At 42.0% G+C, this 144,179-nt stretch overlaps 5 protein-coding genes and 4 pseudogenes across 5 annotated transcripts; 6 read left to right on the top strand and 3 right to left on the bottom strand.

Moving 5' to 3' along the window:
- Positions 1-53,312: 53,312 nt before the first annotated feature.
- On the bottom strand, positions 53,313-64,094 carry LOC139555860 (protein broad-minded-like; annotated as a pseudogene).
- A 2,764-nt stretch (positions 64,095-66,858) lies between these two features.
- Positions 66,859-102,548, bottom strand: LOC139555858 (protein broad-minded-like; annotated as a pseudogene).
- Positions 102,511-106,002, top strand: LOC139556279 (inactive hydroxysteroid dehydrogenase-like protein 1; annotated as a pseudogene).
- Positions 106,003-109,171: 3,169 nt separating this feature from the next.
- LOC139555857 (gap junction Cx32.7 protein-like) lies at positions 109,172-109,760 on the top strand (annotated as a pseudogene).
- Positions 109,761-110,274: 514 nt separating this feature from the next.
- On the top strand, positions 110,275-112,167 carry LOC139556269 (gap junction Cx32.2 protein-like). Its single transcript, XM_071370003.1, has 2 exons — positions 110,275-110,388; positions 110,971-112,167. The coding sequence occupies exon 2, from the start codon at positions 110,994-110,996 to the stop codon at positions 111,870-111,872; it is 879 nt and encodes a 292-aa protein (XP_071226104.1). The 5' UTR covers positions 110,275-110,388; positions 110,971-110,993; the 3' UTR covers positions 111,873-112,167.
- Positions 112,168-112,939: 772 nt separating this feature from the next.
- LOC139556267 (gap junction Cx32.2 protein-like) lies at positions 112,940-116,303 on the top strand. Its single transcript, XM_071370000.1, has 2 exons — positions 112,940-113,044; positions 114,479-116,303. Exon 2 carries the CDS (start codon positions 114,493-114,495, stop codon positions 115,279-115,281), a length of 789 nt encoding a protein of 262 aa, XP_071226101.1. The 5' UTR covers positions 112,940-113,044; positions 114,479-114,492; the 3' UTR covers positions 115,282-116,303.
- Positions 116,304-116,607: 304 nt separating this feature from the next.
- Positions 116,608-118,723, bottom strand: LOC139556268 (gap junction Cx32.2 protein-like). The gene is made up of 2 exons (XM_071370002.1): positions 118,603-118,723; positions 116,608-118,147 (listed from the first exon to the last, which is right to left on the bottom strand). Exon 2 carries the CDS (start codon positions 118,132-118,134, stop codon positions 117,379-117,381), a length of 756 nt encoding a protein of 251 aa, XP_071226103.1. The 5' UTR covers positions 118,135-118,147; positions 118,603-118,723; the 3' UTR covers positions 116,608-117,378.
- A 696-nt stretch (positions 118,724-119,419) lies between these two features.
- On the top strand, positions 119,420-120,799 carry LOC139555817 (gap junction Cx32.2 protein-like). Its single transcript, XM_071369213.1, has 2 exons — positions 119,420-119,493; positions 119,701-120,799. The coding sequence occupies exon 2, from the start codon at positions 119,719-119,721 to the stop codon at positions 120,562-120,564; it is 846 nt and encodes a 281-aa protein (XP_071225314.1). The 5' UTR covers positions 119,420-119,493; positions 119,701-119,718; the 3' UTR covers positions 120,565-120,799.
- Positions 120,800-121,484: 685 nt separating this feature from the next.
- On the top strand, positions 121,485-127,135 carry LOC139556266 (gap junction alpha-1 protein). The gene is made up of 2 exons (XM_071369999.1): positions 121,485-121,631; positions 124,032-127,135. The coding sequence occupies exon 2, from the start codon at positions 124,048-124,050 to the stop codon at positions 125,197-125,199; it is 1,152 nt and encodes a 383-aa protein (XP_071226100.1). The 5' UTR covers positions 121,485-121,631; positions 124,032-124,047; the 3' UTR covers positions 125,200-127,135.
- Positions 127,136-144,179: the final 17,044 nt, after the last annotated feature.

Below are 144,179 nucleotides of genomic sequence, written 5' to 3'. Positions count from 1 at the left end.
TGTTCACCTGTATACGTGTTACAATCCCTAAGTAATACAGAATTACAGAGTATGGGAGGGGCAGATGGAGAGGGAGAAAAGAGAGCGAGCGTGAGAGAAAGAGTACCTCGATATAGACATCCTTTCTCTAACTAATGTCAGCAAATGCATTGTAACCGATACCACCAAATTGATTACACAGTGAGATTCATCTGTTGATTTTGTCCCCATATTTGAAAGCGCTATGATTAATGTATTTACTTTCCAGTCCTCCAGTCTCGGTCTCTCGCTCTCTCTCTCTCTGTCTCTCTCTCTCTCTCTCTCTCTCTCTCTCTCTCCGACGTAATAAGTCTTTTGAATGTTTCCGCAGAGTGCTGCAAAAGCTTGGTTTGTGTTTCTTGGCCAAGGCTGGATAGCATTTACCAGGAATGCTTTATCTTCTGCTGTAATTATAGAACAATGTCGTTTTTGTAGCATTTGTACAAGCAGCATTTTTCAAGCAAGTTGTCGAGACAAAATAGGTTTTGGACAGCCGGTTCAAAGCTGCTCGTGAGGGAGGGTGACAGACAGACAAAAAGGGTTTGATGTTATTAGTCTGTGTGATCGGAGAGAAGAACAAGTCTGATTTTCAGGCATAGACAGTTATGTCTGCTCACTGGACCCTCTGGCTCCGTCCAAACTCCAGGCCGATCAATACAGCTGGCCACAGAGACACTAACTCCATAACACCCTGGAGCTACTAGCCAGGACTTAGCAATGGAAAACAAGAAGGAAAATAGCTACTGTCTGCTGACTGCAACAATGGAATCTAAATTGGTTTTGTAGAACATGAATGTGTGTCTCCAGATGTCCACCATTATTGGCCAGAGTATATGGGAGCTCTTCATGTGTATAGCTATAGTGCCTATCCCATAGCTCAAAGTCAGATTGAGTGGTGAAGGAGCCCATGGAGAATGGCTGTGATTGTTAATGTGGGGACCTATTTGAAGCTGAGGCTCCGGGAACTCGTCTGGGATCTGTCATCACCATGCTGTTCCTCCGAATTAGTGGGACCACAGAGATACACGGAGGGAGTCACACTGGGAGAATGATGCAGGTCTGTCAGGGAGGCACACACTCTGTACCCAGCATCAAAAGTGCTCCAGTTTGTTAGCCAGTGCACAATGTGTGTGTGTGTGTGTGTGTGTGTGTGTGTGTGTGTGTGTGTGTGTGTGTGTGTGTGTGTGTGTGTGTGTGTGTGTGTGTGTGTGTGTGTGTGTGTGTGTGTGTGTGTGTGTGTGTGTGTGTGTGTGTGTGTGTGTGTGTGTGTGTGGGTCTAGATTTGGGTCTAGATCCAACATCATGTTCCATAGATTGTTTATACCTACAGGACCTTCAGAAAGATTTTACACCCCTTGACCTTTTCCATATTTTGTTGTTACAGCCTGAATTTATAGTTGATTGAATTAAGATGTTTTGTCACTGGCCTCAATACCCACAATACCCCATAATGTCAAAGTGCAATTATGTTTTTTGAAATTTTTACAAATTCATTACAAATTAAAAGCTGAAACGTCTTGAGTCAATAAGTATTCAACCCCTTTTTAATGGCAAGCCAAACTCAGTTCAAGAGTAAACATTTGCTTAACAAGCCACATAATACGTTGCAGGGACTCACTCTGTGTGCAATAATACTGTGATTTTTGAATGACTACCTCATCTCTGTACCCCATTATCTGTAAGGTCTCTCTGTCGAGCAGTGAATCTCAAACACATATTCGACCACAAAGTGTTTGTATTGGATGTTTTATATGTAGCCCTATATGGTCAACTCTTTTATGATAAGTTGCACTGCATAAAAGTATGAAATATCTCATGACAAATACATTTACTGCATCTCAAACACGTGTATCTGTGTCTTCTGAACATGTTCTTCTCTGATCTGCTATACCTCAGAGCAGATATTTGTCTTTTTTGATTCAACACCTTACATCCATGCTGCGGTATTCAGCCCTTCAGTGCATGAAACCACTTCTGTGAGTACGTTTACATGCACACTAATAATTCGATATTAAACTAGTTATGGCAGTAGGCAGATTATGCAATAATCATGTAAACACTTGAATCTGTTTATTTTAAATCGGCATAAGGTCAAAATCGAAGTAAGCATACGCCGATTAAAACACCTGGTTTTCTGAGTAATCTTTCTGAGCAGCTGAATGTATGCGTCTTAGAAGTCGTTTTCACATACAAACTTTATATGTCCGAACTCAGAGTCAAATATGCTTCCCAAAAATAACATGTTCGCTGTGGTAGAATGTTTATTTTGACTGGCGACTTTCTGCGTTTTTCAGTGGCATCAGGTAGCCTGATTTCAGATGTCCATGTAAACAGGATTATTAGTGAAATCGTTCTTCTTGCAAATCATGTAAACATTTTAATCAAACTATTATATTAATCTGATTATACATAACAATCACATGATTGTGTGCATGTAACCATACTCACTGTGATCATGTGTGAAATGCTTTGATTGGATCCCCTTTCAAAAGTACCAATTCAGTCATCATTCAGTCATCATTCAGTCATCATTTGGTCATCACTCAGTCATCCTTCATTCATGCCTGAAGTGAAACCTTTTCACATGTTCTCTGTCAAGCCCAGAGCACGGGCTTGAAATGAAAGGCTTATAATGTCTTAAACAGGGACATGCACTGGTGGCAGGAGATGGAGACTGGAGGAGTGTTTGCATGCATCTCACCCCGTATTGGTCGAAGCATTGCTAAAAATCTGAGCAGATTGAGGCAATTGCTCAAAATGCACTTTTAGGTTCTCAGAGCTCTGAAACCAGTTTACGGTGCTAATGACTTCAAGAAAGGTAGCGTCAGTCGAAGCAAAAATAATTTTCTCGATACAGTGCTTTCTCGCTATTCTACAGACGAAAGCTGAAAAGAGAACTGTCCGCCAATTCTCTGACTCATTCATGTAAAGTCTTGATTTGTCAAGTGTTGATTTATTTGCTGACCAGTAGGTTTACTTGACTATTAGTTCCTGCATACAAGATCCTTTAATCAAGGCTATAGTAAGAGAGCAAGTTTGTATATACTCAACACTTATTGCGTAATTAGTCAAATGCTCGATTAAGTTCTGGGTCCATACCTGCAGTGGTGGAAAATGTGTCCAATTGTCATACTTTCTAACTTAATAGAAAAGGACTCAAGTAAAAGTGAAAGTCACCCAGTAAAATACTACTTGAGTAAAAGTCTAAAACTATTTGGTTTGAAATATAATTAAGTATGAAATCAAATCATAGAAATCATTGCGATTGCTTATATTAAGCAAACCAGACAGAACAATGTTCTTGTTTTTTAATTTATGGATAGCCAGGGAAACTACAACACACAGACATCAGTTACAAACTAAGAATTTGTGTCTATTTAGTCCTTCAAATCAGAGGCAGTAGGCATAAGAATTGCGTGATTTGGACCATTTTCCTGTCCTGCTAAACATTCCAAATGTAACGAGTACTTTTGGGAGTCAGGGAAAATGTAAGGAGTAAAAAGTACATAACTGTCTTTAGGAATGTAGTGAAGTAAAAGTTGTCAAAAAATATGAATAGTAAAGTACAGATACCCCAAAAAAGCACTTATTAAGTAGTACTTCACAGTATTTCTACCTGAGTACTTTACACCACTGCATACGTGTTAAGAGAAGAGAACGAAGAACTCTACCCACTCTCTTTGCAAGTTACAGGCAAGTCTATGGACCAAATGTCCCCTCCCATTCCGAAATTCGAAAGATGCCAACACCTGCAAAATAGTTTTTTGTCCAAAGCACAGGAACTAATGCTGCTCGTTATCTCATGCATCCCATTGCATCATGACAGATCTACAGTACTATTTATGTTTACATAATCTGTCTACAAAACCTTTACTAACATCCCAGGCCACTACTTCCCCTCTCTAATGAACATCAGACTATCTCTCTAATAAACATTAGACTATCTCTCTAATGAACATCAGACAACAATGAGCTCCAAAAGTATTAGGATCGTGACCATGTTATGTTTGTTTTGGCTCTGTTCTCTAGCACTTTGGATTTGAAATGATACAATGACTGAGGTTAAAGTGCAGACTGTCAGCTTTAATTTGAGAGCATTTTCATGCATATCTGGTGAACCGTTTTAGAAATTACAGCACTTTTTGTACATATTCCCCCTATTTTTGGGAACCAAAAGTATTGTGACAAATTCACTTAAATGTGTATTAAAGTAGTCAAACGTTTAATATTTGGGCCCATATTCCTTGCACGCATTGATAATTAAAAACTTGTTGGATGCATTTGCTTTGTTTTGGTTGTGTTTCAGATTATTTTGTGCCCAGTAAAAATGAATGGTAAATAATGTATTGTGTCATTTTGTAGTCAATTTTATTGTAAATAAGAATATAGTTTGTTTCTAAACGCTTCTACTTTAATGTGAATGTTACCATTAGACATGGATGAATGGACTGTGGGGTGGAGAGGCTCTGGTGTGAGTGTGGGGTGAGTTGATCAGGAACGGAGAACACTTAGTTTGCGGAGTGTGGTAGTGTTATGTCAGATTAGGTTGGGATGTGTGGTGCTAATGAGGAAGTAAGTGGGGTGTTGGGGACCTGCTTACCCTGTGGCATTTCTCCTCAGTGCTGTGGCTGCTTGCAGTAATTACTTCTGACTGATTTGTGCAGCAACTCCTATGACACCACAGCCCCCGTCCGATTCCTGCCACCCGGAGGTGGCACATACAATTATCTCACGCTCTGAGCACTGCCTTCCTTCACTAGTCAGTCATCATCCAACCAGAGGAAATAAGTTAGGAAGTAGATAGAAAGAAAACAACTCTGATTTGACATGAGGCTGAATACCTTTTGGTTGGTTAAACACTGAAGTAGTCAATTCAAAGTTTGGTCAAACTTAAAACTCAAGGTCTAGTAAGAGCTGTTGTGCAAGCACCTGTTAAGACTGAGGCACAACACTCTGAGGGAGACTGACTTTTTCACAGTCTCTGTAAAATATAAAAAGCTTGTTTCACAGCCTGTGCTAATAACAGAATAATAATCAGCACAGAAATGCTTGTAAAATGTCCCAAAGAAGCAGGCAAACATACAATAAATCTGTCTCCTTATGGGCCTGCAGGCTGTAAAGCCAGCGATCAGCAGCAGCCAGAAGCAGTCTGATTTAGAATACACACAAACAGGAACCTTGAGAATAAATCACCAGGAGATGCAGCAATGTTGTGATTACAAGGATGCAAAACACTTTTCCACATCATGTTGCACAAGGGCACGTTGGGATTTTGCATTAAGTATGTTCCCTGAGCGATTTGCAGGAGGTTGCCCTAAATGAATGAGGACTATCTGTAATAATTGGCTGACTGTGTTTTAGTTTTTTTCTCTCCCTCCTTGCCGAATGGCTTTTTCCCAAGAGGCTTAAATGTTGGTACTGAGCTGAAGTCTGACTTCCCCATGCCCTTTTTGTCATGACTTCCGCCGAAGTCGGTCCCTCTCCTTGTCCGGGCGGTGTTCGGCGGTCGACGTCACCGACCTTCTAGCCATCACTGATCCATTTTTCATTTTCCATTGGTTTTGTCTTGTCTTCCTTCACACCTGGTTCCAATCCCATCAATTACATGTTGTGTATTTAACCCTCTGTTTCCCCTCATGTCCTTGTCGGAGATTGTTTGCATGTATGTGATGTGCATGTATTATGTTGGTGTGCGATGGGTTTTGTACCCACTTTTGTTATTTTGTACATTTTGGTTTTTGGAGTTTTATCAGCATTTATTAAACAACTCTGTTTTTACCAAGTTCGTTCTCCTGCGCCTGACTTCCCTGCCACCAACACGCACCCATTACACTTTTGCTCAATGGTGTAATGTACTTAAGTAAAACTACTTTAAAGTAATTTTTTGTGGTATCTGTACTATTTCTATTTTTGACAACTTTTATTTTTAATTCACAACATTCCTAAAGACAATTATGTACTTTTTACTCCATGCATTTTCCCTGACACCCAAAAGTACTCGTTACATTTTGAATGCTTAGCAGGAGAGGAAAAAGGTCCAATTCACGCACTTATCAAGAGAACTCCCTACTGCCTACTGCCTCTGATCTGGTGGACTCACTAGGCACAAATGCTTCATTTGTAAATGATGTCTGCGTGTTGTTGTGTAAATAAAACAATTTAAAAAATTGTGCCGCCTGGTTTGCTTTCGGAAAGTATTCAGACCTCTTCACTTTTTCCACATTTTGTTACGTTACAGCCAAAAACCAGGCCATGAGGTCGAAGGAATTGTCCGTAGAGCTACGAGACAGGATTGTGTTGAGGCACAGATCTGGGGAAGGGTACCAAAACATTTCTGAAGCATTGTAGGTCCTCAAGAACACAGTGGCCTCCATCATTCTTATATGGAAGAAGTCTGGAACCACCAAGACTCTTCCTAGAGCTGGCCACTTGGACAAACTGAGCAATTGGGGGAGAAGGGTCTTGGTCAGGGAGGTGACCAAGAATCCAATGGTCGCTCTGACAGAGCTCCAGAGTTCCTCTGTGAGATGGGAGAAAATTCTCTGGTCTCTGGTCTGATGAAACCAAGATTGAACCCTTTGGCCTCAATGCCAAGCATCACGTCTGGAGGAAACTTGGCACCATCCCCACGGTGAAGCATGGTGGTGGCAGCATCATGCTGTGGGGATGTTTCTCAACGGCAGAGACTGGGAGACAAGTCAGGATCAAGGGAAAGATGAACAGTGCTAAGTACAGAGAGATCCTCAATGAAAACCTGCTTCAGAGCATTCAGGACCCCAGACTGGGGTTCAGACTGGAAGGTTTACCTTCCAACAGAACAATGACCCTAAGAACACAGCCAAGACAATGCAGGAGTTACTTTGGGACAAGTCTCTGAATGTTCTAGAGTGGCCCAGGTAGAGTCCAGACTTGAACCCGATCTAACATCTTTGGAGAGACCTGAAAATAGCTGTGCAGCGACTCTCCCCATCCAAACTGACAGAGCTTGAGAGGATCTGCAGATACCCAAGAAGATTCGAGGCTGTAATCGCTGCCAAAAGTGCTTCAACAAAGTACTGAGCAAAGGCTTTGAATACTTATGTAAATGTGATTTTTCCAGTTTTGTTTTAATACATTTGCAAACATTTCTAATAACCTGTTTTTGCTTTGTCATTATGGGGTGTTGTGTGTAGATTAATGAGGATTTGTATTTTATTTGATCATTTTTCAAATAAGTCTGTAAGGTAACAAAATGTGGAAAAAGTGAAGGAGTCTGAATAATTTCTGAACGCACTGTAAGCAATCTGTGTCACGTTCTGACCATAGTTCTTTCGTGTTTTCTTTGTTTTAGTGTTGGTCAGGACGTGAGCTGAGTGGGCATTCTATGTTGTGTGTCTAGTTTTCCTGTTTCTATGTTTGGCCTGATATGGTTCTCAATCAGAGGCAGGTGTTAGTCATTGTCTCTGATTGGGAACCATATTTAGGTAGCCTGTTTTGTGTTGGGTTTTGTGGGTGGTTGTCTTCTGTCTTTGTGTCTATGCACCAGATAGGACTGTTTCGGTTTTTCACATTTGTTGTTTTGTATTTTGTAGTGTTCACGTTTATCGTCTTTATTAAACATGTTGAACACTAACCGCGCTGCGCTTTGGTCCTCTCCTTCGTCCACAGAAGAAAGCCGTTACAATCTGACATGATATATATACTTTTTCTTTTGATACTTAAGCATAATTTTGCAATGACATTTACTTTTGATACTAAAGTATATTTAAAACCAAATACTTTTTGACCTTTACTCAAGCACTACTTTACTGGGTGACTTTCACTTTTACTTTTTACTTTTCTATTAACCCAAAAGAGTCTAAGCCATGTCTAAGACGTGAAGGTGGGATTTTACTTAGCTATATGGAATTGTTTTAAGAAGGTCATACCAAAGATAATTTAGATATTTGAATTTGAAAACCCCTTGAATCCCCCCCAAAATATGATAAAAACATTTTAACTGCTATTAGCCCATACAAATGCATTGAATAACAGATTCACAACATGGAACAACATATAGTGCCCCTCCCAAAAAATCTAAATTAAGTTTGTTCTGAAGTGTCTGTCCTATAGCTGAGAGATATAAGAAATATCAGGATTTTTGTTTTTATATACATATATTTTAACTCGAATTTAACCCCATATTTTTGGCACTAAACAGTCTCCATATATACAGTACTTCCATAAATGTTTTCAACTGGTACCGGGGGACCTTCAGAGGAATCTTGTGAGGCCTGTGGGCATCCTAGAGCAAAACATGTGCGTGTTCGTGAGAGTCTCACCTTTCGACAGAGGGGTCATATTAGTGTGTACCCAAACTGTTCGGACTCTAAAGACGATTTTGTGAGAAGACTGATTTTCGGGATGTCTCATGGTCTGACAAACACCGTCCTAGCTCTGTAACCTTTCACCGCAGATGCGGAAGTGGGACATCAGCAAATGCGGTAGATCCAATGCAAACAGATATCTCTAGCTTAAAGTGACAGATTTTTAGGGGGATTTTTTTAGGGGCACAGACATCGATTCTAGGGGGTTTAAGGTATCTTTACTTTTACTCAAGTATAACAATTGGGTACTTTTTCCACCACTGCTTTTGCTGTTTTGTAGCTTGAAGCAATACCAGTGTTTGAGAGATTAGTGAGCATACTAATGACTTCTGCCTTGTTCCCTGTTTGGTTATACTGCATGGAAAATATGCTCCTCCATCCCCAGGGCTGGCGTTATGGGCGGGCCTTAGCGGGTCTGGCCCACCCTACCGTACATCCTTGACCATCCAAATAAAATATAGAAATATTGATCATTTATTTGACTGAGTTGCTCGCAGACAGAAAGACTCATCAATCTCAGGGAAAGTATCTGAGTGAATGAAACAGTCTCAGTACTTGTAGACCATGTACTGTATCTGATGCTGTTCGGACAAAAAGAGTATGGCATGTCGTACTCTTTTTGTCCAGACAGCATTGGATACATTTCCTACATATAATAAGACAGAGGGGTGCTGTTTCGCTCATTTGGATGCTTTCTCTGGAGAGATTGTTTCAGCAGAGAGGAAGAGGCGAAGCAAGAGGGCTCACTCTAGCCAAAATCGGTACAGAATCACCCAAATGCGTTTCTATGGGCCTGATATGCAGACCTAAGCTTGTTGCCTGCTTTAGCGTATTTGGAACAACAACTCCCATTGTTAGGGCGGAGACATGAGCATCTCGCCATATACAGATCTCTGGTTTCAGCCACTTGTGAATTGGAAAGGAGGGTTGGCGGGTGTACAGTGCACTGTTCGAATGCTGGCTTCCCCTAAAGTACATTTATGTTTTGTCAAAATTATATAATTACTCCTGTCTAAACAAAATCATTCAAAATCCTTCCCCAGAGAGCATGAATTAGCCACAGAGGATCATTAGGTTCTTAAAAAAAATAATAGTGGATTGTTTCAAATCACAAGCGCATAGACTTGTGCCAATTTGGGCAGCGCGCATGGCAATAGGCCTAGCTGATTATTGAGTTGTGGCTGTCTGTGAAAAGCATCTAAAATATGTGTGAAGATAATGTGTCTTGATTATAGTTTTAATTTCTTGTCTTGAGACAAGAAAAAGGGGAAGGGTGTGTTGCCAAGATATTGGGCGTAACTCTCCAGAATGCATGCACTCACCTCTCCAGAATGCGATCAGCTGTCTCCTGCCAATTCTTACACATTCATTGTTTCATTGTGTGAATTATTTGCCATTTGATTGTTAATTTTTATCAATTCCCCATTACATATGTAAAAAGTAGTAAACGTACCCTTAATCCCGTCATGTGGTTACATTCATTTCTGTTTTAAAATGTAACCTTTATTTAACTAGGCAAGTCATTAAGAACAAATTCTTATTTACAACGACGACCTACACCGGCCAAACCCGGACGACGGTGGACCAATTGTGCGCCGCCCTATGGGACTCCCAATCACAGCCGGTTATGATACAGCCTGGATTTGAACCAGGGTGTCTGTAGTGACGCCTCTAGCACTGAGATGCAGTGCCTTAGACCGCTGTGATACAGCCTGGAATGGAACCAGGGTGTCTGTAGTGACGCCTCAAGCACTGAGATGCAGTGCCTTAGACCGCTGTGATACAGCCTGGAATGGAACCAGGGTGTCTGTAGTGACGCCTCTAGCACTGAGATGCAGTGCCTTAGACCGCTGTGATACAGCCTGGAATGGAACCAGGGTGTCTGTAGTGACGCCTCTAGCACTGAGATGGAATGTCTTAGACAGCTGCGATACAGCCTGGAATGGAACCAGGGTGTCTGTAGTGACGCCTCTAGCACTGAGATGCAATGCCTTAGACCGCTGCGATACAGCCTGGAATGGAACCAGGGTGTCTGTAGTGACGCCTCTAGCACTGAGATGCAATGTCTTAGACCGCTGCGATACAGCCTGGAATGGAACCAGGGTGTCTGTAGTGACGCCTCTAGCACTGAGATGCAATGTCTTAGACCGCTGCGATACAGCCTGGAATGGAACCAGGGTGTCTGTAGTGACGCCTCTAGCACTGAGATGCAATGTCTTAGACCGCTGCGATACAGCCTGGAATGGAACCAGGGTGTCTGTAGTGACGCCTCTAGCACTGAGATGCAATGTCTTAGACAGCTGCGATACAGCCTGGAATGGAACCAGGGTGTCTGTAGTGACGCCTCTAGCACTGAGATGCAATGTCTTAGACCGCTGCGATACAGCCTGGAATGGAACCAGGGTGTCTGTAGTGACGCCTCTAGCACTGAGATGCAATGTCTTAGACCGCTGCGATACAGCCTGGAATGGAACCAGGGTGTCTGTAGTGACGCCTCTAGCACTGAGATGCAATGTCTTAGACCGCTGCGATACAGCCTGGAATGGAACCAGGGTGTCTGTAGTGACGCCTCTAGCACTGAGATGCAATGTCTTAGACCGCTGCGATACAGCCTGGAATGGAACCAGGGTGTCTGTAGTGACGCCTCTAGCACTGAGATGCAATGTCTTAGACCGCTGTGATACAGCCTGGAATGGAACCAGGGTGTCTGTAGTGACGCCTCTAGCACTGAGATGCAATGTCTTAGACCGCTGTGATACAGCCTGGAATGGAACCAGGGTGTCTGTAGTGACGCCTCTAGCACTGAGATGCAATGTCTTAGACCGCTGTGATACAGCCTGGAATGGAACCAGGGTGTCTGTAGTGACGCCTCTAGCACTGAGATGCAATGTCTTAGACCGCTGTGATACAGCCTGGAATGGAACCAGGGTGTCTGTAGTGACGCCTCTAGCACTGAGATGCAATGTCTTAGACCGCTGTGATACAGCCTGGAATGGAACCAGGGTGTCTGTAGTGACGCCTCTAGCACTGAGATGCAATGTCTTAGACCGCTGTGATACAGCCTGGAATGGAACCAGGGTGTCTGTAGTGACGCCTCTAGCACTGAGATGCAGTGCCTTAGACCGCTGTGATACAGCCTGGAATGGAACCAGGGTGTCTGTAGTGACGCCTCTAGCACTGAGATGCAGTGTCTTAGACCGCTGTGATACAGCCTGGAATGGAACCAGGGTGTCTGTAGTGACGCCTCTAGCACTGAGATGCAGTGTCTTAGACCGCTGTGATACAGCCTGGAATGGAACCAGGGTGTCTGTAGTGACGCCTCTAGCACTGAGATGCAGTGCCTTAGACCGCTGTGATACAGCCTGGAATGGAACCAGGGTGTCTGTAGTGACGCCTCTAGCACTGAGATGCAATGTCTTAGACCGCTGTGATACAGCTTGGAATGGAACCAGGGTGTCTGTAGTGACGCCTCTAGCACTGAGATGCAATGTCTTAGACCGCTGTGATACAGCCTGGAATGGAACCAGGGTGTCTGTAGTGACGCCTCTAGCACTGAGATGCAATGTCTTAGACCGCTGTGATACAGCCTGGAATGGAACCAGGGTGTCTGTAGTGACGCCTCTAGCACTGAGATGCAATGTCTTAGACCGCTGTGATACAGCCTGGAATGGAACCAGGGTGTCTGTAGTGACGCCTCTAGCACTGAGATGCAATGTCTTAGACCGCTGTGATACAGCCTGGAATGGAACCAGGGTGTCTGTAGTGACGCCTCTAGCACTGAGATGCAATGTCTTAGACCGCTGTGATACAGCCTGGAATGGAACCAGGGTGTCTGTAGTGACGCCTCTAGCACTGAGATGCAATGTCTTAGACCGCTGTGATACAGCCTGGAATGGAACCAGGGTGTCTGTAGTGACGCCTCTAGCACTGAGATGCAATGTCTTAGACCGCTGTGATACAGCCTGGAATGGAACCAGGGTGTCTGTAGTGACGCCTCTAGCACTGAGATGCAATGTCTTAGACCGCTGTGATACAGCCTGGAATGGAACCAGGGTGTCTGTAGTGACGCCTCTAGCACTGAGATGCAATGTCTTAGACCGCTGTGATACAGCCTGGAATGGAACCAGGGTGTCTGTAGTGACGCCTCTAGCACTGAGATGCAATGTCTTAGACCGCTGTGATACAGCCTGGAATGGAACCAGGGTGTCTGTAGTGACGCCTCTAGCACTGAGATGCAATGTCTTAGACCGCTGTGATACAGCCTGGAATGGAACCAGGGTGTCTGTAGTGACGCCTCTAGCACTGAGATGCAGTGTCTTAGACCGCTGTGATACAGCCTGGAATGGAACCAGGGTGTCTGTAGTGACGCCTCTAGCACTGAGATGCAGTGTCTTAGACCGCTGTGATACAGCCTGGAATGGAACCAGGGTGTCTGTAGTGACGCCTCTAGCACTGAGATGCAATGTCTTAGACCGCTGTGATACAGCCTGGAATGGAACCAGGGTGTCTGTAGTGACGCCTCTAGCACTGAGATGCAGTGTCTTAGACCGCTGTGATACAGCCTGGAATGGAACCAGGGTGTCTGTAGTGACGCCTCTAGCACTGAGATGCAGTGTCTTAGACCGCTGTGATACAGCCTGGAATGGAACCAGGGTGTCTGTAGTGACGCCTCTAGCACTGAGATGCAGTGTCTTAGACCGCTGTGATACAGCCTGGAATGGAACCAGGGTGTCTGTAGTGACGCCTCTAGCACTGAGATGCAATGTCTTAGACCGCTGTGATACAGCCTGGAATGGAACCAGGGTGTCTGTAGTGACGCCTCTAGCACTGAGATGCAATGCCTTAGACCGCTGTGATACAGCCTGGAATGGAACCAGGGTGTCTGTAGTGACGCCTCTAGCACTGAGATGCAATGTCTTAGACCGCTGTGATACAGCCTGGAATGGAACCAGGGTGTCTGTAGTGACGCCTCTAGCACTGAGATGCAGTGTCTTAGACCACTGTGATACAGCCTGGAATGGAACCAGGGTGTCTGTAGTGACGCCTCTAGCACTGAGATGCAATGTCTTAGACCGCTGTGATACAGCCTGGAATGGAACCAGGGTGTCTGTAGTGACGCCTCTAGCACTGAGATGCAATGCCTTAGACCGCTGTGATACAGCCTGGAATGGAACCAGGGTGTCTGTAGTGACGCCTCTAGCACTGAGATGCAATGTCTTAGACCGCTGTGATACAGCCTGGAATGGAACCAGGGTGTCTGTAGTGACGCCTCTAGCACTGAGATGCAATGTCTTAGACCGCTGTGATACAGCCTGGAATGGAACCAGGGTGTCTGTAGTGACGCCTCTAGCACTGAGATGCAGTGTCTTAGACCGCTGTGATACAGCCTGGAATGGAACCAGGGTGTCTGTAGTGACGCCTCTAGCACTGAGATGCAGTGTCTTAGACCGCTGTGATACAGCCTGGAATGGAACCAGGGTGTCTGTAGTGACGCCTCTAGCACTGAGATGCAATGTCTTAGACCGCTGTGATACAGCCTGGAATGGAACCAGGGTGTCTGTAGTGACGCCTCTAGACCTGAGATGCAATGTCTTAGACCGCTGTGATACAGCCTGGAATGGAACCAGGGTGTCTGTAGTGATGCCTCTAGCACTGAGATGCAATGTCTTAGACCGCTGTGATACAGCCTGGAATGGAACCAGGGTGTCTGTAGTGACGCCTCTAGCACTGAGATGCAGTGTCTTAGACCGCTGTGATACAGCCTGGAATGGAACCAGGGTGTCTGTAGTGACGCCTCTAGCACTGAGATGCAATGTCTTAGACCGCTGTGATACAGCCTGGAATGGAACCAGGGTGTCTGTAGTGACGCCTCTAGCACTGAGATGCAATGTCTTAGACCGCTGTGATACAGCCTGGAATGGAACCAGGGTGTCTGTAGTGACGCCTCTAGACCTGAGATGCAATGTCTTAGACCGCTGTGATACAGCCTGGAATGGAACCAGGGTGTCTGTAGTGACGCCTCTAGCACTGAGATGCAATGTCTTAGACCGCTGTGATACAGCCTGGAATGGAACCAGGGTGTCTGTAGTGACGCCTCTAGCACTGAGATGCAATGTCTTAGACCGCTGTGATACAGCCTGGAATGGAACCAGGGTGTCTGTAGTGACGCCTCTAGCACTGAGATGCAGTGTCTTAGACCGCTGTGATACAGCCTGGAATGGAACCAGGGTGTCTGTAGTGACGCCTCTAGCACTGAGATGCAATGTCTTAGACCCCTGTGATACAGCCTGGAATGGAACCAGGGTGTCTGTAGTGACGCCTCTAGCACTGAGATGCAATGTCTTAGACCGCTGTGATACAGCCTGGAATGGAACCAGGGTGTCTGTAGTGACGCCTCTAGCACTGAGATGCAATGTCTTAGACCGCTGTGATACAGCCTGGAATGGAACCAGGGTGTCTGTAGTGACGCCTCTAGCACTGAGATGCAATGTCTTAGACCGCTGTGATACAGCCTGGAATGGAACCAGGGTGTCTGTAGTGACGCCTCTAGCACTGAGATGCAGTGTCTTAGACCGCTGTGATACAGCCTGGAATGGAACCAGGGTGTCTGTAGTGACGCCTCTAGCACTGAGATGCAATGTCTTAGACCGCTGTGATACAGCCTGGAATGGAACCAGGGTGTCTGTAGTGACGCCTCTAGCACTGAGATGCAATGTCTTAGACCGCTGTGATACAGCCTGGAATGGAACCAGGGTGTCTGTAGTGACGCCTCTAGCACTGAGATGCAATGCCTTAGACCGCTGTGATACAGCCTGGAATGGAACCAGGGTGTCTGTAGTGACGCCTCTAGCACTGAGATGCAATGCCTTAGACCGCTGTGATACAGCCTGGAATGGAACCAGGGTGTCTGTAGTGACGCCTCTAGCACTGAGATGCAATGTCTTAGACCGCTGTGATACAGCCTGGAATGGAACCAGGGTGTCTGTAGTGACGCCTCTAGCACTGAGATGCAGTGTCTTAGACCGCTGTGATACAGCCTGGAATGGAACCATGGTGTCTGTAGTGACGCCTCTAGCACTGAGATGCAGTGTCTTAGACCGCTGTGATACAGCCTGGAATGGAACCAGGGTGTCTGTAGTGACGCCTCTAGCACTGAGATGCAATGTCTTAGACCGCTGTGATACAGCCTGGAATGGAACCAGGGTGTCTGTAGTGACGCCTCTAGCACTGAGATGCAATGTCTTAGACCGCTGTGATACAGCCTGGAATGGAACCAGGGTGTCTGTAGTGACGCCTCTAGCACTGAGATGCAATGTCTTAGACCGCTGTGATACAGCCTGGAATGGAACCAGGGTGTCTGTAGTGACGCCTCTAGCACTGAGATGCAGTGTCTTAGACCGCTGTGATACAGCCTGGAATGGAACCAGGGTGTCTGTAGTGACGCCTCTAGCACTGAGATGCAGTGTCTTAGACCGCTGTGATACAGCCTGGAATGGAACCAGGGTGTCTGTAGTGACGCCTCTAGCACTGAGATGCAATGTTTTAGACCGCTGTGATACAGCCTGGAATGGAACCAGGGTGTCTGTAGTGACGCCTCTAGCACTGAGATGAAATGTCTTAGACCGCTGTGATACAGCCTGGAATGGAACCAGGGTGTCTGTAGTGACGCCTCTAGCACTGAGATGCAATGTCTTAGACCGCTGTGATACAGCCTGGAATGGAACCAGGGTGTCTGTAGTGACGCCTCTAGCACTGAGATGCAATGTCTTAGACCGCTGTGATACAGCCTGGAATGGAACCAGGGTGTCTGTAGTGACGCCTCTAGCACTGAGATGCAATGTCTTAGACCGCTGTGATACAGCCTGGAATGGAACCAGGGTGTCTGTAGTGACGCCTCTAGCACTGAGATGCAATGTCTTAGACCGCTGTGATACAGCCTGGAATGGAACCAGGGTGTCTGTAGTGACGCCTCTAGCACTGAGATGCAATGTCTTAGACCGCTGTGATACAGCCTGGAATGGAACCAGGGTGTCTGTAGTGACGCCTCTAGCACTGAGATGCAATGTCTTAGACCGCTGCGCCACTCGGGGGCCATGTATTATTTCCAGTCATTTACCGTTCTCATTCTCGGAGTTCACAACCTGCTACACTTGTGAGAAACAAGTTTTGGTTTATTTCATAACCATCATTTACGAGTTTTGTCAATTTTTTCATTGTCTTTTGCTTGGAGGGCTCCATGTGACTAATGAGGATGTGTCTGGTCTCTCTGTACTGATAAAGTTGAGGGAGCACACATAGAAGAACCTGGCCTGCTGCGTGCAAATGTCCGATTTCTGATTGTCTTAACAAAGCACGTCCACCACTAATAAGCTGTGCTTCTCAGTAATTTTTTCTTCACCTCACACAGTAAGTCAACAAGGTCCGTTTTTTTAAACATCTGATTGCGAATGATAATAGTTCCTCACAGTATTTGAAAAATCTTTCCAACATTCCTCTGGCCTCGGTGTGAAAGAGCTAAATATCATGATCTGATGATCCCATATATTCAGTGGACACGTCATAAAATACCTGAACCCTTTTCCCTTGTGCAAAAACAGCTGTCTGTCCCAAGCTCACTGGTGTGGGAAACTGAGGGCAGGGAATAGGCTACTTGATACATTGCAAGTTCGCTAGACAGCTTGAGGCCAGACCCAGTTGATTGACTTGAAACGGTGCACTTAACTTGCGATAGCTCAAGTCAAGACCGGTAGAAAGGGAGTCAGACAGGCGGAGTAGAGAGATGAATACGATTGAAAGAACCAGAATTTTCGTCAGGTTATTTTCAACTGTTTTTAAATTGTGTATTTTACTTAGTTGACAATGGAACTTATAGGCCTACTGCTGTATTGGCATATAGGCTATCTCTGAGTTCCATGGTCTCATTTCTTTAGCCGCCATTGGATCACGGTGTAACAATGTGTCCATATGGCAGAGGCTGCTGCTCTCGTATTAGTTGAATATTAACTTTTAGATTTTTATTATTTTTATTCTAATTATGTTTAACCATGTGAAAATGATTTTGAGAAACAAAAATGCACATATGAAAATCATAACTGGCATGCAGATCAGTAGAAATGGTAGGATAGCTTCTCCAAACTTGAAACTCACATGCCGCCTATGGTCTTTACTATAACACCGGGCGCATACATAGGAGGTCCCGTGACAAAAAGTGTGCCCCTCTATGGAAATCAAATGCATGTCCAGCTGATTAATTCTGTCCCCAGCCCTGTCCATCCCATCTATAATGAATCACTTTATGCAAGCTAGTGGGCTAGTGCCTCATACATCATATTACATGTGCTAAAACTTGCTGCGGTTATGTGTGACTATGGAAACTAAGCTTTCTGATGTTGTTTACCCCAGCTAGGGGGTTAAGTAAAGTTTGTTTCTAAGTGAAGTCATGAATGAGAGAACTCTACATTTCACCTTTAAAGTCAATGACAAGAATATTTAATTACATTGGCGTGAACACAGCCACCACGGGTGTCTCAGGAAAGTGTTTACATCTTTTTAATAACAGGCATGCCAATCATTCTCTTTCCAACATTGACAGTATTGTCATTAAATATGTAATCACTTCTTCCAGAAGACAGCTGATTTTCCCCCCTCATTTTCATCACCTCTCACTTCCTAATTAAGAACAAGTCAAGTCTGTGACTTCACCATACAGAGCTGGTACAAACAAACAAACACATAAACAAGCACAACCAACAGCAATACTGCTACAATTGTCTCAGCAGTCTCCAATATATGTATGTTTTGTGTACATGCAGTACTTATTATTTGTGGAGAAAATTTCCTGTAATATTGATGACAACCTGTCCTCATTTTTTCTAACTATAATATGTATATACATTTTTTTACAATAAAAAACTATACATTTCAGACATAAACATCAGTGTATAATCAAACGTCTAGCCAGGAGTGATGATTATCAGTCAAGTCTCACATTCATTCTTTCATTATTCTCTCTTCAACAATTATACAGGGTTGCTGTGCTGGTTAGCTTTAATTGTGGGCTAACGAGTGGTTAGCTAGCTGAACAACACATCATGATTGACAAGCAGATCTGCTCTCTCTCTCTTTCATTGAGGGGTACTGTAACTAATCCACTCTCCACAATTGTGATTTCACACGGCAGCTCCACACAGATTTAGAGTATTACCGGCAATGGGATTTTATGGAGAAGTACACTGCGACTCCTCCTTTATTCTCCCTGACTAATGAGAAATGAAAATAAAATCTGATTAAGTATGAGGGTGTACGGGCAAATTTCTCCTTTAAATATAGATGCATTCATACAATTAGTCACTACTTTCATCTAGAATGCAAAAGAGGTTGTCCTGTAGAGCATTTTCAGGAATACTAGACTAACTACAGAGTTCCTAGAAGTACCCTTTCAATCAAACAGCTATTCATTTTGTACGTACTGTATATTAGTATATGTGATAAACTGCAAATCAGGAAACATCTGAAAAACGTCACCAATTTCAGTCACTGGCTGTTTTGGTGAATAGGCTAGTTGTTTTGATAAATAGTCCATAATCCACAAAGGCAAAGGGCGAGTCAGCCACTACGGCACAGGGATGTCCCCATTTGTCTGAGACATACACTGTACAGCTACAGCAATAGATAAGTGAGCACACACTGTTTGAAATTCTGAGTGTGGCACATCTAAAATGTAAACACAGCCCACATAACAGCATCCTCTCCGTGACCTGTAAAGGTGACAATATGGCTCTGTATTGTGAGTGTCAGTGTTTAACTATGTGACCAGGGAAAGCGGATCTACATGGCTCCCAAATAAGTGTCCTCTTAGGAGTCATGAACCTGAAAAATATTTCTCTATAAGATGATACATCACAGCATGTGCTCTTCTTTCCCCAGGAGAATGACAAATCGTACCCTCTCCCCTCTCTCTACGATTCAGCCATTCTGGCAGCCACGTATTGATGAATAGCTAAATGATAGGAATGCTCAGATCTGAAAGGTGCTTGCAAATGGAACTGTTGGAGTGTGACTTCCTCCCTCTGTCTCTGGATGTCAGTGGTACCCCGAGGGATGCTGTAACACGGGCCACCTTACAATCACTGGATGATGAGAGCTGTATAGATCTGGAGCTCTGATACCTGCCTGACATCTGCTGACTTAAAAAAGATCCTAATCATTATATCTGTAAGGCTAATGTCCTCACTGTTGTTTCACATCACTGCTAACATATGTAGCCCCTAACATAGCAGGGCTACATAGTCACATTTTAGAAGGAGATAATTATGTTAGAGGTTATGAGGCCTTACAGCAGTTACCTTGGAGATTGGCCCTCAGATTCATTCAGACACGGCACAGCCTGTATATCAAGCATGCCTGGGAACCCTGAACAGAGCCTGAACCCCTTCAAATCTACCTGTGGCCATGTTGCAGCCTGGTGGGGAGAGAGATCCCAAGCAGGCCCACCCTGATGAGAGACTGCTGGTATATGGCTCACGGCTTACATCCGCCTCAGAGGACGCGTGAAAGATTCTCTGGGCTTACTGATAGAAAGCAGCAGAGCACACAGTAACATGGAGCCCAACTGAAAACCATTCAATTAAAAAATGAATTCAGATGACAGCACATCCCCAGTGCATGGCTGATTATTGCAATGACTCCATCAGTGGGTTGAAATCATCAGTCTCACCGCCTCAATTGCTGAATTATTAATTGACGATATAATGAGGAAAATGGAATACATACTGTAAACAAGGACTGAAAGGTTTGCTTTTTTCTTTACAAAAATATTTTTTTTGTAGAAACATCTATAAATAATGTTCCCGAATTACAGAATAAATGATTTTACCAGGGGTTGGAACCGTTTTCAGTGAACAGAACCGAAAACCAAACAGAATCAGAACCAGGAACGAAAGGGATCTATACTGTTCTGGAACAGAACCGTTATTTAAAAAGCATGGGAAGAGGTTAACCAGTTAAGAACTTTATTTTGCAGGTTGGAACAGTGGAACGGAAGGAAAAACAATAATGGTTCTGTTCCGAACAAAACCCTTGGAAAATAATTTTGGTTTCAACCCGTTTAGCACATAGATCACTGAAGATGCTTTTCAATACCCAGGGCTTTGGTATATGCTACATTTATCCTTAGATAAGCACATGCAATAAGATAGATTTTGTGTCATCATTCAGATTTAGTACTACAATTTGAATTGTATCTCAAGGCTGGCAGAGTATAATTTAGAGTATATTTTAGAAATGTTTTAAAATCCCTGCGGTAAACAGTGTCTCTCTCTGTTGTCGCCTTTGAAATGCAATTTGAATCCAGGCTTATAGTGATTATGTATTTGTGTGTTAACTTTTTACACCACTGTATGTTGATTCAAATGTACTTTAATCAAGTAACATGCAACACATGGAATGCGATTCTTTAATCATCAAAGCTACGCTTCCTATTTAAACATGGCCATTACTGTAGCTCTCCAGGAGCGTATAGTGGTATTCTATTGTTCTGGTCAGCGTTTGTGATATTTTTTACTTGAAAAACACACCTCATTAGCTTGGAAAAGAAACATACTTTTAATATCATAATGCCCCCCTCTCCTCCCCCCTCTCCCTGTATATGCCAGGGTTGAGGCCCATGTTTACTTCAATAATTAATGAGTGATTGGGGATACTGATCCAATGCACAGGAAGTGGGTCTGAGTTAAGTGGGAGCAGGGCAGGAGACTGGACATGAATACCCAATGAGCTGGGTTATCCCTCCGAGAGCTAGCCTCAGTAATGAAGGAGAACTAGCTGGCTGACATGGACCTGTCCTTTTACCTGACAACAGCAATATGTTTGCTCCTCACATCTCACTGCAGGCAGAATTATGCTACAGCCAACAGGCACAGATTTCAAAGCATGCTGTGCTGTAAGATTTGCTGAAGTTGACGTAAGTAAATTCAAGTATGAACACATTTAACAGAGATTGCATCATTCATAGGGATATTTTGTTCAAAGTAACTAAACAAATCATGATGGCCGCTACTGTCGATTAGTTTGTCCTGGAGGTGCATGTAAATTACCTTGAAAAATAGGTAAGTGAATGAAGTGGAGCCCATTTAACAAGCAGCAGCTCAGTTCACCCAGATGCAGACTGACACCACGATAACTCTGTGATCATGAGGCACAACAGCTACCTGTCAGTCTCTTCAGCCACATTAACAAACTCATACTGGCTGGCCAATTAGTACCAGACTCAGACAGAAATAAAATAATCTCCATATATTATAACTAACATGAACCTTCAACTTTTGGAGGTGAATCTAAAGACTCTCTCCCATGCCAGGAGAGTTATCTTAGCAGGAAATAAACAGAATAATGAATCAAATACACTACTCCTCCATCACCTCCCTCTACTGTGTTCTCAATGGCAAATAATGAGTCACTTCACTCATTTTGTACTACCACCAGGTTCCAATGATTGAGAAGATACATGGTCGACAGTTTCAAGTCTAAAGTTTTAATGTCACATGCACAAGTACAGTGAAATGCCTTTCTTGCAAACTCAAACCAAACAATTAAATAATCAATAACGATGTAATAATATAAAAAAACACGAGAAAGAAGAATAAATATGAAGAACACCATAAGTAAGTAAGCATACTATATACAGGGTTAGTTCCAATACCATATTTACAATGTGCAGAGATACTGGAGTGATGGAGGTAGATATGTATAGGGGTTAGGTGACAAGGCATCAGGATGTATGATAAACAGAGAAACAGCAGCTTGTATGTGAGTGGGTGTGCGTGTGAGTAGATTCAGTATTAATGTATGTGCATATTATCTGTGAGTGAGCAGATGATGGAGTGAGTGTTTGTGTGTGAGTGTGTAGGACCCAGTGAGTGTGCATAGAGACAAAAAATGAAAAGGTCAATAAAGATAAAAGGTTAACTCAGCTAGTCCGTGTAGCTATTTTGTTAGCTATTTATCACGTATTGCTTGGGGATAGAAGCTGTTCAAGATTCTGTTGGTGCCAGACTTGATGCACCGGTACCACTTGCCGTGCGGAAGCAGAGATAATAGTCTATGGCTTGGGTGGTTGGAGTCGATTTTCCAGGCCTTCCCATATAGATGTCCTGGATGGCAGGGAGCTCGGCCCCAATGATGTACTGGGTTGTCCGCACCACCCTCTGTAGCGCCATACGATCGAGGGTGGTGATATTGCCATAGCAGGCAGTGATGCAGCCAGTCAAAATGCCCTTAATGGTACAGCTGTATAACTTTTTGAGGATTTGACGGCCCATGCCAAACTTTTTCAACCTCCTGAGGGTGAAGAGACAATGTCGCGCCTTCTTCACGACTGTGCGCCTGTGTTTGGACCATTTTAAGTCTTCTGATTTGGACATTTGAATTTGAAGCTCTCGACCTGCTCCACTGCAGCCGTGGAGATGTGGATTGGGGCGTGCCCTCCCCCCCATTTCCTGTAGTCCATGATCAGTTCCTTGGTCTTACTGACATTGAGGGAGAGGTTGTTGTTCTAGCACCACACTGCCAGGTCACTGACCTCCTCCCTGTAGGCTGACTCATTGTCACCAGTGATAATGTCGTGTCGTCAACAAACTTCATGATGGTGTTGGAGTCATGTGGGAGTACAGGATGGGACTAAGCACACAATCCTGTCGGCCCCCTGTGTTGAAGGTCAGCGTGGCGTAGGTGATGTTGCCTACCCTCACCACCTGGAGTTGGCCCATCAGGAAGTCCAAGTTGCAGAGGGAGGTGTTCAGACCCAGAATCCTAAGCTGACGAGCTTGGTTGGGACAATTATGTTGAATGCTAAGCTGTAGTCAATGACCAGGTATTCACATTAGAGGTCGACCGATTATGATTTTTCAACGCCGATACCGATTATTGGAGGACCAAAAAAAGCCGATACCAATTAATCGGCCGATTTTTATAAATGTATTTGTAATAATGACAATTACAGCAATACTGAATGAACACTTATTTTAACTTAATATAATACATTAATAAATTCAATTTAGCCTCAAATAAATAATGAAACATGTTCAATTTGGTTTAAATAATGCAAAAACAAAGTGTTGGAGAAGAAAGTACAACTGCAATATGTGCCATGTAAAAAAGCTAATGTTTAAGTTCCTTGCTCAGAACATGAGAACATATGAAAGCTGGTGGTTCCTTTTAACATGAGTCTTCAATATTCCCAGGTGACTATTGGATGTTCTTAAAGGCACTTTAGTATTGCCAGTGTAACAGTATAGCTTCCGTCCCTCTCCTCGCCCCTACCTGGGCACGAACCAGGAAGACATCAACAACAGCCACCCTCGACGCATCGTTACCCATCACTCCACAAAAGCCGCGGCCCTTGCAGAGCAAGGGGAACAACTACTCCAAGTCTCAGAGCGAGTGGCGTCACCGATTGAAACGCTATTAGCTCGCACCCCGCTAACTAGCTAGCCATTTCACATCGGTTACACCAGCCTAATCTCAGGAGTTGATAGGCTTGAAGTTATAAACAGCTCAATGCTTGAAGCATTGCCAAGAGCTGCTGGCAAAACGCACGAGCGTGCTGTTTGAATGAATGCGTACGAGCCTGCTGCTGCCTACCATCGCTCAGTCAGACTGCACTATCAAATATCAAATCATAGACCAATAATAATCATAATTATACCATAATAACACACAGAAATACGAGCCTTTGGTCATTAATATGGTCGTATCCGGAAACTATCATTTCAAAAACATAACGTTTATTCATTCAGTGAAATACGGAACCGTTCCGTATTTTATCTAACGGGTGGCATCCCTAAGTCTAAATATTGCTGTTACATTGTACAACCTTCAATGTTATGTCATAATTATGTACAATTCTGGCTAATTAATTACGGTCTTTGTTAGGAATAAATGGACTTCACACAGTTCGCAACGAGCCAGGCGACCCAAACTGCTGCATATACCCTGACTGCTTGCACGGAACGCAAGAGAAGTGACACAATTTCCCTAATTATAAAAAATTCATGTTAGCAGGCAATATTAACTAAATATGCAGGTTTAAAAATATATACTTGTGTATTGATTTTGAAGAAAGGCATTGATATTTATGGTTAGGTTTGGTGCAACGACAGTGCTAAATCATCACCCGTTTGGCGAAGTAGGCTGTGATTTGATGAGAAATTAACAGGCACCGCATCGATTATATGCAAAGCAGGACACGCTAGATAAACTAGTCATATCATCAACCATGTGTAGTTAACTAGTAATTATGTGAAGATTGATTGTTTTTTATAAGTTTAATGCTAGCTAGCAACTTACCTTGGCTTCTTGCTGCCCCCGCGTAACAGGTAGTCACGAAGAGAGCCACGCAGGCTCTTCGTGGAGTGCAATGTAAGGCAGGTGGTTAGAGCATTGGACTAGTATCCGGAAGGTTGCAAAAACGAATCCCCGAGCTGACAAGGTAAAAATCTGTCGTTCTGCTCCTGAACAAGGCAGTTAACTTCTTATGGCTGCATCCCGCTACCGGGATCGATATGACAACAGCCAGTGAAAATGCAGTGCGCCAAATTCAAACAACAGAAATCTCATAATTAAAATTCCTCAGACATTCATGTGTTTTATATAATTTTAAAGGTAATCTTGTTGTTAATCCCACCAAAGTGTCCGATTTCAAATAGGCTTTTCAGCGAAAGCACTACAAACGATTATGTTAGGTCACCACCAAACCACAATAAGCACAGCCATTTTCCAGTGAAATATAGCAGTCACAAAAAGCAGAAATAGAGATAAAATTAATCACTAACCTTTGATTATCTTCATCAGATGACACTCATAGGACTTCATGTTATACAATACATGCATATTTTGTTTGATAAAGTTCATATTTATATAAAAAAATCTGAGTATACATTGGCGCGTTACATTCACTAGTTCCAAAAACATCAAGTGATTTTGCATAGCCACATCGTTTCAACAGAAATACTCATCATAAATGTAGATGATAATACAAGTTATACACATGGAATTATAGATATACCTCTCCTTAATGCAACCGCTGTGTCAGATTTCAAAAAAACTTTACTGAAAAAAGCAACCCATGAAATTATATAATAAAATTAGCCGCCATTTTGGAGTCAACAGAAACCAGAAAATACATGATAAATGTTTCCTTACCTTTGATGAACTTCATCAGAATGCAGTCCTAGGACTCCCAGGTCCACAATAAATGCTTGATTTGTTCGATAATGTCCGTTATTTATGTCCAATTTGCTACTTTGGTTAGCGCGTTTGGTAAACAATTCCAAAGTCACAAAGCGCGTCCACTATAACGTGACGAAATGTCCAAAAGTTCCGTAACAGTCAGTAGAAACTTGTCAAACGATGTACTGAATCAATCTTTAGAATGTTGTTAACATACATCTTGAATAACGTTCCAACTGGTGAATTAGATTGACTTCAGATGAGCGGTGGAACGGAGGTCCTCCTCATGTGAACGTGCATGGTGAAAGCATGGTCAGCTCGTGGCAGTGGTGACTAATTCCTGTCTCCTTCGGCCCCCCTTCACATTAGAGTCATCAGACAAAGTTCTATTGACTGTTGACATCTAGTGGAAGCCGTAGGAAGTGAAAACTCATCAATATCTCGCTGTAATTTTAATGAGAGCTTGGTTGAAAATCTGCCACCTCAGAAAAAATCCAAACAGGAAGTGGAACTTCTCAGGTTTTTGCCTGCCCTATGAGTTCTGTTATACTCACAGACATAATTCAAACAGTTTTAGAAACTTCAGAGTGTTTTCCATCCAATATGAATAATAATATGAATATATTAGCAACTGGGAATAAGGAGCAGGCAGTTTACTATGGGCACCTCTGTGCACCTTTCATCCAAGCTACTCAATACTGCCCCTGCAGCCATAAGAAGTTAACCCACCGCTCCTAGGCCGTCATTGAAAATAAGAATGTGTTCTTAACTGACTTGCCTAGTTCAATAAAGGTGTAAAAAAAATAAAAAATAATTGAGATTGCATCATCTATGGATCTGTTGGGGCAGTATGCACATTGGAGTAGGTCTAGGGTATCTGGGATGATGGAGTTAATGTATGCTATAACCAGCCTCTCAAAGCACTTCACGATTACAGAACTGAGTGCTACAGTGCGGTAGTCATTGTGGCATGAATCCTTAGAGTTCTTTGGGACAGGAATGATGGTGGTCATTTTAAAACAAGTGGGGATTACAGCTGTTCTGCACATGCTTTGAGAATGCACCCTGGAATACCGTCGGGACACGCAGCCTTGCGGGTGTTGACCTGATTAAAGCCCTTTCTGACGTCAGCCTTGGAGAGCGTGATCACTCAATCCTCTGGGTTGGTGACAGCCCTCATACCCGGTGCGATGCTGTTATTGTCAAAGTGTCCACAAAATGTATTGAGTTCATCTGGTAGAGAGGCATTGTTGGGCAGATCATGGCTGGGTCTTCCTTTGTAATCTATAATTGACTGTAGCCCCTGCCAAATGCGGCGGGCAGTGGTGCCTGTGTAGTATGATTCCACCTTATTCCTATATTGTGCTTTTGCTAATTTGATTACTCTGCGGAGGTCATAGCGGGATTTCTTGTACATATTCCTGTTCTCAGCAGTAGCCTCAGGGATGTCTAATGAAAAGTATACTCACAGCGGGCACCAGATATGTAAGAAAAGTATCCTCACAGGGGGCACCAGTTACATAAGAAAAGTATCCTCACAGGGGGCACCAGTTATGTAAGAAAAGTATCCTCACGTTGGGTACCAGCTATGAAGAGTACCTTATTTTTTATGGTTAATTTAGATTGGTGCATCCGGTGTTAGGATGATGTTAACAGCAGCATTTACCGATCTATCCATATCCCCACACCGGGTGCTGGAAATGAAGCACAACCCATGGAATGGCGGGAACAAAGTGTATAAACTGCTTTGAGGAGGTTTATATCTGTTTTCCTAAATGAGTTTGCGAGATTAAATAGATAGAAGGTTCTACTTTTTTCCTTAAATGCATATATTTGAGAAACCTTTCAAACCCTTTGACCATTCTTCTGTCTTTCATAACTGTTTTGTCCCTTATGGACTATATAACACAGTGCTATTGTGGCATATATTTTTAGAGAATGATTGACCAAAGTTGAGAGCTGCTCTCAGAGCTGAGATGGAAATGTAATAGAAATCATCATAATTTTCCATCTCAATAAGGATGAATTAATCAAGAGGTTGTGTGTTTTGCTCGTCAACCAGTTAATTTTCACAATAAAAATATGAATACGCTGCTGCTCTTGGCAACCGATCAGATCCGATGTTGCTCTTGAGAATATAGTCCAATGACTTGAGCCATCTTGGATTAATATTTAATTTGTGAGCAGATGCTTCAAAGGGGGAAAACAGATTAGACTGCGTACCCCTGGGATGACTTTCAAAGGAATCCCATAATGTATCTGCTCCAACAAGGTGCCCTTCTCCACTGGTCTGGGATCAGAAATGCCAACCCTTAGGATCAATCAATCAATTTTATTTTATATAGCCCTTCGTACATCAGCTAATATCTCGAAGTGCTGTACAGAAACCCAGCCTAAAACCCCAAACAGCTAGTAATGCAGGTGTAGAAGCACTATAGCACTATAGCAGGATGCTGCTATAGTCTCTGTGGGTCACAGCAGGGTTACTCTGCATCAGTGTGGTGATGATCACAGGTAGAACCCCGTTGACGTTTTACACTATGTTTCTCCTCATCTTTTTTGTATTATTTTTTGGGCGGGTAATTTTCTCCAATGTCCCAAGCAAAGTTCACACAGAGTTTGTAGACTATTTGTGTTCATTGCTTCCAAAAGTCCAGATTCCAGAAAGATCTCAGATCTTATACTTGTAAGAGTGAGGAGTGAGCAGAGTGGGCAGACTGCAGTGGGTCTTGGGCCTTGTTATTCTGTGCTGTAGTCCATATCTCTGTGACTAACAGTAAGGTCTCCATTACCTCCGTGAGTTAGAGACCGAGTTAGTGACTGGACGAGGGTGAGTGCACTCAGGAGTGTAGTGTTGGAGTGGATGAGACTTCTTCTATGGCCGTGGCTTTGACTTAATCTGGCCTGAAGTTTGTCTCTCTCCTCTAACTCTTCCCGGGAGAGCTCTTCTTAAATCACACACACCATTGTGAAAATGATCCAAGGGAACCCAGGGAAGGGGAACCGACAGCCACATCTTCACTCTCCTATCCTTTGCCTGTCCATAATAGATTCATTGTCCTGCATCCTGACTGCAGAACAATACATTACTGGATATATGAGATGGACAATTTTACATTCCCTGAATGTTTTGTTGCAGGTGATGAGGGCTGCTAAGATGCAGGCTGCGTTTTGAAAGCTTGATCTTAGTTATCAGGGCATTTTAACCTCTCTGGTACAAGTGGGACGGTAGCGTCCCACCTTGACAACAGCCAGTGAAATTGCAGGGCGCCAAATTCAAAACAACAAAAATCCCATAATTAAAATTCCTCAAACATACAAGTATTATCCACCATTTTAAAGATAAACGTCTTGTAAATCCACCACAGTGTCCGATTTCAAAAAGGCTTTACTGTGAAAGCACACCATGCAATTATGTTAGGTCAGCACCTAGTCACAGAAAACCATACAGCCATTTTTCCAGCCAAAGAGAGGAGTCACAAAAAGCAGAAATAGAGATAAAATGAATCACTAACCTTTGATGATCTTCATCAGATGGCACTCATAGGACTTCATGTTCGATAAAGTTCATATTTATATCCAAAAATCTCAGTTTACATTGGCGTGTTATGGTCAGAAATGCATTGTCTCAAACAAACATCTGGTGAAAGTGTAGAGCCACATCAAATTACAGAAATACTCATCATAAACATTGATAAACAATACAAGTGTTATTCATGGGGGTATAGATAAACTTCTCCTTAATGCAACCGCTGTGTCAGATTTCAAAAACGATTTACGGCGAAAGCACACTTTGCGATTATGTTAGGTCTGCACCTAGCCACAGAAACCCATACAGCCATTTTCCAGCCAAGGAGAGGGTCACAAAAGTCACAAAAGTCAGAAATAGCATTAAAATTAATCACTTACCTTTGATGATCTTCATCTGGTGGCACTCCCAGGTCTCCATGTTAAACAATAAACGTTCGTTTTGTTCGATAATGTCCCTCTTCATGTCCAAATACCTCTTTTTTGTTTGCGCATTTTGTCCAGTAATCCAGTAATAAAAGGCACGTGCACTAATTCCAGATGAAACGTTTTTATAAAAGTACAATAAAAGTTAGTAGAAACATGCCAAACAATGTTTAAAATCAATCCTCTGGTTGTTTTTGTCATAAATAATAAATAATATTTCAACCGGACAAAAGCTTCGTCAATAGGTAAGGAGAAACAAGAAAGGCGCGTTCCCAATCAGGGCGCATGGCTGATGAATGGAAATTTCCACTGGCCACTGATTGAAAGTGCTGTATCTCCCTCATTTTTCAGAGTAAAAGTCTGAAACAATGCCTAAAGACTGGCCACATGTAGAGGAAGACACAGAGCTCGTGAACTGGGTCCCAAGTCTTTGTATGGTGAATAGGCTTTCAATGGAAAAACAGCCTTTCAAAATAATAGTACTTCCTGGTTGGATTTTCCTTGGGTTTTCGCCTACCATATCAGTTCTGTTATACTCACAGACATTATTTTAACAGTTTTGGAAACTTTAGAGTGTTTTCTATCTAAATATACTAATTATATGCATATCCTATCTTCTGGGTCTGAGTAGCAGGCAGTTTAATTTGGGCACACTTTTCATCTAAAATTCCGAATGCTGCCCCCTACCCTAGTGAAGTTAACATATTCTGAATGTTCCATGGTTATTTTACTTACTATGATTTTAAATGAGTTGGGAATTTTTTGATACATTTTTTATAGACACACACAGTAACCACTTTTTGAATATTGTCAGATTCACTGATGGAACTCATAAAACATAAACTTGCTGATGAATATGTACACTTACCTGGTGAAACCACGGCAAAGAAGATACAGGTAACTGCCAAAATAAAGGAAACACCAACATAAAGTGTAAATGGCGTTGGGCCACCATGAGCTGCCAGAACAGCTTCAATGCGCCTTGGCATAGATTTGACAAGTGTCTGGAACTTTATTGGAGGGATGCGACATCATTCTTCCACAATAAATGTCATTATTTGGTTGTCGATGGTGGTGGAAAACTCTGTCTCAGGCGCTGCTCCTAGAATCTCACATACGTAAGTGTTTAATTTGGTTGAGATCTGGTGACACACACACACACTCTTTAAACCCCCTATGCTCATTTGAGACCCCTCTTTCAAAGTCACTGAGATTTCTTCTTCTAGCTGTGGTAGCCAAAATAATGGGCAACTGGGCATTTTATACATGACCCTAAGCATGATGAGGATGTGAATTGCTTAATTAACTAACCTGCTTTCAGTATACTTTGTATCCCTCATTTACTCAAGTGTTTCCTTAATTTTGGCTGTTACCTGTAATTTTTGTAAATGATTTTTTTAAAATCCAATTAGATGTGGGCAAATTCACAGGATATGCAATAAATAAAACTCTGCAATAGTCCTATTGATACTGCATTACATTAATTTGCTAGACATGAGGATGAATGACTCAAGGTTACACAATGTAGCTACAAGGAATACGCTTTGCCACTACAAGTGCAATAATATACAATCTAAATCAGTGCAGGACATCACAAAGTGATTGTTATAAAGGCATTGGGATATTATATGAACTGAAAATAGAATATTGACAACAATCTTACGCATACACATCTGTATCATAAGACATGAATCATTTATGTTGTATTTGAACAATTCCCACAACTTCAAATATACATCTTGAAATTAAAACCTATTGGGCTGCAATTACTTTTTGTTGTTGCATTAAAACAGTACATTTGATGCCTACATAAACAGCCTTTGGGGAAAATCCACCTTAGACGTCATTTCCCTAGTATTGGTTGCCTTAAAGACCTCTGGAGAATTCTCATACTTTCTAGAAAGTCTGTTACAAGAAATCCATGTCTATATTTAGATTACAAACTGGGTCAGTGTCCTTTGAGCAAGTTTGTTAGATTGGGGTCAGCATGTATAGGTGAGTATTTGATATATGTAGCTATGTGTCTTTTACATGAGTTTATATTGCATACCTCTACAGTTTATAGTATGCAGAGGATGGAATTTCCCCAGGGAGAGCAAAGAGTCAGAGGATGGCTTCAGTAAAACTCTCTCTCTCTTCTCCCCCCCTTCTCTCCCTCTATATCTCTCTCCTCCCTCTCTCTCTGTCCCTGGAGGATGTGGATCACTGGGATTTAGATGAGCTGGAAGCCTTAGTATGCTTTGTGATGCGTTCAGGCCGGGAAGGTACTCCGCTTTGTGCTAACTAGGGTTTCTTTATAAGCCTGTTGCTAAGCCACAAACTACTACATTCTTTAATAGTTACCCTCCAGTGTTTACTACTTTTGGATCATGATATTGCACATAACATGAGTATTACAGAGTATTGCAGTATTCAGTACAGGTTCAGTACATACAGACAAGCTGTATGCTTCAATTTAAATGCCTAAAAAACTATTTTGTAAGTTATTTTAGTACTGCTTGATCATACTTGATGTCATACCAGTGACTGTGGACTCCACTGCTTATCTAGAACGTTCTTGTTCCCCTGACTGAAGGGAAAGTGTTGACTAAGATGGGTCCCTACTGTGAAAGTAGAAAAATCTCCTCTTTAAAGAGCTTCACTGGTAGAAAAACAATGCTCACCAAAAACGTAGCTTCTCAAAGTTTCGAAAGTTAGGATTTCTAAAATGGCATATCCTCCTTTGTGAACAGGATTATTTGACACATTCCAGCACTCCATTAAAGGTCAAAATCCTGCAGTTTAACTGATGTTTATAACACGTCGTTAGCATTTTATTGGGTCTGTCTGCTTCCTGTCCTCTAGTCCTAATCTTTGTATTTTAAATGAAAATGTTAAGAAAACAATCACAGCGACTCTAGCAGGAAATGAAGGCAACAATTATGCTGCTGTCCACTGTTGATATTTTTTATGGCATGGTAGTCTGTGGTGTCAGAATTTCATCTTGTTGATTAAGCTGTGGATATATGCTGCACGAGCTGAATGAACAGTGGGCGCCAGCCTATCAGACTGTTTGAAGGAATCCATTAAAACAGGACAGACATTCCTCCTGGGAGTGTACTGTTTCAACAGCCTTCCACCATCACTCTCTTGCTCTGACAGAAATTAAAGAGACAACAGACAAACAAAATGGATACACGTTTTTCAAACGGCCTCTGTCGTTGGAAAGGTATGATTTATTTAGAACCATTATTATTGATCAGTCAAATATGACCGTTGTATAATAAGTGGGGTGTCACTTTTCATGCTGAATATGGTTTGCGGGGACCCTGGTTATGTGTGACTGGCATTTGGAATACGAACTAGAGGGGAGAGCGGAAAAACAACAAGCAACAGTCAGTTTACTGCCACATTTCTTTCCTGTTAATTCTTGATAGAGTGAATTAAATGTTAACCTTTTCCTGACCAGTGAATTAATCCACTTACTTTGACAGTTGACGTTTGAAAACACTGAAGTCGTTATGGAGGTGCTATTTCAGATTTCTCAGAAAATAATGAGGCAGAGATTGCTTCCATCTAATGATTTGACAGGACATTTATATGACTTTTGAAGTTGATTGAGCCTACAAATCCCCTCATGGTTTCTGCTTTACCTGGCGAGCAACAAGAGACCAGAAGAATAATTAACTGCTCAAGACAGGAAGCTTGAATAGCAAAACACCTGGCCTCTCATTATTACATAATGTCTCTCTTCAATTCTGTTGCAGAGGATTATATATATTTTTTAAACATAAACCATGTCTAGACTTGTTGACTAATAAGTCTACTGGTACATTTTCAAAAAATCGCCTGATGATCTATCATTTACGCCTTACAATATAATCTGTGAGAATAGGAACCTTTTCATGCCACACTTCCAGTATGAAGGGCCTTTTGTATTTGAGAAGGGATTTTGATGTCTAGACGGCCATCTTTAGCTAACAAATCCACAACCTATTCAGCTGAATACACAAATCTCTGCTCTGAGCTGCCATTTTAATATTACAGAGAACTCTGTGTGAAACGACTCACACCAATGGAAATAATGGCGTCTGTTATGCTTCCTGTGGATACTGAAATAGCTGTTGTGTTTGTGATTATTGCTCTCTATTTCAGAACGGTGATGCGACAAGTTCAAGCGGGGCTGTCAGCCGAAGACAAAAGCTGTCGGAATTATGCCAGTGCAAACGCCCGACGCGCGCACGCGCACACACACACACACGCCTTCCCTCTCAGAGTACCAGACACATCAGAGGAGACAGAGTGGTGGTGCTAGGGGCCCGAGGCCCTTCAATGACTGTTTTAGCCTGGGCTGGCTGGGACCCTGTCTTCCGCCTGTCACTGGACTCTGGTCTCAGGCACTTTTATTGGTCCATTACTGTCACCCAGATAAATGGGAGTAATGGAGATATTCTACTCCGCCACAATAACCAAGGAACAGGGACCACCGTGTCCCCATAACTGTCACTAGGAATATATATGGTGTCCAGAAAGCCCCAGACAATCAAAAAGTTGTTCTATTTCGGCCAGCTATATACACATTTATTAGGAGAGGGGAAAACTTTCCAAATAGAGGTTTGAGTGTGACAACAGCTATGTCAGAAACAAAGGTAGTTGACTCTTGCTCTAACCCCATTAAATGATACCCTTTCAAATGACACCCATTGTTCAGAAATAAAAACAGGTGTTAAAAACATCCTCACAGGTCCAATACTGTTTGCGCATCCTTTGGCAGATATGACTGTTCTACTGCTGAGCAGAAGGACCCTAGGTACAGTAAGCTAAATCAAAGCCTCAAGGTGATATAAATGCGGCCGTCAGAAGCAGCTCAGCCTTCACAAACCGGCCATCTAATCCAATGGACAGGCATGAGTGCACAAGATCGCCTCTCCATCTACAAAGACAAGTACCACTGTCAGATTAGGTGTTGAGGTGATCTATCTCCTACAGAGCCTCCAGAGGAGAGAGATAGACAGAGAGGAGAGAGGGAGGATATCATAACCTGAGCTGTTCATGATGACCCCAAGTGATGGAGTCAAGGCAGATCAATTGTGGGTGTGAAAGAAACATCACCTCCTGATCTTTACTGTGCCCATAAACCACAAACACAAATCCACTGTCCTCTCTCAGGACGATCATATTGTCATCATCAGCGGAGTCAATCACCACCTTCCGGAGACACCTGAAACCCCACCTCTTTAAGGAATACCTAGGATAGGATAAAGTAATCCTTCTAACCCACCCCCCTTAAAAGAGTTAGATGCACTATTGTAAAGTGGTTGTTCCACTGGATATCATAAGGTGAATGCACCAATTTGTAAGTCGCTCTGGATAAGAGCGTCTGCTAAATGACTTAAATGTAAATGTAAAATCATGAGCATGGTACCGTGTTGAATTGCTCAGAGACCATGGAGACCATCTGTGCCCGTCTGCTTTTTCTACATTTGGACACAAGGCTTTCTGAAGTGACAATGAAAGTTCAAGAACAGGATGCGTTGATGAAAAGCTGAAGGTAAATGGATGAGATAAATAGACACAGTATCCTTTGCTGTTAATGGGCTCCCGAGTGGCGCAGTGGTCTAAGGCACTGCATCTCAGTGCTAGAGGCATCACCTACAGACCCTGGTTTGATTCCAGGCTGTATCACAACTGGCTGTGATTGGGAGTCCCATAGGACGGTGCACAATTGGCCCATCGTCGTTAGGGTTTGGCCGGGGTAGGCCATCATTGTAAATGAAAATTTGTTCTTAAATGACTTGCCTAATTAAATATAAATAAATAATATAGTTCATTTCTGTTAACAATACAGCTACTGTTAACCATAAACAGACATCTACAGTAGCATGACTCAGGGAAATTCACTAGCTCTACAGGGTTTCATCAAACTTTCAATCTACGTGTGCTTGGATATAATCTCTGCTCTTGTATATTTCTAAAGAGAAACACAGTGGTTCTGTGAATGTGCTGAAAGGATGCTCGGGTGGAAGTCTGAATCTCTGACTGTGTGTGTCATTCCGCATGGGAAAGGCTGAAATTATTACTGGCTTGCCGTACTCGCTCTCTCTATAATTACTGATATTGTGCAGATGCAAATTTTGGGTGATGAATATGGAATTTAAATCAGATGAATTGCATAGTTCTCAACAGGATGCTTGTTGAGGCCTTCTGTCTTTTTATGGGATGATAATGTGTTGCAATCAATCCATAGTTTGGTGACGAACCCTCTTGAAAGGCTACTTTTGTTATATTCTTCTGCAGTATCTATTTACTGTGATCTGTCTGGAAGGTAGGAATCATATTCAAATTGTAGTGGCTGAGGTTATGCAAATTCTTATCTACAAAAAGCTCAGGTGGTAGGATCTATAAAATCGTTACGTTTGTGTGATTGCACTCAATAATGAACATGAATTCCGCTTCACTTATCCAAGTGTATATGGGGGTAATGAAGGCATACTGTGTGTGTGTGTGTGTGTGTGTGTGTGTGTGTGTGTGTGTGTGTGTGTGTGTGTGTGTGTGTGTGTGTGTGTGTGTGTGTGTGTGTGTGTGCATACAGAGTGTGTGCGTGCTTGTATGTGCACTCTGTCTGTAAATATGTGAGCTCAGAGGTTGTGGAGGGTCCAGGTCCACATAATTAATTAGAGCTGGTATAATCTGTGCCCCACTCTGAACTTTGCAGGGATTCCAGGGCTAGTGCAGCTGCCACCAAATTAATGTCAATGTCTTTGGATGTAAATGAGGGTCTTCTATTTTTGTAGTGCTCTCACAGATGGCAGTGGCTCTAATGCTCATTTCACGGTTATTTAAGAAGTAAAGCAACACTGATTGGGTAACCAATAGCACAACTATGTAAATACTTTGTAACTACATAAGTAGAAACACACTGTATACAAGGCATAGATTTAGCATCATATGAATATGGTTATGGTTATTGATTTGATATAGTATAAAAACAAGGACAGACTTTTACTATGACAACAGATGGGTTACAAGTCTACCTACAGCTAATGAATCCGTCCAGAAAATGTAGCTTTATGCTAGCTAGCTCCTCTGTGTGTTGTGTGAGGGCAACACCTCCCCTCTTCTGTCTCGTTAATGCTGGTCGTGCCGATGAGATCAATAGCGGCAGGACGAGTGTGAACTTTCCAGGGCCTAGTTAATTATGAGGAAATGGACAGGCTGCAATTACCATGCATGTCAGCATCTCCACTAAATAATGAATCCCTCCATCTCCTCGCCTCTATCTCCTCCTTCACTTCAAACCCACGCGTCATCCTGAATGACTGACCAGGAGACCTCTGCACGCAACATTATTGGATGATTTAGGTAAAGTATGTTACAATATACAGCTCTGGAAAAAATTAAGAGACCACTGCAGAAGTATCAGTTTCTCTGGTTTTACTATTTATAGGTATGTGTTTGGGTAAAATGAACATGTTTGTTTTATTCTATAAACTACTGACAACATTTCTCCCAAATAAAAATATTGTCATTTAGAGCTGTAATGACTTTCCTGTTCTTCTGACGAGGAGTAAGAGATATCGGACCAATGTGCAGCGTGGTAAGTGTCCATTTTAATATATCAAACTGAACACTACAAAAATACAAAACAACAAAGTGAATGAACAAACGAAAATCGAAACAGTCCCGTATGGTACAAACACAGACACAGGAAACAACCACCCACAAAACACAATGAAAAACAGGCTACCTAAATATGGCTCCCAATCAGAGACAACGACTGACACCTGCCTCTGATTGGGAACCATACTAGGCCAAACACATAGAAATATAACCATAGAACAAAACATAGAAAAACAACATAGAATGCCCACCCCAACTCACGCCCTGACCAAACTAAAATAAAGACCTAAAAAAGGAACTAAGGTCAGAACGTGACAGTACCCCCCCCCCCCCCAAAGGTGCGGACTCCGGCCGCAAAACCTGAACCTATAGGGGAGTGTCTGGGTGGGCATTTACCGCGGTGGCGGCCCTGGAGCGGGACGAGGACCCCACTCCACCATAGTCTCGGCCCACTTCTCTGATACCTTAGGAGCGGCGACCCTCGCCACCGACCCTGGATTTGAGACCCTAGTAAAGGGCACCACTGGACTGAGGAGCAGCTCCGGACAGGAGGGCGACTCTGGCAGCTCCGGACAGGAGGGCGGCTTGGGCGGCTCAGGACAGACGGGCGGCTCAGGCGGCTCAGGACAGACGGGCGGCTCAGGCGGCTCAGGACAGACGGGCGGCTCAGGACAGACGGGCCAGAGAGACAACGACTGACACCTGCCTCTGATTGGGAACCATACTAGGTCAAACACATAGAAATATAACCATAGAACACAGAAAAACAACATAGAATGCCCACCCCAACTCACGCCCTGACCAAACTAAAATAAAGACCTAAAAAAGGAACTAAGGTCAGAACGTGACAAGAGCTTTTATTTGCAGAAAACGACAACTGGTCAAAATAACAACAAAAGATGCAATGCTGTCAGACCTTAAATAATGCAAAGAAAATAAGTTAATATTCTTTTAAAAAATTCAACGACACAATATCAATGTTTTAACTTAGGAAGAGGTCAGAAATCAATATTTGGTGGAATAACCCTGATTTTCAATCACAGCTTTCATGCGTCTTGGCATGCACTCCACCAGTCTTTCACATTGATGTTGGGTGACTATATGCCACTCCTGGTGCAAAAATTCAAGTAGCTCGGCTTTGTTTGATGGCTTGTGACCATCCATCTTCCTCTTGATCACATTCCAGAGGTTTTCAATGGGGTTCAGGTCTGGAGGTTGGGCTGGCCATGACAGGGTCTTGATCTGGTGGTCCTCCATCCACACCTTGATTGACCTGGCTGTGTGGCATGGAGCATTGTCCTGCTGGAAAAACCAATCGTCAGATTTGGGGAACATTGTCAGAGCAGAAGGAAGCAAGTTTTCTTCCAGGACAACCTTGTACGTGGCTTGATTCATGCGTCCAGATCATCACCGATCCTCCACCAAATTTCAGAGTAGGTGCGAAACCTGGAGAGGCCTACAAGCCACAGTGTCTCACACCCACTGTGAAATTTGGTGGAGGATCAAGAGGAAGACACAAGCCATCAAACAAAGCCGAGCTGCTTGAATTTTTGCGGCAGTTGTCATTTTCTGCAAATAAATGCTCTAAATTACAATCTTTTTATTTGGAATTTGGGAGAAATGTTGTCAGTAGTTTATACAATATAACAAACATGTTAATTTTACCCAAACACATACCTATAAATAGTAAAACCAGAGAAACTGATAATTTTGCAGTGGTCTCTTAATTTTTTTCTAGAGCTGTATATTAGTTCAAATGCATTGTCTGCAGGATGGTACCAGGGGGTGATTACAGGACTTGCTTTTACAGGTATAGAGTTATCTCTTTTGTATTCAGCAGATGATATGCTGTTGGCCGTCCGTCTGTGGTGTAAGGTCTAGCTAATAAAGCTCATGTTAATTGCATCGCTGTCTGGCTCACACCAGCCCGGCTGATTTGATGACTCCCATCTCGCTCACTAACCTGTCATCTCCTCTGCAACAAGGAGAACTTCTGCACATCCCCAGGCCAAACTAATTTACTGCTGTAGTTTCATCACACCCACACACTCAAAGTAACTGCCAAACCTCACCGCTGCTCATATCCAAAGGTGAATTATCAAGCCAGGGGACAAGACGCCATGGGAAAACGCCCTGGGTTAGCCTTCATAGCTGTTAATATGATTACATAATTATCTGCTTTTCTTTAGCTTTAGAGATTCGCTGGCGAAGAGCTTTCAATTCAGACTTTTAGTGAGTCTGCAAAGCCTTGTCATTATCAATCTAATCTCTTTGCATGACTTGCAGAGTGGACCACTTTTGACTGGGAGCTTGCAGAGTGCACTCCCGTGACATATTATGATTAATATTTGACTGGAACTGTCCCCTGGTATATTGTCTCCAACCCCCTGAGGGGACTGTATTGATAAATGGAGAGCACTAAGTTTAGCTTGTTTAATCTGCTCAGTCAAGGCTATACAACAGAGTTGTATGCCATTTCATTTGTCTCATTTCTTTCACCCGATGTTGTTTGTCACATCCCCATCAAAACTTGTGTTTATTTCTACTGCCTTATTTCACTGGAATAAATCATGAGTCATGGGGACCAGTAAGCAAAGGTTTATCTGTGATCACAATGCTATTGTATGGACACACCTGTTTGAGGATAACACAATGTTCAGGGTACACAAAGGTTTCGTTTTTATTAAACAATGAGTGACATCTGGCCCTGACCTTTAAAGGACGCACACGTGGAGCCATTGTTAGCCATCTCCCCTGACGTATAGCAGCAGCCGTTGACTGGTCCTAGAGTGCTCCGTTCCAAACAGCGTCTCTGGAGTTGTGACATTCAACAGCACAGAGCAGATAGCACTGTTGTGAACACTCTGACACTAGCATGACATTTCCTCTCATCAGCACAAGCTGTCAGAGACGGGGCTTTCAGCTGTACACTCATTTGAACTCAAAACACCGGAGCAGCAGGTCCATAATACAGAGAGTTAAGACTATGCTTTCTGCAGAGTTAGTTAACCTATATCCACAAGTACTATAAGGTGCAAAAAAACTAAAAGCTGATTTACTTAACTCTGTACACTGAAGGAATTTCCAGAGTTATCCATCCCTGAGACCCTTGTACATCTAAAAGTTATTTTGATCATAGGTACAGCAGGAGTTTTTGTAAAATAGCTTTATAAACAAAAAGAGAGCAATGCATTGATCTACGAGACTTCAACGGGCCAACCTTCTTTCTGATACATAGTGTATTGATCTGCTTCCTACTATTAAGCTAGAGGCATGACATATTTATTTATTTATTTTTTTGGGGGGGGGATCTTGTCTCATCGCTGCAACTCTCCAACAGGCTCAGGAGAGGCGAAAACATGACCCACCTAACCGCGCTCCTTAAAACCTCTACGGGATCGGTGTCCCTCCATCGGGACGGTTGAGCTAATGTGTGCTAATGTGATTAGCATGACGTTGTAAGTAACAAGAACGATTCCCCGGACACAGACATGTCTTACATGGACAGAAAGCTTAAATTCTTGTTGTAAGTAATGGCCCTGTCCAATTTACAGTAGCTATTACGGTGAAAAAATACCATGCTATTGTTTGAGGAGAGTGCACAACAACAAAAAACTTTTGTCGCGGCTACTGGTTTGATACGTTCACCTCTGAAGGTAAATAATGTACTTACATTCAGTAATCTTGTTCTGATTTGTCATCCTGACGGTCCTGGAGATAAAATATAGCATAGTTGTGTATGATAAAATAAATGTTTATATTCAAATGTAGGAACTGGGTTCTAAAGTTTGAACCCCTGCTGTTTCTGGGCTTCTTCTATAGAAATAGATAATGTAGGCCCTCCTGAATGGCGAAGCTGTCTAAGGTGTTACTACAGACCCGGGTTCATTCCCGAGCTGTGCCACAACCAGCCATGGCCGGGTATCCCATAAGACGGCGCATAATTGGCCCAACGTCGTCCGGATTAGGGGAGGGTTTGGCCGGTGGGGCTTTACTTGGCTCATTGCGCTCTAGTGACTCCTTGTGGTGGGCCGGGTGCCTGTGGGCTGATGCCGGTCACCAGTTGAACAGTGTTTCCTCTGACACGTTGTAGCGGCTGACTTCCGGGTTAAGCTGGCGGGTGTTATTAAACCAGGTTTCAATACTGACCATTAAAATGAAGGGTGAGGTGTTGAGAGCTCATGTCAAAATGAGCGCATCTAATCCTTATAGTGCAGTCCATGCACGCAATATGCGGAACAGCCTGCTGTAAGGCCCTTCTAATGATGTGTCTCAAATGACCTTTCTCCGCGGGTGTCTGAGACATCAGGAAGCATGTCTGAGACGTCTGCTTGCTGTGATGTATGGTGGGGAGCTGCTCTGACTTATTACCCTTCACTCATGTAACACAGTGCCTGACAGTCAAGTACTGCCCCTTCATTTAACGGATGCCCCTGGCACAATACGCCCTCTCTAGCTTCTCTAACTCTGCCACCCTCTTTATGTGGCTGATTTGGAGCTTGATTTCCTGTTTCATTGTTTTGTATGGATCAGTGGTCCTTGAGTGTGTACTGGAGACCTAGTGTTTGCGAGTGTGTGTGTGCGTGCAGTAGAGTGAGAATGTGTGTGTGCTCTTACTAGTGTGAGTTCCTCTCTGTATTGCAGTCAGGTCTGTGTTTCTTTGCCATTCCTCATCCATTCTCTCAGGGCTCTTGTTCAGTATTCTAACAGGACACACAGACAGACAACACACCAGTGCACATTGTGTGTTCTTTGAAAAGATGTGCTTCAACTGCAGGAGTTGTATTCCAGGGGATATAACCATAGGTACTGAGAATGTTTTTGCAAGCGCTACAGATGGCTATCATTCCGCTAATACAAGATTAGTCAAGGCCCAGTCCACTACTTTTGTGGGAAATACAGTATATACTGTATACACTGTATATACAAAAGTATGTGGACAGCCCTTCAAATGAGTGGATTCGGCTATTTTAGCCCCACCCATTGCTGACAGGTGTATAAAATCGAGCACACAGCCATGTCATCTCCATAGAAAAACATTGGAAGTAGAATTGCCTTACTGAAGAGCTCAGGCCCTTTCCTGTGTCAGCATGACAATGCCCCCGTGCACAAAGCGAAGTCCATACAGAAATGGTTTGTCGAGATCGGTGTGGAAGAACATGACTGGCCTGCACATAGCCCTGACCTTAACCTCTAACGAGTCACAAACCCGGATCCGGGATCCCCCCATCAAAAAAGCTGACTAGCATAGCCTAGCCTAAAGCCACAGGGATATCATATAATAACATGTTCATGAAATCACAAGTCCAAGACACCAAATGAAAGATACACATCTTGTGAATCCAGCCATCATTTTTGTTTTTTAAAATGTTTTACAGGGAAGACACAATATGTATTTCTATTAGCTAACTACCATAGCAAAAGACACAACTTTTTTTTCCCACCATTTTTTTCCTGCATAGGTAGCTATCACAAATTCGACCAAATAAAGATATAAATAGTCACTAACCAAGAAACAACTTCATCAGATGACAGTCTGATAACATATTTATTGTATAGCATATGTTTTGTTCGAAAAATGTGCATATTTCAGGTATAAATCATAGTTTTACATTGCAGCCACCATCACAACTCTCACCAAAGCAACTAGAATATCTACAGAGAGCAACGTGATTTACCTAAATACTCATCATAAAACATTTATGAAAAATACACAGCGTACAGCAAATGAAAGACAAAGATCTTGTGAATCCAGCCAATATTTCAGATTCTTTAAGTGTTTTACAGCGAAAACACAATTTAGCATTATATTAGCTTACTACAATAGCCAACCACACAGCAGCATTGATTCAAGCCAACAATAGCGATAACGAATAAACCAGCAAAATATATTTATTTTTTCACTAACCTTCTCAAACTTCTTCAGATGACAGTCCTATAACATCATATTACACAATACATATATTGTTTGTTCGAAAATGTGCATATTTAGCGGCACAAATCGTGGTTATACAATGAGAATAGTAGCCAAGCTGCCAACAAAATGTCGGGAGAAATCTTGGGAGAGGCACCTAATCGAATCAATAACTAATCATAAACTTGACTAAAAAATACAGGTTGGACAGCAAATGAAAGATACATTAGTTCTTAATGCAACCGCTGTGTTAGATTTTTAAAATTAACGTTACTACGACATACAGCGTGCGTTACAGCGAGACCGTGCCGAAATCAATGGCGGAATTATTGTTTAACATTTTTCAACATAAATACGAATTAACAGCATAAAGACTTCTTACTATTTGTTGAGCTTCCATCAGAATCTTGGGCAAGTTGTCCTTTGTCCATAATAATCGTTGCTCGGCTGTAGAATGTCGTCTTCAACCGTGTAATTAGCAGCAAACATTAGCTATGTGGCCCAGACATGCCCAACTCTTCAAAACGCAGCACTAAGAAATTTCCGAAAATCGCAATATACTCATATAAACTGATATAACTCGGTTTAAAATAACTACGTTATGATGTTTCTAACACCTATATCGAATAAAATCAGAGCCGGATATATCTAACGCCGATAACGTGAGCTTTTCAGAATGCCTTCCTGAGGTCTGCTTTGCGCCATGACGAACGTTGAAAAGGGTGCACCCCTCGTTCCAAGACCATTTATACGGCCTCAGATCTACCTAGCAACACCATTCAAATCCTCACTGCTTACTGACATCTAGGGGAAATCGTATGCAGTGCATGTCGACCAATAGAATAATTGCAAATTAATTAACTGACCCTGGAACAGAGTGCCTGATTTCAGATTTCTCACTTCCTGACAGGAAGTTTGCTCCAACTTGAGTTCTGTTTGACTCACAGATATAATTCAAACGGTTTTAGAAACTAGAGAGTGTTTTCTATCCAATAGTAATAATAATATGCATATTGTGCGAGCAAGAATTGAGTATGAGGCAGTTTAATTTGGGAACGTTTTTTTACACAGTGAAAACAGCGCCCCCATATTAACAGTGATGAAATCGAAGTGACTGTGGACTAATACAATTATGAAAGGTTAGATCATGGAGGTATTAGATTAGACGTGGAGAAAAGCATAGAGCATCCAGAGCCAACCATTTAGCCACTAAGTTGGGGGCAGTAATGCCATTACAATCTTAAAAGGCCAAGCAAAATGTTGCCTCGTGAGTATCTACCAATTCAGAGGATGTGCCCATGAAAAATAATGTAAAGAGCACCAACTAGAAACGTAAAATCTTTCTTCAATAGTTTTTTCACGTCTTCCTCCCTTCCACCTAATTGATCTCCCTATTATACTGTCCTTTACATCCTATTCCTTCTTCCACCTCTATCCAACGAAGGGAATGGATTGTATTATTCTCTCCGTCATTCTATTCTCTCACAGAAGAGAAAACTGCCAAGCTAGGGGTTAAAGCAAGCAGGGTTTAGGCAGAGTGACTGTGGGAGTCTACCTCTTGCATTTTAATCAACATCAGTCCATTTCAAATTAAAGGAGAAGCGGCAATGGAATGGAGACACAAGCTATGAAGTTTCTACTGCTGCTTGATGCACTTTGGATCATTAAACAATTCGGCATTTCCATAGTCATTTCTATAGTCAGCAAAGAGGTGGTTGTAAAATGCTAAGTTAAGATCACTTCTTCATCTGAGATGTATCCAATGACTATACTGTGAGCTGGCTGGCCATCAATGTTTATTGATGTAATGGTGTGAGGTATTGAGCCGTTATTCCCAAACCACACTGCTCCACACGCATGCAAGGTCAACATTATACAGCACCAAAAGGACATTAGTGACCACTGACATGCTAGGGAGGAAAAAATACATCCACTACATGACCAAAAGGATGTGGACACCTGCTTGTCAAACATCTCATTCCAAAATCATGGGCATTCATATGTAGTTGGTCTCCCCCTTTAATGCTATAACTGCTTCCACTCTTCTGAGAAGGGTTTCCACTAGATGTTGGAACATTGCTGCGGGACTTGCTTCCATTCAGCCACAAGAGAATTAGTGAGTCCGGGCACTGATGTTGGACGATTAGGCCTGGCTCACAGTTGGCATTCCAATTCATCCCAAAGGTGTTCGATGGGGTTGAAGTCAGGGCTCTGTTCAGGCCAGTCAAGTTCATTCACACCGATCTCGACAAACAATTTCTGTATGGACCTTGCATTGTGCACAGGGGCATTGTCATGCTGACATAGTAAAGGGCCTCCCCCAAACTGTACAGTGAGCACTATGCATTGGGGCAGGTATCGTTCTCCAGAGTCCAATGGCGGAAAGCTTTACACCACTCCAGCCGACGTTTGGCATTGTGCATGATGATCTTAGGCTTGTAAGTGGCTGCTCGGTCATTGAAACCCATTTCATAAAGCTCCCGATGAACAGCTCTTGTGCTGAAGTTGCTTGGAACTCGGTAGTGAGTGTTGCAACCGAGGACAAATTATTTTTTACGTGCTATGCGCTTCAGCACTCGGCGGTCCCATTCTGTGAGCTTGTGTGGCCTACCACTTCGCGGCTGAGCCGTTGTTGCTCCTAGACATTTCCACTTTACAATAACAGCACTTACAGTTGACCAGGGCAGCTCTAGCAGGGCAGAAATTTGACAAACTGACTTGTTGGAAAGGTGGGATCGGTACCACGTTGAAAGTCACTAAGCTCTTCAGTAAGGCCATTCTACTGCCAATGTGTGTCTATGGAGATTGCATGGCTGTGTGGATGATTTTACACACCTGTCAGCAACGGGTGTGGCTGAAATAGCCAAATCCAATAATTTTAAGAGGTGTCCACATACTTTTGTATATAGTGTGTATATTTTTTGTATATTTATAATACAAAGCGTGAATCCAAGGTGGCTTAGCAGTTCAGACGTCTTTTTCTGTTCCGTATTGTTCGTGTCCTGTATATATATATATTTACACCTTTCTTCGCATATCTTTTATCTATTTTATTATCCAAGAACTCAACTACAAAAGCTTTCCTGCAAAAGCTTTCCTGCAACCCGCTTCACCAATTACAAAAGTATTACTTACCTCAATCTGAAAATCCATCGTGGAAGCTAGCCAGGGGCTAATTCAGAAGCTAGCCTGAAAGCTTAACCAGAAGCTACTCCGATAGCTAGCCAGAAGCTAATCTGTAGCTGCCCCGAAATTAGCCGGTTTGCTGGCTAGCGTTGGTGTTTCAGCTGCCCACGTTTAGTGGTCATCAGCTATTCCTTTAGCTCGATAATCTACCGGCACTTTTGTGCAACGCGACTCGGACCGGAGCATTCCGGGACTCTTTTTTTTTCTCTCTCAGTTTCCCCGGATTCCAGCCGCAGGCTCTGGACACTTGTACCTTGATTTCGCAGCTAGCTAGCTGCAAACCGTGTGACTATTGGCTTACGTCGACCCCGGAGCAAACTCTAATCATCCTGGAGCTAGCCAGCTGAGGAGTTCCATCACCATCCGGACCCGTTTCTTTTGTTGCTGCTGCAGATACGGAACCCCACCGGGCCTTCACGACTGACTGCCGCGACTGACTGCCGACGTTATCTGCCCGAGGGATTTATCCAACTGGCACCTCCGTCCCGACGTTACCTGAACGCTCATCTGAGGCCCGCTAATCGTTAGCTGTCTTATCGGCTGCTATTTGAACAAGTATATTGGACAACTATTATTATTATTATTATTTATTTATTTTATTTTTTCCTTGGGTCACTATATCTATTTTGCCAATTTGGATTGATCCCCTCTACCACACGGAACCCCACTACACGGAACCCCACTAACCTACCGACGGAAACGCACGAGGTATCTACAAACAGACCTCCATCCTATGCTGCTACCGATAGCCATATACCCGGCCAGCTGTCTGGATCGCCACGACCCCAACCAACCTCTACTCACTGGACCCTTATTGATCACTCGATTAGCATGCCTCTCCTTAATGTAAATATGCCTTGTCCATTGCTGTTCTGGTTAGTGTTTATTGGCTTATTTCACTGTAGAGACTCTAGCCCTGCTCTCTATACCATATCCAACCTCTCAGTTCCACCACCCACATATGCGATGACATCACCTGGTTTCAATGATGTTTCTAGAGACAATATCTCTCTCATCATCACTCAATACCTAGGTTTACCTCCACTGTATTCACATCCTACCATACCTTTGTCTGTACATTATTCCTTTAAACTATTTTATCGCCCCCAGAAACCTCCTTTTACTCTCTGCTCTAGTAGCTCTAGGCGACCAATTCTCATAGCTTTTAGCCGTACCCTTATCCTACTCCTCCTCTGTTCCTCTGGTGATGTAGAGGTGAATCCAGGCCCTGCAGTACCTGGCTCCACTCCTATTCCCCAGGCGCTCTCTTTTGATGACTTCTGTAACCGTAATAGCCTTGGCTTCATGCATGTTAACATTAGAAGCCTCCTCCCTAAGTTTGTTTTGTTCACTGCTTTAGCACACTCTGCCAACCCGGATGTTTTAGCCGTGTCTGAATCCTGGCTTAGAAAGACCACCAAAAATTCAGACATTTTCATCCCCAATTACAAGATTTTCAGACAAGATAGAACGGCCAAAGGGGGCGGTGTTGCAATCTACTGCAAAGACTGCCTGCAGAGTTCTGTTATACTATCCAGGTCTGTTCCCAAACAATTTGAACTTCTACTTTTAAAAATCCACCTCTCTAAAAACAAGTCTCTCACCGTTGCCGCCTGCTATAGACCACCCTCTGCCCCCAGCTGTGCTCTGGACACTATATGTGAACTGATTGCCCCCCATCTATCTTCAGAGCTCGTGCTGCTAGGCGACCTAAATTTGAACATGCTCAACACCCCAGCCACCCTACAATCTAAGCTTGATGCCCTCAATCTCACACAAATTATAAATGAACCTACCAGGTACCACCCCAATTCCGTAAACACGGGTACCCTCATAGATATCATCCTAACAAACTTGCCCTCCAAATACACCTCTGCTGTTTTCAACCAAGATCTCAGCGATCACTGCCTCATTGCCTGCATCCGTAATGGGTCAGCGGTCAAACGACCTCCACTCATCACTGTCAAACGCTCCCTGAAACACTTCAGCGAGCAGGCCTTTCTAATCGACCTGGCCGGGGTATCCTGGAAGGATATTGATCTCATCCCGTCAGTAGAGGATGCCTGGTCATTTTTTAAAAATGCCTTCCTCACCATCTTGAATAAGCATGCCCCATTCAAGAAATTTAGAACCAGGAACAGATATAGCCCTTGGTTCTCTCCTGACCTGACTGCCCTTAACCAACAGAAAAACATCCTATGGCGTTCTGCATTAGCATCGAACAGCCCCCGTGATATGCAACTTTTCAGGGAAGCCAGAAACCAATATACACAGGCAGTTAGAACAGCCAAGGCTAGCTATTTCAAGCAGAAATTTGCTTCCTGCAACACAAATTCAAAAAAGTTCTGGGACACCGTAAAGTCCATGGAGAATAAGAACACCTCCTCCCAGCTTCCAACCGCTCTGAAGATAGGAAACACTGTCACCACCGACAAATCCACTATAATTGAGAATTTCAATAAGCATTTTTCTACGGCTGGCCATGCTTTCCACCTGGCTACCCCCACCCCGGACAACAGCACTGCCCTCCCCTCTGCTACTCGCCCAAGCCTTCCCCATTTCTCTTTCTCCCAAATACAGTCAGCTGATGTTCTAAATGAGCTGCAAAATCTGGACCCTTACAAATCAGCCGGGCTAGATAATCTGGACCCTTTCTTTCTAAAACTATCTGCTGAAATTGTTGCCACCCCTATTACTAGCCTCTTCAACCTCTCTTTCGTGTCGTCTGAGATCCCCAAAGATTGGAAAGCAGCTGCGGTTATCCCCCTCTTCAAAGGGGGGGACACCCTTGACCCTAACTGCTACAGACCTATATCTATCCTACCCTGCCTTTCTAAGGTCTTCGAAAGCCAAGTCAACAAACAGATTACCGACCATTTCGAATCCCACCACACCTTCTCCGCAATGCAATCTGGTTTCAGAGCTGGTCATGGGTGCACCTCAGCCACGCTCAAGGTCATAAACGATATCGTAACCGCCATCGATAGGAAACAATACTGTGCAGCCGTATTCATTGACCTGGCCAAGGCCTTTGACTCTGTCAATCACCACATCCTCATTGGCAGACTCGACAGCCTTGGTTTCTCTAATGATTGCCTCGCCTGGTTCACCAACTACTTCTCTGATCGAGTTCAGTGTGTCAAATCGGAGGGTCTGTTGTCCGGGCCTCTGGCAGTCTCTATGGGGGTGCCACAGGGTTCAATTCTTGGACCGACTCTCTTCTCTGTTTACATCAATGATGTCGCTCTTGCTGCTGGTGATTCTCTGATCCACCTCTACGCAGACGACACTATTCTGTATACTTCTGGCCCTTCTTTTGACACTGTGTTAACAACCCTCCAGGCGAGCTTCAATGCCATACAACTCTCCTTCCGTGGCCTCCAACTGCTCTTAAATACAAGTAAAACCAAATGCATGCTCTTCAACCGATCGCTGCCTGCTCCTGCCCGCCTGTCCAACATCACTACTTTGGACGGCTCTGACTTAGAATATGTGGACACCTACAAATACCTAGGTGTCTGGTTAGACTGTAAACTCTCCTTCCAGACTCACATCAAACATCTCCAATCCAAAGTCAAATCTAGAATTGGCTTCCTATTCCGCAACAAAGCATCCTTTACTCATGCTGCCAAACATACCCTTGTAAAACTGACCATCCTACCAATCCTCGACTTCGGTGATGTCATTTACAAAATAGCCTCCAAAACCCTACTCAATAAATTGGATGCAGTCTATCACAGTGCCATCCGTTTTGTCACCAAAGCCCCATATACTACCCACCACTGCGACCTGTACACTCTCGTTGGCTGGCCCTCGCTTCATACTCGTCGCCAAACCCACTGGTTCCAGGTCATCTACAAGACCCTGCTAGGTAAAGTCCCCCCTTATCTCAGCTCGCTGGTCACCATAGCAGCACCTACCTGTAGCACGCGCTCCAGCAGGTATATCTCTCTAGTCACCCCCAAAACCAATTCTTCCTTTGGACGCCTCTCCTTCCAGTTCTCTGCTGCCAATGACTGGAACGAACTACAAAAATCTCTGAAACTGGAAACACCTATCTCCCTCACTAGCTTTAAGCACCAGCTGTCAGAGCAGCTCATAGATTACTGCACCTGTATATAACCCATCTACAATTTAGCCCAAACAACTACCTCTTTACCTACTGTATTTATTTATTAATTTATTTTGCTCCTTTGCACCCCATTATTTCTGTCTCTACTTTGCACTTTCTTCCACTGCAAACCAACCATTCCATTGTTTTTTTAGTTTTTATTTTACTTGCTGTGTTGTACTCACTTCGCCTCCATGGCCTTTTATATTTTTATTTATTTATACATATATTTGTTTGCCTTCACCTCCCTTATCTCACCTCACTTGCTCACATTGTATATAGACTTATTTTTTTTTTTCACTGTATTATTGACTATATGTTTGTTTTACTCCATGTGTAACTATGTGTTGTTGTATGTGTCGAACTGCTTTGCTTTATCTTGGCCAGGTCGCAATTGTAAATGAGAACGTGTTCTCAATTTGCCTACCTGGTTAAATAAAGGTTAAATAAATAAAATAAAAAAAAATAAAAAAGCCTACACCGTCTACAGTATAGGGAATCTGCTCGCTTGGCAAGGATCATGTAGCGTTGCACAGTAGCTTTATTACCACATAATCTGTGTAATTATAAGTGATTAGCAATTGAAATGACTTCCTGTCATTTAAAGTCTATCATTCATATGAAATATTAGATTGATCATTACTGTAAAGGTTGCTGTTGTCATTTCTTAAATGTAATCTAACAGCAATCTCCAGAAGACGCAGCAGTGTTGGCTGATAATGCAATCTCTTACGTAATTGAAATAAACAGCTCATTAGACAAAAATGTAATGGTTTAGTACAATGACTGCACGAGTCATACCAATAAAGAAAAGGGACTGTCAGACACTCAAACATAGAAGGTTCAATTTTATTTAACACATGGAGATCAAAGATAAAGAAATACAAGTCTAATGACTTTTAAACCTTGCTCGAAGTGCTTACCAGGTAAACATTTTGTGGCACTGATTTCTATCACTTCTATCCACCTCTGCCCTATGTAGATGGTAAACAGTATATAATATTTAACAGCTGTTGTGTTGGAGAAACCAAAGGCTTTAATGATCTCATGAATTATTCAGAGGTTTTCATATCAGATGGTTCAGCTGAAGGAGAGAGAGGGGGTGTTTATTAATGAAGGTTTTTCACAACAACAACGCTGCCTCTCCATGGTCATCATCAACCCTCTCTATGAGGAGAGTGGTCCTGCAAGATAGAGCTACTTGGTAAGCTACACTGGTGGCACATACACAGACCCTATACCGCTCATAACGATTTGGAGCTTAGCATTGATCTCAAGGAGAGGATGTGTAATGCATTGCTGAGTAGAATTGGAATTAAAAGGGCATGACCAAACAATCATCATATTGTCTAGTGTAGGTATTAGTAGTGGTCGTATCGGATAGGAGAGGTCAGTAGGTTTACAAGTAAATATTATATGCCCTTAGAGTTGTATTACTATAATGCATCATCATAACCCTACAGAAGATCCATGAAGATGTAAAAGACAGTACATCAAGTAGAAGTTCATTATTATGTACACTGAACAAAAATATAAACGCAACAGGTAATGTGTTGGACCCATGTTTTATGAGCTGAAATAAAAGATCCCATAATTGTTACATACTGTACGCACAAAAAGCTTATTTCTCTCAAATTTTGTGTACAAATTTGTTTACATCTCTCTTAGTGAACATTTCTCCTTTGCCAAAAAAATGCATCCACATGTGTGGCATATCAAGAAGCTGATTAAACAGCATGGTCATTACACAGGTGCACCTTGTGCTGGGGACAATAAAAGGACACTGATAAAATTTGCAGTTTTGTCACACAACACAATGCCACATATGTCTCATGCTTTGAAGGATTGTGGAATTGGCATGCTGACTGCAGGAATGTCCATCAGAGCTGGTGCCAGAAATTTGAATGTTAATTTCTCTACCATAAGCCAACTCCAATGTTGTTTTAAAGATTTGGCAGTACGTCCAACCGGCCTCACAACTGCAGACTACGTGTGGCGAGTGGTTTACTGATGTCAACGTTGTAAACAGAGTGCCCCGTGGTGGCGGTTGGGTTATGGTATGGGTAGGCATAAGCTACGGACAAAGAACACAATTACATCTTATCGATGGCAATTTGAATGCACAGGGATATGGTGACGAGATCCTGAGGCCAATTGTCGTGCCATTCAACTGTCGCCGTCACCTAATGTTTCAGCATGATAATGCACAGCCCCATGTCGCAAGGATCTGTACACAATTCCTGGGATCTTAAAAATGGTCCAGTTCTTCCATGGCCTGCATATTTACCAGTCATGTCACACATTGAACATGTTTGGGATGCTCTGGATCGACGTGTATGACAGCGTGTTCCAGTTCCCACCAATATACAGCAACTTTGCACAGCCATTGAAGAAGAGTGGGACAACATTCCACAGGCCACAGTCAAAAACCTGATCAACTCTATGTGAAGAAGATGTGTCACGCTGCATGAGGAAAATGGTTGTCACACCAGATACTGACTGGTTTTCTGATCCACACCCCTACCTTTTTTTAAAGGTTTCTGTGACCAACAGTCATTCTCAGTCGTGAAATCCATAGATTAGGGCCTAATTTATTTATTTCAATTGCCGGATTACCTTACATGAAATGTAAATCTTTGAAATTATTGTATGTTGTGTTTATATTTTTGTTCAGTATATTTCATAACATTATTCATATCTGTTATTTAATATTTCATACATCTCTACCACTGTACATCTTTAAATATGTAGAACAATACTGACAGATCTTAGAGGTATAAACAACATTTACAGAGAGCATACACAGTATCAAACCTTTCCTCAATCCAAACAACAGGTAGTATGAGACTCCCCAGGTACACACACTGGTTAATCCTGTCACAAGAAGCCTTTACCTTGTTATTACCAGTCCCAGTCCCAGTGCAGCCTGGGGAGTGAGGGCTGTGGTGTGTCAGCACTGCTAGCTGATTCTCTGAGAGATATTTTTCATGTCTGTCAGTACCATTGTTCTGTAACTGTGCTCCAGACCCTCCATGTACTCCAGGTAATGACTCACTCTGAAGCTCCTCCTGATGGGAAATGAGAGGAGAGAACACAACAACTCTGGTTAGGCTTCCAGTCCAGCCCTCTATGGGCTTGTTGTGTGTGTGTGTGTTTGGTGAGGAGGTTGACATAGCAATATACAACCAACAGCAACGTGAACTTTAACAACCTGTAATAGTACAGCCAGTGTGTGGGATGGCCTAATGTGCAATGACATTTTAACAACTTCAATTGGATCGAGGCCAAATTGCAAGGACAAAATACAATTTAATTGGGGCAATTTGTACAGTCAGCAATTTAATTTAAGGCGTTATAATTACTCTCGGAGTGATACATATTTTATGGTGATTCTCAAGTACACAGACAATACAAAATGAAAAACAGAGGAAATAAACTTTTATGGGTTCATTGGAAAGTCGATGTGTGCAGTGCAAGCGTATTCTGTTTGCTACCTACAGTACACAGCACCCAAAGGAGCGATATCTTAGCCAATGACACAGAACAACCCTGAGCAAACAAGTGCAATGCAAATGCCCTTATATTCACACATTAAGTTATGTAGTGGCAGGGGTTAAAGCCCCCAAAAATACCATGATTGAAACTTAAGTCGATCTCAGATCAATTGCCTGGGGCCTAGTTAACCTCCTTTTTATGTAAGAAAGTCATGACCATCATGCTTTTAGGGAAAGAGGATCGTTTTGTACATGTATTAAACTGTGAGTTTGACCAATTCCAGTCCCCTTGCTTAGGGGGTCCGGGTCCTCCCTGGGATCATTTTTATGTAGAAGGACTGAAAAGCTCAGTTCTGGTGACTTTGTACTTTCTTTTTTTTCTCTTTTTTTTCTCCTCAATTTTGTGGTATCCAATTGGTAGTTACAGTCTTGTCCCATCGCTGCAACTCCCGTATGGACTCGGGAGAGGCGAAGGTCGAGAGCCATGCGACCTCTGAAACACGACCCCGCCAAGCTGCACTGCTTCTTGACACACTGCTCGCTTAACCTGGAAGCCAGCCACACCAATGTGTCGGAGGAAACACCGTACAACTGGCGACCGAAGTCAGCGTCCATGTGTCCGGCCCACCACAAGGACTCACTAGAGCGCGATGGGACAAGGACATCCCAGCCGGCCAAACCCTCCCCTAACCCGGATGACGCTGGGCCAATTGTGCGCCACCTCATGGGTCTCCCGGTCGCGGCAAGCTGCGACACAGCCCGGGATCGAACCCGGATCTGTAGTGACGCCTCTAGCAATGCGATGCTATACCTTAGACCGCTGCACCACTCGGGAGGATGTTTACTTTTTAAAAGGACATTCTAAAAAAACATAATGAAAATAAAATTATGCTGACGCTATCTAAAATATAATTTCCACCTCCAGAAATGGGCGCAATAACATATTGGTAAAAATGGATGGACCATCAGTAGTGTAGTGCTATGTTTTATAGGCGAGGGATCGCATTTTTTTATTTAACTACTAAAAGTTTGTACCGACAGATTGAATATCATAAAAAAATAGGTGCATAAAATGCATCCTCCAATTGCAACGTCTGCCTATATGCCCACACATCTTGTCTCAAGAATTATTAATATTTTTAGTACCCCCAAACACCAAGTTAGGCATACCTAATTTCAAAATAGGCCATTATCACTGTCAATAATGAATGATAATTCTTCACGTTTTACCATTGAAATGTCCAAACTGCGTGCCCATTGTTTGATCTCAATCAGTTTCATGGGAACATGCATTAAGATCTTCTTGAATAACTGTTTCATGAGCGAATTAAAGCAGACTTTAAACAAACTATTAGCATTTCTTGTAGGCCTATTTTGTTTCAACTAAAGCATGCGGTGCCTACTGTTGAGTTTTGGCCGCATGAGGATTTTTTTTTGACTATTCAGCTTCAAATAAGAAATGACTGAGGAGGTGTTTTTGGTGTAACATATTATAGGCCTACTATGCTACAGTAGACTTATATGGTATTATATTCCAATCCTATATTCCAAAATGTAAAATACTAATGAATCATTATGTGATCTTGCGAGACATTTATTCAGCTTTATCTAACTTTACTTAACTAGCACCATTGTGAGAAGTGACATTTGTAATATAATAATAATAATAAGTGATGAGTAGGACTATTAGGCGTAGGCAACATCTTGATGAGGGTGATTATAAGCGTTTTGAGTGCCCTTCGTATCGTGGTGCTGAAAGGACAGCAGTGTTGTTCTGGGTTCACTGCAGGGTGTCCACTGCAGGGTGTCCGTGGAGTTTTATGAACATCAAGGCAGACACAGGGTGAATTTGGATGCTAGATCTCATTGGTGTGATGATAAGGTTCATGCATGGATCAGTTTGTCTTCATATGCAATAGAGATGGTACGTTTCTGTAAGCTAAGCACTCGGACAGTAGGGCGAGTTCAAGTGGGTCGTATAAGACCGTTATGAGAACAGAAGTTTTAGCAACCCCTGGTAGAGTTTTCGGTCTGCGGCTGTTCTTGTTTCATCGGATTTGGCCCGCTCAAAGTGGTCAATTAAATATAATTTATTTACAATTCATCAGAATATATTTTCCAGAAATAATTTTACCATGCAGCTAGGTGTATTCTCAAATTGAAAAAGTGAGGGAGCGTTACATCACTGTGAACCATGTTTATAGCCTATGCATGGTCTATATTATCAGATGTGCTATTAGCAATAAGCATCATCACCTGTAGCCCAACTGATGCAGCATAGTGGCTATAAAATGGACCCAGGCTGAAGCCATCTGCATTTTCTATTATAAAGTATGTCATTGCCCTTTTAAAACGACAATGCCCCTTTAAAAGTTCTGTTGCAACTGAGCCTATACCATGCTTGAATCTCCGGTTGTAAACTGCATTTGTAAAACAATGCCACACGCACACAACTGAAGTAGAGATTTTTTTTATAATTTAGATTTTTCATGGGGTTGTTTCAGCACCCTTACTTCCCGTGGCTATGAACGTGGTAGCAATGTAAAACTGGGATCCCCCTCTTTTTACAACAAAGGCCAAAACTGCTTTCAAAATAAATTTGAAATAAATTCAAAAATATTTTCTGCTTTCAAATAAATTCAAAAGTATTGAATTAGGAATAGTTGTGCATTGAATGCTAGTTGTCAGAATACATGTTTCCCTCCTATGGCTCTCACAACTTGAACGCGCCTCGAGAGGAATATTTACCTCACATAGAAAAACCAGAGATGGAAACTCGAGTCTGAGCCTCGGACTCGAGTCGCAAAATGACTTGCGACTTGAGTTAGACTCGTGATCAATTGACTTGAGACTTGACTTGGACTCTAGATGAGAGACTCGTGAACAATGCAAGTCAGTACTGGGATAAGGTTTTGTTGTGCATTCTGTCAGATAACATGTAACAGGCGGCATTGTAACACAGAGATAGTAGTTTAACACAGAGGGCTGAAAAACGTTCTAGAACGTCTGCGTCATTTGTGCGTCATTGTAGTACTACAGCTGAACAAGCGTAATCAGCAACAATGTCATCAGGTGGTGAGGCTTTCGTTATTACATTTGGTTACAAGAACCTGCATTATAAAGCCAGTGGCAAAAAATGCAAAAAATGAAATGCTGTTTGCAAAACTTGTGGAATTAACATTAAAGATGCAGGCCCAACTACACCCGACATTTGAAAACTCACCGCAAAAGGTCAGTTAGGCTAGCTAGCTAACAACGTTCCAATGTGGTTAGACTAATAGCAGCCTGTTTAGCAGATGGCAGCTTGATATAGCTAGCTTTCTTGTGTGTCATCTCTTTTAGGTAACTGGAAATGTATTACTGTCGAATATTTCCTTGAAAGGTTAAGAGGAGCGTTGTCAGAAAGCTAGGCCTACTTGTTAGCAGAGATTATTAAATTACATCTCGGCGATATGCATATCACTCTGAGATTTAACATACTTTCTGCTGTAGCCTGGTCCTAGGAAGTAACGTAGTATAAAACGAGAGTTCAAAGCATGCAACTTCTTTGACATTTCTGCTGAAAAATCCCATAGACTATATATATATATTTGTTTGTGTGCTTGTACTTCCATCTCAAGTCAGCAACAACTATCTATCGTGTTGCTCGTCTGCAGGTTCACTGAATTCTACAAAGCAAAGGTGCAGGGACAGAAGGACAGAGCAGCATTGACTCATTCTTCACCACCACAGGTGTCCATGTGTACAGCCAGGGCCACCCCAGGCAGAAGGCCATAACAGAGGCTGTACTGCAAGACCTGATCATTTCCAGCAGTCTGCCTATGTCCTTATTGGACAACCCTCACTTTAGGCATTTCATGTCAGTGGTAGATGACAAATATAGAACAGTAAGTAGGCCCACGTTGAACGGGCGCCTGCATGACGTAACACTGAACAAAGAGGCTACAATCAAAAGTGCCCTAGAACAGACAGAATCAGTGTCTGTCACTGTAGATATATGGACTGACAGGACCATGAGGGGTTTCATGGGAGTAACGGCCCATTACATGGCCATGGAAGAGAAAAAAACTCCCAGACTGGAGTCAGTTCTGTTGAGCTGTGATAGATTCACAGTGTCACACACTGTGGAAAGAATCAGTGATACATTTGAAGTAATATGTGATAATTTTGGCATAAAGCATCAATTAGATTATATCATATGTGATAACGCTGCAAATATGAAAAAGGCCTTCACAGTTTGTTTCCCCAATGCAAGCAATGATCATGATGATGATGTGGATAACCCCAGCCTATGGGAAGAATTTGGTGAAGAGTACAATGCTGATGTAGAAGCTAAGCCAACTGCAGGCAACAGCACTTACAGTGCTTTGCCCATTCATTACAACTGGTGATTAGAGATGGACTAAAGAAAACAAAAATCATAAACAGTGTGATGGCTAAGGTAACTAAACTTTGCAGCTTACTACATACTACCTGTGGTCTGCAAGAAGCATTTGAAGCTGAGATCGGAGCCAATCGTAGTATCCCTGCTGCTGTGTCTACCAGATGGAATTCCATCCTCCGGCTTGTTAAAGCAGTCAACAATCTGAATCAACAAAGCCTCAATACTCTACTTGAGGCCCAAGGACACAAGGAGCTCTGCTTATCACCAGGGGAATGGAGCCAGCTATTGGAGCTAGTGGACATTTTGGACCCTTTTGTCCAGGCCACCGACCTTACTCAGAGGGAGAAAGTGGTGACTCAGTGCTGCCCTTCCTTGTGTACTGTCACTCAACTATCATCTGCAAAGTATACTGAGCACAAGTCGTCACCTAGTCAGTCTAGTAAAAGCACTGCAGCAGTCACTCAAATGCTGATTCCAGGGGGTGTTTGTGAATGTCAGAATGGAGCACTCGGATGAACAGGCAACAAAACCTCCATTTGGTGACAATGTATACATAATGGCTGCACTGCTGGACCCATCTTTCTGCCTGCTCTGGCTTATTCAGGATGTCCTCATACCACATGAAGATAAAGCTCAATTGAAGGAGATTCTGATTGGTAGATACAATGCATTGCAACATGCAATGTTTTCTATGTCACTTGCATTCAAATAATAACTGTTTTTTCATGTACAATATATACTGTTATATTCTTGATCATATGTTTTGGCTGAGGCATGGAAAGTCATCGTTACGAAGAGCAGTAGTGGAGAAGAAGAACAACCACCTGCCAAAACCTCCAGACTGTTCTCTGGCCTCCGCAACAAGATCAGCAAGAAGAAAGGAGACAAAGCCATGTCAGAGCAGAGATTATTCGCTACATTCAAGTATCTTCTGATGAAAATGAAGTTGATTGCTTGGATTTTTGGACAATCCAAGGCTGCCACCAGTGCCCCAGCGGAGAGAGTGTTTAGTCATGGAGGCCTCATCATGCGCCCTCATCGTGCCAGGCTCAGTGTAAGAACGCTGACAAACTTCATCTTTCTGAAATGTAACCTGTCTGCAATATAAATGTTCTCTGTCTTAGGGCACAGGACGTAATTTGCTACTTGTTACAGGAAATTGTATTTCTGTTGTTAAGTGTCCAGGTCAGTAAGTATATTCTAGGGATAAAGGTCATTACGTTTGATATATAGGATACTTTAGTAGTGCAGTTAACAGTTGTCAGTCATTTTGGTTTACATTCATACTTGTCATTTATCTTCCCTCACCTACAGATTTTTTGTTTGTGTGACAGAATGAAGTGAAATATAGACTGTCTGACACAAAATACCATGCACTTTAAAATGTTATGTTTGCTTTTTTCCATATCCGGTACAATTACTTTTATTAATGTAAACTGTCTACATTTTAAAAGGAAATGTATTTTGATTTAAATAGTGCCTGATGTGCTTTCTTTCATACAAGTATAGACTAATGAACAAGGGAGTCTCTTCAAATAATTTACAAGGTTTATAGACCTAACCCACAGCATGCAGAAAGCCATTGCCAAAAGCGATTTGAGACTTGACTTAGACTTGGCCCTAAAAGATTTGAGACTTGACTCTACCTCAAAGACTTGTGAACATCTCTGCATAGAACACACAAGTCGAGAAGGTAAATAGGTAAACTATTATAACATGGTGTTGTCTGATTTTGTTTTAATAACAACATTACATGGAAAAAATAGTAGTTCTGGAAAGTTACATCCTGAGGGATGAAGTAAATGCTTTAAATTACTTTACCAGCATTATAGACTATTTCATTCCTTTAATTTGAACATCGGAGTGCCAGAAACCATCATGCATGTCAGTTTAGTGCATACAGCGTAACAGAGAAAATAAAATATTTGAGAATACATTTATTTTGGAATTTCATAGACCAGACATGCTTCTATCTGTAATGGGCTAGGTCATTTCCAAACCAGCACCCCCAGCACCCTGCTCTAAGGCAGACCTGTTATCTATGTTCACGAGCACATTCACTTACTTGCCCTGTCAAAACAAGGGAGGGCTGTGGTGATAAATGTGGGATTAGCATGAAGAACACTCTACTTAATGGAGTGACATTTCTTCCTGCTCCTTCCTGTTCCATGTTGATAATGGCAATCTTTGTATGAAAAGCCACCCAAATGACCAATATAATTTTCCTGAGTCTTTATCACTTGTCACCCAGAAAAGAGCTGTAAACACCATCAAATGTGCAAAAAGTGATCTATCTAACAGATAAGAATTCATACAGCAAGTTAGGTATACCAACTGTACTGTAGCCTTGCTCCTATTGTTACTGTTAGAGAGAAGCAGGGACGGGAGAAAACATTTAGGAATGCACTTTAGAAAATATCTCAGAGCAGATAGTTGGCTGAGAACCTATGGCAGCATTGTGTAGTGACAGGCAATTTCGTTTGAATAACAAAGAGATGCTTTAGGGGGACCATTTGATTCATGTAGCATTTGAGACACCGGCAATGCTTTTTTACACTCTGTCTTCCACCGCATCGACCTGCAGACTGACATCCAGAACAATTGTAACAAGTAATTTCCATTTAAATGTTTAATTGAGATGAAATATAGATGTACTAAGCAGCTGCGGATACGTACAAAACCCAACAAACCCATCTGACTGTCTGTCTAAAACGGATCACCTATTGTTCAAAGTGTGAATCCTCAATGAACACTTACAAAGTAGCATGTTTCACACTGTCCAAGTTGAAGCAAGGACAATGAGGAAATTGTGTAAGCATGTTTCTGTCTAGCTGTATTTGAGGCAAAATGCATGCTACAATTCATCACAACAATATCTCCAGATAAGGCCATGATGTCATATTTTAGTCAAACTACTAACAATCTGTTGATGGAGCTGGGACTCAGTTGTTATCTCTTGTGGACAAATTCACTAGCTCTAGCTGTATGAATATGACTGTACTCTATGGAGAGTGTCTCAGTGTTTCAGGGCTTTGCGGTGCCGCAGGTAGTGTGACTGACAGCCAGCCAGCCTCACCTTAAGGAAGACCTGAATGTCCTGGGACTGCGTGTACTGCAGGTGTTCCAGCACGGCCACACACATGTACACCTGGTAGTTCAGCTGTATCACCACACAGGTGGACACGTATTGGCAGATCTCAGGCCAGCCCAGGTAGTTCCAGAAACACTGGCCCAGCCAGTGCAGACACATCTGGAAAAACACCTACCCACACTAAGAATGTAAACCAGAAAATGACACAGATGAAGGGATGATATTAAGGGTTATGAATGTTTTAATCTAATCCACATGACTTGGAGAAATAAGTACTGAGGCTTTGAGATAGTGGTGCTGTGGAGCATGCTGAGTGGTTGTATGATGTCTATCATGTGCTTTACCTACAACATTAACTGGAGAGCTTGGCTCTAACAATAATTAACTGTCTTGTTTCTCTACCCAAGATACTGAACCACACAGAGGACAATCATTATTTTGAATGCATAATGTATTGTAATCAAACTCCTATCTTGCCTACATTAAAACAATGACAACTTCTAATTCATTTTTGTAAGAACAGATTCATCCGTAAAATCAACAGTACACTTGACATCCTTTATAGGTCTTTCTAACTGTCTTTTCAAGGTCTTCTCAATAACAGTATTTTGAAGGGAAAGAAGTGACATTCAACTTGAACTATTCAGCCAGACAGAGCTAAGGCCAGTCCCAGACGGATCTGCTAGCTCCTCCACCCACTCACTCCACACTGCAATTTACTCTGTATGTTTACCACAGGAGGCTGGTGAAGGGAGGATGGCTCATAATAATGACTGGAATTAAGTGAATGGAATCAAACACAAGGAAACCATGTGTTTGATGTGTCGAGACCATTCAATTTATTCCATTACAGCCATTACTATGAGCCTGTCCTCCTGAATTAAGGTGCCACCAGCCACCTGTGATGTTTACAGTCTGAATATCTCTCCTAGCAACCCCAGATGATGTGGCATAGCTGCAGGTGCACAATATCTTGCCATTCCTGATGGAGGTGACCTCATCTGAAGGTCAGTTTCATTAGTGATTCCTGCTTTGTCATGTTATCAAAACGTATTAGGGCATAATTTCATTCATGGCAAGAACATACTGGATTGATATATAGAGGTTGATTGGGAAGGTGGGTGCAATAGTTTGCACCCAATGACTTTAAATCTATACTGTAAACTCTTTAGCTTAAGATACTCAGTCCCTGATGACACATACGAGATGACAGTCAGCCTGGAACACTGAGCCAAAAGAAGATGAGATCAAAACAAGACTTTCAAGGTGAACTCTTTGTTTGGACATGAACGTTTACGTCAAGGGAATCAAGTGTGGCAAGCCGAACAGTAGAGGGATTCTGCAGCCTCAGTTCTGAACTTCTTTATAGAGAATATGTGTGGCTGTGACCTTGAAGAAAACATATTACACTGTTTCATGAAAAATCATTTCTATTCCATTTCAATGGTTGAAACCAAGGTCAAAATAGTAATTAAGGGTATCCATTTGATTATAATATAATCCTGTGAAAACAGTGCAAAGTGAAAGGACATAGGGTGATATTGTACCTGGGAGGGGGTAAAACCGGACATCCTGAAGGTAGAGAAGACCAGTGGCATTTCAGGCTTCAGCAGCATCTTTACATAGTGTGTTGTACATGAGTAGACTGGATAGATGCCAGCATGAGCAATCTCCATGTGGACGTGAACCTAAAAGGCTAATAAAATAAGACATGTACAGAGGAGAGGACTTTAACTACAAAAGCCCAGCTCTGTAGGTTAATAGGTAAACGTGTGAAAGTAACATTCAGACAGACAGCTGCTTTGTCTGATTTTCACTCCTCATTTTCCTCAAAATAACAGAATTGTCAGAGCCTGAATGCTTTCGAAGAATGCAGTATGTGTGTGTGTGTGTGTGTGTGTGTGTGTGTGTGTGTGTGTGTATGTTCACAGTCAATTTGCTACTACTACTTAATTACTTGTCCCTGTTTTCTTAGGTATTGACAGGATCAATCGCATCAAATTTATAGAGGATTTTGCCACCGCTGTTTACAAATTCTCCTTCATTGGCGACATGGTGTGCATACTCCCATCTGTCTGCTTACATCCTGATTTGCATGCACTGCTGCTCGGATGGCAGAGCTATGAAGAACTATAATCATTTGTGCAAAATCGTCCACGGTAGCATTACCATTTCCAAGACATATTCTTACCCCTGAAACTCTATTAACTTCAGCGTATTCACCAACATCTGCAGAGAGAGATTGCCGTTTCCACATTTTATGGGGACAATGGTAATGGCTATGCCACCATAATCTCATCATATTCACCATTTCCATCAAGAAAACATGAGGCATTAACAATCCCTAGTCTACAAAGATACAAACGATAACATAACTCAAAACGTGTACGATTTGGCTCGTGTTGCATAAATGGGGCGAGAATATTTAGTATTAAAATGCAACTCATTTTTCCAATGCACAGCCATACAAATGACAGTATTTCATAATAATCCAATTGCAGCAGGATTCAGTAGAAGGTCCCACCAAATGAAAGAAGTGTTTATCTCCTCACATACTTTTCACATCCTCTTCCTTGATTACTCCTTAAGCTGCATGCAAATGGAAGGCAGAGAGAGACAGAGGAGAGACAGCAGAGACAACTAAGTTCTATTCGTCAGACTGGAGGCCTCTTGGTATTCAGTCCCTTCCTGGGAGAGCGAGGGGTGGGCTGCTGGACTCATCGATCCGTGGAGCCTAGCGGGCCAGAGGAAGGCCGATGTGAGCAGGTTTATATTTTTTTATTCAACCAGGCAAGTCAGTTAAGAACAAATTCTTATTTACAATGACGGCCTACCAAAGGTAAAAGGCCTCCTGCGGGGACGGGGGCTGGGAATAAAATAAAATAAATAAAATAAAAATATAGGACAAAACACACATCACGACAAGAGAGACACCACAACACTACATAAAGAGAGACCAAAGACAACATAGCATGGCAGCAACACATGACAGTACAGTATGGTAGCAACACAACATGACAACAACATGGTAGCAACACAACATGGCAGTAGCACAACATGGTAGCAGCACAAAACATTGTACAAACATTATTGGGCAACAGCACAAAGGGCAAGAAGGTAGAGACAACAATACATCACGTGAAGCAGCCACAACTGTCTGTAAGAGTGTCCATGATTGAGTCTTTGAATGAGAGATGGAGATAAAACTGTCCAGTTTGAGTGTTTGTTGCAGCTCGTTCCAGTCGCTAGCTGCAGCGAACTGAAAAGAGGAGCGACCCAGGGATGTGTGTGCTTTGGGGACCTTTAACAGAATGTGACTGGCAGAACCGGTGTTGTATGTGGAGGATGAGGGCAGCAGTAGGTATCTCAGATAGGGGGGGAGTGAGGCCTAAGAGGGTTTTATAAATAATGATCAACCAGTGGGTCTTGCGACAGGTATACAGATTTACAGTTTACAGAGGAGCATAGAGTACAGTGATGTGTCCTATAAGGAGCATTGGTGGCAAATCTGATGGCCGAATGGTAAAGAACATCTAGCCGCTCGAGAGCACCCTTACAAATCAGGACAGGTCATTTCACTGAGCAGCCATTACGAACACAGGCTGTAAAACAGTGATCACTAAGGTCGTTACAGAAAACACCAGACTGGTACATATCAGGATTATTTGTGAGAATAACATCAAGGAGACATCAAGTAGCCTTTGCTGGGTGTTTGGAGTCATACCTTGTGGGATTGGTAATAATCAGAGAAAGATTTAGGGAGACCCATTGCTTTAGGACAGTCAGGAGGTTTAAGCATGTCCCTGTTTAGGTCACCTAGCAGGACAAATTCAGACTTAGTGTAAGGGGCCAGGAGAGAGCTTAGGGCAGGTAGGTACAGGCCGGTGCAGATGGAGGACGATAACACCCAGCAACAGTCAACAAAGAGCTATTTGAAAGTTTAATGCTTAAAACCAGCAAATCAAATTGTTTGGGGACAGACTTGGTGGAGACAGCCGAGCACGGAAGGTTTTCCTTGGTAAAGATTGCTACACCCACCACCTTTGAAAGATCTGTTTTGCAGAAAAAGGTTATAACCAGAAAGGTTAACATCAGTGTTCAAAACACTCTTCCTTAACCACGTCTCAGTAATGACCAACACATCTGGATTGGAGCTGTGAACCCACACTTTCAACTGATCCATTTTAGGTAATAAACTTCTAGTGTTAATGTGCAGAAATCAGGCTTTTACGAGAGCAGAAATCAGTGAAGCAGATATCAGAGAACAAGTCAAAATTGGGGTTAGCAACACTAGATGGGCCAGGGTGCACATGCACATTTCCAGATATCATCAGCAGTATACAATCAGTACAATCAGGGCACGGCTGAGGACAAGGAGAGCTCTGCAGTGTTGATTTATGACATTTGAATGTGCATTAGATAGCAACAAGCAGAAAATGCCAGGGGATGGTTTCTAAACAGCAGGAGTAGGCTTCAAAGGCCTCTGGATTTAGATGGGGTAGGCTGTGAGAATCTCCTGACATTTTTGGGCTCAAAGGATTTGACACCTCTCACTTCACACCTCAGTGCTAATTGAAGTTGTATCTGTTCTGTCCTAGCAAGCTTGGTAGCCTTAAGTTAGCATTCAGTCCTTATAAAGTAAAATATATCATTGTAATGCATTTTTCTTCTTGGCTCTCAAAATAGCTTCAGACTAAACATTACTCACTCAGTTCCAAGTTGGATGGTGTTTCAGGTTTATGTTGTTTGTTTGCCAGAGTATATGCTGTATAGCTTGGAAATAGGAATCTTTGGTAGTAGGAATCTTTACAGGTAATTTTGTCCACAATCAGGTTGTTGGTTTGGAGTTTTGATTTGGAGTGAAGGGTATGTTGTGGAGGGTAGTATCCTGTATATGTCCTTGCCAAAAAAGTGTTTAACTCTAAATCTATCTTTTTTTAAAAACATGCAGAAAATTATGTCTCTCTCCCTCTCTTTCCATTTATCCAGCCATGAGGAAAACCAGTCGTGGCAGGGTTAGGCTCCCTGCAGTGTCTGGTGGGGGGTGTCAAGGAGAAGCTCTAACAAAGTGCAACATCTGGGCCTGTCTGACTGCCCCCCCCCCCCCTAATGTTAGGGAGAGGTCCACTACAACAACCACAACATTTTACCTAGCGCACCACAGGTCAGTCTCAGTAGGCAGCAGAAGAGAGGGGTTACAGATTGAGGGGGCTGAGGCTGGACGCAGTGGGCCTTCTCAATGTGATTGACAGGCACGTACTGCAGGGGAGTGGAAGCGGCCAGTCAGGATGCTAAACAGAGAAGTATGAATCTGAATTTAAAACAGAGCATAACCATGAGAGGTTCTTACCAGGGAATAAAGAGAGGAGTCTCGGCAGAACTACAGGTGTCACTCTGTTAAGGAAAAGGTCCGTTTCTAAAAGCCTGAGTGTTCATGATGAGTCCTTGAAAAAAGACAGGTGTAAAATATCTCTTCTACCTCTGAGGGAGAATAATAGAGTTATCACTTTACTGACCCTGGAATTGTCTGTGGAGGCTAAGTCAGTCCCTTTGTGATTCGTGCGGGTGTCAAACATAGATAGCTGATAAGGATACAAAGCTCCGATGTGAGTTTAGTTCTCTGTTGAGAGAGGAGCTCTTGGCAACGCTTCACCAAAAGACAGAGGTCCTGCTCGAATTCATTGCTCAATAACTTCAGATATCTCCCATACCTACAAACAAACACAAACTGACACAAATTCAACAGGGCTCTACTGATCTTATTGTGTCCGTTGTCACAAAGACATCACAAAGTACGTTAGAAAATATTCAGGATTCTAGATCACACTTTGACTAATTTATTCAACAAATTATGAGGTGTGCAATCAGAACAATTAGGGTTAATAGAAGGATATAATTAGCCCAAATGAGCCTTGTTTTAATGCTCTTCTGTTCATTAGCATATTGCCCAAAGACAGTATGACATATCTTAAAGGAGTTCATAGAAAGTTGACCTATTGTTCTAGAATGTCTCTGTAATACCGCTGATCACCGTATAATTCTGTAATCATTTTAGTTATCTTTATTGGTCGCTGAGTACCCTCTCTGAGAAAATGGCTGGTGCTTACTGGGGGGATTGAAACAAAGCTGCGAGGTTCAGTCAGACTTTGAGGATGCAGACGGCGTACCTGAGAGGCCTGAATCCCCAGCTGGTCCACAGATGACAGGCTGCCAGCCTTTACGCCGCTCTCCGATGCTATAAAACAGGCAATAAAGGAACGGGAAATTACCAGGGGTTTACACAATCGTGCTCCCCAGCCATGAATAAACATTTCAATTCAATGACTGCGGCAAAGCAAAGAGAACGTGGTTTTGCCAAAGCTCGCTCATCTGGCGAAATGACACGAACCCTAATCACACCTCTATGTGATACATTGCAGAAATGATCAGACGAGCGATCTGTATTCATCATAGAAACCAATGCATGCTTTAATTGAGAAAATGACCTTGATGAGAGTGAAGTAAACCCAGACTGACTGCTGCAGTTCTGTGGAAACTACTCTCCTCTCCTTATTAATGTCAGCGAACCCCACTTCCTGATTGCAATTACAATCTAATGGAGATGAATGACTTCTCTCTCCCGTCTGCCATTGTTGCCTCTTGATAGATGAGCCTGTGAGAAATGCCTGGGAGAGATGTGGAGAAGCTCACAGGGTTAAGGCTCCAGAAAATGTCTCTGCTCCGCACAATGGCAGCCCCTCAACTTGAGCAAATCTCTGAGCCTATTGTTGATGTCAATCACAAGCCATGACAAGAGAGGGAAAGAGAGTCAAACCACACTGGCTATGACAGCTGCTCCCCTGATGGACCATTTTGTGAGAGGAATAACTTGAAAGAGGAAAGGAGAAAACAGGGCATGGGAGTGTGTGTGACTGAGGGGGGAGATGGAGAGTTTCTTTTGCCTTTTTCTATGATTCACCGTCCATTGTGAGCTCCAGCCCAAGAGTACAGCTCCGTTCTGATGAGCATATCTCACACAACGACTCCAGTGTTCGTTTGGCCTGAGTTAAGCAAGCGAAACGGAGAAAGAATACATTCTGAACATATATGGTATTGATCCAGACGTCAGGACTAGAACACCTACAGGTCTCAATGAAACACTCACTGACCTCTACACCTACAGTATGTTACCAAGTCAACCATGTATTACTTCTCATTGACTAACAGAATTGTACAGGAACACATAAAGGAACATACTTAAGGGAATGGGTCTCAAAGGTTATAAAGGTATGCTATTAGCCTCTAGGTTTCAGGGAAACCATAAAACTAAGCTCCACAAAAACATGAAAATAAAGATTTAAAAATCAACACCAATGCCTTAGAAATGACAGACCATCATTGACTGGACTGAAGTTACTGAAGCAAGCTCCCATCAATAAATAATGGGCAACATTGAGGTCTCGGGGGACCCCGGAAACGTTAGTGTGTGTTGATAGCATTATGAGGCCAGTTCGGATGAAAGAGCACCAAGGCACTGAGAATCCTTTGAGCTTCAAGGGAAAGTTAAATACTGTAACTAGTGATGAGATGAGAGAATGTGCTTACAGTTTCCCTGAGTGAGGCCTCCACTGAACAGTAAATAACCTGCCTTTGGATTTCTGGACAAAGAGCCAGATGTCATGATGGAGCACTTTGTACAAGATAAATAATACATGCAAAATGATTATAACACTGGGGAAAATAACAATATTTGAGTTGCATTTAAAAGGTTTGGTTCTGTTTAAGTGGTGGATGCTGATTTGTCCTGTCATTAGATGTCCACACAGATGAGCGACACATCACTAATTAAAACACAGTTAATTATAGATAACAAAGCTGTGAAAGTGATGGGGATGGGAGCGTTTGTTCTATCATTTGCTATTTACTTGTAATTAATAAAAGTGTCACCACTGGAATAACTTCAAGCCAAAATTCAAAGAAATTTAAGATGTGATGAATTTTTAAGCAGTTTATGAATAATGAACAAAAAGTCTGCATGAAGGACTGGGAGGTCTACCGACATTTCAGTAAGGCACTTTGGGTGGGAGTCTGGGAGTGGCTGTCAGGGTAATATCTCCATTGTCATTCCTTTACAAGATCAAAGGGCCCGGCGCAGGACACACACCTTTCCATATCAATTAAATGTAAAGGTCAGAGGGAGATAGTTTTCTGACATGGTATGGAAGCATGTCGACGTCATAGGGCTGCAGCATGTTCCTGCCAGGCCTGTCTTTCCTCTATGTTCCACAGACACGCCCAATGGCAGACAGTCTCTCTCTCTCGCCCACTAGGCCCAGGTAGACCCTGAGGGGCTGGGAGGGAGACAGTAAGCTCCTCAGCTCACCCTGACCTTTGTATTGTGCAGGGGGGAAGAAATGCTCTGACTGCGAAGCAGAGAGGTGGCAACACAGCCTTCTCCAGTAGATCAGCCAGGACTGGTGAGGAGACAGGAAACACACATTGGATCAGCCAGGACTGGGGAGGAGACAGGAAACACAGTGGATCAACCAGGACTGGGGCGGAGACAGGAAACACACATTGGATCAGCCAGGACTGGGGAGGAGACAGGAAACACACAGTGAATCAGCCAGGACTGGGGAGGAGACAGGAAACACAGTGGATCAACCAGGACTGGGGCGGAGACAGGAAACACACATTGGATCAGCCAGGACTGGGGAGGAGACAGGAAACACACAGTGAATCAGCCAGGACTGGGGAGGAGACAGGAAACACAGTGGATCAACCAGGACTGGGGAGGAGACAGGAAACACAGTGGATCAACCAGGACTGGGGCGGAGACAGGAAACACAGTGGATCAGCCAAGACTTGGGAGGATACAGTAAACACACAGTGGATCAGCTAGGACTGGGGCGGAGACAGGAAACACACAGTCAATCAGCCAGGACTGGGGAGGAGACAGGAAACACACAGTCAATCAGCCAGGACTGGGGAGGAGACAGGAAACACACAGTGGATAAGCCAGGACTGGGGCGGAGACAGGAAACACACAGTCAATCAGCCAGGACTGGGGGCGGAGACAGAAAACACACAGTCAATCAGCCAGGACTGAGGTGGAGACAGGAAACACACAGTCAATCAGCCAGGATTGAGGTGGAGACAGGAAACACACAGTAGGTTTTAGGAACATCACAGAGGCCTTGGATAAGCCATTTATCTTCAATGCTACATCAGGCAAGTACAAATTGTGCTGCCTTTATTATACACACAGCAGGGAAAAGAGTAAAGTAATCAAGCATCTTGTTTATCTATTATACAAAGAAAGGAAGCTCTGTGTAGACATTTTTTCTTATTTCTAAGATACATCAAAAGCCTCCGTCCTGGGTGCTTCTTTGTCTCTGAATGAAATAAGCAATCAGGAAGTATGTTACTCTGTACACCGCAATCCCTTCACAACCAATAACTTAGAATGGAACTCTTTGAAGTGACATTCAGAGGAAGAAATTGAACACACAATGACACATAATCATGACGGTTTCAATGAATAGCAACCAATCAATGACATAAACACCCTCAGAGAGTGCAACAGTACAGTACATATACAGTAAATTAAAATCGTATGTGGGTAAATTAGTCATCTTTACCGTTATTTACTGTTACCCAGGCAAAGTGATCATCTATACATTTACAGTTGTAGGCAGAGAGATATTGGTTCTTCATTATCTAGTAGTCTAGCAGCACACCCAATATGGGCCTATCATTTCATCCACTGACAAATGTATCATCCATTTATTCATGGGAATGTAATGGACTATCAAATGTTAACAAACTCTGGTCCCTGTCTGTAGTTTGAATATAAAACAGATGAGTTATAACCCAACAGCGCTATAATTCTCAAATACAGTGTGGATTGTAGCATATCGGAATGGCAAGAACATTGAAATATGGATTCCCAGGTTTTATTGATAAACTATTCAAAGTCAGTTTTTTCCCGCTCTGACCATGTGAGCTGACCAGTAATATCTTTTTAATATATAATAATAATTATAATATAATTATATCACCCCAATTAATATAATATATCACCCCAATTTGCTGAGACAATGTTGGACTTGGTGGTCATGACTTTACGGTATTGTCTCCTGCAGGTATCCATCCAGCTCCCATCCTTCTCTGTGTCCTTGGTGGAGGCCAGGAAGGCACTTATCTCAGAGTCTACAGACAAAACCAAAAGACATCACTCACTCACTGACTACCAAATGCAATCATTCATATCCTAATTTACTTTCAGGAGAGTCTATAGCCTCCATTATGCAATCAGAGCCATCTTTTATTTCAAAAACCCTGACCTTTTTAACAACATTGACATTGTGTCTGAATCTAAAGTACCACCTCACCTCACAGACATTTGTTTAGAATTTCAATTAGCCTCTCTAGCCTTAATCTCTAATGTCAACTAATGCTTGATGTTCCCATTCAGGCATTACATTTTTAAATGTCATTTTTTCAAGGCCTCTACTGATTAAGGGGGTATTGTTTGTATTGAGTGCTTTGAATAGCCTACGTTTATATATTTACACGACAGGCAAAGCAGAACTGTAATGAAAGGAAAGGTTTTAAAGCATTAATTAACCAGGGGAGGATCCTTGGCACCAGGTGGAGATCTTGTGGCTGAATGAACAGCATTGTTCAAGAGACCCTGTCCTTGCACCCAACTCCACAGCTAATGACAGACATGCTCACCCAAACCCTTCACATGAGAACTTCAAACAACACAATCTTGTTTCGCCTATTGGAAAATTATTGCTGCATAACTAATACCCTTACCATGGTCAGGCAGAAATACACTACATAACCAAAAGTATGTGGACACCTGCTTGTCAAACATCTCATTCCAAAATCATGGGCATTAATAAGGAGTTGGTCCCCCCTTTGCTGCTATAATAGCCTCCACTCTTCTGGGAAGGCTTTCCAGTAGATGTTGGAACATTGTTGAGGGGACTTGCTTCCATTCAGCCACAAGAGCAATAGTGAGGTCGGCCACTGATGTTAGGCGATTAGGCCTGGCTCGCAGTCAGCCGACACTTGACATTGCACATGGTGATCTTAGGCTTGTGTGTGGCCGCACGGCCATAGAATCCCATTTCATAAAGCTCCCGACGAAGTAATATTGCTGAAGTGGCTTCCAGAGGCAGTTTGGAACTCAGTAGCGAGTGTTGCAACCGAGGACAAACGCTTTTTACCGTTCTGTGAGCTTGTGTGAGCTACTTCATGGCTGAGTCGTTGTTGCTCCTAGACGTTTCCACTTCACAATAACAGCACTTACAGTTGACCGGGGCAGCTCTAGCAGGGCATAATTTTGACGAACTGACTTGTAGGAAAGGTGGTATTCTATGACGGTGCCACGTTGAAAGTCACTGAGCTCTTCAGTAAGGCCATTCTACTCCCAATGTTTGTCTATGGAGATTGCATGGCAGTGTGCTCGATTTTATACACCTGTCAGCAACTAGTTTCAGGACTTCCTCTTTTTTATGTTAGGCCAAGGGGTGCGAGTAGAAGAGCACTGACCTTCTGGAGGGCCCTAGGGGGAAGTCTCCTCTCCAATAGTCCTCCAATCACACTCATATGCACCAGGATGTGGTTCCTCTCAACAGACAGACCATCAATGATGAAGATGGGGGAGGGGATACAAAAATGGGAGGAGAAATTAGGTGATCTCTAATTCAGAAACAAAACTGGCGTGCTTGCAGGCACATTTATTTTGTGACCAGACAATTCACAGCATTTCATTCATGACCAGTCACAATATCCATTATGGAGGCATTCAAAAGACACTTTTGGAAATGGCCTTTTGTTTACGCTTTATTTCATTTTACTGTGACAAGGCAAATGATACATTTCTCATTTTGTCGTGATTAGACTAACGGTGGAACCACAGCCTGTCATAACATTATGAGGCACAGGAAAACAAACAGCTTTTCAAATACACTTCACCAGACAATGTATCGGTGATGTTGTCCTTGACATTGCAACAACATGTCGTAAATGTTGTACTGTGACTTCAGATGCAGGAGGGAGTCTAGGTTGCAGCATCACACACTTAGTAATCTGAAAGTATATGAAAATACATAGATAAACAAATGTCACTTCTCAAGGACATACAATTACAGATCGTACAGACTTAATCCTTATAAAGTTAGTTACCATTTGATTTAGAGTGCTTGCTCTGAAAACCCATTGGGTCTAGCTGCCTACAGACCTGTAATGGACAGTATGTTGTATTTTTTCCCAGGTCTTATAAAAGTTATTATTTGTTTCCGCTCGCCTGCCTTATTGCCTTGTATATCAGCAGACTCCACAGAGGGCCAAGCCAGAGTGCTTTGCATAATAGGGAGAAAGAATCTCTAACTGAATTGTGGAAATAGATTTCAACATTAACGCAGCAGTTGAGAGTAATACATCATGAAAGCGGATGCAGGCGGGATGTGACGGGGACATAACAACGGTGACATAAAACAGGCAGGTGGAAGTGAGCAGTAAAACAGGACAACCCTGCGTGTCATTGTTAAGTGACAGATATTTCCCTCCCTAATGGCTAATAATGATGGGATTTACTACCGAGCAGTCTGTTCATATCAGCCTTGTCTCTTTGCTGTGACAGTAACACAAGCCCATTTTATAGGGTTTGGGCAGCAACACAACATACTGAAGCTGTAATCAACCAAAATTTGCACAGCTGGGACCAAAGCAATCTTGGGACACCTGGAAGCAATTCAAGATAGCATTGTTTCAACACAGACACCAAACTGCAGGAATGCAAGTTACTGTAAACAGGAAAAAATACCAGTCCTAGAGCAGAAAGAATTCCCCTATTCTAATCATTAACTATAAGTGAAAGATTCTGTAGAAGCCAGTCAGGAGCCAGTAAACATTATACATGTTCGTCCTGCATTCAGGGAGTGAGGAGCTCCATATTTGTTCATACCATTAGAAGGCTCTGATTAGGAGTGCAGCGTGAGGGCAATTCATTATCATTACTTTAAGCATGACAACTGGGAGCCAACGTGCTGCTGAAATGAACACTGAATAAAACCGCTCAAGAAAATTACACAGCCGCGCCGTTTTGTCAACAGGAAGCCTTCCTCCTCCAAAACAACAGTCTCTTAATTGATCTATTTAGCATATTTGGTGGAGCTGAGCAGGTCTCTCCAAAGAGAATGTAGCTCAGGCTCTTTCATCTGAAGTCTCCGCCACGGCGCCAACCTCCGCGAGACACCAACACTGACTTGCGCTCCCTTTGACTGGGGCGGCCATCGCTAAGGATTCCCTTTGACTTTCACATGAAGATGGAAATGTGATCTGGTTAAGCAAGGAGAGGTGCGAGTCGTTGCCGTGATGGAGCATCCTGTCAAAGCAAAATTATTAATTTCTGTGATGCTGTGAACTGTCATCACGCCCCCAGTGTCATGGGCACCTTCAGTCATTCAATTTGATGTCCACTGGAAGACAGAATGGCTTTGTGAGTTCTGAAGGTCGTCCATTTTCCACCTCATCCTTCACTGTTTACCATTCAGATTGAAATCTAACCTTTATGGTTTCAACTAGTTTCAGCCGGAATGAACTGTCTCTAGATTCTACAGTTCTTTTCAAGATGTAGCTGTTATGTTCACTTCGGGACAACAGTGCAGAGAAACCCTAACAAACTGTGAGCTAACACCCACTCAAGCCGGTCCTTCTCCCTGTGATGTCCCGCCAGCCACTCCAGCGACACACTGACAGCTTTGACAGTTGTTGGGTGAAATGAGGACGTGAGAAGGGACAGTGGCTCAGTAATGATGACCTCTCCCCAGAGAGACAAGAGAGAGGCAGAGGCTATCCAGTGACATGTCTATAACCACTGGAAGTGTGGTTTAGTTAAAGTGAAAGCACCAGCTGTGTTTACACTGAGGCAAGTTAGTGTTTGTTTGGAGTGTGTGTGGAATACATCGCCCTTTCCAAAAGTATCCTCCGGGGAGGTTAAGCGAACCAAAAATAAGTGAGCAATATAAGCAAAATAAATGTTCACATCAAATCATGTTAAGAATGAAGAAATTACAAAAAAATAAGAACATCGTTTGTGGTAGCTTTAATAGCCATGGTGGGGTCTTATCTGTTGTAAATGCATTAGTGTTATATTAATGAGTCTTCTCTGTGTCTAAAAGAGTGACTCAGTACAGCATTACTTAATTCAACTAAGAATGCTTTTCAAAGAAAAATAAAAAAGACACGACTCAATTCTGAGAATAGCTCTTTTCATATAGCGGAATTATTATATCAGGCAGTCCATGTCGTTTAATCAAAGCATAAAGCAAAGGGTCAATCTCATATTGATCAATGGGTGACGGATGTATGAATGCGACACAACATGCTAATCAGATGGTAAACCACACAATGTATGCGCTGCTGTGCCTTTGTGCTCCTGCTCCCCATTCATTCTGAAAGGAAGATCGGAGAACAGAATTCATCTTAACTCAGGCCAAACGTGTGAGATTGCTCATAGTTGAACAGTGAATGAATTTTCACATTGAATTCACGGCAATCAGCCTATCAATCAACTCCTGTGGCAAAGAGGAACAAAACAGAGTGAAAAGGATGGAAAGATTGTGATGATGTGAAAGGTAGATAATGAATTCTTACCTAAATACTGATAACGTGCAGTAGTTATTGATTTGGCTGTCTGTAGAAGCACACGTAGAACTACGTTACGATAGTCCTGTTTGCACACAGTGTAAGTATGCCCTCCTATGGTAGAACCTGGGACTGCAACCACATTTAAAAGTACCACTGTATCTTTCATATTGGCTGCATAATTTAAACTAAACATTCTTCTCTTTCACATTTTCACATATTTTAAACAACCCATGTTATTTATGGGGAGCATCCTCTGAACAAACTGATGTGAAACCGTATCCAACCTAGGAGTCATACAAGTGTATGACAAGTCAAGCATTCTCCTCGTAGTGTGTGAGGGTCAGTGTTGAGGTCAAGACTCACTGTGAGGGAGATGGGCATCTCCCTTAGGTTGTACTCAGCCTTATTGGGCAGAGGCTGCTGTTCCAAGAGCTCCCACACAGCATGGGGGGAGGACAGCAGGTTGACCATGGACAGGAACGACTGGGGAGCAGGAGGTGTCAGGGCAAATCAGTCAGACATAATTTTATTGTTCTGAAAAGCTAAGGTCAAGGTTACATTAGTTTAGTTTTATGACAAGGTCAGGGTGCAGCAATTGTTTTTGTTTCTTTCCTACATTATATCAAATCAAATTTATTTATATAGCCCTTCTTACATCAGCTGATATATCAAAGTGCTGTACAGAAACCCAGCCTAAAACCCCAAACAGCAAGCAATGCAGGTGTAGAAGCACGGTGGCTAGGAAAAACTCCCTAGAAAGGCCAAAACCTAGGAAGAAACCTAGAGAGGAACCAGGCTATGAGGGGTGGCCAGTCCTCTTCTGGCTGTGCCGGTTGGAGATTATAACAGAACATGGCCAAGATGTTCAAATGTTGATGAATGACCAGCATGTTCAAATAATAGTAATCACAGTGAACAAGTCAGGGTTCCATAGCCACAGGCAGAACAGTTGAAACTGGAGCAGCAGCACGGCCAGGTGGACTGGGGACAACAAGGAGTCATCATGCCAGGTAGTCCTGATGCATGGCCCTAGGGCTCAGGTCCTCCGAGAGAGAGAGAAAGAAAGAAAGAAAGAAAGAGAGAATTAGAGAGCGCATACTTAAATTCACACAGGACACCGGATAAGCAGGAGAAATACTCCAGATATAACAGATTGACCCTAGCCCCGCGACACATAAACTACTGCAGCATAAATACTGGAGGCTGAGACAGGAAGGGTCAGGAGACACTGTGGCCCCATCCGATGATACCCCCGGACAGAGTCAAACAGGCAGGATATAACCCCACCCACTTTGCCAAAGCACAGCCCCCACACCACTAGAGGGATATCTTCAACCACCAACTTACCATCCTGAGACAAGGCCGAGTATAGCCCACAAAGATCTCCGCCACGGCACAACCCAAGGGGGGGCGCCAACCCAGAAAGGAAGACCACGCCAGTGACTCAACCCACTCAAGTGACACACCCCTCCTAGGGGCGGCATGAAAGAGCACCAGTAAGCCAGTGACTCAGCCCCTGTAATAGGGTTAGAGGCAGAGAATCCCAGTGGAGAGAGGGGAACCGGCCAGGCAGAGACAGCAAGCTGGAAGTAACAAAAGCATGGATTAATTTTTCTGCATCATTTTTGGACAGAAAATGTCTGATTTTTGCAATGTTACGTAAATGGAAAAAAGCTGTCCTTGAAACAGTCTTGATATGTTCGTCAAAAGAGAGATCAGGGTCCAGAGTAACGCCGAGGTCCTTCACAGTTTTATTTGAGACGACTGTACAACCATCAAGATTAATTGTCAGATTCAACAGAAGATCTCTTTGTTTCTTGGGACCTAGAACAAGCATCTCTGTTTTGTCCGAGTTCAAAAGTAGAAAGTTTGCAGCCATCCACTTCCTTATGTCTGAAACACATTCTATCTATTCAAATGGCTTTAAAATTATTTTGAGTGGGGGAATAAGGAATTTGGACTATAGAGATTTACTCAATCAGTCTCTAGAGATTTATTCTGCATGCAAATAACCTATTTCTTCTCAACAAAAGGATGACAATTACATTCACATCTGCTACAGACAGTGTGTATTGCTGTAGGGGTATCAGAGGACTGACATATTGATAGATCACCCTCAAAGTGATGCACACCAACTGTTAGACTTCAGTGCAGCTTTTGACATTATCGATCATAGTCTGCTGCTGGAAAAACATATGTGTTATGGCTTTACACCCCCTGCTATAATGTGGATAAAGAGTTACTTGTCTAACAGAACACAGAGGGTGTCCTTTAATGGAAGCCTCTCAAATATATTCCAGTTAGAATCAGGAATTCCCCAGGGTAGCTGTTTAGGCCCCTTGCTTTTTTACATTTTTACTAACGACATGCCACTGACTTTGAGTAAAGCCAGTGTCTATGTATGCGGATGACTCAACACTATACACGTCAGCTACTACAGTGACTGAAATGATTGCAACACTCAACAAAGAGCTGCAGTTAGTTTCAGAGTGGGTGGCAAGGAATAAGTTAGCCCTAAATATTTCTAAAACGAAATACATTGTATTTGGAACAAAACACTCACTAAACCCTAAACCTCAACTAAATATTGTAATAAATCATGTGGAAATTGAGCAAGTTGAGATGACTAAACTGTTGGAGTAACCCTAGATTGTAAACTGTCATGGTCAAAACATATTGATGCAGTAGTAGCTAAGATGGGGAGAAGTCTGTCTATAATTAAGCGATGCTCTGCCTTCTTAACAACACTATCAACAAGACAGGTCCTACAGGCCCTAGTTTTGTCACACCCTGACTACTGTTCAGTTGTGTGGTCAGGTGCCACAAAAAATGAAAATTGCAATTGGCTCAGAACAGCGCAGCACGGCTGGCCCTTGGATGTACACAGAGAGCTAATATTAATAATATGCATGTCAATCTCTACTATATATACACATGGATTTAGTACTGTAGATATGTGGTAGTGGTGGAGTAGGGGCCTGAGGGCACACAGTATATTGTGAAATCTGTGAATGTATTGTAATGTTTTTAAAATTGTATAAACTACCTTAGTTTTGATGGAACCCAGGAAGAGTAGCTGCTACTTTGGCAGCGGCTAATGGGGATCCATATTAAATACAAATACAAACTGTGAATGCATGAGTAGATTACTTCCTGTAGATTAGTGAATACAAAAGACTGGATTTAAATAAAACATGAGAAAACAAGAGCTAGGATATTTATCTGTCAGACACCGTTATTTAATTTAAGGAATAAATCATACCAAAACAGATCTAAAAACCCACATTGTCATTCTTGCAGGTCTGGTGTCTGTCGTTTTTATCTATGGCTGGGCTGGTTCCTATCTTGTCTGAATATGGTATAGACCAGGGCTGGGCAATCACTTTATCTCGAGGGCCACATCGGGATTTCACAATTTCACGGACGGATTTGTTAGTCAAAATAAATTTGAGGTCCAGAAAAAGGGCAGTTATTTGAAAACGTAATACTGCAGGTCCATTAGAATTTCTATATACTTTTTGTATCTAGTTTTAGACGTTCAAGAGTGGCCTGGGGTATTTTTTATCCCCAAAAATTAATTTCTCAAACCTGGTATAGACCTACCATTCACACACAGCCTTTAACCATCCACCATACAGAGTTAACACAACAAGGACAATATTCACAACGCCAACGTCAATCAGAGCACTGCTCACTGACATCTGCCAACTCAGATCAGCCATTAATCCTGTTTTGAGCACACTATTGGTCTCTGTAGTAAGTCCTCTCTGACCTCATAAGGAAGGCTGACTGTGTATGTCAAGGCTGAGGAGGTATCATAAGGAAAGCATTAGTGTGGAAGCACACAGAACTGTAAAAAACTGAGAAGATCATTTACCTTCAAACAGCTCCTGTCAATGAAGTCCATGCGGCTGGACTTGGGGTGAACGACCCTCACATCCTCTCTCCCACACTCCAGAACCGACCACAGCTCCACCACTATGGCCTGCACGAAACCTGCCAGGACATACTGAGATGTAAGTAATTTGTAATGTGCAATAATTGTATTTTCAAACTGCTATCAGTGCTGTCATGTAGCAGCTAGTACCTGAGCTGTGTAAAGCCACCACACCAGGGGTTGTTGCTGCTACCTGTGTAACCATCACACCGTAGCCAAACTTGTCACATGGTCTTGCCTGGAGGAAAGTGTGATAACAGATTAAAAGTAGGCCATGATTGTTATTAGCCAAAAGCAATTTACTATCTTGCATAATCAAAAGTGTGTGTGTGTGTGTGATTGCTCATTCTTTGTGTGCAGTATATTTGTTTATTATTAAAATGGGAACACATTAGTTCGGCCAGAGGCATTATTCTATACTCTGGGATATTGAAATGGCACTCAAGTGTATAAATATATTTATGTTAATTGACGTTATGTAAATCTGTAGCTCAAACAATTGATAGAATATAAAGATAAAAGTAAAACAATATTCCAAGCACATTTTCACCACTATTGTGGATTAATCAAAGTAATGGGAATTTACAAAGAAATAGGACTAAAAGCTGAAATGGAAGATTTAAAACATTTAGAAATGTAAACACTAATTGATTTAATGTGTAAAGATCCTTAATTAATTACAAAACAAGGGTGTGATTTAAAAATAGATTAGTTTAATTAGAATACGGAGAAAAATGTATGCAAAACAAGGGGGGTAATTAAAAGAGCATGTAAACAATTCTAGTCATTTAAAGCAGCAGGGATTTCTGCCCAGGTTTGCAGTATAAGATGCATACACTGGGCAGTAAGGGTACTTAATGAGAGACTAATGAATCTAATTCAGTGTAATAGTACCAGCAGATGATATACATACAGTACATAGCTAAATGCATGCTCTTCAACCGATCGCCGCCTGCACCTGCCCGCCTAGGTGTCTGGTTAGACTGTAAACTCTCCTTCCAGACTCACATCAAACATCTCCAATCCAAAGTTAAATCTAGAATTGGCTTCCTATTTCGCAACAAAGCATCCTTCACTCATGCTGCCAAACATACCCTTGTAAAACTGACCATCCTACCGATCCTCGACTTCGGCGATGTAATTTACAAAATAGCCTCCAATACCCTACTCAATAAATTGGATGCAGTCTATCACAGTGCCATCCGTTTTGTCACCAAAGCCCCATATACTACCCACCACTGCGACCTGTACGCTCTCCTTGGCTGGCCCTCGCTTCATACTCGTCGCCAAACCCACTGGCTCCAGGTCGTCTACAAGACCCTGCTAGGTGAAGTCCCCCCTTATCTCAGCTCGCTGGTCACCATAGCAGCACCCACCTGTAGCACGCGCTCCAGCAGGTATATCTCTCTGGTCACCCCCAAAACCAATTCTTCCTTTGGCCGCCTCTCCTTCCAGTTCTCTGCTGCCAATGACTGGAATGAACTACAAAAATCTCTGAAACTGGAAACACTTATCTCCCTCACTAGCTTAAAGCACCAGCTGTCAAGGCAGCTCACAGATTACTGCACCTGTACATAGCCCATCTATAATTTAGCCCAAACAACTACCTCTCCCCCTACTGTAATTATTTATTTATTTTGCTCCTTTGCACCCCATTATTTCTATCTTTACTTTGCACATTCTTCCACTACAAACTACCATTCCAGTGTTTTACTTGCTATATTGTATTTACTTCGCCACCATGGCCTTTACCTCCCTTATCTCACCTCATTTGCTCACATTGTATATACTTATTTTTTTCTACTGTATTATTGACTGTATGTTTGTTTTACTCCATGTGTAACTCTGTGTTGTTGTATGTGTCGAACTGCTTTGCTTTATCTTGGCCAGGTCGCAATTGTAAATGAGAACTTGTTCTCAACTTGCCTACCTGGTTAAATAAAGGTGAAATAAAAAAATTAAATAAAAAATTAGCTGGGCATCATAAATACTAAGTACGGAAGTAGACTTAATTTTGCCTATTCATCCCTACCATGGTGTTGATTCTCAATGCACATCACCAGTAAGCAATAAGAGTTGACTATAACATGGTAATATCTGTAGTTTCTTGGTGAACCTGGAGTATGCTGGAGGAGCAGCAGGCCTTTCGGAGTGGCAGAAAAGTTCAGCAGGTTCAGGTTCAGGAAAGTCTCCTCCCAAACCACTCTGTGTGAACAGACAGCAGAAGGAAAGTATAACGGGGAACCTCATTATTTCCCATCTTATGTATCCTTCTTAACAACATGCCAGAAGGGTGACTGAAAATAAAACCACAACATCATTATCATAGATCCACAAGCACCCTTTGCCTGCAGGGGGAGACACTAACAAAACGAACATATTCTGCAGCTCCTGAGAGGATATGCCAAGGATGGCTCTGGGAACCGGGGTGGGATCTCTTTCTGACAGGGAGCTCGTCTATGATAGGGAGAAAATAACTTCAGAGTGAGCCTTTGTAATTCTCCCCTGAACCCGTACACTGAACAGCAATAATGAGGAGTTCAGCAGTGATATTAGGGGCTCAATCGCATTCCTCCAGCCTTTCTACCTTCCTCCATAGGAGCACAGGGCTCACAGGGATTAGTTATTAGCAGAGTGGAGAAAGTTCTCTTCTGTTCTCCTCCATTGCCTGCCTGACACACTACATCCCTCACATAATAATGAACTTGGACAATATCTCACTGGGCACAAACAGGTTAAATCAATGTTGTTTTAACGTAATTTGTAAACGTATTGTGATGTGGAATCTACATGGAAAATACATTTTTTGAAAGTCATTAACTGTCGTTTTGAGGGTGAAATTTTAACCACAGGATTATGTCATCATGGTACCAAATTTTAACAGACAAACCTTGTATAAGATATTTGGAATTCGTACCTTGAAAATACCAGATCTTAAACGTTACATCCACTATCAGAAGAAGAAAAAGATTGTCTTGGCAGCATCTCCTACTGGAGAATCTATTTACAGCTATCCTTTGGTCTCCCATCCAGGGTTTTAACCAAAGTCTGTTTAGCTTTTATAATTGCCACTGACTATTACCAATGTGCAATTATTGAAAATTACATTGAGAGAGCGCTTAATAACTAAATACACTGCTCAAAAAAATAAAGGGAACACTTAAACAACACAATGTAACTCCAAGTCAATCACACTTCTGTGAAATCAAACTGTCCACTTAGGAAGCAACACTGATTGACAATAAATTTCACATGCTGTTGTGCAAATGGAATAGACAAAATGTGGAAATTATAGGCAATTAGCAAGACACCCCCAATAAAGGAGTGGTTCTGCAGGTGGTGACCACAGACCACTTCTCAGTTCCTATGCTTCCTGGCTGATGTTTTGGTCACTTTTGAATGCTGGCGGTGCTTTCACTCTAGTGATAGCATGAGACGGAGTCTACAACCCACACAAGTGGCTCAGGTAGTGCAGCTCATCCAGGATGGCACATCAATGCGAGCTGTGGCAAGAAGGTTTGCTGTGTCTGTCAGCGTAGTGTCCAGAGCATGGAGGCGCTACCAGGAGACAGGCCAGTACATCAGGAGATGTGGAGGAGGCCGTAGGAGGGCAACAACCCAGCAGCAGGACCGCTACCTCCGCCTTTATGCAAGGAGGAGCACTGCCAGAGCCCTGCAAAATGACCTCCAGCAGGCCACAAATGTGCATGTGTCAGCATATGGTCTCACAAGGGGTCTGAGGATCTCATCTCGGTACCTAATGGCAGTCAGGCTACCTCTGGCGAGCACATGGAGGGCTGTGCGGCCCCACAAAGAAATGCCACCCCACACCATGACTGACCCACGCTTTTAGGTGACAACTAATCCAAACATCTGACATTGTTTTTACATTGGAATTTAGTTGTGCTTTAGATGTTTGAAAGCATAGTGATAACACATTACGAATTCAACTAACTTTTGGCTCATTTTGAGTGGGAGAAATTGAATATAGGTTTTCATCTCATTGATGTCACACCCTGATCTGTTTCACCTGTCTTTGTGCTGGTCTCCACCCCCCTCCAGGTGTCGCCCATCTGACCCATCCCCTGTGTATTTATACCTGTGTTCTCTGCTTGTCTGTTGCCAGTTTGTCTTGTCAAGCCTACCAGCGGTTTTCCCGTACTCCTGTTTTCCCGGTTTTGACCATTCTGCCTGTCTGCCGTTCTGTACCTTTTGGACTCTGTTCTGGATTACTGACCTCTGTATGCCCTTGACCTGTCTTTTGCCTGCCCCGTTTTTGTAATACACTTTTGTTACTTCGAACTGTCTGCATCTGGGTCTTATCCTGAGGTCTAATAATTGATCAACATCTCAACCAAATATTACCCAATTATCCACGTTGAAATGACGTGGTGTACCTAGTGGGATGCTTATGTTCAAACGTTCATGATGTTTGGTTTGTGAAGTTAAACTGTTGTTCTGGGAATTGCAAGGGCAGTTGAGAAGCTCTAACTGAGAAGTGAGACACCATGGATGATGCAGGTTTGGGATCAGCAAAACACAGCCTATCCATCATAAAGTATGTTTTTTGGTAAACTCTCAAAAAATGATTCAGAATATTTTAGAGGGGCGACTCAGGTAAAAGGAAGTGGATTGCTCAGATGTTTTTCTACACCCAGTGAAATAGTTAATATTTCATTCACATGTTATGTTTGAGAGAAGACTAGTAGGGTGGAGTTTGATATGTGAACCTAGGTTAAGGATTACGTTGATCAGTTCTCTGCTGCCAATGACTGGATCGAACTGCAAAAATCACTGAAGCTGGAAACTCATATCTCCCCCATTAGCTTTAAGCACCAGCTGTCAGAGCAGCTCACAGATCACTGCACCTGTACATAGCCCATCTGTAAATAGCCCATCCAACTACCTCATCCCCATACTGTATTTATTTATTTATCTTGCTCCTTTGCACCCCAGTATCTCTACTTGCACATTCATCTTCTGCACATCTATCAATCCAGTGTTTAAATGGTATATTGTAATTACTTTGCCACCATGGCCTATTTATTGCCTTACCTCCCTTATCTTATCTCATTTGCACACACTGTATATATACTTTTTCTACTGTATTATTGAATGTATGTTTGTTTATGCCACGTGTAACTCTGTGTTGTTGTATGTGTCGAACTGCTTTGCTTTATCTTGGCCAGGTCGCAGTTGTAAATGAGAACTTGTTCTCAACTAGCCTACCTGGTTAAATAAAGGTGAAATAAAAAATAAATATTGATAAAGGCGTAGACGATGGCTCATGATAGCCAACAGCATATCATACGTGCTAGCTGGCAAAGAGTAATCAAACTAGTAAAACTGCTGATAAACGTATCCTAAAATATTCCTTTCCAACATAAGTCTTGCTAATGTAACCTTTTATTGGTCGATAACTTGATATAGTAGTATACAGTGGTGTAAAGTACTTAAGTAAAAATACTTTAAAGTACTACTTAAGTAGTTTTTTGGGGTATCTGTACTTCAATATTTATATTTTTGGCAACTTTTACTTTTACTCCACTACATTCCTAAAGAAAATAATGTACTTTCTACTCCATACATTTTCCCTGACACCCAAAAATACTCATTACATTTTGAATGCTTAGCAGGACTGGAAAATGGTCTAATTCACACACTTAAAGAGAAAATTCCTGGTCATCCCTACTGCATCTGAAGGACTCCCTAAACACAAATGTTTTGTTGGAGTGTTCCCCTGGCTATCCGTAAATTTAAAAGACAAGAAAATTGTGCCGTTTGGTTTGCTTAATATAAGGAATTTGAAATGATTTATACTTCTACTTTTGATACTTAAGTATATTTTAGCAATTACATATACTTTTGATACTTATGTATATTTAAAACGAAATACTTTTTTTTACTTAAGTAAGACTTTACTAGGTGACTTTAACTTGTACTTGAGTCATTTTCTATTAAGGTATCTTTACTTTTACTCAAGTATGAAAATATGATACTTTTTCCACCACTGGTAGCATATATTTATTTTTTACTGACGACAAAGCCAATGAACAGATGCTTTGAATGACTGGGTCTGATTTAGCTAAAATAACTGCCCATAACTGCAATTTGTATTGCCAAACTCACAACAAAACAAAGTACTTTAGTTGAACTGTAATATGATGGAAATATTGCTCCCTTTTTGGTAGAGTGAAAACACTACCTTTTTCCAGGCTGCAGCGATGCACTCATGCAGGCCATAGGGCCTGAGCACCTGCAGTCCTTCAGATGTATTGTACATCTGCCGACACACAAAGATGAAGGCCCCGCTCACGCCAGGGGATGTCTCTGCCTCCTGTAACAATGGCAGCTCTTTAGCCAGGAACCTCTGTGTGAACTGGAAGATCACAGATCAAATAGCCTGATTGATTACCTGATCCACCTCAAATGCTTACTTTTAAGTAACAAGCTTTGATGTTTTGGTATCAACAATCAAGAATTAAAGGCCCAGTGCAGTCAAAAACATGATTTCACAGTTTTTTTTATACACTGCATTTGGAGAGTATTCAAAACCCCTTCACTTTTCCACATTTTGTTACGTTACAACCTTATTCAAAAATTTATTAAATACATTTTCCCCTCATCAATCTGCACACAATAGCCCATAATGACAAAGCGAAAACAGATTTTTTGAATTTATTAAAAATAAAATAACTGAAATACCTTATTTACATAAGTATTTAGACACTTTGTTATGAGACTCAAAATTGAGCTCAGGTGCATCCTGTTTCCGTTGATTATACTTGAGATGGCACACACCTGTCTATATAAGGTCCCACAGTTGACAGTGCATGTCAGAGCAAAAACCAAGCCATGAGGTTGAAGGAATTGTCCGTAGAGCTCCGAGACAGGATTGTGTCGAGGCACAAATCTGGGTAAGGGTACCAAAATATTTCTGCAGCATTGAAGGTCCCCAAGAACACAGTGGCCTCCATCATTCTTAAATGGAAGAAGTTTGGAACCATTAAGACTCAAACTGAGCAATCGGTGGAAAATGGCCTTGGTCAGGGAAGTGACCAAAAACCCAATGATCACTCTGACAGAGCTCCAGAGTTCCTCTGTGCAGATCGGAGAACCTTCCAGAAGGACAACCATCTTTGCAACACTCCACCAATCAGGCCTTTATAGTAGAGTTGCCAGACGGGAGCCACTCCTCAGTAAAAGGCACGAAAGCCCATTCAGAGTTTGACAAAAGGCACTTCCCTACAGTGAAGCATGGTGGTGGCAGCATCATGCTGTGGGGATGCTTTTCAGTGGAAGGGACTCGGAGACTAGTCAGGATAGAGGGAAAGATGAACGGAGCAAAGTACAGAGAGATACTTGATGAAAACCTGCTCCTGAGATCAAAGTTCACCTTCCAACAGGACATCGACCTTAAGCATACAGCCAAGACAATGCAGGAGTGGCTTCGGGACAAGTCACTGAATGTCTTTGAGTGGCCCAGCCGGAGCCCGGACTTCAACCCGATCTAACATCTCTGGAGAGACCTGAAAATAGCTGTGCAGCGACGCTCCCCATCTAACCTGACAGAGATTGAGAGGATCTGCAGAGAAGAATGGGAGAAACTCCCCAAATACAGGTGTGCCAAGCTTGTAGCGTCATACGCAAGAAGACTTGAGGCTGTAATCGCTGCCAAAGGTCCTTCAACAAAGTACTGAGTAAAGGGTCTGAATACTTATGTAAATGTAATATTTCCATTTATTTTCTTTGCAAACATTTCTAAAAACCATGTTTTTGCTTTGTCATTATGGGGTATTGTGTGTAGATTGATGAGGGGGAAAAAACTATTTGATGCATTTTAGAATAAGGAATGTGGAAAAAGTGAAGTGGTCAGAATAATTTCCAAATGTACTGTGTATATTTCCACACTATGAGGTTGAAATAATACTGTGAAAATTATGACAATGCCCTTTTAGTGTAAAAGCTGCATTGACTCACATCAACGGCCGTCTGCACTGATAACTTGCAAACACTCATGGGATAGCGAAAAATAAGTTTGGCTACAAGATGCTGTCCTAACATTAGAAAATGTCAGCCACTGAACCCTCGTTCATCCTCAAAAAAATGCAGAGTTAATCTTACCAAAAACTATAAACCTGCAGCTAATATTGACTCTTTTTTTTTTTTCCATGAGCAAGTCTTCACTACCTATTTCTACATCTAGCTAGTAAGGTATTTTGTGGTGGTAGAATCAGTATTGATGAAAATCGAAAATGGCCAAGACAATTTGCTAGCTTAATGAAGTTCATGATATCTGTTCTGCCGTGATTGGTGCGCCGAGTTCTACAGCACAGCTGACTGCTCTCCGCGACATTATCGCGTTGGCCAAATGTTACAAAATAGCGAGGCACAGTGCCCGCTGTCAGAGTCAGACACAGTACATGCTGATTTCTGAGAACAGTCCCATAATTTTGGTGCTGTACAACTTCATCAATAAGCTGGCAAACTAGCTACCGTATGGCCATTCAAACAAGCTTGCACTAGTCTGCTAGCTGGAGCAAATTTGCTCAGCTGATCGAGCATGGTTTGCCATAGTAGCCAGTACATCATAGCTTCCGAGAGAGGAGGGATTTTCACAGATTTTCAGAATATTTGTAAATGTTTTGGTGATTTTCTGAATTGGATCCTGATTGGATCCCAAAATTCTAAGGCACTGTGGCTAGAGGAGTCACTACAGACTCGGGTTCGATCCCGGGCTGTATCACACTTGCCTAGTTAAATAAAGGTTAAATAAACAAGGAACTAGTGTTAAATGGATGAGCAAAATCTCGATTTTTAGAGAGAAGTTCCACATCCTAAAAGACAAGTCGGTTAAGGGACGAGCGTTGCGTACGAGTGACGTCATCTGACGTGAATCAATTAGAAGAGCTGTTTGAAAAGAGTGCTGAAATGTCTGCCTGTTATGGTGGGATGGAGTATGGCCTGCCTGGTGACATCAACAGGTTGTAAATTACATAATAGACCAATAAGAAAGAAAGTTCCAAACCTCTCTGCCAATAAATCAAATCAAATTGTATTTGTTGACATACACGTGTTTAGCAGATGTTATTGCGGGTGTAGCAAAATGCTTGTGCTTCTAGCTCCGACAGTGCAGTAATATCTAACAAGTGATATCTAACAGTTTCACAACATATACCCAAAATACATTTAAATCTAAATAAGGAATGAATTAAGAATATATATACATATGTCAGAGCGGCATTGGACTAAGATACAGTGGCATAGTATAGAATACAGTATATACATATGAGATGGGTGATGCAATATTTACAAACAATTACAATGACTAAGATACCGTAGAATACTATAGAGTACAGTTTACACATAAGAGATGAGTAATGCAAGATACGCAGATATTATTAAAGTGGCTAGTGTGTCTATTCCCTTAAAGTGGCCAGTGATTCCTAATCTGTGTCTATAGGCAGCAGCCTCTGATGTGCTGGAGATGGCTGTTTAACAGTCAGTGGTGTAGTCTAGAATACAATACAGTATATACATATGAAATGGGAGATGCAATATGTCAACACAATTTAAAAGTGACTAAGATGGAGGGATCACGTGACCCCTGAACGACATGGCCGCATGAACTAAGAGCTCAGCACAAGTAGTTTCCAATTCAAGTTTAAACTCCTTTAGCTTTAGTCAAAAAGTCATGGCGGCTACAAAAGGCGACACTACAGGTGACATTTTTACCCGGACTCGAGCATTAGCGACGGAAAAAGCCTCCAAGAAGCAGCTAGCTTCAGAAAAAGCTAGCGCCATTAGCCAGGAGCAAGAGGACCCGTTCCCCCCCCCCCCCCCGAGGCCCAACGAATGCCAACCTTGCACTCTGTCGAAGACATCCTTTCTGAGTTGAGATCCCAACGTACAGAACTCAACATTAAATTAGATGCCATTAACTCTCAGCTCAGTGCGATAGGGGGCAAGGTGACAATCCTGGAAAATGCTTTGCCTGACATCAACAACAAGATAACCATAAACGCGGGGCGCCTGGACGAGGCAGAGGGGCGAATCCTATCCACGGAAAACTTATTGACAGACGCCATGGAAACAATAGCATATGCTAAAACAAAACATTGAGCAGCTGGAAGAGAAAACAGAGGACCTGGAAAACAGGGGGCGAAGGAATAATGTGTTCTATTAAATCTGGGCGAAAAAGAAGAGGGAAACATGCCACTGATCCGCTACCTGCAAGACAAACTTCCCGAGTGGCTCCACCTGTCCACCGACAGGCCCATAGAACTCGAGAGCTCACCGAGCACTGAGGCTCCCACCAGCAGCCAGACAACCACCGCGCCCAATCACCATACGTTTCCTGAGATTCACCGACAAGGAACGAGTCCTACAGGCGGCGAAAACCAACACCATTACAGTGGGAAACGCCAAACTCACCTTACACCAGGACCTGTCAGCTGGAATATGCCGAGAGTTTGACGAGGTGAAGAAATACTCCATTGACCGAGGCATCTTTAGGAGATTCAAATACCCAAACGAGCTCAGGATTCTTCACCAAGGAGCCCTGCGACACTTCAAAACTCCCGAAGAGGCAAAACGTTTTTTGAAAGACAGTCCCGGTCAATGAGAAATGGACCAATGACTAAATGCGATTACAGTTATTACTAAAGGAGGTAAGACAACATATAGCCGATATCCAAAGACCTACCCGCCCCGCTAAATGTCATTATAGCCGTCTAATCTATATTTATGTTCCTTTAGCTGAGAGGGATAGGCTCTATAGCATAACCTGGGCCTACTAACGTTTCAGCCTACTTTTATTTACTTTTTTGTTGTTGTTGCTATTATTACTTGTGGTTCCCTATGTCCCTCGGTGGAGGTATATGTAGGCTGGGCTATTGATTTTATTTTCTCCCTCTTTTAATGTGGTCTGGACGGTTGTCGTTTACTCAATGCGGTGCGGAGAGGATGAGGCATTTCTTTGGTGGGGGGGGGGAGACGTTGTGCGTTGCTAACTGTTCCCGTTTTTTGGGGGGGGAACACAGAATTGTGACTGAGCGGGGGGGTAATAGATCCAACGGGTTTGTCGAGTTGTTTGGGAACTCGGCTGGGGTGTTCAGAGATTGTTATTTTATGTAAACCATTTATTTTCCTTTTATGTGAACGCAGCTGTAACTACTATCCACCTTTACCCAGAGATGACTTGCACTAAAGTTCGATTACTGTTCGATGACGATGACTAGTGTAACAGTATAACTTTAGACCGTCCCCTCGCCCCGACACGGGCGCGAACCAGGGACCCTCTGCACACATCGACAACAGTCACCCACGAAGCGTCGTTACCCATCGCTCCACAAAAGCCGCGGCCCTTGCAGAGCAAGGGGAAACCCTACTTAAGTCTCAGAGCAAGTGACGTAACTGATTGAAATGCTAGTAGCGCGTACCCGCTAACTAGCTAGCCATTTCACATCCGTTACACTAGTACCTTAAATCTATTGACATGGAACTGCCATTGTCTAGGTCATGCAATAAAACGGAAAAAGATACTATGTGCTCTATAAAAAGGAAAAAGCAGACATCGCGCTATTACAAGAGACACACCTCTGTGATGACGAACATGCCAAACTCCACAGAGCTTGGGTGGGACAGGTGTATTTCTCATCTTTCAAATCAAACAGTAGAGGTACAGCCATACTTATCCATAAGAATGTTCCATTCATAATTGACAAAAACATATCTTATCCGGGAGGGGAGATTTATTTTGATAACTGGGTCACTGTATGGGCAACCAATTACTATCTTAAACATATACGCCCCTAACACAGATACTCCTGCTTTAATGTCGAAAATGATAACCCTGTTCAATGAGCATTGTGTTTCCTTTGGAGTGCTGGCTGGAGATTTTAATTGTACCCTTAACCCAACCCTGGACAAATCATCTCAAGTCCCCACCACAAATCCTAGATCTGCAAAGATGTTGAACTCTCTTACTAAAGAGATGGGACTGATAGATATCTGGAGAGAGACCAATAGCTCATCTATGGACTATACATACTACTCTAATGTTCATAACACCTACTCCCGTATAGATTACATTTTTATCCCAAAGAGTTTCAGCCACGTGTACAATCGGACCCATAGCACTTTCAGATCACGCATTTGTCCACCTCCGCTTTGACCTCTGCAAAAACATCCCGAGGTCAAAGAGCTGGAAATTCAACACCTCCATGCTATCAAACGAAGCGTTCCATACATTGGTAACTACATGGATAGACAACTACGCACAAGACAACAAAGATTCTCCTGTTTCTCAACACTCAACACTCTTCTTCCCAAAATAATAAAAGCGGACCAAACTGGATTTATTAGAGACAGATGCTCTTCTGATAACATTCGCCGTCTTTTTGATATTATTGATCAAGTAAATGCACAGAAGACCCCTGTCCTGCTGGCTTCACTGGATGCTGAGAAGGCGTTCGACAGGATGGAGTGGAGCTTTCTGTTCTCAGTCTTAGAAAAGTTCAACATGGGCCCAAACTTTATTAAATGGATTAAGTCCCTATACTCTCATCCAAAGGCCATGGTGACTACTAACGGACTGAACTCTGACAGATTCCCTTTGGGACAGGGCACAAAACAAGGCTGCTCGCTGTCCCCCCTGCTCTACTTGTTGGGGGCGGAGCCTCTGGCAGAGTTGATAAGGAGCAATCCAAGTATTATAGGTGTTTCTGCAGGCGGCCTGCAGCACAAGATTTCGCTTTACGCGGATGATGTCTTGCTCTACATATCCAACCCTGAGAAATCCCTTCCTCCCATTAGACACAATTGCTCAGTATGGCACGTTTTCAGGTTATAAGATAAATTTTAACAAATCCACTGTCTGCCCTCTCAATATTACACTCACCAGCTCTATGAAGACACAGGGGTTTCAATACCTTCGGATCTTCATAACACCAGATCTGAATAGCCTTTTCAAGGAGAATTATCTTCCACGCCTGGACCACTATCGAATCAAGAACGATCTCCAAACCTGGATCTCCCTCCCAATTAGCTTAGTAGGAAGAATTAATGTCATCCGTATGAACATCCTCCCTAGACTGAACTATTTATTTCAGATGCTCCCATGCTATCTCCCAGCTTCCTTTTTCAAAACAACTAACCAAAGAATCACCAAATTTATATGGGGCAATAAAAAACCTAGGATCAAGTTCTCCACTCTATCGAAACCTGAATCTAAGGGCGGTCTTGCCCTTCCCTCCCTTCAATTGTACTACTGGTCTGCCCAAATCCGCAACATGCTAACATGGATCACAAACAGACAAGAGTCAACGTGGATTCAGATAGAAGCCCAATCCTGTGGTTCATTGCCACTAAGCTCAATTATATTCATTAATAACTTTAGTGAAGTGGGCAACATAGCCAAAACCTTTGTGATTTACAGCACCCTACTGGCGTGGAGGGACTGTAAGAAATACCTGGGCATTTCCTCCCAAATATGTTCTCACTCGCCTATAGTAGGCAACCCAGACTTGCCAAAAGCCCTGAGGGATGCCAACTTTAATCTTTGGCATACTCTAGGAATCAGGACCTTTTCAGACCTATTTCATCAGAAGACCACTATACTGAAATCCTTTCAAGAGCTCTGCAGTGAATTCAATGTGCCAAGATCCCATTTTTTAAAATAAATATATTCAAATTAGACATGTAATTTCCTCATTTACTTCCAAGAGGAGGTTTAGAACTCAGTTGAATGAAGTTGAAACCCTGCTTGTCACAGCACAATCCATTAAAGGCAAAATATCTTATATCTGTAGACTCCTTTCTGAGAAAGGAGGCTCCTCCTTTACTCCTTTGAAAATAATCTGGGAAAAGGACCTTGGTCTGACTATCAGTGATGAGTTATGGGCGGAGGTTTGAGACAGGGTATACTGCTCCTCTACTAATGTAAAAATGAAAGAATCTAATTACAAATTTTATTACACTCCCTTGAGACTCCATAGAATGAAAACAGACATTTCTCCTAACTGTAAAAGATGTACTTCTGAAAGTGGAACCTATATGCATGTATTTTGGAGCTGTAGAGAGATTGACAGATTTTGTCAATCTATACATAATGCTGCACAGAAAATACTAGATGTACAGTTTGATATGACCCCGTGTATCTATCTTCTTAATGCCCAGCAGGACTTTGTTCTTGATCCTGACAGAGAAAATTTGCTTATGACCATTACATACTTTGCTAAGAAATGTATTATTTTATTGTGGGCCTCTAATACCTCTCCTACATTTAAAATGTGGATTGACCAGATGGTTGACTTTCTCCCTCTTGAAAAGCTCACTTATGACCTCCGCAAGAGACAGCCCAAGTTTGATAGACTCTGGTCTCCACTACTCAACTATATTTCAAATTGGACAGAGTGAATGGGGTGATTAGGGAGATGAGCAGATGCATGTGGTATAAGGTGCTGTAAAATCTAAAAACGAATTATTTGCTCGTTGTCTCACCTAAAGCTGGAAATAGCTAATAAGAACCTTGATAGTGCTGCTGCAAGTTTTATATTTAAAATTTTGTAATAATTATTCTTTGTGTGTATATATAACTATTTTTATTTTATTATTATTATTATATATTTTTTAGATTTTTAAAGTCACATCTGTGAAATGTGTTTTGTTGGTTGATTGAAAAACAAGAAAACTTAATAAAACTTTAAATAAAAAAATAAAAAAAGTGACTAAGATACCGTAGAATAGTGTGGAGTGCGGTTGATACATATGAGATGAGTAATGTTAGATACGGAACATTATTCAAGTGGCTAGTGATCCATTTCAATAACAGCTAGATTTCAAACCACTCCCAGACAGTCCTATCAAAACACTTGTTTGAGAAATTGCTCTTGCTAAGAATCACAGTAAGGTACTTAATTGTTACCCAGAAATTATTTGGTATTGAGTTGCAGTTGACCTTTAACAAGCCAATATCCTATTTGTGCTCTGCAAGTACACGAGAAAGAGCTTCTACATACTTTCTTAGTATACTGAAAGTGTAATATTCATAATAATAAATAAACACCTTGTGTACTGTATAAAGTCCGTTTTAACTTACCCTTCACTCTCGGCAGAAACTAGATTTCTTTCATATAAGAAAAGCGACAATCCTCACTCCGTGGTGGCAATTCTTGCGAGAGTGTCTGCTATATGAGTGCAGTTTCTGGGGACTTTAATTTGGCCTGTGACACACAAATTGAATTGAAATGGCTTTGGGCACATTGCGGAATGAATAGAAAATGACACAGACAACTCATCAGTGCATATGTAACTCTTGACATACCATCAACAGATTAGACACACATCCACATGGGTCAGTTCAGTTTCTGCAGTGTAGAATTGCAGCATAAATTCTACAGCGTAAATTCCTAAGTAACAGTTATCATTATCTGAACAAAGATAACGAACGATATGGCTGTTTTTAGCTGTAAACTAGTTAGTGACGAAGCACAGACAAAGGATATCCTGTGAGACAGGGAAGGTACATTATTATTGATCTTTTGACTGGAATAAAGATAGTGTAGTGTTGGTCAAGAAAATGAAGGGGAAATAAAAGAGGCGTTGCTGTCACCAACTGAGACAATGTTTAATGGCTCAATACAAGGTTATGGCACGCCAGTGAATCTCAGTGATTTTGTTACGCCTCATCTCAGTGAGTATCACAGTGTTCTCTAGAGTCGAGACAAAATGTCTGACAGAATTAAAGTGGGTGTACTCTAGAACACTATATCGAGATAAAGGGCTGTCATAAAAACTAAGACACATACTACAGTATCCGTTACACCTTCTTTCATAGTTAATTAATAATCTTAAATCGGAAGCTGGGCAGCATGTGTAAATGAAGGCTTTGTCGTGAGTCAAGGGATGGGAGAGGCAACGTGAACCACACCTGCATGTAACGAGTCACTGTGAGGAGGCTTGGGGTGTTGGTACATGATGCCAATCAGAATGACAACCAGGTCTGTCAGACTGACTGGATCTGTAATACAGGAAAATTACAAATTGATCAGACAGTTAGGCTGGCAACCTAGAATAATGGATTGCAACAGCTGTACCTCAAGGATGGGGTCTAAGTAACTTCTGTGAAATAACTGTCTAACTATCTAAAACGATAAGACAACTGTTTAAAAAAAACATTTTATTTCTGCTCATACCTTTGCGTTTCCCCACTTTGATGGGAAAGAGCTTTCTCCCATTAATGTACATGAGAAGCCTTCCAAGCACACATAATGAGTGAACAAAATAAGTGTATTCCAGCTTTTTGGCTGTGTAGAGTACTTTTAGCAATGCCTGAACAGAAACAAGATAATACAACAGTGGGAACATAATATATAAAATGCTGTCTAGACCCAATTAACATCTGATCAGGTAAAACTGATGTGTAACAAATAGCATACTGATGTAATTTCATACAATTTATTCACAAACTTATCTTTTAGCATATGCTAAAACAATTAAAACACACAACGGGCAGTGCTGACACTACAAAGGTTTTGTATAATTTCAGCCAGTCATTTTGAAAGTAGCACTAACGAGCCAAAACTAGTGCTCAAAATTGTGTACAGTTGTGTACGTCAACTATTTTGTATATATCTTCCGTCCTGCAAAACATAAAACAAAAAATGCGTTTGATGTTACGTATTCCAATTTGTACAATATGTTACAATTTTTTAAGGGACAAAAAAGCCTTTGTGCAATCACTGACAATGGGGTCAGTTTATCTGTGCTCATCCAATGCAAGGTCAAGAACGCAACCTCACTCTACGCCAGATAACACGAGGCACGTTCCGGAGAAATACTCCCTCCTCTCTGACGATAACACAGCTATCTGGGCTCAGGAGACAGGCAGGGAGGGAATAACACCTATGTTTAAAAGGGAACTATACAGCATAGAGAGGTATTAAGCGTCTCTTTTTCACTAGGCCTTCCATATCATACATGAGGCTGTGGACATTTGTACTGTATTCAGGAGAAACAATGTATGGAGAAAAATAGTGTCTCAATGAATTTAGCATGGGAGAGAATAGAGAAGCTAGTCTGAATTAGAATACAGGTGTAGGATAAGTAATATGTTCCGTCCTAACCAAATGACAAAACACCTAAGGGATTCTTAAATACTTTCTGCATTTCCATAATCCAGTCTCCTTTACTTAATTACCCCGTAGAATGATATAGCCTACCACAAGTTATTTAGCAAAATTATAGTGAGCTCTATCTAGTCCACACATAAACCATTCGTTTTATCGTGGACTAAATTATGTATACATATTGCATGGTCATAGACAATCTGGGCTTTTCAAGACTTTTCAAGAGCCCTGTACTACCTGAGCTTGACCAGTCAGTGATTTCCTACATCCCCACCAACACTATGCAGCTCCTCCCCAGACTATACAGTATACACAGTGGTCATCTCTATCAGTGCACTCCTCGACTCTGGCGATAGATAGTAGAGGAGCCATTGGGCCTGGAGAGGAGGAGGACAGACTAAGACCACAGAGGAAAACAAACCAGCGGCTGCCTGATAACTCCTGATACGGTCCGCCTAAACAAGACTTGACTTATTCAGCATCTAAACACCACAGAGTGGGATAAGGAGGTGTGTGAACTAGATCAATAGGGAGAGATGGAGGCAAGCTGTGAGGGGTGGCCTCTGGCGCCTGCATCAAGTTCTCAAGGGATATAGAACAGGTGAAATAAATAGACATTTTGACCTCCAACAACTAGATATGAAATTGGCCTACATGTCAATTGTTGGTGTTGTGCTACAGTAAATCTTGGTTTTAATGTAATTGAAATAGAATAGAGAAATACCTGTGTAGATTAAAGTTGAACTCACTGATGTGCTGGTTCTCGATAGAGTGGATGACCTCAGCCGTCTCGTCTATGAATAGGTCACAGGACTCAATAGATACACTGCTGAAGAGCTGCTACAATCTGGGATAGAACAGCACTCATTACAATCATCAAAGGGATGTTTTAAACACTGAAAAAAAGACAACTGAAGACCAGGAAATTACTTTGTTTTAAGTTAATTCATTTTAAGTTAATATATTTTCCAGAACTCTACCTCAGAATATAACTATGAATAGCAAGTGTAATGTCTTCATCGTCCATCAATGTCATACTGTACGGCAAGCATTACATGTATGGCAAGGTTTTAATAGCTATAAAGGCAAGGAATTTAATATTAATCAAACTGGGAACTCATTTCTAATCACGAAGGAGGAGAATCAGAGACAGACCCTTGAGATTCCTGGAGTGGTCAATCATCAGCTCATCATCAATCTCACCACCACCCTCATTTCCAGTCCACTCTCACTGCCACAGAACAGAACCATTAAGATTAGTCATCACTCACTCACCAGAGACTTGTACTTCATCTCCAGAAGCCTGTAGACCACGGTCCTGCTGTAGTAACCATGCTGGAAGAGACAGGACTGACATCATTTATGGGCGGGGGGGGTTGGTGTCTTGTAATGTTTAGAGAAGCAAGGTAATATTGTGCTCACCATCCACTTATTAAACCAGGTGGCTTTGATATCCAGTAAGGCAATGAGGTGCAAGGCTTTCTCTGACACTTGTGTGCCTAAGCCATGTTCAGGGTGTAAGGACAGGAGGGAGAAAGTACTCTATTATCTCCTCCATGTACCTAGTGAGACAAAGAAGATACCAAATTACATTTTAGACTAAACTATTACTTTGCAAATGCTGATCACGGAATATACTGTAAAATAGAACATCTCACTTTTCTGGGTTGCGAATCAAAAAGATTGTCACTTCCTTCTGAAAATCATTCATTAGTCTCATCTGGTGGTAAAATAAATGTAAATAAAAACTATATCATATTCATATGGGTATAACTGCCATGCAAGTATCACATTACAGACGGTGCATTCTTGTTTTAGAAGACAGGTAATGTCCGGTCTGTTTACATCATTCCAACCGATCCTGTCAGGAGGCTCAGTTTATTTATTTTTTTACCTTTATTTAACTAGGCAAGTCAGTTAAGAACAAATTCTTGTTTACGCCTCAAGCACAGATGCAGTGCCTTAGACCACTGCGCCACTCGGGAGCCCCAGTTTAAGGTACATGAAGTCAGACTCCAGACTTTTAGCTATTTGTCAGAAGGCAAAATATACATTATTCACATCATTATCCACATCAGACTTTGAATAGAAAAAGAAACAAGACATTTCAGAAACATATAGGAGAAAACTAATGAATTACCTAGACTGTTGTAGATCTCTCGTTACATTCAGTGGAGAAGAGAATGTTTTTGATAAAAAAGCACAGGACCTTATCCTGAATAGAGGATGAACAAAACTATAAGACTCATGCAGGTGTGAATTTTTGCAATTTCACTGTGTGACAAATGTTCATCCGACCAATAAAAAACGAAAGTTGTTTACAAAACAGAGTACACAAAATCCCTAGGGGGTGAATTCCCATATTAGAGTATCCTATTCTATTTAGCCCATTACATTCTAAGCCCTGTCTAAGCTGGGGTAAGGGGTTTTACTAAGGTTTATTGAATTGTTTTAAGAAGGTCATACGTAAGATAATTTTGCTATTTGTTTTTGAATTTTAAGACCCCTTGAAGTATCAAAAATATTATTTAAAAAAGTATTTGATGAACATTTTATTCGGCCTTACTGCTATTTGCCCATACAAACGCATTGAATAACAGATTCACTACATGGAAAAACAGATAGACCTAAAAATTCAATAAAAAAGGAAGTTTGTTCTGAAGTGTCTGTCCTATATCTGAGACATATAAGAAAGATCAGGAAACATTTTTTACATGTATTTAAACCCTTATTTTTGGCACTTAACAGGCTCCATACATACTTCCATCCATTTTTTCAAATGGTACCGGGGGACCGTCAGACAAGTCTTGTGAGGCCTGTGGGCATCTTAGAGCAAAACAACCCACATGTATTTGTTCGGGAGAGTCTCACCTTTCCATATTATCGTGTAAACCAAACTGTTCGGACGCTACAGACGATTTTGTGAGAAGACTGATTTTCGGGATGTCTCATTGTCTGACAAACACCGTCCTAGCTCTGTAACCTTTCACCGCAGATGCGGAAGTGCGACCGGCGGAAGTGCGACATCGGCGGGAATGTGAGACATCGGCGGAAGTGCGACATCGGTGGATGCGGTAGATCCAATGCAAAAAAACAGATCTTTAGCTTAAATAGACAGATTTTTATGGTGATTTTTTTATTCGATTTCCGCGGGGTGAGGAAATCGACTCTAAGGGGTTTTAAAGACCTAGTATAAAGACAGAGATTTTAAATGTCTACTCTAAGAATGCCTACAAGCGTTGTTGCCAATGTTTAATACCGTATGAAGATGGCCTACTTTACTTTGAGTTAATCTATCAGACATCTTCAGTTGCCAAACTAAGCTGTCCAGCTCTTTACCTTTTAACATTTTGTTGTATAAGCAAAACCAGGATGACTGCATTCCTTTGAGTAGTACATTAATATTACTTTCTAAGTTACATAAGAAAGGCATTTCGCTGAGAGCATGTTATCTCCACTCATAAGTGCTAACTTTTGTGTGAGCATTTTTCAGTGACTTACACTGAGGTCAGGGTCTGGGTCAGCAAGGGCAGCTGAGAGGTTCCTACGCAGGCTGCTCCAACTCCCACAGCTCAGCACATCCGAGGGCTATGCACCACACAGACCCTGCATGTCCTCCCAGTGCACTTGCACACCACTGTCACTCTCAGAGACCTCACAACATTGGATGCAATTAATAACATTTTTACCAATCTAGTAATAATCTAGCAAATTATACAGAATAGAAATCATATTGAAATCCTTTTAACTCTTTAGGCCTACTATGGTCCAACCTTTCAGCAAGTACTTGCAGCTGCTATTGTTTGATAAATACTTAACCCTAAGGAAACATTTGCAACTGTAGTTAATGTGTATTTACTGTACATTCACTTTTTTGTGCTCGTGAGTTAAAATTAGACAGCATAACTTACACTGATTGCAAACTCAACTCAGAGGCAACACAAACAACTAAAGCCTATAATGTAATGATTTACAAGTATAATAGTATTACTTATCCAGATCAACAAAATATATGTTTATACGGTATAATGATACTGGCCCGGTAGTGTATAAAAAGCCATTCAATGGATAGTTGGGTGGATCCTCACTTTGCAAGAGTAACTTGTAGGCTACTTCTTTAACATGGTATTACCTGATTGAAGCAAGAATCACTGTCGGCTCGGTTGTCTGTGTAATGGCTGTTTGACTGATGATGTTGGCGCTCCCTGTGCAGCTCCTCCCTTCTCAGTTGGTCCTCTTCAAATGTATTCATCAATGGTTCAACAACTACCATCATTGTGTTCTTCAGGTTTTGCATCATTTGCTTGTATCTATAAATGACACTGTAGAGGTTAGAAATGTATTTAAGTGTCATTCCACAATGATACAATAATTTACAACACATATTACAGATTTATTTTTTACCACAATGTGGACCACTCAGGTAGAGCAACAAACATAGTCAGACATGGTACAGTGGCTCCTTTCGCGTCATGTACATTACATTATCTACATTATTGGTAACAGTTATTATACATTAGGTCATCTATACACATGTATTAATAAACACAGAAACAAAGTACAGTAGATAAAAGGACATTTAGGCACTTATCACGAAACGTATCCGATGGAGGATAAGATTGCAGGCTTTGGCGCAGGAATTTACATTATTGTTAACCTGATGAAATCTTACACAAAGTAAATGAGACAGGTAAATACAATGAAAGATCTAGTCTACACTAAGGGAAGGGGGATACCTTGTTAGTTGTACAACTGAATGCATTCAACTGAAATGTGTCTTCTGCATTTAACCCAACCCCTCTGAATCAGAGGAGTGCGGGGGGCTGCAATAATCCACTTCCACGTCTTTGGTGCCGGGAACAGTGGGTTAACTGCCTTGCTCAGGGGCAGAACAACAGATTCTTACCTTGCTGCTACTGCTTCAAGATTGTATTCATTGTGAAGCACACAACCACATAGGCTTTAGACTCCCTAACAATGGCATATTCTGTGAAGTAAGTGACGAGCCATGTTGGGAATATAGTAAAGGATAAAGTTAATCAAAAGTCACTTGTGAGAAGTCTTCACTGAGAATGCTTTATAGAGACACCATACATACTCTCCAGATTCTCTAGTCCTCCTTGTAACAGCATGAACCAAGGTGTCCTGACCGGACCCAACAGCATGTCCCTCTCCTCTGTTACATCTCTCTGTCTCCTCCTCGATAACTGCTCCCAGAGAGCTTTCCACATACTGCCGCAGGTACTTAACAAATTCATAACTGAAAAAGAGACGGGTATTAAACAAGCGTTAGATAATAATGGATATAATTTACTACAGATTTGAATGTAGCAAATGAGAAGGTATTAAATTCTGCATACTTATGGAAGTTCTTGTCCATCTCCTCCAGATTAAGCAATATTTCCTCTGCACATTCAATTGGTAGATGCACCTGAGATTCTGTCTTGATGCTTTTTTAGCAGTTGCCTCAACAGACTGAAGTTCAGACTCATCCTCAGCTGAGATCTGAGACATGGTCCTAATGTGGATTCACTCTTCTCATCAGAAATATCCACAGAATGGAGATTATCCAGTGGCAACTCAGTTTGCTCGCTAGCTACAGTGCTACTTTAATGTAACAACTAAAATCGAATCAAATGGTATTTGTCACATGCGCCGAATACAACAGGTGTAGTAGACCTTACAGTGAAATACTTACTTACAAGCCCTTAACCAACAGTGCAGTTTTAAGAAGAAAACAAATAGAAATATAACAAATATAGCTAGACAAGCGATGCCATTGTATTAAAACCTGGGCATGCATTGTCTTGTCATGTAACGTTACTGCAGCTAGTTGACGTTATGTTTGTTGACATGGTAGCTAACGTTAGCTTGCTAGCAACGGAGGTAAGGAGATAAAGTCCTTTGCATGACAGACCTTGGTTAAACATTTTCGCAAAACCATTGCAAATGTATCACATTGTAATAAACAGTGTACGACTTCCATACCGTACTGCTCATTTCGCCAATATAGTTATGCAGTATAGTTAGCAACAATTTCCAACCTCCTGCAGAAACATGGAAACATGTAACGGTACTTTGGAAAAGGGGTGCAAACAAACACCATATTATTTTGTTTGTTAACACTGACAATTATGATATACAATAAATTCCAGCTACTCCTGTTATTTCAAACCAAAGTGTTCATGCAATATGCTTTTTCCTGTGCCTTTAAATCCCTGTCCGTTAGATGTCACGTGGTCCCCCATGTTTACACTCTCTTCCGGGAAAGGAACGTCTGTCAAAAGCCAAATCAAAGACAGAACAGTATGAAGACAGGCAAAAAAAAGGGCCAGTCTTAAACTGCTTCTCTAATCGAAATCTCCTACCGTACGTGTAGGCGAGGCCATGAAGGTGTTGGCTAGCTAAACTCATACGTAGAAACACGTCATCGGGTCTAATGGTCATCTCGCGTCGAACTGCCCATGTGCAAGCCGTCAAATCAAAGGCGCTCCTTCGATATAAGGTTGTTTGTGACGAAAATGACAACGTATCTGTTTGTCACTTTCATGAGGTTGTTGTAATAACGTTTAACTACTTAAGACAGTGGCACAAATTTTGGATTTCGAGAAAATGAACAACTATGGAATAGTGTTAGACTCTCATTTGGGCTCCAGAGTGGTGCATCTGGGTGCTAGAGGTGTCACTACAGGCCCTGGTTAGTGCCCCTGTATCACAACTGGTCATGATTAGGGGTCGCATAGGGCGGAACACAATTGGCCCAGCGTTGTCTGGGTTAGGGTTTGGTCATGGTAGGCCTTCATTGTAAATAAGAATTTGTTCTTAACTAGTTAAATTAAATAAATACATAAAATTGACTTCTCAAATCCGAAGCCCAGGCCTGGTCTGTTGGTCTATATCACAAGCATTCCCACAAAGCTTGCAATGTTGCGCCTCTGGGTTTAGAAACTCTGTGGCCAAACCAGAGACAGAAGAGTAAGCGAGACACAACACTCACAGTTTTTTTCTGGTACAATGAAAGTCAATGAATTAAGTACACTAGACCCAACTGCTATTGCATTGGTGTCTATGGGAGAGCCACCCCGTTAAGCATGGTAAACGACCATCTTTGGCAAACTAGCTCAATATTGCGCCTGTCAGAACTGCTGTGTAGCTAGATTACAAAATACTATGCACAATTTAACTAAGCTATAAGTATCAAGTAAAGTATATAATCGGGAAAACCTTAGCCAAGTAGTACAGATTGGCTAAGATTAGGAAACATTGTTTGTAGCTTGCTTCAGTTTAGCTAATTACCAACCTGTGACTGCTATGGCTGGTGTTGACAGTTTTGAGCTTTTGTACAGAGAAATTGCTCAGTCATGCACTTCATTTGTGAAAACCCTAGCTGTTGTGGGTGCTCTGTGTACAGCCAGCAAAGGTGCGGGACTGCTACAGCTTGGTCAGGGTGCATTTCCTTCCTCGACTGACGCAAAGCACTCGCCTTGGCCACCGTTTTGGTGAATGGGGTGTCATTTATGGTAAGGTACAGTCAGTGACACAGCCAAGGCCATCTCTGAGACTCCTGGAGTGGATACAATGGTGCTTGTGGCTAACTTCAGTCAGAGCGACACAGGTTGCAAGCCTGTCAAAGACGCCTTGAGGGGACAAAAATATAGGCTTTCTGGTTAACTGTGTGAGTGACTGCCTTGGCAACTCACCAAACTTGACTGGCCTGCCTGAAGACCAGTTGTGGGACGTACTCCAACACACATTGCTGTCACCACACTGATGACACGCCTGGTTCTACTTGGCATGGTAGAGAGGAAACGGGGAGCAGTGGTGAACATCTCTTCTGGGGCATGTTATAGACCCTCTCCAAGCAAAGCTCCTCTCTCATGCTCTACGGTCAGATACTACTCACACACACACACACACGCTGATTATCCTTGACGTACATGTTGTTCAATGCATTGTGATCTTGTCATCCTACTGATTCGTTGTAATAAATGCCTGTGATTCTTTTCTTTTTTTCTCAGGCTTACCTTGATAACTTTTCCTGTGCTCTGCACCATGAATATGGTCATCAGGGAATCTTTGTGCAAAGTCTGGTACCTTTCGAAGTGGCGCACCATGGAGCATCAGCAGGTGGCTCGCTAGTACCACAGTCAGATGTTTATGCCTGTCATGCCATTTCCACCCTGGGCATCTCACACAGGACCACAGGCTATTGTCCCCATAAACTGCAGGTACACAGATCAGTGCTGATTAAAATGGTGTTTGGAAGGGGTGACAGATAGACATTTAGTAGTCCATAGTCCATTTTAAACTATAGGCTAACCATGACCCTTGTTTGTGTTATTTTTTCTAGTTTGGACTTGTGCAGTCAATGCCAGAATGGATTTGGGTTTTTCGGTCATGTATGCTCACATTCTCATGCTGAAAGGTCTCCTTCATACAAAAAACTGAACTCCAGTCACTGAACTCATGACAACAAAGTTATGCCTAGCTAATACAGGCATCAAACAGATGATATTACACTAGTGTGTGAATGAGTGTGCGTAATAATTGTATCTTAAAAATCTATATTTATTCAGTGAATGTAATACTAAATAATCTTCAGCAGTGTAGGTCCCAAATTATGTTGCTGACGTCTCTGAAATGCACAGATATGTGAGGTGATGGAGATCTTTTTTGCAGTGATTTGAGATGTCTCTTTGAGGAACTGTGGTCTTTGAGGTGTTCAACTGGTGGTCCTATGTAAAGCCAGTTGTTTTGACAACAATTTACAGTATATACTCGAGAATACATTTTGAAATGAGTTATTTTTTATTTACTGATGGTGCTGCGATTCTAATTATTGGTGATATGATTGCAGAAATAAGTTGTGTGCTTGTGAATGACTTTCCATCTGGTTTATGCTTGGTGAATATGCATATGTTATGCATAGCACAATACAAAATGTTGCTCAATAAAGATAATCCTTACTAAATAATTATTTGTTGATGTACTTTATGAGGATTTCATTTTTGAACAAAAATCAGTTTTTGTCAACAAAGACAAGATAGTTTAGTAAATCATTTACACTTAGAAGGACCAACACTGTTGACATATTCTTTCGGAAAAATTAGGTCAGACATTGTTTGTAATCTTCACAATAACATGTGAAGCAAAGTCTGCTGTTAAAAACAAAACAATTGATGGAACAATTAGAAAGTAACTATTGACAAAGAAATTACAACATGTCTAATCATTAGACACATAAAATGCATGTTGTGTATGAAAATCAATACTTGATCTATAGACAAATAAATCTTGTTGCGGGTTGGCAGTGTCTCTGACTTTTAAATCATTTGTCAAACTTAATTTCTTGAATATTGACATACCCTGCCTCTATGTTTGGTATAGCTGTACACTAGATATCATAGGAATGATATCAAGGTTTCATCTTGGGCCACAGCACTACCACAGGTCATTGAATGGTGTCATGCCTAAGAGGTGGGATATGTAGTCTTTGTTGTGGTTTGGATGGTGCCTCGTCCATAAGAGGGGAAGGTTGAGAAGGTTCTCGTCTTCACCCTGACATCACCATCCTGAGAGACTGAGCTCGGACCTTTCTTCAGGCAAGTCCCTTGGTAAGTTGAAAATTCACTTATGATAATTACATGATCAAATACCAGATTTGTGAAAATTGCACTCATGACATTAGAAAGTGAGATGTAATGGTTAATTGCCTCTGGTTAGTTGTTGGTATTCGACAATCATAATGCCTAGACAGTGAGGTTAATCAAATGAGCTTTACATTAGAGATCTATCACCTGCTTTGTAAGGATGGATGGGATTGCTGACGTTGACAAAAAGTAATAGATAATTAGATAATAATTAGATAATTATAACAGATAATTCTAACATTATGTGACCATACCAGTTTACCAATAGACTATGCATACAGCCTTGATGAAAAGTAGACTACTATCTGCAGTGGGAGGTTTTTCCTAAAGAAAACTTTGATAAGCAAAGATTTAATTTTGAGTATGTATTCAATAAATGTTCCTGAAGGAAATAGTGGCACAGCAAACTGACTGTAATGAAAAGGTAGGAAAAATAATCTTCATGTCTTCTTGTGCCTTCTGAATTAAACAATCAATGTTTAAAGATTGAACAAGGTCAGGTCCTTGGTTCCCACCAGATTGGAAAGGTCTGTTATTGGAATGGCTATTGATATCTGGGCCTCATGGGCCTTCACGTATCAATGTACTCACTGGTCCAAATGAACAGATAAAGAGGGTCCTTGACTGGGCGTTCATTGGTACATTTCAATTAGTACATATTAATTAATGCTGTTATGAGATCTATTCATTCTCTAAAACTTTGCTTCAAAAATGTAATATCTTATACAGTTCTTGTCATAACTGATAATCCCCCCCAGGTGATAAATATATACCGTTGAAGTCGGAAGTTTACATACACTTAGGTTGGAGTCATTAAAACTCATTTTTCAACCACTCTTGTTAAAAAACTATAGTTTTGGCAAGTCGGTTAGGACATCTACTTTGTGCATGACACAAGTAATTTTTCCAACAATTGTTTACAGACAGATTATTTCACTTATAATTTACTGTATCACAATTCCAGTGGGTCAGAAGTTTACATACACTAAGTTGGCTGTGCCTTTAAACAGCTTGGAAAATTCCAGAAAAGGATGTCATGGCTTCAGAAGCTTCTGATAGGCTAATTGACATCATTTGAGTCAATTGGAGGTGTACCTGTGGATGTACTTCAAGGCCTCCCTTCAAACTCAGTGCCTCTTTGCTTGACATCATGGGAAAATCAAAAGAAATCAGCCAAGACCTCAGAAAAAAAATTGTAGACCTCCACATGTCTGGATCATCCTTGGGAGCAATTTCCAAACGCCTGAAGGTACCACATTAATCTGTACAAACAATAGTACACAAATATAAACACCATGGGACCACGCAGCCATCATACCGCTCAGGAAGGAGATGCGTTCTGTCTCCTAGAGAAGAACGTACTTTGGTGCGAAAAGTGCAAATCAATCTCAGAACAACAGCAAAGGACCTTGTGAAGATGCTGGAGGAAACAGGTACAAAGTATCTATATCCACAGTAAAACGAGTCCAATATCAACATAACCTGAAAGGCCGCTCAGCAAGGAAGAAGTCACTGCTCCAAAACCACCATAAAAAAGCCAGACTACAGTTTGCAACTGCACATGGGGACAAAGATCATACTTGTTGGAGAAATGTCCTCTGGTCTGATGAAACAAAAATATAACTATTTGGCCATAATGACCATCGTTATGTTTGGAGGAAAAAGAGGGAGGCTTACAAGCCAAAGAACACCATCCCAACCGTGAAGCACGGGGGTGTCAGCATCATGTTGTGGGGGTGCTTTGCTGCAGGAGGGACTGGTGCACTTCACAAAATAGATGGCATCATGAGGCAGGAAAAGTATGTGAATATATTGAAGCAACATCTCAAGACATCAGTCAGGAAGTAGAAGCTTGGTCGCAAATGGGTCTTCCAAATGGACAATGACCCCAAGCATACTTCCAAAGTTGTGGCAAAATGGCCTCAAGGACAACAAAGTCAAGGTATTGGAGTGGCCATCACAAAGCCCTGACCTCAATCCTATAGTGTGTGGGCAGAACTGAAAAAGCATGCGCGAGCAAGGAGGCCTACAAACCTGACTCAGTTGCACCAGCTCTGTCAGGAGGAATGGACCAAAATTCACCCAACTTATTGTGGGAAGCTTGTGGAAGGCTACCTGAAACGTTTGACCCAAGTTAAACAATTTAAAGGCAATGCTACCAAATACTAATTGAGCGTATGTAAACTTCTGACCCACTGGGAATGTGATGAAATAAATAAATGCTGAAATAAATCCTTCTGTCTACTATTATTCTGACGTTTCACATTAAAATAAAGTGGTGATCCTAACTGACCTAAGACAGGGAATTTTTACTAGGATTAAATGTCAGGATTTGTGAAAAACTGAGTTTAAATGTATTTGGCTAAGGTGTATGTAAACTTCCGACTACAACTGTATATATATTATTTTTTCACAGTAAACTGTCCAACTGGACTATCGAAATGGGTTAATGGGACTTGCTGGGCCGGCTGCTGGACAAAGTGCGAGATGAATAAACAAGTACAGTATGAGAAGGCCAATAACTTCCTGAAGAAGGGCTACACAGTCCCCAAGTACAGCAACGTCAATGAGATGATTAACCTGCATGGCCTTCTGTTATGTAGTGCACATATTGGTGAAGATCCGGTTAGATCTGGGGTTCTTTGTGGGTCAATACCACCTGTATGGATTCACCCTCCAGGCTCGCTTTGTCTGCAGCCGCTTCCCCTGCCCTCACCAGATGGACTGCTTTCTGTCTAGACCCACAGAGAAGAGACTGTCTTCATCTGGTTCATGTTCATCGAGCTCTTCTACTTGTTGGTCAAATCAGTCAAAGAGTGTGGACAGGAAGCAGGACTACACGGTGACCCTGGTCACCCCTGTCCTGAAGAGAAAGGCCTTTGAGAACAGGGACCAGATGATCCAGAACTGTGTCAATCTGGAGTTGGAGCTGCATGGGAGGAAGCTGGGCAGTGGGGTGATGAAAAGTGTGGCTTCTGAAGACAACATTGCTAATATGGAGGAGGTCTATATTTTACCTGGCAGCTTCTGTACACATTCCTTTTTCACACAACCTGCGTGTATGTTGACCCAATAAGTCTGGTGCCAGGCTAAAACCATATGTATAAAATTACCTTATTTGTGTGCCTGGCAAAATGCCTGGCATTTAAAAAAAATGTTTTCATCGAATAGAGGATGTCTTTGAGCTTGTGCCACAGATAAATAATATAAATGTGTATATTTCTTTGGGATTTGTATTATTGGTTGTGACATTGCTTGTTTGAGTTGATGTAATGTAATGTAATTCATATATAATATATATATAATAATCTTGATTTAATAAATTACTCTTTTATAAGGAATCTATTCTGGCTGGTATCATTGTGTTTGGTTTGATTCCTCTTTTGTTATTATAAATGAGTCTCAGAATGTCTGTCTCCATGATGCCGATTTCATGAACAACTCTGAGCTCTGTGTTATTAATTCAATGCAATATAAAAACAGATGTGTTCCTGTTTAATCTGTTGTTGGAATCTATCTGTCAATCATTACGCGGAACCTTCCAGTCATTCCCAAGGGTTAACTTTTAAAATCCCATTTCCCTATGATGACTGTGACTGTGAACATGCAGATGGGTTACACAATCCTTACCACCAGCCCTAAAATCTCAAGGTCCAACTTATGTTAACATCAGTTGGCCACAGTCTCCATAGGGTCAGGACAAGGTAAGAGGCAACATTTTCTTTTTAAATTTAATGAAAAATGAACAGAACAGTAGTTCAATTTGTTATAATGTTTGATATAAGGATTCCACTGTAAATATTGTCTTTGGAGTTTACTGAATAACAGGCATTATCATCAAATGTTTAAATATAATTGATTCCAAAGTTATACCAACATTTTATCTCAGAATGTTTACGTTTACATTTAATACTATACATTTACTATCAAATAGACTGTCAATCAGTGGTTTCTCTACATTTGACAAACTGCTTACATTTGATTTATTTTTGGTTTTAATAATTTTTGGATACACACAGAATTAGAAGACAATGTTTTGTAACAATCATTTTCTTATTAAAGGTAAATTAAAGCGATTGAAGGGATATCAGTTTTAGGCACTTGGCTTGAGGCTATTGTGTGCGTTTCCCAATAGTCAGATTAATGATTAAGGCTGAAAACTGAGTGAAAAACATTGAAAACTTGACTCATTGATAAGATGGCCCTTGTGTACTGAGCCCCTCGTGCCCATTCTGCCCTCATATTCATAGACAGTAACTTGTTTCATGTCTTCTTCTTTACTCTAGAAAGCCATTGAACATCAGCAAACATGGGGGACTGGGGTTTTCTTTCCAAGCTACTGGACAAGGTGCAGTCTCACTCAACAGTCATCGGAAAGATATGGATGAGTGTCCTGTTCCTGTTCAGAATCATGGTCTTGGGTGCCGGAGCGGAGAGTGTGTGGGGCGATGAACAGTCTGGTTTCATATGCAATACGCAACAACCTGGTTGTGAGAATGTGTGCTACGACCATATCTTCCCCATCTCACACATCCGCTTCTGGGTCATGCAGATCATCTTTGTCTCCACCCCAACTCTTCTATATCTGGGCCATGCCATGCATGTCATCAGCCAGGAGAACAAACTGAGAGCCATACTGCAGAGCCAAGTTGACAATGGCACATTGAAGAAGCCCAAATACAGCAACGAAGCAGGGAAGATAAAAATTAAGGGGAATTTGCTGGGCAGTTACATGACCCAGCTGTTCTTTAAGATCATTATAGAGATCACGTTCATCGTGGGTCAATACTACCTGTATGGGTTTGTCATGGTCCCCATGTTCCCCTGCTCAAGATCTCCCTGCCCCTTCACTGTCGAATGCTACATGTCCCGTCCTACAGAGAAGACCATCTTCATCATCTTCATGCTGGTGGTGGCCTGTGTGTCTCTGGCTCTGAATGTGATTGAAGTGTTCTATCTGCTTTGTACAAGATTAAGATGTGGTTGCTCCAAAGGCCGCAGGTATCACACTACCTCAACAGCGAACCCAGCCACTCTCCCGCATCCTGGGTGGTCTGGTCGCGTAGATACTGAAATGGACGCCCTGAGACAGAACAAGATGAATCTGGAGTTTGAGAGTGGCCAGAGTTTAGGGGGTAGTCTGGATAGAGCTAAGGAAGAGAAACATTTGCTGGGTGACAACCACTAAAACATTTGAAAGTTAATTTGCCTTGAATGTATCTTAATCTCTTGTATTGTTGAAAATCTGAATGAATACACTACCTTTTTTGTCTTCTTATTTTTATTTGTTTTAGGCACAGTGCACTAGTAGTGTGTATTAAGTTTCAAAAATTGTCCTTAAGTTATGGCAACTACCAGCTGGGGTCTTGAATTGAGTTGTAAACTCACACTTGAATGCCTACAGTTGAGATATTTTCTATCATGTGATACAATAAATGTGTCAAGATATACAAGTGTATTAAAAAAAGAATAATTAAAACATAGTGCCAAAGTTAGTAGTGTTTTATTTGTATCAATGGTGCCTGAATGAAAATGAGAGACTGGAAACCCATCAATAAAATGACTGAAACATAGCAAAATAACACACATTAGGAAATAGTTGATTATCTTAGGACACCATTTATGGAAATATGTCTATCAAATTAACATCACTGAACATAAGACATCTGGTCTCCAAACGCTAAAATAAAGGGGCTTGTAAATAAACTCTCCTTTTTTACCAGAACTTTGTCAAACTACCAATCCAGACAAAATGTTCTAGAAGTGAGAGTATGAAAATATGTCTATAGCATCATTTGAAAATAAGGAGCGCCCGTCCTCCAACCCATCACAATAAAGAGGCATAGACGAGTGGTATGTCTCCCAACCCCTCACAATAAAGGGGCTTACAGGTATAATATAACAAAAATATCCTTGTTTTGCCAGAACTGGATTAACTACAGTACCAACCCAGGCACATATTCTGAGAGAGTATATTATATTTAAAAAAATTGATTTCAGATTTCATGACCTCATATTACCTTCTACCTACCTGGACCACCCACATTTTCAATTAGAAATCCTTAGCACAGAACATGGCTTAGACTACAATGCTCTTTCATGGTTATTACTGATTCAATTGTAATAAATAACTTTATCATTGTGTTGCCAATTATTAACCTTCACAATCACCCCAGGTACAGCCAAATTCTAAACAGCAGACTTCTCATTTCAAGATGTCATGCACAACGTGCCACCTTGCACAACAAGCAAATTGTGCAACTTAATAGGTAGACGATTGTAGGCTACTACGTAGAATTTGATCATTTGTCTCTACAGCTGGTGGCTGTTGTGTTCTGTCCAGAAACGGTCTCTTTAAAGGTAAAGCATTTGTTTTACTTATCTTTCTACTTCTTTTTTTATGTTGCCTATAATTATGAATAATTGCATTGTTTTCATCTAACATGAATAGACATAAGAATGAAAATCTAATATCATCAAAACCAAAATGATTTATTGATAAGCTTGAACCATTCTAAGATGGACAACCTAAGTGAAACATAACCTACAAATTATTATCTGAAACAAGTGTAATAGTTTTTATTTAAATATTGATTTTGTGGTATTTGGGACATTTTACTTTGATATCCTCGTGCCGTTTACTTGAAGCAAGTAAATCATTGATGCAGACTAAACACACAGACCACCTATACTGGTATACTGACCACATAAGAGCCCCGTGAGGCTTACAGCATGGAAAAAATATCACATTTACTCACTTTCCCAATGTTTTTGGGCATATCATAAAACTAAATTAATAGAATTTGTAACAAAATGTTATCACATGGAAATAGAATACATACTGTAGGTATTAATAAGTGATATATACTGAGTGTACAAAACATTAGGAACAACTGCTCTTTCCATGACATAAACTGACCAGGTGAATCCAGGTGAAAGCTATGATCCTTTATTGACGTCACTTGTTAAATGCACTTCAATCAGTGTAGATGAAGGGGAGGAGACAGGTTAATGAAGGGTTTTTAAGCCTTGACCAATTGAGACATGGATTGTGTATGTGTGCCGTTCAGCGAGTTAATGGAAAAACAAAAGATGTAAGTGCCTTTGAATGGGGCATAGTAGTAGGTGCCAGGTGCACCGGTTTGAGTGTGTCAAGAACAGCAGCGCTGCAGGGTTTTTCACATTCAAAAGTTTCCCGTGTGTATCAAGAATGGTCCACCACCCAAAGGACATCCAGCCAACTTGACACAACTGTGGGAAGCATTGATGTCGACATGGGCCAGCATTCCTGTGGAATGCTTTCGACACCTTGTAGAGTCCATGCCCCAATGAACTGAGGCTGTTCTAAGGGCAAAAGGGGGTGCAACTCAATATTAGGAAGGTGTTCCTAATGTTTTGTACACTCAGTGTATTTTGCTCCCGAAATACTGAATTCCAATGTTAGATGACACATTAGATTTTGACAAAATAAAAACAATCTGGTTGATAACAGACAGCATGGGATATCTCTCCTGTTATGCGATATGTTTTATAGCTCACTTGGCTCTAGGAAATAACCTTACTATCACATACACAGCTTGTGTTCTTATCTCCACAACACAGACTGTTCTCTGTTGAGCTACTTACTGTGTGTGATTCTGCTTTAGTCATTTGATATTTAGTCATTTCATTTTATCATAGATTTTTCATCATTTATCAGAATGTTGCAAATATTGTAACTCAACATGTACATTTGTTTTCCCAAACATCAGCATCACATTTATCATTCCTATGTTCATATTTCTTTCCAACCAGAACAATCTGCAAACATGGGAGAGTGGGGATTCCTGTCATCACTGCTGGACAAGGTGCAGTCACACTCCACGGTCGTGGGTAAAGTTTGGATGACCGTCCTGTTTATCTTTAGGATCATGGTCCTGGGTGCCGGGGCAGAGAAGGTGTGGAGCGATGAGCAGTCTAATATGATATGCAATACCAAACAGCCCGGCTGTAAGAACGTGTGCTACGACCACGCCTTCCCCATCTCCCACATCCGCTTCTGGGTCCTTCAGATCATCTTCATCTCCACCCCAACGTTGGTGTATCTGGGACATGTCATGCACGTCATCCACAAGGAGAACAAACTGAGGCAACGGCTAGGTCAGGCAGGCAATGAGATGGGGAAAATGCCTAAGTATTCTGATGAGAAGGGTCATGTCAAAATCAAAGGTGACTTGCTGGCCAGTTACATGGTCAATATCTTCTTCAGGATTTTGCTGGAGATAGCATTTATAGTGGGTCAATATTACTTGTATGGGTTTGTGCTGGACCCCAAGATTGAATGCAGCAGAGCTCCCTGTCCGTTCACTGTAGAATGCTTCATGTCACGACCAACAGAGAAGACCATCTTCATCATCTTCATGCTGGTGGTGGCGTGCGCATCTCTGCTGCTGAATGTGGTGGAGATATTCTATCTGATCTGCTCCAAGTGTGGTTCTGGCTCAAGAAGACGAGCCAAAGCAGTTCCAGCCATCGCAATCCACAGCTGTCTGGATGGAGGCAGTATGATGCAGAACGAGAAGATGAGTCTTCATGCAACTGGTCACAGCACAGCCTGAAGTCACTGATCACCAATCAACTATTGTAAACACTATTGACATTTCTGTTGATATACAGAGGAAGAATGCCACTGAAACTGTCAGCCCTACAATAATGCAGGGTCTTAAAGGCCCAGTAAAGTCAAAAATGGGATTTACCTGTGTTTTATATTGTATGTATTTTCACATTATGAGGTTTGACTAATGCAGTGAACTTGTGAGAATGATGATAATGCCCTTTCATTGTAAGAGCTGTTTGAAATGGCTGCCTGAAATTGGAGTTTGGATGGAGTTTTGACCTTCCACAGTGACATCACCATGCGGTAATTAGTTAAATAGACCAATAAGAAAGAGAGTTCCAAACGTCGCTGACAATAACAGCTAATTTTCAGTTTTTCCCTCCCTACTCAGACCATGCCCAGACAGTCCAAGCAAAATTATTGTTTGAGAAATTGCTCTTTGCTAAGAAGTTATTTTTGTTTCTTTTTGACCATTTACATTGAAAACAATCACAGTAAGGTACTTCATTGAAATGATTTGATAACGAGATAAAAACAGCTGCATTGGACCTTTAAGATTATTGTTAGGCTTGGCTTGATTCCGTAAGTTTATTAATTTTAATTTTACCTTTATTTAACTAGGCAAGTCAGTTAAGAACAAATTCTTATTTTCACTGATGGCCTAGGAACAGTTGATACAAGTAAGGGTTAATACAATACAGTAGGTGTAGCAGGACTGATGCTTTGAGCTTTGCTTCATTGTCTTTTATTTGTTCATGATGTGCACTAGGAGCAACCTAGTTTTCAGCAGTCTTGTTGTCACTCCTCAGTGAGCTAGTCACCACAGGGTCTTTCTCTAATGAGGTGTGAACCTTGATATAATGTGATTCATCATACATTGTTTTGGTTATTGAACCCACACTGTCCTAAAGTGACACAAAAAATTGTTTCAGAAAATATTTGTATCTTCATCATGTGAATATGTCAATTTGATTTTGTAATTTATTTATGTTTTTGTAAAAATAAAAAAAATGTGAGGGTTGACTTGAGTGTATTTTATGTTATAAGATGAGGAAAGATGAGAAATAATATAAACAGGGGACTGGTGAGATGTTTTTTCTCTTTATGTACATCATATATAAAAAAGTTAATTGTGCAGCAAAACAGGACTTGATGTGTACTGTATATTATATCAGTGATTTAATTGACTCAGACCAAAACATAAAACGTATACACAGCATAGTCTTCATGGGTCAAGAGGTCAAACAAACTTGTCATGGTAATTGACCATAACAAATATGTGTATAATGAGGCTGTCCACTGGGCACACACTGGTTGAATCTCCACGTCATTTCAATTCAATTACGTTGAATTGATGTCTGTGCCCAGTGGCTGTAGTCTACACACTGTATCTGCAGGAATGTACAATAATATTGAGTCAATTATGGTTGAATTGTAGGAGATGCAATTATAAGTACTTCATCAGTTAGATTTCGATGAGGTGACATTTTCAAAAGTTAATCATCTATGTACCAATCAGTGAAAGTTTGCTTTTGCTACATTTTTGCTACATTTTTGCTACAAAAATGTGTCAGTCTACAGCTGCATATGTGAAGAGAAATTATGTAACATTATAAAACTCAGTGAACTCAAATTTGATGCTTGATATATGACTACATGGATCCAGACAAGCTAATCTGTGTATGCAACAAATCAACTTTGATTTGATTTGTTGTATTTTTTGAAAAGGCACGTCCTTATCAAATGCACAGCACTATTTGATGATTCATATCCCAAACAAAAAACGCACAAAAAGAACCAATTTGGTTGTCAGTAGTAGCCTATGCATCTAGTCTCCTCTAGTACTCGTCAGACATCAGAGATACTTTAGTCACAACTCAGCAATGTCTTAGAATTTGTTAGAACATCCCAGTTTTTACTGCATATTAAACATATAGGCAGTACATTCAATCAATTTTACACAACAGAGTAAGAGAGCAGCGGTAAAAACAACAACGTATTGTATTCGGGATTTCTTGTTATAATTGTGAGGTCAATGGCTCTCGTCATACTGTACACGAGAAAACTAATTAAGATAGACAGTGATTCAACTGAATATTCAGCAGAATGACTCTTTATCAAATTGCTTGTGTTTATCATGGAGTGCATACCTCTCAGCTGCAGGAGGTTGTCTGTTACGCCCCTGCCTAACCTTTGATCCAATCAGGTGGAACATCTCCACCACATTGAGCAGCAGAGACACACAGGCCATCACCAGCATGAAGATGATAAAGATAGTCTTCTCAGTGGGCCGCGATATGAAGCACTCTACATGGTCTCCCTTACATGGGTATCCACTGCATTTAATCTTATTGGGCAATACAAAGCCATACAGGTAATACTGGCCCACTATGAATCCAACCTCAAATAGAATCTTAAATAACACATTTGACATGTAACTGACAAGCAAGGTCCCCTTTATGTGAACTTTGCCCTTGTCGTCAGTGTATTTGGGCACTTTCACAATTCCATTCTTTCCTTTTGATTGTTGTCTTCTCAGTTTATTCTCCTTGTGGATGACGTGCATGACGTGTGCCAGGTAAACCAGAGTTGGGACGGAGATGAAGATGATCTGAAGGACCCAGAAGCGGATGTGGGAGATGGGGAAAGCCCGGTCGTAGCACAGATTCTTACAACCTGGTGACAGTGTGTTACAGACCAGACGTGATTGCTCATCCCCCCATACTTTTTCTATCCCTGCAACCAGAACCAACAGTCTGAACACAAACAGGACTGTCAGCCAAACCTTCCCGACAACTGTAGAGTGGGATTGTACTTTGTCCAACAAGGAAGCAAGAAAGGACCAGTCCCCCATTTTTCAGGTGTGGCTAAATGTTCGAAGAAAGATTGGATAATAGGAGATAAAACATGATTAGTGTTGTTAGTACTGTATCTACTACATATGAATCTTAGTTTGATCGCTCTGTTGTTGCTGAGATATGCAGATAAGCTTTGTGATTGACATAAATCCACTGACACAAGGTGCAGTAACTAACCACGCTAACACAAGGTTATATTAACAGAGCTTTTCTTGTAGCCTACTTTTGGACAGCTAATAGCCTAACCACTGATCAAGCAACATTATGGACTAAACGTTAAAATCCCTTTGCTGCAGGATTGTTTTGCTGTGAAAACACAGGTCAAATTAAGATCATACATCTGTATACTCTATGAAGATAGATCAGTAGTCAGCCAATGTTCTATGTAACACGTTTTGCTGCAGCGTAAACTAAATTACATGGTAGTTTGCTGAAATGTTGAGTATATAAAGCAGCTTTCTTACCTCAGAGGTGAGCACAATCTCCCCACACCAGTTCTTCTCTACTGTGGGGAATTCTCTCTTAATGAATTGAACTCTCCCCTCTTATAGTTTGACATCAGTTTGAATCATCAGGTCAACCCCATCCAGCCCCATACTCTCTGACAACTTGCACGTCGTTCATTCCTCTTTAAAGATGTTTAAACCAAGGAAGGCAGAAACTCATGACTGCCCCCCCCCCAAATATGTCATCATTGGTCAGTCACCACCCAACGCCTCATCCTTGTGAAGCAATCAAATGACGGTAAATCCAAAAGGTCATGGTGGATTCAGGGATGATATCAAACACGATCCATGGCATTTGGTCCCTACCTGGAGGGGTAGGCTACTATTCATCTCTATGTTTGTGTTGATATCTCCTTTGAGACTTTCCAAAGATGCCTTACTTTAACAGATGAGTTTGCTCATGGAGAATCTCAGCTGTGTACAATAATTTAAAGTACTGACACAAAAATCCAGTAAGAAACAAACTTTCTGTAGAAAATACGTCAGAGAGGGTTGAATGACTCTACAAAATGTGTTTGTGATAGTTCACATGTTTAGATTGGGAGTTCAAGCACATCTTTTGTGCTGACATTAACATGAGGAGGGGGTGGGATGTCAAAAGGTCAACCCACTTTAGAGGAAGAGAGAGATTAAGTGAAATTATGAAATTGTTGCATGGAAGTCTGATTGGTGTATAAGTGTTACTACAAGCACGTAGTATAACTGTGAGTCAGGCTGACCAAACCCATCAGGTTTATAAGAATGGGCTAGTCTTTGAGTATTTCAATATCCTAATCCCATGTTCACGAACGCTATTCCTTGCCTCTGGCTTATTGATGATAAACATTTCTGATCTGAGCAATATAACAAGTGAGTAAATCTATTTATTTTTGTACAAACTGAAGATAATATCTCACGGATATGTAGAAATAAATAGCATTTAATTTTGAAATAGTGCTGTGAAGCCAATTTACTTTTACAGTCTTTTCACAGCTCACTACTATTAATTATCTCAGTATGTTGTCAATTTTTCTCTAAAATGGTATTCATGAATGAAATTTGACCTGTTTTCCACAGAGATAATAATCAGTGACAATGGGGGACTGGTCATATCTTTCCAAGTTACTGGACAAGGTGCAGTCCCACTCAACGGCCATCGGAAAGATATGGATGAGTGTCCTGTTTATCTTCAGGATCCTGGTTCTGGGTGCAGCAGCAGATAGCGTGTGGGGAGATGAACAGTCTGATTTCTACTGCAACAACAAAGAACCTGGGTGTGAGAATGTGTGCTATGACTGGGCCTTCCCCATCTCACACATCCGTTTCTGGGTCATGCAGATCATCTTTGTCTCCACCCCAACTCTTCTATATCTGGGCCATGCCATGCATGTCATCCAACGGGAGGATAAAATGAGGGAGGCACTGCAGAGCCAGGTTGACAATGACATGTTGAAGAGGCCCAAATACACAGATGACCGGGGGAAAATCAAAATCAAGGGTATTCTGCTACGTAGCTACATGACCCAGTTGTTCTTTAAGATAGTGTTGGAGCTCGCTTTTATTGTGGGACAGTACTACTTATATGGGTTTGTCATGAAACCCATGTTCCTCTGTCAACAACAGCCCTGTTCCAGACTGGGTGCTGAGTGCTTCATGTCCCGTCCCACAGAGAAGACCATCTTTATCATCTTCATGCTGGTGGTGGGCTGTGTGTCCCTGCTTTTGAATGTGATCGAGGTGTTTTATTTGATTTGCACCAGAATAAAATGTGGAAACAAGAAACAATACCCACTGCATATCACCTCAGTTGAGAACCCAATCACGCTTTACTGTCCTACATCAGAATGGAAAGGTAACCTGGATGGACATGAAGATTGCTCACCCCTTCACAACATCCAAAGAGAAGCTGAACTAATGGAGGAAAAGAAAAACACTCCTTAGGTTTGCAATAGATTTCATGTGATGATATTCTGACATGTGAATTGATGTAATCGTATCCAATTAGTTGACTACACTTCCAGTAAATTAGGGAAACAAATCATTCCAGAGTGTATTGAGTTTTGTTTGTCAAATAGACTACCTTGTTACTGAATGTTGTAAATATTACAGCTTGTTTCTATGCTGACACTGTGATGACAAATGTTTTGTAGGATATACATATCTTTGTTAAAAATAAAAGTACTGGAAAAAGAAACTTTGAAAAATAACTCGGACGCGCATTCACAGGGCTTACACTAGATGGCAGCATAAACTTGGTGATTGAAATCACATTTTACCAGCACCAGTGGTCAGACTTTGTTCCGCAGAATAGGCTATAGTCTTATCTAAATGTCTAGCTCTATGCTTATAAACACATGCAACACAAGTTACCTTTCATGTCAAAGTTTCATATTATCAGTGCAACATAAAATCGTTAGGCGTCTTGATGAGTTATTCTCATCATGATTAATGTTTGACGCTTTTGGTCTGTCATTACAACTAACAAGAAAAGGTGACAGTCAAACATGTTAAGCAACTATCTTTGGGCTTTGATCTACATACAATAGATATTATCTAAAACAATTAAAACATAGTCCTCAACTAGGCTACTGGTTTACGGATTGGCGCACAGGACCTATCAACGGAACGCTCTAGCCTATCATATGCTGTAGACTTGGTCTCGGTGTAGCTTTTAATTCATAGTGATCTGAAACGGTTAATCTTGTTATTTAAAGAAAAAAAATCTATGACACAACTACATTTAAGTAAAAAAAAAAAGATACAGAAACCGAGCGTAAGGAGGTCTAAGGCTTGACGTAGGGGTCAGGTGACTCCAAACTTTTCTCTCCATCGTTTTTTTTCTCTCCCCCCAGCCTGTATGTGGACTGTTATAAGGCAAGCAAAGTTTGACAAGTCAGTCTAAGTTTCTCCCTGGTCCCAAACTTGGATTTCAAGAAAGTGGTGACTGTTTAAGAAGTGACAGGGAAAGTCCCTAAGGGCGCTCTTCTTACTGCTGAGTAACTTTCCAGGTAAGCGTTGCGTTCAATTCCAGTGCCAATATTGATCTGAAGAAGTATTTGTATATATATATATTACACAGGAATATATATATATTTGCCGAGAAACTAAATTGCTCAGAATCTAGATGCACTGTGCCAATACAGACGCATTGCATTAATATAGGCTATCTATCCGCTATAGTATGGTCCATAATATATACTTTTAAATTTTTTCTTTCTTTCTGTGTTTAACAAGGAAAAGTTGAAATTATCCTCCAGGAAAGATTGAGACATTGATTCATCTGTTACTTTTGATGTTTTCCTTTTATAATTTGGTGTGGCCATTGTTTATGAGATACACGAGTAACCTGGGTCCAATTACTCTAAAAGCAGCATGTGATGTCAAGTTTATAGAGAATTGCAACTGAACTGCTTATAAGCTGTAGACTGGAGATAGATTTGTTTTCTAAACTTAATCCTAACCAAGCATATTGACATGCTTATTTATAATTTTTTTAAATGAAATATTGGCGAATTTGGCTACTCAGATTTGTGAAGTTCTTCCTTGCATCTGGGAAGAGCAGTTTAAAATACTCTTCCACTAAGGAAATATTGAGGTTGAACTGATGTACTTATTACAATCTTATACATTGTGATATTCGCTCAACGTTTAATTTAATTGCTGTAATAACATCATTACAAGATCAGATATCTTAAACTTTTCTTCTTCTTCAAGTCACGAAATGGTTCTGTTATATTAAATAGACCTATACATTACCCAGTGAAATTGATTAAACAATTTTTCTTGAATTACAAATTATTTATTTGAAAAGTCTTTTATCATGGTACCATCCTTGTTGAGTAAGAAGCAGTCCTTAGATTGATGTGTTATTTTTCACTTTACTGTAGTGCTTTGAGAAGTGGGGCCACAGGTGATAATCATTTAGAAGTTTGGTGGGAGTTTAGAAGTTTTCCTGCATGCTAAACATCTAAATTGAATGACAATTAAATATTGAATGACCATTTTGATGTTCCTCAAGGTTAGGGTTAGGCATTAGGGCTCATGCATGTGAAACCTGCATGTGAAAGGTTGTTTGTGATGTGAAGTTGCAAACTCTAGTACAGCATGTCTACAGTATATACAGTACATTATTAGCTAATTGAAGACACATGCTTTTGTTACACCCTCCTAACAGATGGCTTCTACTTATCCATGTTTGTTCATTGTGCAGTCATTCTCGGAACTTTATTTGTGTACTGGCATCGTTCAGAATCTTTATTCAAATGGTATTCGTGTTTACAAACTTGAATCTCATATGACACGCAGTGTGAGTTTAGTATCTGTGAGAGTTGGGTCTCTGTAGCGGAGCTACAGTAGGCAGGTCACTAATAAGCGCACAATGAACGGGGCCCTGTGCTGTAGTCTCAGAGCGCAGACGGACTGTCTGAGTGCGCTCCAGACACTCTTGCTATTGGCCCCAGCAGGAGAGCCATTGTTCCCCAATCTGAGGCATGCTCTGAGAGCAGAGAGCTATTAGGCCTTAGTAAAGTAAAGTTTGTACCTGGATGTGGAAGTTGGTTCAATTCCATCTCCAGCTTTTAGGAACAATATTTACTGAGGATTATACTTAATGAGAATAAAAATGATATATCCAGGATAATCAGAATGCAAATAGATCTTGCATTCTGAAGATCTTATAGTTATTTTCTCAGCTGACTAGTAAATTAATGTATTTTGTGAAGAACAGTAACTTTGTCTGAAACTGTGTGTGACATTTATTTGATACTTGGGGGTGTTTGCATAACAATTCTTCAATTACACTGTACAACACAAGTTAACATTGAGAAATGCTCACACACACCCTACTTGACATATTTTTAACAACCCTAATAAACATGAAACAATGTAGAAATAAGGCATGCGGACCAAATTAACAAACAATGGTTTGATGAGAAACAGGTCATGTTTTTATAGCCTGCCGATGAAGGGGAAACAAATGTTTGTGCTTGTGTTTCAAAAACCTGGGCTCTATCATCTACCATTACACTATTCACTTACTCAGTTTTCTAAGAAGTACCATCAACACTTGTAGGACCACACAATGTGACTTTCCTCTCATCACTTCCAATTGGAAGACAATAGCTATCAAATTCACTTTCCGGATTGAAGATTCATTAAGCATAACATAAGGGATTGACATCTTGTGGTCAATAAGACATTGGTCTAGTCCATACAGAAAGTGGATTTCACTCCAGAGCCAGGAAAGAGCCATCACAAGACTTGTGGTCATTCCACTTTTAAATAGAATGTTGAGATGTGTTGGATTAGAATCAAAAATGTTACTTGAGAAAGTGATATATAAGCATGTTTACTGTATATAGGAATGTTTATTCATTTATTGCATTCAATTATTTTCTGTCTAATTGCAGCTAAAGCCCCTTCATCATGGGTGACTGGAGTGCTTTGGGGAGGCTCCTGGACAAGGTACAGGCTTACTCCACGGCTGGAGGGAAGGTGTGGCTCTCTGTCCTCTTCATCTTCAGGATCCTGGTGCTTGGGACGGCTGTGGAGTCTGCCTGGGGGGACGAGCAGTCCGCCTTCAAGTGCAACACCCAACAACCTGGTTGTGAGAACGTGTGTTATGACAAATCTTTTCCTATATCACATGTACGGTTCTGGGTGCTACAGATTATCTTTGTCTCGACGCCGACTCTTCTCTACCTTGCCCATGTGTTCTACCTGTTGCGAATAGAGCAGAAGATTAACCGCAAAGAGGAAGGGCTGAAAACCATCCAGAACGACGGAGGCGACGTGGACATACCTCTAAAGAAGATTGAGTTAAAAAAGCTCAAGCATGGGCTGGAAGAGCATGGGAAGGTTAAGATGAAGGGAGCCCTTTTGAGAACCTACATATTCAGCATTTTTTTCAAGTCCATTTTTGAGGTTGGCTTCCTGGTCATACAGTGGTACATTTACGGCTTCAGCTTGGCTGCTGTCTACACCTGTGAGAGGTCCCCCTGCCCACACAGAGTCGACTGTTTCCTCTCCCGACCTACTGAGAAAACCGTCTTCATCATTTTCATGCTGGTCGTCTCTCTGGTCTCCCTGCTTCTGAACGTCATTGAGCTCTTCTACGTGATGTTCAAGAGGATCAAGGACCGCGTGAAGGGGAAACAACCGCCCGTCCACTACCCTGGCACCGGGACATTAAGCCCCACTCCCAAGGATCTCTCCACCACTAAGTATGCCTACTATAATGGCTGTTCCTCTCCCACTGCCCCCCTGTCACCCATGTCACCCCCGGGGTACAAGCTGGCCACTGGGGAGAGAACCAACTCCGTTCGCAACTACAATAAGCAAGCCAATGAGCAAAACTGGGCCAACTATAGCACGGAGCAGAACCGCCTGGGCCAGAATGGCAGCACCATCTCCAACTCCCATGCACAGGCCTTTGACTTTCCTGACGACACCCAGGAGAGTAAGAAACTGACCCCAGGGCACGAGCTGCAGCCGTTGGCCTTGATGGACCCCAGGCCCTGCAGTCGGGCCAGCAGTCGCATGAGTAATCGGCCGAGGCCAGATGATCTAGATGTCTAGCCCCCCCCCCCCCCCATTGGTGCCAGAGAACAGAGAGCATAATTCTCAAAGTGCTGAAGCGGGTGGGGCATAGCCCATTCACTGTTCTCACTAGAGAATCTAGTCAATAAAGAGACATTAAAATACTTACACTGTTGGAGGTACTATACATTTATTGATGACTTTCAAACTAGTGGAGCTAACAAGCTTTAAATAGAAAACAACTAGTTGGTGAAGAACATGTGACCGTGTTCCGATAACTGTGCCCAACAGTCCCTCATTTCACTTTAGAAGAATATGCCTTGGTGATGTGTTTGGTTTAGTTATCATGTTTTTACCTGTAGGTTTCATTACGCAGGATGGCATTTATTGTCATGAATCTTGCCCTGGAGGCAGCTCTGCTGAGTGGTCACTAGCTGGCACAGCCACAAAGTCATACAATTTAATTTTGAACTTCCTACCTTACCTTACCTGCTAACCTTAATGTCTAACCCTAACCTTAAATTAAGACCAAAAAGCACTTTTTAAAAATGAATTTTTATGATATAACCAATTTTGACTTTGCAGCTGCCGGCCCATCTAGCAGAAATTGCTCAGTTCTGCCTCCAGTGCAAGATTTATGACAATAAACTTCAACCTGCTTCCACCATATGGCCACACACAATGACATTACATTTAGAAAGATTACTCTTCAATATAATAGCAATGTGTCTTTTTCCATGCCTTGGAAGTAGTTTGAAAAGCACTTGGCTTTTAAGTCTCCGTCACACTCATCCTCTGTATGACTTCCAAGTATGTCTTGTTAAACTGGGTTGTGAGAAGGATGCTCAAATTCATGAATAAAGATTTATTTATTAGTATGCAGGACATCCACCACTAGAAAAAGATTGACTACTATCCAAGGTCATGTCCATACACCCAACTGCATATTTATTGATAATAATCCAAATTACAGCAGTACAATTTGTTCAACAAATAAGAGGTTGATTTTATTATTGTGGACTGTCATTTCCTGATAAACTTTGAATTTATGTGGTGTCAGTTGATTTATGATATATGTTTGTTTTTTTGTTTTTTGGGCGGGAATAGGTTGTTGTCAGATGGTGGACTCAAGCTGCTGGAAGAGAAATACAGAGCAACAGTTTTGTATTGCAACAGGTGTGTCTCGGAAGCATCTTTGAAAGAAAGGCTTTATATTTTTCTCATTTTAAAGTGTGTGTTTGTTTTTTAATGTTGTTTCCTGTTGGATGGTAGAGGAGGGCAATAGAATGATTTTTTTGTTTTGCCTTTTGAGTGAATGATTTTTTTCCCCAAACTCAATGTAATCTTTGCTGCTTGAGAGATAGATATTTAGTACTGTAAATCAAGCTAACTGTGTCACAAATGTGAGTTTGTAGAAGACTGCTTATAGAGCCGGACTAATATTTAGTCAAATATATTAAAAGGTATATGCCAATGTAGCTCCACACCTACCATACACTTGTAAATGGATTTTCAATTGGAAATGTTCATGTTTTCTTTCCATTTTCTTTCTCAAACTTTGCATTATAGTATTTCGGTACTCAAACAGAGAGTTTCATGGGTTTTTCAGCTACGATGGTGTTTGCACTGAGATCTTGACTAGGGTTTAATAGGATTAAAAAAGTGGCAAGTGTTTTCGGATATGCATGTTACTAATTTATTTTACAACACCAGGCAGAAATCACTACAGTACATACATTCAGACAGTGCTTTTGTTTGACCACTGGTTTCAATGATCTTGCAAGGCTAAAGCAAAGGGCCTCCATACAGAGTACAAGACAAACTTGGGTGTACATTTGTTTGATAACGTGGTCAAATAACGCCATTCCATGGAAATCCACTGTTGTACAGTGTGTAAGTGCATGATAGCAAAAAACCTCATTAATCATATCTGTGAAAAGCTATTTTAACCCAATAAAGATTTTTTCTTTCTTAAGATTGTTTTCTTTACAAGTCTGTTATCATATGCACTTAATTTTGCCTTTGTCCGTCTTGATACAGGGTATGTGTCTAGTCCAGCCTCCTCAGTGAAGGACCTACTGTTTAATAGGTATCAAACAGATCAATGTTATGGTTAAAAGATACATTTCTCATGTTTTGAGACTACAGTAGCTCACACTTTCCTCTTTTATAGGAAACAAAACCTAAACAATGAATCATATATGTTAGTCAGCTTGGGGATATTGAGAGAATGACAAGAGTTATTCAGTATTATATACTGAAAATGCCTCGGAGACTTTGAAAATGTCATAATATGAAAAGACTCAGCGCTTTTCTCTTATCCAAGTTTCCTATTTAACCTTTCCACAAAGCTAAATAAAACCACATGTTTGGACCCAATCTGTAGACCACATGTGGCTGAAGCAGAACGGAAAAAAGCGATACTTTGATCCAATGCTAATTAATCTAGATTTTTAATTTAACGATGAGTTTTTATCAGGACTTTTAAACAAGACTTTACTGTAAGTACAACTGTCAACACAAAAATGGTTAAAACACACACCATTTCTACGAAAAATCTGTATTACATAATGTATTTACATAACAGAAGATATCATAAAAATGAAGAACTGTGCCGAGTGTGAAAACTAACAATACAGCAGTTCACCTAATTAAGATAAAGTTTTCTGAAATATGTTTTAAATGTTGATTCTCTGTGTGAGTGAAGCAAAGACATGACCCCTGATACTGTGGAATACTAAATAGTAGAAATAGTTCAAAGTCCATTAGCAAAACTATATCACAGAATTGTCCAATTTAAAATGGTAGTCCTAGTACATTTTAAAGCATTCAGAAGGTGACGGAAAACAAAATGCGATACTACAACTTCTGTCTCTAGTGCAGATGCTAACCACATGAATACTTGATAAATGTCAAATAAAGTCCTGTAACTGTACTTGATGCAGTGGTTAGGTTAGAGTTTTACTGTGTTTGTGCATGCTTATTTTTAGACAACGAGGATTCAAATGAGTACAGCTTTAATTTCTCCCAAAGACTACTGGAAACCTCAATGTCTGAGTTACATTTCCGCTGTCTGTACAACCACTCAGACCACAAGGCCAGGGCGGTGCTACCAATGCATGGTAAATCTGCTAACCTTAACTAAAAATGCTAGATTAACTTTTCATCATGACGTCACCACAGAGTTAACAGAAACAGCTGGTGCTTGGTGTCGACTTCTCATCACAGAATAAGCTTTATTGCTTTTATCATGTCAGTGGGGTGGAAAATAGTTGTATTAGGCGTCTTTGACAGATTAGCCATTCCCTGTCCTCTAAAGGAAAGACAGCTTGCAAAACTACAGATAAATGAGTAGCACAACACATCAAAAGTGAATTCAACTATCTACTGTACATGGTAGATATATCATTCACCTCTCTCTGCAAAGTTTATTAGTAACTGAACTGTCCTATGGAGTCTATAGCTATAGGAGTCTATAACCATTAGCGTCACTAACTTGGACCTAATTGCTGTTTATTTTTTATATGCTCTTCAGTTTTTGTTAGGGCAAACCTGTGGATTCATAAGACAGACTTGACCCTATTTACTTTGTGGTCACCATTACTGGGTCAGCTAACCAGTGGTGACCCGTCATTCAGGGCAGATCCCCGCCTGTTTAGAGCCGCACATTTTTAGCTATAATTTTTTTATAAAAACATTTGTTTAATTCTGGGTTGCCTGTTTTGCATGTTATTTCGGCATTAATACATGTCACATATCAGTTTGCAAACAATGTAAAAAATCTATAATAAATCATAAGGGTGGCCGAAAGGTTGCTGGATCAAATCCCTAAAAATCTGTCATTCTTCCCCTGAACAAGGCAGATAACCCACTGTTCCCTGGTAGCCTGTCATTAGAAATAAGAATTTGTTTGTAACTGACTTGCCATGTTAATTAAATAAGGCTGCATACAAACATGGTCTCTTTTTTGCTTTCTTGAATAAGGCAGCTCCAAAATACGGAGCGTAGGGGTTGGTAATGTATTTGCGCTGTGATTGGCTCAGTGTTCTGTCACTCATGGGGACACTACGTCACCGCCAAATCTAAGGGTAGAGCTCGAAAATTCAAGCCCCTTGGGTGCTGCTATAGAGTTACATTAGAAGTGCCAATCCAAGAAGGCTCAAGGTCATTGGCCACAGACAAAATGACGTCAAATCACGTTTTATCTACAGTAGCTTTGATTGGACTGATCATGTCAACATCATACTTTCAAAATAGCTAGCAGTCATCATCATGAATCAAGTCAACAATCTACTGGCATATCATTTTTAATCCTTGTCATATGAAGATAAATAATTAAGAGAAATTATAGCTAAAACGTATCGGTGCTCATCGGCCATCGGACATAAACATTACAGAACAAGTTGGAAATTGCAAATTCAACAATGAGTGGTTAGGAAGGAATTAGTGGCTAACTGCAAGCATTGCAAAGCAATCACTAGTCTGATATTCAGTGGAGTGGCTGTGTGGTCCCAAGTCTGGCTCTAAGGGTCTCTTTTCCAAGCTTAAAATGATAAACATTCAACATTGGTTGTGCTGTCAATCCAGCATAATTTCTGCCGCGCTCAAAACAACTGAGTTCAAGACAACTGGGAACTCGGAAGTAGCCTATATCTGCTGAACAATTAATCAAAGGGCCACCGGACTATTTACATTGACAACCCCCCCCCTCCATTTGTTTTGTACACTGCTGCTACTCGCTGTTTATTATCTATGCATAGTCACTTCACCCTTACCGACTGGGAAAATACATTTTGAACGGTCATCCAACTAAGTCGGGAACTCGAGCCTCATTCTAGAGCTCCGACCTGCAGATCACTGGCGTCATCATGATTCGATCTTGTTTGAAAGCACCATAAATCCAGAGAATACCAGACTTTGATGACAAAGATTGATGATAAAATTTGCCCACGAAGGGCCACCTTCCTGTTCAAGTGAGCACAGCACAACAAGGTGACTCCAAGAATGTCTTGTATGCTGCTGCATAAATTATGTAATATGCCAGGGAGATATGTATACTGTAGCTAAGAAGGTAATACTAAGTGTATTTTGTGTAGTAAGCTGTTAGTAGCCCATGTGCCTCACCTTAATAATTTGATCTATTTTCCCCTCTTCATTTCACCTACTGTTCTGACTTGGTGGTGCACATGTAGCCTATAACCTGTTTTAGAGAAATGTAATCATTGAATATTGTAAGCGCTTTCATTGTCTGCTTATATGTCCCCTTTAATAATCCTACAGTTCTGACTTGATGCACAGGGAGAATACTGTAAGAATGGCCCATGTTCTGAATTCTGCCGCTGTACATTTCAAAAGTGCTGAACAAATAGTTATATTGACTACGTCTGTCACGCCCTGACCGTAGATTGCTTTGTATGTTTCTATTTTTTGTTTGTTCAGGGTGTGATGTGGGTGGGCATTCTATGTTTGTATGTCTAGGTTTTGTATTTCTATGTTTTGGCCAGGTATGGTTCTTAAATCAGGGACAGCTGTCTTTCGTTGTCTCTGATTGAGAACCATACTTAGGTATCCTGTTTTCCCACTGTTAGTCGTGGGTGGTTATTTTCTGTTTAGTGTTGGTTGCACCTTGCAGAACTGTTTCGGCTATTCTTTTTGTTATTTTGTATTCAGTGTTCAGTCAGTTAAGCGAATAAAGATGAACACGTACCCCGCTGCATTTTGGTCTGACGATTGAATGCCGTGACAACGTCCGTCCGAGCTCGCTCATTAATGTCTTAATCGAAATTACGGATTGGCTCTTATCCGCTTGTCGTCCCCTTATGCCATAGTTTGTACATCTCAATTGTCAGTAGAACCCACATTGTTTAAGCAAGTCAGCCATATCAGCTATATTTATTTAAAAGGCAGTAAATGAGGTTGACTGAACTGTTTTGCTGCCAGACAAGGCTCCGCTGATAGCCAGGTGTAGCAGTGGTAAGATGTTGGGACTGCTGTTTGGACTCTGCTGTTGGGACAGCTTTATGTGGGCCCTAACAGTTTATGGGCACCATTTGTCATTGGTTTAGTACAATTAATGTATTGTTTAGTGTTGTGTTGTGTAGTGGCTATGCTGGCATGCATCCCCCAAAAAATTTTGGGCTTTGCCCCACCAAGATTTACATGCTAAAATCGCCGCTGCAGCTAACCAACTTTGGCAAGCAGTTCTGGCAAAATCACTGCATGGAAATATCCCACCTGTTGCTAGCTGGCAGCGGCCAGGATTATTGGTGAAACAGAACATCATATTTCATCCCTTCAAGCAGATCAGACTCAAATAGAGCATGGAGAGTAAGGGTAAACCCAGCCATTCCACATGTGTGTGGGAAAAAAATGTGTGAGATCTCATATGATTCAGTGGAAACTAAAGTCAGGATGTGTGCTACATGTGAATTGCATCCACAGATGTTCTTTACCGTGCAGCTCCATAGTGAGTGCGGATATTATGCTCAGTCATGTTTCCTGAGCTGTCTACCCGCTCCCAACTGTTTATATAAGCAGAAATAAAGGAAAACAATCGGATACTTCACATTTTAAATGGCAAGAGTAGCAGATCTTTAAAAAAAAAGAGTAGCAGATTTCAAAAGGTGTCTCAGCTTTCTTTGCGGTTACAATTAGATTCATACCCAATCCATTTTCTTAGAATTTTGCCACTTATGGACAGAGGCCGTCGAACTGTGGTTATATTAAACACGGGAAAGCTCCTCTAAGCATGTCTAATGAACATGTGGACTTGCGCTGAGTCAAAGTATGTTTGTGCTAATGTACTTTTACTGTCAGTTAGACAAGCACACAGCACCATGCCCAATCTATTAGGGAAGTGCCTTGGAAGTGTCCACCATAACTGAAGCCATAGCAGGATGTCTGTGCTGAAATGTGGGGTGCCAGAGCATGGGAGCATTTGACCCCAGGGTTTCCTCCCATGGAAAAGGACTCAAAACACAAGGTAAAAAGAAATGTATCTGAACTATGTGTTAATATTGGTAAATTGTTTAATGAACTGACATAATAAGAAAAGTTAAATATTTGTTGAAACTTTTAACCAGATTAACAAACACTGAAAGCTAAAAGCATTCTTGGGTTCTTACCATAGTATCAGCCATAAAACAGCACTTCATTCAATTTAAAGGCCCAGTCCTCTAAAAAATGTGATTTTTCTGTGTTTTATATATTTATATATATATTTCCACACTAGGAGGTTGGAATAATACTGTGAAATTGTGAATATGATGATAATACCCTTTTAGTGTAGGAGCTGTTTCAAAAGACTACCTGAAATTTCAGCCTGTTTTGGTGGGATGTTTAGGCCTGCTTGGTGACATCACCAGTTGGTAAATTAAATTAGACACCAATAATAATTAGAGACCAAACCTCTCTGCCAATAACAGCTTGTTTTCAGTATTCCTCTCCCCACTCAGACTACTCCTAGCTAAATTCTAGCTTGAGAAATGTCTCTTTGCTAAGAAGATGTTTTAGTTTCTTTTGACCATTTTCAAACGGCTGAATTGGTCCTTAAACTCATACTTTTTAATCTTTTCATCACACACACACAAACACACACACACACACACACACACACACACACACACACACACACACACACACACACACACACACACACACACACACACACACACACACACACACACACACACACACACACACACACACACACACACACACACACACACACACACACACACACACACAGAGAGAGTCAATTCATATTTGTACGTGCCTGTATTTCAAGGCACATAAACCACTGATTGCGAAAAGCTGTGTCCCAGACATTTTTGCTTTTGAAGTCTGTGAGCAGCACATTAGGCATATGGTTCATGAGCTTCCTTGTACCAAACAACTGGAGCCTGGGGCAGGGAGAGACACAGAGAAGGAAGCACTGAGCAGAAAAACAGGGTCTCAGAACAGATTATGGTAAAGTGCAGGGGCAGGTAACTACAGTACAGTGGTTTCTGTAACATGAAAGGTGTCCAAGTTAATTTAAGTATTATAAGCCAGTTCAAGCCACTGCCTATGAAACAAGACACTTGGATTTAGATGGACAGGACTGGAACTATCATAAAACTGGTGAGGCTAAAATGACAGTTTTTGACAGCTTTTAATTCTCTGAAAGGTCATAATAAAGAAACTATGTAGCAGGCAGAGAAATGTAATAGCTAATTGTACTGGCACACAAATTATTTCCACATCTCGCTAAATAATGTTCTGTGTAGTTTCTTCCACATCAGCATCCACTAACAATGCAGCCTGGTCGGTGCGTTGGCAATGCTGGTGAGTCTATATTTGGCCAGTTGGGTCCTGGTTTACCATGACAAGATCCAAATATCGAAAATCAAGCCAGGAGTATTCTAAGAATGGCGAGTCCTACATTATTTTTCAGATACCTAATATGCTTGCGATTGAATCACTTGCGCAAGATTCTTTTAGCAATGCTGTACATATTCGCCATAGCAGTAATTTCCTCGGGAAAGGTCTGTACGCAGTTATACACTTGCTCTCGCAGAGGGAACAGAGTGAAATAACCAGAGGTAATGTGTGATGAATGGCTCAGACAGTCACTGGGTAAGGCCCAAAGTCAACCTCTCTCTTGCGTAACAAAATGAATGTAGCCATTTGGTTCAAGATCCTCCTGTACATACACCACCTGGCTTCTTGTGCAAATGAAAAGAAACAAGACCCCCCAAATCATAGTAACATATTATTTCTATTCCCAAAGCAAGTGATAAGTTGGATGGCTGTAGTGTAGACATTAGGAGGACAGAGCAGAACAGACTGCCAAGTGGAAACTGTTACTCACTGGTAACTGATTCAAATCTACTTTAGGAAAAAAATGGTTTCTGATTATCATTACCCACTTGGCACACACTAGTTGAATCAACGTTGTTTCCATGTCATTTCAATTCAATTACGTTGAACCAATGTGGGAAACATGTTGAGTTGACATCTGTGCCGAGTGGGTATGTTGTGATTGATGATCAGAACCAGTTAAATCTGGTGTTTAAGCTAGATCTGGATTTGCACTCGTAGCAATAGCTAAAGCTTACCTGACCATAATGACTACAGTCCTCAGTTTGCCCCAGTATCCATCACCACAGTAGCCTATATCTGCTGAACAATTAATCAAATGGACACCGGACTATTTACATTGACAACCCCCCCTTCCATTTGTTTTGTACACTGCTGCAACTCGCTGTTTATTATCTATGCATAGTCATTTCACCCCTACCTACATGTACAAATGACCTCAACTAACCTGTACCCCCGCACGCTGACTCGGTACCGGTACCCCCTGTATATAGCCTCGTTGTTGTTATTTTATTGTGTTACTTTTATTGTTTTTTACTTTCGTTTATTTGGTAAATATTTTCTTAACTCTTCTTGAACTGCACTGTTGGTTAAGGGCTTGTAAAGTAAGCATTTCACGGTAAGTTCTACACTTGGTGTATTCAATGCATGTGACAAATAAAGTTTGATTTGATTTGATCACAAGATACAATTCACAAGCAATTACACCAATATGGGCTAACCAGAATGCAAACCCTTAAACCCTTGACATGTTTTGTTTTCATATTACTCTTTGAACATTTTACAGAACATGTTTGTTAGTTACTAGATCCAGTAGATTAGTGTGGACTGTAGGCTACAAATGACTTCCAGAGGCCATTACAACAAGCTGGGTATAACATAGCACCCCTTTAACAGCTGTGGACTTATTCAACAAACAAGTTGAAGAACACATCCACCAATGTCAAAATATTGCCTGTTTTCATTGGTGAGCTATTTTCCCAATATAAGGCCATGTACATGAGACGCCGATTATGTCAAAGATTTTTGATGCAGGGAGGACTGTGTGGTGTGTGATTACTTACTAAACTATTCCGTATGTCGAAACATATACAGTAACATTTGTCTGACAAATGGTTGTTTTAAAGTTAAAAATACTTCAAGTTTCATTACTTTGCCTTAGGATTTTAGGCTCCCGTCTCTTACTGGGCATCTGAAACACACACGAGGGATGCAGTCTCTACTTTTTCTTCTCTCTGAATAGGTAGATTGAAATGTGCAGATGAAAGGCTACTGTCTTAGCCTGATGAATACCTCTCAAGAGACATTTGAGATCATAGAGAGATATTGTGAGTTGTAGTAGATTTATCGGGGGCAGTGTCACGGTTACTGATAATGAGTCTAGCATGCTTAGAGGGTACTGCTTTTCCCATTAGTGTACAAACCTGCGCAGTGGGAGCTTGGGCATTTAGCCGGATAAAGCAGAATGAAGCAGAATGAAAAGTAGCATATGCAACTCATGTAGAAAAGGAGACAGGCCTCTGAGGAAATTGAACAGGAAGTGGAGGTATGTGTGCTTACCAACAATAGGGACTGGACAGGTTTTTGCAAAGCAACATGAAAGAAGACTGAGGATGTTGATCCTGCTTGTTCCTGGATACCATCCAGACCCTCAACATTAATTTTCCCCTTTGTTCAGTAAAAAGGGATTCTCAAAATGTTCACATTGTGATAGAAAGGAGACAATCACAAGTTTCTTTGGACAGGACAAAAATACCCAGTGTGGTACAAACTATTATGTTCAAGAGGTAGGGAAGGAGGGAAGGACGTAGCAGAACAAATGACTAGGATTAAATGGCATTTATAACAAAGGACAAGGTAATATGCTATTGCCACTACTTTGGGCCAGTGGTGGTGATGAGATATCCAAACATCAGAGATACTGACATATTTCCTCTCCATTGTCCCAGACAAATGGTAATTGTACTCAGGACTAATGTCATAATCCATTTGGTTTATGTCCTTAAACGAACTCTAAGCCATTTTCCAATATACTGCACATGTTCTGTGTACTAAAACAGATACAAATACCAAATGTTTCATTAGACAATTTGTAATCTTTTACACAGCATCTTGAGTTGGAAGTACTAAATCACTCTCACGCATCTTCGCTCGTTCCTTGTAGCATAGCGCCTCAACAAATGGATCTCCACGGTGTTGAATCCCTGGTTGTGTTACTTGTCCTCCAACTGGTCGGACCATTTGGCTCTCGGTCTTCCTCCTGTGCATGGCCAGTTGGGGGATGGCTCCTTGAGGATAAGGGCAGGCTCCAAAGGTGGGTTTGATCTGACCAGGTGACCAAACAGTCGGAGTCAGGAGGCTCTGACCAGGGAGGAGACGGGAGGTTGATCCGTATTGGGGAGTCAAAGGCGTCCAGATGACATGTAAGGTCCAGGGTGAGGGTCCAATCCAGAGGGGGGCAAAGGTACAGGTCGGCATGCAGGCTCAGGGTCAGGGGCAGGCAGAGTGGTCAGGCAGGCGGGCTCGGAGTCAGGACAGGCAAGGGTCAAAACCAGGAGGGTGAGAAAAGAGAGACTGGAAAAAGCAGGAGCTGGTGTATATTGTCCAAGAGCTCGGCAAGGATTGCCACATCGTCCGCATATTCCAGGTCAGTGAAGCTGAGGCTGCTTTAACTGGTACCACACATGCTTCGGGTAACAGTCCTTCCCATTACGAAGTCGATGGTTGTGTTAAAGGTGGTAGATGCCAGAACACAGCCCTGTCTAACTCCACTGTTGATATTAAAGGTGGGGGAGGTTCGCCATTTGACCCAAACTCAAGAGATGGTGTTCCTGTACAGGAAGAAAAGCAGACCGGTCAGCTTCCCTGAAACTCCTAGGATCCTTAGGAATTTCCAGAGGGCTTCCCTGTGCATCCTGCCAAAAGCCTGCTTTAGGTCAACTTAGGCAACGTATAGTGGCTTCCTGAACTCTCTTTTCTGCAAGAAGTCTGTAGGAGAAGACCTGGTCGGTAGTGGAGAGACTAGGGGTGAATCCGCTTTGTTCACAGCTCTGTTTTTGCAGAAGTAGGGGGCATATGCATTTGAGGAGTATGTGGGTGAGTGCTTTTCCTGCGACGCTGAGGAATGTGATGCCTCTGTTGTTGTTGCACTGGTCATTGGGACCCTTCTTTCAGTAATCACCTTTGAGTGTGGACTGTATTATTACGCATACTGGATGGACTGGTTACCTTATGCTATGCTCCAAATGTTCTATCCATGAGTATGGGAGAGAACTAATAGGCCTAGGCGATGCTGTTGGTTCACTGACTGTGCTGGGTGGCTTATAGAGTAGTTTACAATTATAATGAATTTGTATATTATGTTGAATAGCCTAGTAATCACACATCACCTTTAGCTACAGAATATCTCACCACCGTGCGTTTCCATCTCCTCCCCTCTCTCCTTCCTTCCTTTCTCAAGCTTGCAGAGAGGAGCTATCAACAGTTTAATGAAATATGTTTCCTTGTGAAAACGTTGATGTTCCCGAACAGATCTCTCTTGGTTTCGCAAATGAAACACTGGGTAGCTGCAGGAAAAGGGTTGGAGAGCCCATGGCATACATAGTTTTAGTGGAATACCACCTGTCATGCAGAGAGAGGCTGCATGCTCCTCAAACAATGGTTGATGCTTGGAGTGAAAGAGCTGGAGTAGCATACTCTGGATGAAAGTGAAAAAGTGGCCTCGACTCTCTGTTCCAGTGCATACAGATTACATGTATTTTTTCTCTTGCCCCTGTTCCTGCCCATTTGATAATATATGGACCATTCTAAATAAAAGTAATTTGACATACTAGTAAAGACAAGATTAAATTGAGAATAGTCTGATGGATAAAAATAAGATAACTTGATGAAAGAATAGCGTGTGCAGCCTAAGGCAAGGAACAGCAAGCTTTTTTTGGTGATTTTCTCAAATCATCAATAGCCTATAGTCGCATCATGCAGCCCATATACGTTATGATTTCTAAAACATTCTCATATTGGCTGCTAAATGAACAAACCTACAGTCTATGGCAGGTTTCCCCAACTGGCGACCCGAGGGTGGTTTTATTTGGCCTCCCAAGTTTTCTGAGCATAAATAAATACATGTAAAAATAAATAAATAAGAAGAATTCATTGGGGCGGCAGGTAACCTAGTGGTTAGAGTGTTGGGCCAGTAACCAAAAGCTTGCTGGGTCGAATCCCTGAGCTGACAAGGTAAAAGTCTGTTGTTCTGTGCAAGGCAATTAACCCACTGTTCCCTGGGCCCCGTGGATGTCGATTAAGGCAGCCCCCCGCACTCTGATTCAACATTTCAGTTGAAGGCATTCAGTTGTACAACTGACTAGGTATCCCGCCTTCCCATTGTTGAACATAAAAGACAACACCAGGAAATCAGCTCCAAGTGATTTTCCTTTTGAAAAAAGTATATAAAAAAGTCCCAAGTATTTCCACGCATAATAGAGATCACCATAATAGAGAGACACGTGATTGTATACAAATGTAAGCAAGGTTTGAAATGATTATGTTTTAGTTAAATATTATAAATGTTCGAGCTTCTTGTGGTCAATTTGCAGTCTACAAATTATTTGTAATTATGATCTGGCCCCCCTGTAACGGATTTCCGTTACAGGGGGGCAGGGATTGAACCAAAATGCAGCGTTGTGTGATGACATAATTTATTTAAACAAGACGAAAAAACGAACTATACTTGAATAATTTACAAAACAAATAAACGATGTAGACAGACCTGGACGACGAACTTACATGAAACACGAAGAACGCAATAACAGGAAAACTGACTACATAAAACGAACAAACAAACAAAACCGAAAACAGTCCCGTGTGGCGTAACATACAGACACTGACACAGGAGACAACCACCCACAAACAAACAGTGTGAAAACACCTACCTTAATATGGCTCTCAATCAGAGGAAATGAAAACCACCTGCCTCTAATTGAGAGCCATATCAGGTCACCCTTTAAACCAACATAGAAACAGAAAACATAGACTGCCCACCCAAACTCACATCCTGACCAACTAACACATACAAAACTAACAGAAAACAGGTCAGGAACGTGACATAACCCCCCCCTCAAGGTGCGAACTCCGGGCGCACCAGCACAAAGTCTAGGGGAGGGTCTGGGTGGGCATCTGACCACGGTGGTGGCTCAGCCTCTGGGCGAGGTCCCCACCCCACCATAGTCAATCCCAGCTTACGTCTCCCCCTTAGAATGACCACCCTCATCTTACACCCACTTAATTTAAATGTTAACCTTAAGATAAGGGGCAGCACCAGGACAAGGGGCAGCACCGGGATAGAGAGATAGCTCCAGACCGAGAGGTAGGTCAGGATAGAGAGGTAGCTCAGGATAGAGGGGCAACTCCGGACTGAAAGACAGCTCCGGACAGAGAGACAGCTCTGGACTGAGGGGCAGTTCCGGATTACTGGCAACTCCGGACGCTCATGACTGGCGGACGGCTCTGGACGCTCATGGCAGGCTGACGGCTCTGGATGCTCATGGCAGGCTGACGGCTCTGGACGCTCATGGCAGGCTGACGGCTCTGGACGCTCATGGCAGGCTGACGGCTCTGGACGCTCATGGCAGGCTGACGGCTCTGGACGCTCATGGCAGGCTGACGGCTCTGGCTGCTCATGGCTCACTGGCGGCTCTGGACGCTCATGGCTCACTGGCGGCTCTGGCAGATCCTGTCTGGCTGGCGGCTCTGGCAGATCCTGTCTGGTTGGCGGCTCTGGCAGATCCTGTCTGGTTGGCGGCTCTGGCATATCCTGTCTGGTTGGCGGCTCTGGCAGATCCTGTCTGGTTGGCGGCTCTGGCAGATCCTGTCTGGTTGGCGGCTCTGGCAGATCCTGTCTGGTTGGCGGCTCTGGCAGATCCTGTCTGGTTGGCGGCTCTGGCAGATCCTGACTGGCGAATGGCTCTAGCGGCTCCTGACTGACTAACGGCTCTGACGGCTCGGGACAGACGGGCGGCTCTAATGGCTCGGGACAGACGGATGGCTCAGACGGCGCTGGGGAGACGGATGGCTCAGACGGCGCTGAGGAGACGGATGGCTCAGATGGCGCTGCGGAGACGGATGGCTCTGGCTGATCCTGTCTGGCGGAAGGCTTTGGCTGCTCCTGTCTGGCGGAAGGCTCTAGCGGCTCCTGTCTGGCGGAAGGCTCTAGCGGCTCCTGTCTGGCGGAAGGCTCTGTAGGCTCATGGCAGACGGGCGGCTCTTGACAGGCTCAATACAGACGGGCAGTTCATGCGGCGCTTGGCAGACGGACAGTTCAGGCGCCGTTGGGCAGACGGCAGACTCTGGCCGGCTGAGACGCACTGTAGGCCTGGTGCGTGGTGCCGGAACTGGAGGCACCGGACTGGAGACACGCACTTCAAGCCTAGTGCGGGGAGCAGGGACAGGGCACACTGACCTCTCGAAGCGCACTATAGGCCTGGTGCGTGGTACCGGCACTGGTGGCACCGGGCTGAGTGCACGCACATCAGGACGAGTACGGGGAGAAGGAACAGTGCGTACAGGGCTCTGGAGACGCACAGGAGGCTTAGTGCGTGGTGCCGGAACTGGAGGCACTGGGCTGGAGACACACACCATAGGGAGAGTGCGTGGAGGAGGAACAGGGCTCTGAAGACGCACTGGAAGCCTGGTGCGTGGTGTAGGCACTGGTGGTACTGGGCTGGGGCGGGGAGGTAGCGCCGGAAATACCGGACCGTGCAGGCGTACTGGCTCCCTTGAGCACCGAGCCTGCCCAACCTTACCTGGTTGAATACTCCCCGTCGCCCGACCAGTGCGGGGAGGTGGAATAACCCGCACCGGGCTATGTAGGCGAACCGGGGACACCATGCGTAAGGCTGGTGCCATGTAAGCCGGCCCGAGGAGACGCACTGGAGACCAGACGCGTTGAGCGGGCTCATGACACCTGGCTCAATGCCCAATCTAGCCCTACCAGTGCGGGGAGGTGGAATAACCCGCACCGGGCTATGCACACGTACAGGAGACACCGTGCGCTCTACTGCGTAACACGGTGTCTGCCCGTACTCCCGCTCTCCACGGTAAGCCTGGGAAGTGGGCGCAGGTCTCCTACCTGCCCTTGGCCCACTACCTCTTAGCCCCCCCCAAGACATTTTTGGGGTTTCTTCTCGGGCTTCCAGCCACGTCTCCTTGCTGCCTCCTCATACCACCGCTGTTGGGCTCTCGCTGCCTCCATCTCCTCACGAGCGCGGCGATATTCCCCAATGTGCGCCCAGTGTCCTTTTCCCTCTAATACTTCCTCCCAAGTCCATGAGTCCTGATCTCTTGGCCGCTGCTCGAATTTCCGCTGCTTGGTTCTGGATTGGTGGGTGGTTCTGTAACGGCTTTCCTCCTCCTCTTCATCCGAAGAGGAGGAGCAGGGATTGAACCAAAATGCAGCGTTGTGTGATGACATAATTTATTTAAACAAGACAAAAAACGAACTATACTTGAATAATTAACAAAACAAATAAACGATGTAGACAGACCTGGACGACGAACTTACATGAAACACGAAGAACGCAATAACAGGAAAACTGACTACATAAAACGAACGAACAAACAAAACCGAAAACAGTCCCGTGTGGCGTAACATACAGACACTGACACAGGAGACAACCACCCACAAACAAACAGTGTGAAAACACCTACCTTAATATGGCTCTCAATCAGAGGAAATGAAAACCACCTGCCTCTAATTGAGAGCCATATCAGGTCACCCTTTAAACCAACATAGAAACAGAAAACATAGACTGCCCACCCAAACTCACGTCCTGACCAACTAACACATACAAAACTAACAGAAAACAGGTCAGGAACGTGACACCCCCAACCATCTGCTCAAGAAAATATCTGCATAAAATAAATAATGGATTTATTGTGATGGTGTATATTAAATTGATTTATAGGGCTAGACTTATTTTAAATGTAGGCTAGATGTTCCAAAGGCGCGCATTAGCAGTGCATGAGGCTTGTATGAGGTTTGTATGTGTGGAGGCCTAGAGACACTAAACGTGCTTATGTTACTTAACGGTCAATTACCATTGGACTGACAGCATTTTCCATGAGAATAACCAGCTGACAAAATGTAATGACCCCCACAGCCGTAACCCTGCCCCAGTGGTGTATTGGTGCCTGAAGAAGTAGGTATAATCAAATTTTGCAAAAAAATAATCTAAATGGCCCGCCCGCAGAAAGAAAAGCGCCCTATGTGAAATATTCTATGAGAAACAGTGACATACACTATGAATGACCTAAAATGGTACATCTCATATTGGTCTTCACAGTCAGGCCAACCCGAGCTGTACTCTGCAGTAGGTTAATAGTAGGTCTACTATTGAAACAGAAAAACTGAATCAGAAATTTTCCCGGAATCTTTTTTCAGGTTCTAGTTCAGTCACACTTTTTAAATATTTTTATTGGGGGGGGCAACAAAATTGTGCGTTCTAAGTCCATAACAATGCTTAAACCACATCGGGAGACCACTTTTGAGGCCTGGGAAAAACATAAGACATTGACTTTTGAGAGTAGTTACCTTTTAATTCAAGTGTGCAGGCACCTATCACTACTGTTTGATTAGCAGTGTTTCTGTAGCACATGAGATGGAGTTTGCAAAAGAAATGTCCACTGGACTGATGCTAATAATCACCATGATATCATTCTGACAGGTAGGCATGGGCTACTTGTAGCTAGTTAACATTTAATAGAGAAGGTTTTGGGGAAAGCCTTTCCATCTACCAGAAGACGGTTAGGCTATCATTAGCATTCCTAAATTGTTCCTGTTTCTTTATTGTTTGAAACCTGGACGTTTTACTTCACATTATGAGGCATGTCTTAATTAATAATTAGCAAAGTCCACTCACATAGAACTATTTGGAGAGGCTTGGAAATGCTAAGCAGAACTGTAACGGCTTTCCTCCATCTCTTCATCCGAAGAGGAGTAGCAAGGATTGGACCAAAGTGCAGCGCGGCTAGTGTTCAACATGTTTAATAAAGAACAAGTGAAAACACTACAAACAACATACAAAATAACAAAATGTGCAAAAACCGAGACAGACCTATCTGGTGCAGACAATCACAGAGACAGGAAACAAACACCCACAAAATCCCAACACAAAACAAGCCTCCTATATATGATTCTCAATCAGGGACAACGATTACTATCTGCCTCTGATTGAGAACCATATTAGGCTGGACATAGAAACAGACAAACTAGACACACAACATAGAATTCCCACCCAGCTCACGTCCTGACCAACTAAACACATACAGAACAACAGAAAACAGGTCAGGAACGTGACAGAACCCCCCCCTCAAGGTGAGAACTCCGGGCGCACCCCTAAAACTCAAGGGGAGGGTCTGGGTGGGTATCTGTCCGCGGTGGCGGCTCCGGCGCAGGACGAGGACACCACTCCACCACTGTCTTTGTCCCCCTCCTTAGCGTCCTTTGAGTGGCGACCCTCGCCCACGACCTTGGCCTAAGAATCCTCCCCAAGGCCCCCACATGATTTAGGAGGTAGCTCAGGACAGAGAGGTAGCTCAGGACAGAGAGGTAGCTCATGACTGGAGGGCAGCTCATGACTGGAGGGCAGCTCATGACTGGAGGGCAGCTCATGACTGGAGGGCAGCTCATGACTGGAGGGCAGCTCATGACTGGAGGGCAGCTCATGACTGGAGGGCAGCTCATGACTGGAGGGCAGCTCATGACTGTAGGGCAGCTCATGACTGTAGGGCAGCTCATGACTGGCTGACGGCTCTGGACGCTCATGGCTGACTGACGACTCCGGCAGATCCTGTCTGGTTGGCGGCTCTGGCAGATCCTGTCTGGTTGGCGGCTCTGGCAGATCCTGTCTGGTTGGCGGCTCTGGAAGATCCTGTCTGGTTGGCGGCCCTGGCAGATCCTGACTGACGAATGGCTCTAGCGGCTCCTGACTGACGAACGGCTCTAACGGCTCGGGACAGACGGGCGGCTCTAACGGCTCGGGACAGACGGATGGCTCAGACGGCGCTGGGGAGACGGATGGCTCAGATGGCGCTGGGGAGACGGATGGCTCAGATGGCGCTGGGGAGACGGATGGCTCAGATGGCGCTGGGGAGACGTATGGCTCCGA

This window comes from Salvelinus alpinus, chromosome 27 (assembly GCF_045679555.1).
Source record: "Salvelinus alpinus chromosome 27, SLU_Salpinus.1, whole genome shotgun sequence".
Taxonomy (NCBI): domain Eukaryota; kingdom Metazoa; phylum Chordata; class Actinopteri; order Salmoniformes; family Salmonidae; genus Salvelinus; species Salvelinus alpinus.
Note: the sequence above shows the minus strand (reverse complement) of the source record. Positions and strands in the feature narration are given on the sequence as shown.

Coding starts and splice junctions, on each gene's coding strand:
- LOC139555817 (XM_071369213.1), top strand. CDS start 119,719: ATGGGGGACTGGTCATATCTTTCCAAGTTACTGGACAAGGTGCAGTCC.
- LOC139556266 (XM_071369999.1), top strand. CDS start 124,048: ATGGGTGACTGGAGTGCTTTGGGGAGGCTCCTGGACAAGGTACAGGCT.
- LOC139556267 (XM_071370000.1), top strand. CDS start 114,493: ATGGGAGAGTGGGGATTCCTGTCATCACTGCTGGACAAGGTGCAGTCA.
- LOC139556268 (XM_071370002.1), bottom strand. CDS start 118,134: ATGGGGGACTGGTCCTTTCTTGCTTCCTTGTTGGACAAAGTACAATCC.
- LOC139556269 (XM_071370003.1), top strand. CDS start 110,994: ATGGGGGACTGGGGTTTTCTTTCCAAGCTACTGGACAAGGTGCAGTCT.